The sequence below is a fragment of the Propithecus coquereli genome, unplaced genomic scaffold (genome assembly GCF_000956105.1).
Source record: "Propithecus coquereli isolate 6110/MARCELLA unplaced genomic scaffold, Pcoq_1.0 Scaffold344, whole genome shotgun sequence".
In the NCBI taxonomy this organism is placed as follows: Eukaryota; Metazoa; Chordata; class Mammalia; order Primates; family Indriidae; genus Propithecus; species Propithecus coquereli.
The window spans coordinates 1,853,226-1,997,404 of NW_012149108.1; positions in this window are offsets into that span (position 1 = coordinate 1,853,226).

Sequence of the window (144,179 nt, forward strand, 5' to 3'; positions counted from 1 at the left end):
AATGGGAATAACTGTATCATGGTTACACAGAAGAAACCAAGAACTTTAATCATCTTCTTCTGAATTCATATTAAATTATATACAGTATGCTGGAAAGTCTGCTTTAGAATCAATCACTTTAAAATTGGAATCCGGACTTCAACACATGAGTGATCAGACTTCAGGCAAGTGATTTGACCCCATCGAGCCTCAGCTGCCTCATCTAAAAATGGGATTATTGATGGTGTCAACTCAGAGGACTACAATGAGAGACTACAAAATGAGGCATGATCGGGGGGTGCATGTATAATTTACCCCTTAAACAAGAGAAGTTGAGAAGTCCTGTTAACAATTCTGCTGGACAACAGGTATAAACTGATCACTTTGAGCAAACTGGATGGTATTGTCATGCCAGGTACGATCTTTAAGACGTGTCTAGCACAGTGCCTCTCATCTAGCAAGCACCTGCAAATGCTCCTCCTTGCTGGTATTTTGAGCACAATTCCAAACTTAAGCTACTTTGTACCATTTAAAATTTTCTGAACACGTTGGACTCACAGGCAGAGATACCTCAGCCTGGGTCCTATTAGTCATCAATTGTTCATATTCTCAAGTCTGACAGAGCAGTGGACGTGTAGGGACTAATTAGAACAATATAAAAGGCTTCTCAGTGTAGTTAGGAGAAGACAACGTAAGAGGATTTGTTCAAAGGGGAAAGGATGGAAGGTATGTGCTATAATCTGCTTTAAAACAAACAGAAAGCATACAGCTTCAGATCAGAAGATGAGAGAGGGGTGTAAGGGAACAGAAAGGAACAAGTTAGAACAGTCCATTTATTAACCAGCATCTGCTAAGGAGAGAAGGTGGAAAGCCCAAAATATGCTGGCAAGATGAGGCAACTCCAGTAATCACTGGATAATACTCTGGCAGATTTAGCAGGGGATGAGGGTAGAAATCCTAGGATTTTGTTCTTCCTGACACATCGGGGATACTTCATAGATGTTAGTTTCTTTCCTTTCACTTCCTTTGTGGTAAGGATTGGTAAAATAATCTGAGACGCTGATTACAACCATAGTCTATCAGCTGCTGCATGGAGTAGAAGCTGGTGAACACTAATGCCTGCGTAATCATTGGATCTCCCTCCTCTCCTTCCTCCTTTCATCCCTCCCTCCCTTTCTCAGCTATTTATTGAACCAGGAACTGAGGCTATGGTGGTGAACAGACAGGTTTGCGATTTGTCAGAAAGACAGATGCCGAGCAGATAATGAACGACGAGCGTAGTCGATGCCCTGAGATCTGAGTCTGCACCTCCCCTCAGGCCTTCCTTTCCGATATATATTTGACATGCCCGTGTGGCTATCCGCAAAGCATCTCAAATACGACATGTCCAACACTGAGCTCATGATCTTCTCCCCACATCCAGCTTCCTGACTTACCTGTCAGAGTTGAAGGTAACACCTTTCACCTGGCCAACCCAAGCCAGAAGCAGCCTCAGGGTTATTTTTTACTCCTTCCTCTCACCTATCCCATGCATTCCATGCATTATTGAGTTCCGTAGTTCCCTGATGTCTCTTCCACCCACCCACTTCTTTCCACTTCTTTCTTTTCACTTGCCGTTGCTCAAGTTCGGGCTTTTATTATCTCTTCTCAGGACTAACAACATCGCCTCCATTCTCCATTTGTCCTCTGCAATCCTTTCTACCTAGTGACACCAGCATAAACTCAATGCTCAGTCCTGGTTGTGTCTCCAACTTGATAAAATAAAAAAGGGCCCTTTGATGACTACCCATGTCTTCCCGCTCTAAGCACCTCAGCCTTGCAGGTAAGTCCCGCCACACAAAAATTCCCAAGTGCTTTTTCAGCCTCCCTCCATACCCGTTCCTAAGCAGTTAAGTCTGAGGCCACACAGAGGCCACACCCATACATGCATGGAGCCTGGCTGGGTACCTGGTATAACCCTCCCAACAGTGCTTCCTGCACAGATGTCTCAGCTACGTGTGTACTTCATGCTCGGACACGTCAGGGATGGTAAAGTCACGATCTCATGCCATCTTTGGATTGTTCTGGGGTGGTGAGGTTGTGTTCGCTGATGTCTACTTGCTTAGGAATTGTGCCAGGCACTTAAATACATTGTCTCCAATTTTATTATTATGGAGGCATGGCTTTTTGTAAGTTCTGATCACTACTGTATCTCCAGCATCTAGAGCAATGCCTTGCACATAACAGTTGTTGAATAAATAATTGCATAAAGTCCTGTTTTACGAATATGAAAACTGAGGCTCAGAGAGTTTGATAACTTGTCCAAAGAGTAGGTAGTAGAGTGAGAATACAAACGTAGATCTGCTCGACGCCTAAATATTTGTCTTTTTACTACACCAAAGTGCACGAGCCATTAGAGCAGAGTCTTGGGGGAAAAGTGTTTTGTGTTTTCATAGAGACCTACAGAAAGCTCATGGGAGAACAAGTTTGGGGAATGTGAATTGTGACCATTAACTTTTAAGTTGTACAAGGGATGAATTTGTGTGTGTGTGTGTGTGTGCACGCACGCAAGTATGGGGGGATATGGAGGAGAAGAGGGAGGAAGGAATCTCTGATTTGAGATAGGAATCATAGCTCTGGAAAGTTCATCATCGAGGAATATAGAGCTCCCCTTCCCCTCTGTAGCCATGCCCCACCCTGTCATCATCTTCATCATCAGCAACAACAAAAGACAAAACATAGTAGGAGAGCCCACACCTATGTTCAGCCTGCTTTGTTAGAATAAGAGCGACTTATTTGCTAAATTCGTCAGTGAGAAGGAAAGAGCAGCTCTTGCAACATTTCCACCCAGACACCATCCACCCCTCATCCTGCCATATCTATCACCTATTTACCCATTTGAGTAATGGGAGGAATAAGCAGCTTCATAATCAATCTCACTTTCCCTGAGTGTTTGGAGTTAACAATCATTTGCATTTCCACAATGGTCCAGCGGTCCCTTATCCCATTCATCAATTTGAATGGTAAATTGGCTGCCCGGTTTCCATCTGATCTTTAATTGAATAACTGCATGCCATCAACACAAATTTGCAGTTTGGCCTAGAGCTTGTTTTGGAGGGGCTTTGCTTCTTTACTAACGTGTTTCCAATTTTAAATTTATATCCACATAGGGTGTGTAGATAGTGTGTATAGGGAGAGAGGTAACTGGGGGTGGGAAGAGGTAGAAATGAAGGTGGAACTACAGACACGCACACCACTAATTAAAATGGAAAAATAAAATTCTTTCAGTTGAGGCCACAGGCAATGAATGTTCCCTGGAAAAGTAAAGCGGAGCTTCTAATACTCAGAGATTTGCAACTGGATAATAACTTTACAAAATGTGACTGACAGTTACCAGATTATCTCCTTAATCACACCTTTATTTCTGTTAAGCAGGGCTTATGCTCCCAGCAGGTTTCAAACATGTGTTAATGCTGAATATCCCATGGAAGAATCAAAGGGCTGTAGTGACTGGAGCTTTGTGGAGGGACTCTACAGATAGAAACATTCTGGGAGAGGGGCGGAAAAACCAGTGTGGGGCAACAACTGCGTTAGTCTGCCCTGGCTTAAACAAGTGTCTCATTTCCTCACCCGTTCAGAATGTCAGGCGCATCACAGAAAGATGGTAGCAATATAGGGGAAGGCATAAAAATCATCAAACCTTGTGGAAATTTGTTGTTTTTTGTCTCAATGAAATCTTGGGATTCCGAAAGTCTATTGGTTTCAAAGGACTAATTCCCATAAGGACACAATTAACGTTTATTTTATTAAGTCATTTTTAGTATATCATTTTATGGTGAGTGTTCTTATCTTTTACTTCAAATGTCGGGCAACTCCAAACAGTCAACCTGCTTGTAAACCCTCTTAAAGGGGTGAAAATGATCAGAGGCTCAGTCTTTGTGGTTTAAAATCGAGCCCCCATCCAGATCCAAGGTCCCATAGGAGTTGCTGGAACCTCTTCCTAGGAGTTTGCAAAGGAAGGACGAAGGGAGATAGGCTCTAGCTGACAGTCTATACCAGGTACTGTGCTTATTAACTTGGTTGATCTGCACTCTGGGCGAGGTGTTGTTATTCCATGTTGGAGATGAGGAAACTGAATCTCACGGAGGTTCATTAACTTGCTTAAGGGACCACACTGAGGAAATCATGGAGTTGGAATCTGAACCCGGATCCTCCCTCATTAGACAGCTAAGTGAATGGAGCAAAATATTCAGGAGCTGTTGGAGATTTTCTCTTTGAATCCCATTTTAAAGAATTCCCACTTTCCCTTTCCCTCTTCTTCCTCTTCCTTTTCCTCCTCCTCTTTCTCCTTCTTCTTCTTGTTCTTACTGGAGGAAGAGTTGGGGCCAGAAGAGGCTCGGGAATGGCAGGAAGAGAGGAACACAACGTCATTTTGTGTTCCTCTGTTTAATCAATGACCTTTATCCCGTGAACTGTAATCCATCTTTTAAGTTGTATAGGCAGCCCTGCACATCCATGGGTTCCACATTCATGGATTCGACCAACTATGGATCAAAAATATTGAAAAAAAATTCAGTACAGGTTGTGTCTATACTGAATATGTACAGATTTTTTTCTTCTCATTATTCCCTAAACGATATAGTGTAACGGCTATTTACGTAGTGTTTACATTGTATTAGGTATTATAAGTAATCTAGAGAGGATTTAAAGTGTATCAGAGGATGTGCATAGGTTATATGCAAATACTACACCATTTTATGTAAAGGACTCGAACATCTGCAGATGTTGGTATCTGTGAGTGAGGCTGGTGGTGGTCCTGGAACTAATCCCCTACAGATACAGAGGGATGATTACACTTATCATTTCTTCACAATCAAAGGTAGTATCTAGAATCAGAGAGATAACTGTTTCCCTCCCCTTGACGTTGGCCAGAACATAGGAGATCTATTTCCTTTTAGAGGGGTGGACAAACTGGAGCGTGTCCAGAGAAGGACAGGTGAGAGTCTGGAAACCAAGTTCATCAGGAAGAGTTGAAAGAATAGTTTCCTCTGTAGAAAAGATGCCCCAGGGGAACTTGGCCATTTTTTCCTGCTTAGCTGGCCTTTCTTATTCCAGGGAAGAGTTCTTTATTCTTTCTTGTGGGCTCTCACTGAATTTGGGTCAGATTTCAATTGTACCATATCACTTTATGTTGTCATTATTTTCACACTTTTCCCCTTCTAGACCGCTAGCTCCTCAGGACAGTTTCAGTTACATAAGCAGTCTCATCTTTGGCATATAGTAAATTTGTTGAAGGAAGGAATGGAGATGATGCTCTTTTGGAAGTGCCATTTCGTTTCCCCGTAGTCAACTGGAGACAGTTCCTGCTTACCCGCAAAGACTTTATTTTATAAATCACCCAGAAAGGCATTTAATGTGCCTGCAGAAGAAGAAAGGGAAACCCCAGAAATGATTATACAGGTGTTGTGATATTTGGGGGATAAATTGGATTTGAAATTAAAATGTCTAAATCTCAATCCCAGCCCCACTGCTGACCAGCTGAGCTGCCTTTTTTTGGAAGTCCCTTCCTTTTTCTGAGCCTCATATCCTCAGAATGAGTGGGATGGACTAGAAGGGTAGATTCCAATTTGTATATATGGTTCTCCAACTCAGGGTGTCATTGCAAAGGGTCTGGTAATACACAGTGGCACCAAGTATTTTTGGCCACCCTAAAAATTAATATCCATGTCTTATAACTGAGCTATGTTTTCACATGTATAGAGATGTGATTATAATTGATAAAACACAAGATTCTTAAGGTGGTCTTGAATTTGTTGTATCTATTTGCTTTAATTCCTAATCAAGAAATAATAAAATTATCTGGTGTGGTGGGGTCCACAAAGCACTCTGACATTAAAAGTAGCTCTCATTCTTGGGAAAATTGAAATCGCTGAGTGTCAAGTCTCGGTTTTGATGTCCTCTGAGCAAGGACAGGGTAGGTTATCTCACCTGTAGACAGGCAGGTCTTTGCTAACCATAGTAATGAACACCTAGGTAGGAAATACCCAGCAAAAGCCAGTGAGCGTATTTTCTAGTTTTCTAATTTACTTCCTTCTCCACAGACAGTATCCATGACATAAACACAAGGTCTCATATTATGAGAGTGTGAACATATTTAAAGAGTATAGAGGCAATAATTTTTTGTAAACATTAAGAAAACATTACTTGCTCTCGCTTTTGGATAAAAGATCTTAATCTATTATCATCACTCAAAAATATTTTAGAAACTTTTTTCCTCTGATAGATGATGCATATTTGGGGGAAAATTCAAACTACTGAACAATCTTTAGGAGCTACTAAACAGATTAAAAGAAATCTGTCAATTTTGAGGGATATTTGCCAAAGCCCAATTTAAGGAACTCAGTGGCAATTGAATGGGAATTGTCAATTCTTAGAACTAATGAACTAAAGAGCAATACTTTAAAAATTTTCAGTAATATTTTTTATATTTTTCTACTTACTAAAATAATACATATCCATTATAGAATTTGGAAAATATAGAAAAGCTCAAAAGAATATATAAGCTGTTATTAATCTATATGTAGCATTTTATAATTTAGAAATTTAAAATTTTTTGTATCATTCATACTGTTTGATAACTTGCTTTGTCTTAAAATTTTTTATTATATAAAAATTTAGATACACATAAAGGATTGTAGGTAAGGCATTGTAAGTTATAAAAGATAATAATAAAATCTTACATAGTATAATCTTATAGTAGTGGTTTCTTACTGTAAGATTTTTTGTGAAATTACTTTTGTCCAATTATATAAGATTTACCTGTTATGATATATAGCTGCATTTAAAAATTTCATTGCTGTATAATATTCCATTGTGTGAATATACGGTACTTTATTCTCCTGTTAATGAACAATTGAGTTGTTTCAAGTTTTCATTTCTTTTTTACTTAAAAAATTTTGTGATGAAAATTCTAATATTTGTTTCTTGGTGCGCATGTGTAGGAATTTTCCTAGGGTACATACTAGTAGTGGACTGGGTCTTAGGGGTGTGTGCATGTGTGTGTGTATACCTAAAATATAAAATTGTTTTCTAAATTAATTGTACTCTACTATCAGTATAAATACAAGTATACAAGCAGATCTCCATTTCCTTACATCATCGGCAATATTAGATATTTCCAATTTGTATTGCTTATATAGATCTCATTATAGTTTCAATTTGCACTTTCTTAATTATTTTAAAAATGTTTATTTGACATTTGTGTTTTCTTTTCTGTGACATACCCCTTCAAGTCTTTGTCCATTAATCTGTTGTTTTGATTGACTTTCTCTTATTGGCATGTAGCTAACATTATTGATTATTAGTAAAGGGAAACTCCTTTATTGTTATAACATTTACGGCTGACATCTTAATTGACCAAACAGAGGCTATTTCTAACCATTTCCTCTGCTGCTGCCTTATATTATTGAAGTTTCGAGGCCAAATAATTATTTTGCTAGACTCCCTAGCAAGTAGGCGTGGCCACATGACACATTCCTGGGGCGTGGCGTGTAAGCATACCTCTCTGTGGATGTGTCTGAGAGAGCTTTTGCTGTCCTGATAAAATGATGCAGATGGCGCTGTCACAACCGTTTGCCATCCTTGCCTAACACTGGCTTGAAGGCAGATGCGATGCTGGGAGCTACAACACCATGACGGGCATGAGGGAAAGGCTAAGAAATTTACGAAAATTCTGACCTTGACAATTCTTATACTCATTCATCTCCAAACCTCCGGGTATGTGATTTTTAAAAATATCAGTTTGCTTAAGTATGATAAATCCAATTTGCTGTTAATCAGAGCTGAATGCAGTCCTGACTGATATGGCATCTTACCCACTAAGTCTTCAAACCAGAGTCTCGCAACCAGCAGTGTCCAAAAAGGTAGTGAAGAAAGTCCACAAGCAATGTTATTAATTCAGAATACAGAATTTGTAACATGGCAAGCAGGATCTGGCTACTCCCTTTTCTTTCATCTCCATGGCGTACCGCTTTGCCTCTTCTTCAAATGGCTTCACCCACGTGCCCCTTCATCATTTCCAAGACAGTATGAAATTCTTTCCTACTTTGTAGGCTTCAAGCATCCTGTTTCCTTTGCCTGGATTCCCTTTCCCTTAACTTTCATTTCCTTTCCAAATTAATCCTACTTGTTATTATCTATTTATGAAGCCGATCACAATTTGTTTTCTCCACTAGGTTTTGAGTTCCAGCAGAGAATACTCTATGTCAGTTTTGTTCTTAATTTTATACCCAGTACAGCCCAGCAGGCTCTCAAAACTATTTTGTTAGATGAGCAGATGAATATCCTGTGTGTCAACCAAGTGTCACACAAAGCCAACCCTTAGTTTCTCTTTAACTTCCTAAGCTCAGGTTTTTCACCTTTGGGCCAAGATAATAAGCTCTACCTCTCAGCGTGGTTTGAGGATTAAATGTGATTACTGTGTCTGTGTGCTCGGAATGTGGTTTGGGTCACTTGTCTCTGACGAGGGAAATCTTCATTCCCCGGTTGGCAAATTTTCTTCCCAAATTCTGTTCTTCAGACTTTAAAAGTAATACTCAGTATCATTATTATTAGTGATAATTATTCTTTAGTCTGACATTTCTTGTACACTTGCTTATGCACTTTATATACCAAACACTTTATATACATTACTTCATTTGTTTTTATGGAGGTAGCCTCTGGTGTTATTCCTTTTTATAGATGAGGAAACTGAGGCTTAATAAGGCCAAGAACAAGCGTCTTGGGCCACTTGGCCATTACTTGCAGGCATACACAATGAAATTGTGGTTGATCAGCAACTCTCTAACCAGAGAGTCTGCTATTTACTGGAAATGTTCTTTGCACTTTCTTCATTTTGTTCCTTTCCTGAGAATAAGGCAAAGCAAAATAAAACATGCTGATATCAGATTTTTTTTTTTTTTTGGAAAAACAACTTCCAAAGACTGCTCTGAAGTCAATACGGATTCTCATTCCAATCTTCTCTCCTCCTAGATCCACAGACTCTGAAATGAAAACTGATGCTCAAGCTGGTGACCCTCAGGCAGGATCCTGAGACAGAGAACAATGACCGAGTCCTGCAGGGGCAGCATGTGTTTGAGGTCCAGACGGTAGATCCATACACATTACAGACATTTTGCTGTAAGAGTTGAAAGCAGAGGCACTTATTTTAACCAGAGCTCCCAGCATAGAACCTTACATGTTGGAGGTTCTTAACGAATGCAGGTTGAAATGCATTCTATGATCATGATATAGTGAGATTTTATTATAATGTTCAGTGTTCAATGTAGTTTATTTTGAATGCCACTCAAAAGAGAAATTGAGACTCTTCAAAACCTACCATTCCAGTTTCTCCTCTTAACATTCTACCCTACGCATACTTCTAACCACACCAGAGTACCATTTCCTGGACACACCCTTATGTTTCTGTACCTTTGCTTGTGCTGTTTGTGCTTCCTAGAATTTCTACATATCCCCTCCTTTAAAAACAGGCCAACTCATTTTGCATTTCTTTATTAGACCGACTTTTGCATTCATCCCATCCCAACTAAGACATATCCACACCCATGAGCTTCCAAATCTTCCAGACATAATTATGGCATCATTCTCATTTTGTGGCATTCTCATTTTGTGGCTGGTGGATAAAGCATAGCCTTTAGAGCTGAAACTATCTGGGCACAAATCCCAACTCTGCCACAGAAAAGTCATGCACGCTGGTGCAATTTACCTAAATGTGAGCTTCCATATTCTTTTTTAAAAACGGGGATATCATTACTTGCCTGTCAGGGCTGTTGTGAGGAATAAGGAAGAAAACATGCAAAGTACCCAGCACAGTGTCTGGCACATGGTCAGCAGTGGCCTCCCTGTGCTCATTCAGGATCTCAAATCTGATCTCTTGAGAATGGCCCCTATTTAATATCCTACCCCCTCCTCTCCACTCCCCTCTTTAATCTCTGGACCTAGGCTGTAGTGTTCAAATTCCAACTCTACCACTTACTAGCTTGAAGTTTGGGCAAGTTACTTAACTCTCTTGCCTTACTTTCCTTATATGTAAAACTGGGCTAACAATAATAATTAACTGACAGGCATGTTTTAGAGATCATTTAAACCTTAGAACAGTGCCAGACATAGAATAACTTCTAGCTGTTGTTGTGCTGTTCACTCCTCTATTCCCGGGGTGCATTAGTGTCTGACTCAAGTAGGCACTCATTTCATATATTTTGAATGAATGAATGTGTACGCCCTGGTTCTTTTCTCCTTCCCTTCACACCTGGCTCTCATAAGTGTGGGCTTCTCTAGGGGCTGGAGAAAAGCATTATTGTCCTTATGTGCCCAGCACAGGGTCTGACACCAGGCGATGCTTAGTCAATGTTATAGAATGGAAGGGAAATTTTTCAGGAATGTGTTCCTGCTGTGCGATCCCTAGAAATGAGTTCATTAGCATCAGACGGCAGAACAGTCTGTGCTCTGCCCACCATTCAGCAACCTCTTGCCACCACTTACTCAAGTACTCTTAGCCAAGGATGACCCGGGGACAGAAAGTTACTTCCTCTCTGGCATGACAAAGTCCCAGACCATTGTCTCTCTTGACTGGGTATAAGATTTACCGTGTTCTGCTGGCAGATTCATTAGACGATGCCCTGTTTGGCTGGCAGTGAGAGGAATCTTTTCTCTTTTATGGGTCTAATCCCCTGAATCAATATTTGTTCCCACCTCCCTCTGTTTATAGACAAACTGCTAAGCTGACATGATATCTCTAGAGCAAGAAGAAAGCATGGGCTATGAGGAGGAGGCTGGGTAAAGAAAAGGAAGGTCCCATCCTGATGGCATCTCAAAAGGTCAGCAACTTTGCCTTCCAGTAAAACCAGTCATTTCTGGGGTGAATTTGTTTAACCTCTTTGCAAGCTTCCAAAAAGAGGTAGTGTGGGAGGAGTGGAGGACACAGCCAATTAAAATTCAGCCCCAACCAACAAAGAGAAGTAGGCCATGGCTGGCTAACAGAGAGGCATTGACAGAAAGAGGTCCTGGCACCCGGAGCCTACATTGCTTGAATGTTCTTTTCCTCCAAAACAAGGAAACCTCCCCAAAGCATGGAATTGCATTGTCCATGTCTGGGTTTATAAAGTGTGTGCTCCTCTCCTGTAGAGCCCACAGCACAATCCGTTTGGCTGGCCTTCCATCCTCCCCCTCTTCTCTACAGGACACAGACGATTCTTGTCCGTTCCCATCACTGAGTTTTCTTCCGATTGCCAGATGCAGTGTCTGCACGTAGCCTGCAGGCAGGTTCCGGGTCTGCTGCTAGACAGATGCCATCTCATAACACATTCACTCTTCGTGCCAACATAAGTGTCTTTGCCCCTGTGCTCTGCTGGCTGATCACTTTGTAGGTCAGATGAGAGCAGAGAGAGAGGAAGGTGGAGAGGGAGAGAGACTGAGGAAGCCAAGGGAGTATGAGGTGTGAAAATTTGAACTTTGAAGCCAAATGTCATGGGAGGCCACTCTAGAGAACGGCATACCCTACTTTACTTGTGTGTCCTTGAAAATGGGCATGAAATCTGAAGCATGAGGATGTCAATCAAAACCTTGTAGAATAAGGGCATTTTCTTAACAGCTGAAAGTCATTAAAACTCACTAATTTCTCTCTTCTTTTAAACATAACATGTGGCACATAGACCTTTCATTCTGTACATGGTCTTTAATTTGGCTCTTCCCTGGCACAAGTGAACACATAGTTGGCAAGTTTCAGTTTACAATTGGCCAACTGAGGCCAGGTTGATTTTTTGGCCAGGTTTAAAATTTGTTGTCCTTGACTCCGGGGTATTAAGGTAACAGGACCTAGTTTTACTTTCTGCAGCTGTTACACTAGGTCTCATAACTACCGTACTGTTATTCTCACTACAGACGAGGAAGGGGTCACGACCACTGTCTGGAAAGCAGCATCTCCGTGTTCACGACTTTCGTTTCATTAACGGAATGACAGCAGTGCACAAAACAGAAAAGTCCTAGTTGCCAAAAAGTTAAGATTTTTATGTAGTCAAGAGCCAGCTCTGTAGGCAAATACATGGGCTTTGTAAACAAGGGAGGATTTGAATATAATCTGATTTTGATACTCCATAATTTCTGGGGTACAAAAGAAGATGACATCTTTAAAGGTCAATGCTAAAAAATATCAACATCATAATGAGCTAAAGACTGAGAATGGGAGAAATAGGAGTCAGAACAAGTCCTATTGTTATCTGGTAGAGAAATTTACTTGCCCTGAGGGGCCTGACCAGTTTTAACATTTGGCAACTCTTTCATCATAGCTAACCCAAAGCCACCAATCTCAGCTTTCCTCCTGTTAACAGTAGGGGCAGGAGGAAAGCTTTAGAATCTAAGAGACCCTTCTTCTTCACACATTTGGGTACCTTCATCATCCTCTCTATAATTTTGCTTCACTTATAAAATGGGGATAGTGCTACTCACATAATACTAACTCACAGGATTATTGTGAAGTTGAAATGGATATACAAATTATTAGCACAATTTGACACATAATGAATACTTAGACCAGTAGTTTTCAACTGCCCCCACCCCTGCGGACATCTGTCAATATCTGAGACATTATTCCACTGTGGTGGGGGGTAGGAGTAGATGCTACTGGCATCTAATGGGTAGATGTCAGGGTGAACAACCTACAATCCACAGGTTAGCCCTCTACAATAAAGAATTTTCTGTCCCCAAATGTCGACAGTGCTAAGGCTGAGAAAACCTGGCTATATACATAGTAGCCACTATATGTAGGGCATTTTCCTGCACATGTCTGATCTCTCTCAATTCTACAGCTTCCAAAGTGTGGATGCTGAACTTTCAGGCTGACGATAATGACAACTTCTTCTCATTTACGAAAAGCATCCATATATTATCTCATTTAATTTTGAAAGCGACCTGTTTGTAAGAACTATTGATGTGATCATCATTTCACAGTCGGAAAAACAAAGGCTCAGAGTCCCTGGCTCACTCAGCTGGTAAGCAGCGTGCCCCGTCTAGGACGCCATCCTCCTGCTTTCAACGCTGGTACGCTATCCACATGCCGATAGCATGTTTAGAGAACACAGAAACTCAGCTTTGCTACTTTGGGTAACCTGTTCATCTGTGAAATGGGATAAATCATGCTGATCTAGGGAGAGCAATTATTGTGAGGATGACATGAAATGATGCAGGCTGTAGGCACTCAAAAATCAGAGCTCTATCAATATCTCTGCTTTGTCTTGATGACTGGCAGTGAACAGTCCTCAACACTCCATTTCTAAGCCAGGGGACCCCTCAAGCCCCACAAGGCCAAGCCAGGCCCACTGTGCTACTGTCAGCTCCCCCACAGGAGCCTTACCAAGCCCAGTGATCCACAGTGGCTTTGTTCACTGAATGACACCACCTGTCAGGCACCACCCTGTGCTGGTCACTGAGACTTTGCAGGAGCCATCAGTCCTGGCGCCCAGCTCCCTGGGGCTGATGCCTTGACAACTGTGTCACTGATCTCTCATTATCTATATGGAGGGTCACCTTTCTGACAGACAGCTTTGAAAATTCTTCATTAAATTTTTTTTTAGTAGAAAAGACAGATTATAGTTCTGACATGCTCTACTTATTATGACATGAAACAATGTTCTTGTTGCTTTTGCTTGGGGACTTTAACTGCTGACTTTGGCTCACATGGTATGTCACTATGATGCATTAGTTATTAGGTCAGGCCTTCCATGCCCTTTACATATTCATTGATTCATTCATTCATTTACTCACTCAACTAGACGTTTGAATGTCCACTGTGAACCTGTCACTGTTAGGCATTTAGTGGATTACAAAAAGAACTGAAAACATGTGCACTCAGTCCTTGATCTGATGACATCCCAGTCTAATAGGCAATGCAAAGGTGTAAAAAAGATAAAACTTTAAAGTGATAAATGAAATAAAAAAGGTGCATGCTGTACCTGGTAACATAAGCTTTGGCAGGAGAGAAACCAGAGTTGGTAGTGGATCTGCAGAGAGGGGTGCCTGGTTCACTCCGGATGGTGATAGGTGGGGTGGCAGCAGAGGCTGAAGACTGGGTTTTGTTGGAACACACTGTAATTTGTGTGCAGTGGGTGGAAGACGAACTGATCATACACAACTGAAATAAGCTGACGATACTCCATCTTGGAAGAAGGACTGGATGCCAATTTTTTGGCTCTCAGTTTTAATGATCCTGCTATGTATTTGATCACTAATATCTCAAAGGCAATGCTGAGCATTGGAATGTATGAGCAGAGAGCTACAGAAAAGAGCGTTGCTAACCTTGCCAGGGCAGGTGGGGAAGTGCCTCAGGAGATGTGCTATTTGTGCAGGGTACTAAGCCTCTGTAGGCATGCTCACTGTGTGGGAAGGGGAGGCTCATCGTGTGGGAAGGGGATGCATGGCATCTGAGCAGAGCCAAGGTGAAGAGGACGTGTTCTGAGAAGGACGAGGATGTGGTTAGAACACAGCATGGGGGAGGCAGGGGCAGGAGGTGAAACACAAGGGCACTTTGGGGCCATTTGAACACCAGGCTGTGGAGCTGGACCGTCTCCTGTAGGGCTTGCTGGGCCCATAGTTGGTTTATAGAGAAGAGTGGCAGGATCTTCAGTGCAGCCACATCTCTCTGGGGGCGGTATGGGTTTGCTGGAGGATGGACTGAAAGCTCAGAGACACAAGGCAAAGAAAGAAGTCATGCAGCTGCTGAGAGAGAGAGAGAGAGAGAGAGAGAGAGAGAGAGAGAGAGAGAGAGAGAAAGGGGTAGGTTTCATTCCAGCCAAAGAGCTTAGTGCTCCCTTCTGGAGGCCAGTTAAACCCATTCTTCCAGTTAAAAGACTCAGCACATATTTATGAAAGAAAGAAAGGAAGGAAGGAAGGAAGGAAGGAAGGACAGACAGACAGGGAAAAGGCAGCCAAAGATCAATGAGTTTCTTAAACAAAAATTCAAAAGGCAAAACAAGACGTGTTAAATATTTCTGCACCCAGTAGAATCTGAAGTGCACAAACTTTATGGAATAAATGCATAAGGACATCAGAAACAATGAAGCATGGAATAGGGTAAGGTTCTGGTAAAAGGAGCACTGAAAAGTTATAAACTTTCCCAGTGGAAACCACCACTGTCAGCACCTAGCCTGTGCTCATTCTCATGCATGTGAAATATGTGGGGTTAGTGGTTTGCCTCATCCTCTCCGTGAGACCCTCGGCTCCTATTTCCTGAGCACCTGCTATGCTTTGTCACGTAGGATGTGCAGGGGAACACGCATATCATTCCAGTTAATCTTCATAGCAACTGCGAAGCAGGCTTTATCAGGCCTGAGCCTCGGAGAGTTTAGGGATTGGCCCGAGGTCCCAGAGCAGTGAGCAGAATTGGGATTTGAACCCCAGTCTGTCCAGCTCTAAAGCCCTCCGCCTTAGTGCATCCCAGTAAGTACAACATTTCCATCATTGTAGGATGAGGAATGCCTGAAAGCTGTTAATATCACCTTCCTTTCTGGACTCTGATTCTGTGTCTTTAAAATACTAATGTGGACAAAAAAATCAGAAGATTTTGGGTGAGGAAGGAAAAGATGGGAAAGAGGAAAGGAGGTAAAATCTCTACCTCCAACTTTTGCTTTGGCCTTGTGTAAACTTATCTTCCTTGGATCTGAGATTTTTCTTTAGTAAAATAAAATAGATGAACTAAATAATATGCAAGGTATACTTTGACTTAACATTTCTAGGATGCTATGCTGTGAACTGAAGTTTTTATGTGGTAGAAAGCGAGGTTGTCAAATGTAATGGTTTTCAGTTTTTTAAACTAGCCTAAAGATAAAACAAGAAATCACTGTGTGTTCAGTTTTAGAGGAGAATAGAAATGTTATAAACCTTGTAGCATTTCCAGATTTGGTAAGGAAAAATACAGGGTGTTCAGTTAAATTGAAATCTCAGATAAGCAACAAATATTTCTTTAGTATGTGTATGTGCCATGCAATATTTGGTATGGTTATACTAAAAATTATTGTTTATGTGAACTTCAAACTTAACTGGGTATCCGGAATATTCTCTGACAACCCTAAAACCTTGAAAAAGTAAAAATGATAGCATTGCTCTGATAAAGGGTAGAAAACTAGAATTTATAAAGAACTCAAACAAATCATCAAGAAAAAAACAAACAACTCCATTAAAAAGTGGGCAAAAACATGAACAGAAATTTTTCAAAAGAAGATAGACCAATGACCAATAAACATATGAAAAAATGCTCAACATCTATAATCATCAGGGAAATGCAAATCAAAGCCACAATGAGATATCCAGTGCGAATGGCGTTTATCAAAAAGTCCCCAAACAATAAATGTTGCTGTAGATGCGGAGAGATAGGAACACTCATACACTGCTGGTGGGACTGCAATCTAGTCCAGCGTCTATGGGAAGTAGTATGGAGATACCTCAAAGAACTAAACGTAGAACTCCCATTTGATCCAGCATTCCCACTACTGGGTATTTACCCAAAGGAAAAAAAGACATTCTATAAAAAAGACACCTGTACCAGAATGTTTATAGCAGCACAATTCACAATTGCAAAGATGTGGAAACAACCCAAGTGCCTGTCAATGCATGAGTGGATTAATAAAATGCGGTATATGTATACCATGGAGTACTACTCAGCCATAAAAAACTGGTGACTTAATATCTCCTGTATTAACCTGGATGGAACTGGAAACCATTCTTCTAAGTGAAGTATGGCAAGAAGAGAAAAACACCACATGTACTCACCATTAAATTGGAACTCATTGATCAACATTTATGTGCACATATGGAAATTACATTCATTGGAAATCCAGCAGGTAGGAGGGGGAAGGAGGGAATGGGTAAATTCACACCTAATGAGTACAAAGCACACTATCTAACTGATGGACACACTTACAACTTTGACTCAAACAGTACTAAAGGAATTTATATAATCAAAATATTTGTACTCCCCTAATATTCTGAAATAAAAAAATATAAAAAAAGAAAAAAATAAGATACTATGATCGATATCAATAAAAACAATTTGATAATATTCAATAAATATAATTAAAATTTAGAGAAAAGAAAAAAATAATAGCAAAGCTGATTAAAGTTGGAAGAAAAGGTGAAGCAAAGTGTAGGGGAACTAGTTTTCTTATCTCACAGATTGGCAAACCAATCAATTCTATCTCAAACAAGAGTTAAAGAAATAGAGTTTTAAGTTCAGCATTTGTAGTTATAAAGTTAAACACTAGCAAAACTGAACAGGAAGAGTAACATTATACATAATACATTAATAGTAACAACAATAAAAACTCCAGAAGGGTGGGAAGACAGCTTGAAGGTAATACAAGTATCCCAAATCCCTCTTTTAAGGAAAGGAGCCCCAGATTCAGTCTGCAGTGGATGAGTCATGAAGTAAAAGCATAAAGAAATTTTTGGCATTATCATGGTAATTACCAAAGAACTAAAAACAAAACAACTAAGAATGGTTTGCTCTGGGCAGTGGGGCTTCAAAGGCAGATAAAGAGAGAGAGAGTTACTTTTTATTTTATTCTACCCTCATTAGATTTATAAATTTTACACCATGTGTAAAATTAGTCTAAAAATAAAATACTTATATTAATCGTTTTACTGCCAACCATCATTCAACAAATTGTAAGATTTTTGTTCATGTATATGCTACGTTCTCAATCTCAGGCTTATTATATTTGTGTCTATCAACTTCATTTGGGTGTAAAAATATTAATAATATTTACAAACACAAAGGATGCATGGATATTTGCTATGGCTTTGCCATGCATGGCAAAAATATTTCCATGTGTTCTGGTACAAAAAAAAAGACATAAAACCTTAAGATAAATAAACATGGTTCATTTAATTTAAAACAAATATTTGAGAGGCACTCTCCTAACATGCCTTTAATTGTGAGTTGCTATGCATTACCCTTAACGCATATTTGGCAAATGAATTACGCTTTCATAAGCAGAAATTAAAGTACTAACCAGAGCAATGTTTGGTTGATTTGCTCAGGGTTTGATTCATCCAAGTTACAAATATACAGATTTCACTCAACACTTCCATTCATTTGGAAGGGAGGCACAAGAGTTCAGAACAAGTCAAGCATTAAGAAGGCACTTGATGTTGAGGCCTGATCTTGTGAATGTGTGTGTGTGTGTTTGTGTGTGTGCGTGCATGTGTGTATGTGGGCGTGCACACAAATATGAGGTAGCTTGACAAATACACAGATGGTTTGGGCTATAAAAAAGTCGCTGATTCCAGGGTGAGGTCCCATTAGGAGAAGGCTTAAGTAGAGTAGAGACATAGAGCTGTAGCTTGTGATTAATGGTGCTTCCACCCGAAATATTACTAATGCACCCTGGATCCCACAAACCCTGTCATCTTACTTCAGACCCAACTTTATAGTCCTTGAACTCTGCTGCCATCACCAGCTCACTGTAGTTCTTTAACACAAGCTCTATAATGTGCTAAAGTGCATGATACTTATAATGGCATTAAAGGTCCTCGACAAGCTAGCTGGATCTCCCAGGGTGGAGATCAATAGCTAAGCCTCGCGCCTGGGCCACACGGCATGGAGACTTTGCAGGGACCCACAGCAACCACCCTCTGTCTAGCTCTTCTTCTCATTTCATCCTGCCATGAAATCATGATATCCTTCCTTCACAGACTGGCAAAAAGGCCACCTCTTCCAGAAGGATCTTCTGTCTCTCCCAACATCAAAGACTCAGTTCTATTCAGAGTTATACTGAGGAATAAATTAGACCATAATGGTGGCTAATGCCTGGGGTTAGGAACAAATCATTTATAACATAAAGAAGGAGAAAGCCACGGCATATCTGGTTCCAATGCAAAAGAAATAAGAATTATAAAAGTAACAGCAAAAACAGCAACATCAACTGCCACCACCATTTCCACCATTTACTGAGTACCTATTATGGGTATGTTAAGAGCTTTACAGTTATCTCATTTTATTTTCCCCACAGGTGGGGCATTATTATTCCTCATTTCAAAATAAGGAAAATAAGGAGCAGAGAGGTTAAGTAACTAGACCAGAATCACAGAGCAATGAAACTGCAGAGCCCTAATTCAAACCCAGGTCAGTTTCCACGCGAATCCTGCGCTGTAAACTAGTCCACGCAATTGCCTCTCTGGGCTTCAGTAAGAAGGCTAAAGGAGAAATAGATAAAAATAGCAGAAAAGCTTCCAAATAAGCACTGACACATTTCGTGTGTAATCCGAGTCAGCTCTTTTAAATCACATGCCTAGAATCCCTTTCTAGGAGGTCGTTCTTCCACCTAGAAGTTTTAAGGTATCCATAAACATGCACTGTATATGGCATGCGAGCTGTCCATGACAGCGTGTTGCTGGCATTGTGACAGAGCAGAGGGAAGGTTTGGCTGTCCGTGAATTGGGAGGCTGTGGGGTTACACAGCCCTGGGCAGCCATGTACCTTGCGATGCAACACAGACGGCTGCCCCAAGTGTACGGACACAAGCAGCAAGCGAAGCTGATCAGAAACACGTGGGATGTTGGCTGCTATGGGGACCCGAGGGAGGTTGTGGTCACCTGAGAGGGTGTTTTGATTGCAAAGAGGGCTTAAAAGCATGAAACAACTTCTGAAGTGCTTGGCAGGCATCATTTGTTCCATAGAGAAGCTGTCTCTTGAGGAATCAGTTCAGACGCAGGCTGACCCAGCAGTAGTAGACAGGCTGCTTCCCGGCTGGGCGAGAGGACAGCGCAGGATGAAGATTTGTCCATCGGGGCACCCCTCCTGCTTCTCTCTTGTTCAATTCTCTTTTCTTTCTGGTCCTGGTCCTTGCTGCCATGACCTTTGTTTCATTTCATCTTCTGACTCTAATTCTCTTTGTCTTACCCATACCGCCATTTTCCCCTTGTTCCCTTAGCACAAAATTTTCCGTACTGCACCAAATACTGGAAACAGAGAAGATGAAGATCGTTTCTTAAGGACCTGACGTCACCACATGGCGGGAAAAAGATGCATATAACTATTATACAAGGTAGACCATGTTAAGTATCATTCTTAAGGGGTTTATTTGTTCAGGAAATATATATATTTTTAAATCCTTCTAATTACCAAGAACCGTGATAGACACGGATAAAATTCTGTGGGAGATTAAAGAAGGGAGTGATTACTTCTGGCTAGTCATCGGCGGCCAAGAGTGCAGTATGGAGGAGGGCAAGAAGAGGTGATACTGGGGAAAACATCTATCAAACGTCAATAAATGTTAGGCTATTGTAAGAAAGCCTAACATCTGGTCCTATTTTAGCCGACATAGAAACTCTTGCTGAAACTTTGCTCTTTCAGGGAAATGCCTTCTCTTCATTCCCTTATTGGGTGCTACTCACGGGCACAGGCACCATCACATTGCACACATGTGCACACACGTGCACACACACATATGCAGGCACATCACCTCCGCCCCTCTTTTTTTCGCATCTCTTTATTTCTGCCCTTGGTTCCTCTGACTGCCTCTCTTCTTTCTCTCCTCCCTTTTCTCTTCTCTTTAGCTCAATTCTCTCTGGAAGCTTTAGTTTCTGTGAGGAGCAGTGAGAGCCTCAAGTGCCTCCACTCAAAATGCCGGCTGACCTCAAAGTGCTCCGCGGTGGTAACAGTGAGGTATCGCGAGCCAGCGAAATGTTTAATATTAGGTGTGTGGTTATGCAAGTTATTGTTCACGCATTTCACGGAGCATTGTAGAGCCTCTCTTTACTCAGGCCTTTGCTTCATTGTCACCTCGTCAGGTAGGCTTTCCCTCAAACAGCACGCTGGCCTCTCACCCTGCTCTGGTCTCCTTCACTGTCCTTACAGCTCAGAAGGTCACTTGTCACCATGCGTCTCCTGCTCTGCAGTGTAAGCTCCCAGAGGGCAGGGCTTCGTCCTCACCGCTAGACATCTGCAGGGCGTGACAAATGGCAGGTGCTCGACGAATACTTTTTTTGACTGCATGGATGATTATACGTATTATAATTGTATAAATGAATACTATTTAATAACATGGAATTTCTTTTTGTAGTCAGTGATCTAGTAGATACGAAACTGTTCTGTACTGTGATCTCAACCGCATAAAAATATATTGTCAGAGAAAAAGCATGAGAAGGAAGGATTAATGTTCACTACGCTTATCTCTGGGTGGTGGTATTTTCTATAGATTTATCTATATTGATCAGAATTTCCCCAATCTTTTACAAGGAACACATATATATTTTTTTAAACTAGACTGCTTTAAAAAAAATGGTTACATCTCCTGGCTCAGTGCAAAGATTCTGTAGCTGGGACAGCTTGAGGGGATGTGGAAGTGACAGAGAAATCAGCGCAGCGGCTGGGAAAATAACCCAGAAGGAGCTGACTCATCGCCCTGACCGACAGTTGACAATCCCTCTGATTGCCAGAGATACGTTTAAAGTGAATGTTTTGATGACATAAGTGAAAATGAAGAAGTAGAATCAATAGGTTCAAGATTGTTTTTTAGGGTGTGAGGGCTGAGACACGAAAGAAAGTGAGGGCCTGGCGAAGCCCGTGTTTTGGTAGTGCCAAGCCACAGATGATCAAAAACTGCTTCAAGATGGGGACGGGATGTCAAACAGGGGCTGCTCGCTGGCCGTGCACACAGCCTTGGCGCCGCCCAGCCCCAGGACTGGCTGAGGCAAACGCTCTCTCCTCTGGCTGAGCCGATGGATGGAAACTGTGGAGAAGGGGCTTGTCTACCCTTTTCGGCCTTTTCAGTTGCTGCCGCTGGTCATCTGTCCCACCCCCAGACTCGGCGCTCTCCTTGTCCAAGGAAATCTTCACTTGCAGAAGCATTTTCGAATTCATGATCAAGTAGGCATTTGAACAAGTCTTGCTCTCTGAACTTTCATCCATTCTTTGAATGAATGTTTAGGGAGTACCTACTATGTGCCAAGCACTGGACTGGACGCTGGGGATACAGACATAAATAACGCAGACAAAATTCCTGCCCTTCTGAAGCTTACATTGCAGTACGGGGCCTGCGGTCTAGCCTTGCGTGCCCGCCAAGCCCCAGGCTCCTCTTACTGCTTTTGGAAAACTTTCTAGATTAGTCTTACCTTTACAATTGGATGGCTGCCTCAGTTTCCCAGTTAGCAATAGTTCCTGGAAGGGGCTGGACAAGCTTGGCTATGACTCTGACTCCCTGCCTTGCTCCTGAGGGATTATCTACCGAGGAATCGGGACTTCTTGCTCCCTGAACCCCTAGAGCCACCTAGAGTTTGGCCATGAGACAAATAGTTAACCAGAACAACTACTCTGCTAGCTACTCATCCTAATAATCATAATAACTATCATTGATCGATCACCCGCTATGTGCCAGAGATATGCCAAGCTTTTTTTCTTTTGCTGTCTCATTTGCTACTCACGATATACATGGGGTTTCTGTTTTCGGCATAGCCAAGTAAACCCAGTCAGATCCCACCCGTCCACGAAAACAACTGTAAACTGTGGACTAAACATAAAAACAAAACCAAAAATAAAACAATGATCTAAAGGTACTAGAAAATGGCCAAAAAAGCAGGCAGATTCTGGAGGGAAATAAAAAGTCCAGAGGAAGGGAGTAACATGGAGTGTGTTTTTCATTTTTACAGCTTTTAACCTGAGGAGAGGCCACATTGGTATTATGCAGAGTCAGTAAACCTGTGATACAAAACCCACAGTCTTTCCAGCCTAAAGAGCCAAATAACAGAGTTCAAGCTAACCACAGCCACTGAAAAGCGATGAAGGAATCTTGGAGGAGAGAGAGAGTCAAATTCTGTTTATAAACTCTTTCCAAGTCTCTGGCTTAGCCCTGCCTGTGTGGGGCAGACTGGAAGCAGCTTGTATTTAAGGCTTAAAGAACACACACACTGCCAGTGTGGAAGGTTGCAGTGTGATGGTCAGTCGTGGCATACGGTTGTTTAATCAAACACTAATGTTGGAATTGCTGTGGTCGCATTTTGTAGACATGGTTAACATCTACAATAGGTTGACTTCAAGTAGAAGATATTACCCTTGATAATGTGGGTGGGTTTCAGGTGAAGGCCTTAAGAGCAAAAACTGAGATTTCCTGGAGAAGAAGGAAATTTGCCTCAAGAAAGCCATATCAAATCCTGAGTTTCCAGCTTCTAGCCTGCCCTTTGCCCTACATATTTCAGATTTGACAGTCCAAAAACTATGTAAGCCAATTCCTTAAAATAAATCTCTTTTATTGTAATATATATAATAATACATATATTTTAATATATATGTATATCCTATGCATGTATCTCATATATATCCTATTTGTTCTCCGGGTTCTCTAGAGCTGTGGTCCCCAACCCCCAGGCCATGGCCTGGGACCGGTCCATGGCCTGCTAGGAACTGGGCCACGCATCATTGCCTGAGCTCCACTGCCTTCCCCTTTCCCACCTCTTGGAAAAATTGTCTTCCATGAAACTGGTCCCTGGTGCCAAAAAGATTGGGACCTCTGGCTCTAGAGAACCCTGACTGATACCTTGTTAATTTCCTGCTAAAACAAAAAAATCAATATTCTTCAGGACTACAACAGGATCTAGAAGCTCCATAATATAATATTTACAATGTCCAGGATAAAACCCCAAATTACTTCATTATCAACAACCAGGAAATTGTGATGCAGTTGCAAGAGAAAAGATAATCAACAGACATTGACCCTAAGATTACCCATGTTGGATTAGCAGGCAAGGATTTTAAAGCAGTTATTTTAACCATGCTCAATGAAGTAAAGGAAAATATGCTTGTGGTGAACAAAAAGACACAAAATCTCAAGAAAGAGCCATCAAAGAGAACCAAATGGAAATTATCAAACTGGAAAGTATAATATGTGAAATAAAAATTCACTGGGTGGATTTAACAGCAGAATGGTGATGATGAAGGAAATAATCTGTAGATATTAATATTATGCAAACTGAAGAGCAAAGAGTAAAAAAAATTGAAACAAATGAAAGGAGACTCAAGAAACTATGAGATGATAACAAAAGGATATCCAGAAGGAGGCAGAAAAAACCATTTAAAGATATAATGGCTAAAATTTCTCAAACTTTGTGAAAGATGTAAATTTACAGATTTAAGAATTTGGAGAATTCCAAGCAGGATAGATACAAAGAAAATCACTTCTAGGGAAATCATACGCAAATTGCTCAAAACCAAAGATAAAGAGAAACCTTTAGAACATTCAGAGAGAAATGAGACATTACATAAAGGGCAATAAGGATTCAAAATCTTGCTGATTCCGTACAAAGTCAGAGAGTGATGCAAATATCTTTAAAGTGCTAAAAAATTACTCAGAGTAAGAATATCCAATGGTATTTTCTTTCAGGAATAAAGGTGAAATAAAGACATTTTAAGATTAAAAAAACTAAAAAAATTTATCATCAGAAGATCTGTACTACATGAAATAATAAAGGAAATGCTTCAGGCTGAAGAAAAATGATACCAGATGGAAACCTCAGTCTTTAGGAAGGAATAACAGGCACTGGAAGTTGTAAATATCAGGGTAAATAGAGTAGATTTTCTTCTTAATTTATTTAAAATAAAGCAAAAATTATAACACTGCCTTAAGGGGGCTATAATGTTACTGTTATCATAACATAGCAAGTGTAACATAAAGGAAAGTCAGGTGTGGTCAGTGGACGTATGAAACTGCAAGGTTTCTATTATATTTTATGACCAGACAGTATTACATTATTAACTCTAAATGGAGAGAAAAATGTATATTGTAATCCCTAGAGCAGTCACTAAAAAGAAAAATAAAACAATGTAAAGAGATATAACTAAAGAGATAAGAGATAAGATAACCAAGAGATAAGATAAAATTTAGTTTTAAAAGTTGTTCCCCAAATCCCAAAATAGGTAGTAAAGAAGAAAGAATCAGAAACAGAAGAGACAAACAGAAAACAAATGCAATAGTAAACTGGTAGAACTAAAACCAACCATACCAATAATTACAATAAATGTGAATGGATTAAATATTTCAACTGAAAACCAGTTATTGACAGAATGCATTTTTTTAAAAAAGCAAAATCTAAAGTAACTGTATGTGCTGTCTAAAAGAAGTAATTGATCGAAGATAAGTGGGTGGAAAAAGATAACCATGCGAATAGTACACATAAACAGCTGGAATAGCTGATTTAATATCAGACAAACTACTCCTTTTGCCAGGTGTCAATTTTATTGTTTCTCAACTCCAAATCCATCCTTCTTTGGCCAGCTCTGCGGTGCTGGAGGTGGACCCTGTAAGTATATGACCTTCACCACCGTTGTTAAGTTTTGCCAGTAGAGGGTGCTGCAGGGACACTGCTGGAGGAAAGGGCTTTTCTTTCCGGTTTAGTGTGCTTGTCCCCTTTCTTTCTCCAGTGGCGTGGGTGGCCAGCAGTGTGTGTGCAGGGCATCCAGTAGTGCTCAATCTCCACTGACTTCTAGTGGAGCCCTTTGGGCAGCTTCCTAGCTAGCGTGTACCAGCTGACAATTAATGGCTCCTGTGGGGGCCTCAGGAGGCATCTTTCTGGTGAGTTTCAGCAGCATCCAGCAGGCGGCTCCCAGAGAGTTCAGTGGGTGCCTCAGAGAGTGGCTTTCCAGGGAGTCCCAGGACATCTGAGCAGGTAGTTTCCTAATGAGTTTCACCAGTACCCCAGTGTGCTGCTTCCTGCTTGCCAGCTCCTCTTGTGGTACCCCATGAACTTCTCTGCCACCCAATGTGCCAAAGTCACATTTCCAGCAAGGTGTGAGTTTCATGCTTAGGGGCCCTCTTTAAAATATGCATCTTCCTTAGGTACTATCACTCAACCCCGGAGGCAGTGGCTGCTGTCTATATCTTCCATTCTTGTATTTTTAGAGTTCTATTGTCCCTTAGTAATTAATCCCCTGTAACTAATAAATAATTCTTTATATTAAATTTGCCCTGTTCAAATTCTGTGTGATTTCTGGACCCTGACTGATACAGACTTCAAAGCAAAGAGCTTTATGAGGATAAAGAAAGCACCTTTACAATGATAAAAGGACAGTCATCAAGAAGACATTTAGAATTGATGGAATTAAAGGAAGAGATAGATGATTCTGGTCATAGCTGGAGACTTTAACAACCTTTTCTTAGCAACGAGGAAAAAAACAAGTAAAAGAGACAAATGTTTTGAACATTATCAATAATTTTGACCTAACTGATATTTATAGAACACTTCACTCTAACTACAAAATACTATTTTTTTCAAGTGCATCTGTTCATCAGGGTAGACCATGTTTTGAGCCACAAATTTAAAAAAAATTAAATTGAAAAGGATTGAACTTGCATAGAGTTTGTTCTTTGACCTCAACGTAATTGAATTGAAGTCAATAACAATCAAATGTTATTTGATTGTTGGACTATCTCAAATACTTGATAATCAATCAAAACACTTCTATATAATACATGGATCAAAGAAGAAATCATGAGGGAATTTAGAAAATATTTTGATCTGAATTCTAATAAAAACACAACATCAAAATTTGCAGGATTGAACTAAACCAGTGTTTAGAGGAAATTATTGCTTTCAAGGCTTACATTAAGTAAGAAAATAGGTTAAAAAACTCAGGGTCCTCTGATATTTCATTAAGAAGCCACAAAAAGAACAGTAAAGTAAATGTAAAATTAGGAAAAAAAAAGGAAATAATAAAAATAAGTTTAGGAATAAAGCAAATAGAAAATTGGCAAATAATAAAGAAAATTAACAAAGCCCAAAGTTGGTTCTTTGAAAAGATTGAGAAACTCAGTAAAATTCTAGCTAGACTGATCAAGGAAAAGAGTGAGAAAACATAATTTACAAATACCAGGCAAAAAAGAGGGATTATTACTATAGATCCTATAGATTACTGAGGATATTAAAAGAATATTATGAATAACTTTATGCCACATATTCAACAACTTAAGAATTCAACAAGTTTTCTTGGAAAATGCTATTTATCAAACTGACACAAGAAAAATCAGAAAATCTGAATAGCCCTATATCTAATAAGAAATTGAATCATTTTCAAATCCTCCTATAAAGAAAACTTCAGGCCTGGAAGGTTTTTGTGGTAAATCTTATCCAATATCAAAGAAAGAAATAAAATTCTATCAGAGGTTAAAGGAAGAGATGAAATCAATCTTACATAAATTATCTCAGAAAATAGAGAAAGAAAAACTTCCCAACTTGTTTTATGAAGCCAGCATAGTCATAATACCAAAACCTCATAAAACATTTAAAAAAATTAGGCCAATATCCCTTATGAGCATATATGCAAGAAATACCTAACAAAAGACTAGCAAGTTAAATCACCAATAGAAAAATGATAATAAATCATGACTAGGTAGGTTTTATTTCTATAATACAAGATTGTTTTAACATTCAAAATCAATTAATGTTATCTGCCATATTAACATAATATAGGAGAATCATATGATCACTTCAATGGATGCAGAAAAAGAAATGTACAAAATTCAAAACCCATTCATGATAATAAAAATTCTCAGAAAACTAGGAATAGATGAGAATTTCTATAACCTAATAAAAGACTCTACCAGAAGCCATACAACAATAAATATCACACCTAATCATGTGAGATTGGAATAAAGTGAATGAAGTAAAACTGTTTCTATTAGCAAGTAGTATAATCATTTACATAGAAAATCCAAAGGAAACTATAATACATATGTTAGACCTACTACGCGCATTTAGTAAAATAGTAGGGTACAATGTTCATACATAAAAATCACTTGTAATTTTATATTCTAGCAGTAAATATGTAAATGATTGCATTTGCAATAGTGTTATAAAACATAACATACTTTGGAATAAATATAACAAAAGATGTGGAAAACCGCTACACTGAAAACTACAAAACACTATTGAGAGAAATGAAAATAGATCTAAATAAATGAGGATATACCATGTTCAATTTCTTAAGATATTAACTCATCTTAAATTCATCTATAGATTCAACACAATTCCAATCAAAATCCCAGGAGGCTTTTTGTCATTGTTGTTGTTGAAATTGATAAGCTGATTCTAAAATTTATATGGAAATACAAAGATATTCAAAGAAATCTTGAAAGAACAAAGTGGGGGGAATAATACTACCTGATTTCAAGAATGACTGCAAAGCTGTGATATTCAAGATAAGGTGATCTGGACATAAAGATCGAGAAATACATCAATGGTACAGAATAGAGAGCTGGAAAGAGAACCACACTTACACGGTCATTTTCTTTTTCAAGACAAATAATAAATTAATCCAATGGGGAGAGTAAATTTTTCCAATCTGTTATTATTGCAGTAAAATACACATACCAGAAAATTTACTGTCTTAGCCATTTTTAAATGATAATTCAATGACATTGTATATATTCATATTATTGTGCAACTATCTCCACCGTCGATCTCCTTAACTCTCCATCTTGTAAAATTAAAACTATATCCATTAATCCACATTCCTCCAGCCCCTGACAACCCCTATTCTACTTCCTGATTGCTCTAATTACCTTATATAAGTGGAATTGTACAGTATTTGTCATTTTGTGACTGACTTATTTCACTTAGCATGATATTCTCAAGGTTCATCCATGTAGCATGTATCAGACTTTCCTTCCTTTTTAAAGCCAAATAACATTCCATTGTATGTATATATCATATTTTGCTCACCCATTCATCTGTCTTTAGACACTTGTGTTATATCCACATTTTAACTACTGTGAATAGTTACGAACATGGGTGTCAAATATCCTTTGCAACCTTGCTTTCAAGCTTTTAACCAAATACTCAGAAGTGGAATTGTGAATCATATGGTAATTCTATTTTTAATTTTTTGAGGAACTTCCGTACTTTTTTCCACAGCGACAGTACCATTTTACATTTCTACCAATAGTATATAAGGATTCTAATTTTTCCACATTCTCCCCAGCATGTTATTTTTTGTGTTTTTTTGTTAGTAGCCAGAAAAGAAATTATTTTTAACAAGTATGCTAGAATAACTGAACATCTACACCAAAAACAAAAACAAAAAATTATGACAATCAATCCCTTCCTCTGACAAGGCACAAAATTAACTCAAATAAATCATTTAACTCTGAGTAGTCACATTCATCCCCACTAGGAAAGCTGAGGGTCAGAGCAATTCTGTGACCTTGCAAGACTGTATTAGTATATGGGAAAGAGAGACTTTGAATTCAGATCTGTCTTCCATACCTATGCTGTTTATTGACTTTTGAGTTCCATCTTTTAGTTCTATCTAATCATCTTTTTCATTCAATCACCAGGGCCAACAGCACCTGGTACCCAGTAGACACCCTGTAAATACTGGTTCAAGAGATGCTTGAGTGGTCTCTAGAACACGCTGTTGCCTATTTCAGTACAACGTTCTCCACAAGGTGCATCCTAAACCCGGTAATTGACAGGATTCCATGGCTTCCTTCTCTGTAAGGAGCTTGGTTTTTAAGTCTCAGGCTTGGAGATCTTAACCAAATTATGAGGGAGAGGGGAAAAAAAGATCACTAAAAGCTTGCACACCAGAACAAAAGCCATTTTTACCTAAAGAGCTAGTGACATATGAATTAAAAGTAAAATCAATTAAAAATATTATTACTCAAAATCAGCACAATTTTTCCTCTGATTTCATTTAGAGATAATCTAAAATATTCAATTTGCTGATTTTTAAAATTAAGATACAGAGAGAGGGGTCATCAAATTCTATCTAAGATGTGTCACAATTAGTGGCAAGAGAGGGCCTAGCGGAGGCGGGGCAGGACTGGAAGACAAATAGAGAAGAACACGGAAGGGGGAGAGAGAGGAAAGCAAGCGGAAGTGGCGCAGCAGTAAGGGGCATCCTCCTTGCTCCACAATGCACAGGACCCATCCCAGCTTTAAAGTACCTTGGTGGCTGGGACTCTGTCCTGGGAGTCTTGTCTTTCCCTTGGGTTGGGATCTCTGTGATCTTGATTCCCAAGAATATGATGTTCTGCTTTTAAAATCAGCCTCAGCATAGAGAAAGCCTTTGTGTAGTTGCCTAATGGAGAGCCCGACAGCTCGCAAAATAATACTGCCAGGCACTGAGGAAAACCCCACAGGAAAAGAATGAGAAAAATAGAGGTATTGGAGCCACGGTGATAGTCATAAAACACAGATTTCTGACCCTACAAGCGTTAAGCCTGAGCTTCACAGGGCTGGTGCATGACCAGGGACTGCGGCCTGGTTTCCCGCCTTCTCAGTTTAAGGCCTGACTCCTTATTGCCTCAGCACCTTACTTCTCACCACACAGGTCTGTCTGCAAGAGTCCTTGTCACCTCCCCAGCTGAGGACCTCCAAATCTCTTCTTCAGTTTCCTTGAGTAAGTTATACGCAGGTTTTTTTTCTTTCTTTCTGACATGAAGAAAATGATACTTCCGTATCCTTCAACAGCATGTGTTGATGGACATAAGGACTTTGCAGGCACTTGCTCACCTGGAAACATGCTATGACTTGGTTGGGGGCCTTATCCATTCATGGAATTTAGCAATCGAGCCAGGGCACTCCTAGAGCTAAAACAGAAGCCTGCTCATAATTATATGGGACAACAGGCACAGATAGACCACCCTGGGCTGGATGTGTGGTCACCCTAGTTGTAGACCCACAGTAAATAGACACTCTGACACTCCCACCCAAAGAGTCATATACAGCTTGAATAAAAATTATCACACAAACAGTAGCAAGTTTGTTTTCTTCTGGAGACAAAGATAAACAGCTAAACAGAGGGGGAGAGGCATATGTATATAACTACTCAGGAGAGGGAGAAGGAGAAAGAAAAAGAGAATTAGGATGAGAACAAAAGACAGGAAGACACTGCAGGTGATAGTCTCAGTAGGTACTGGAGTGAATGCTCATAGCTTAGGTCCTTTTTTGTGTTTTTACAGGAGGTACTTGTCTTTTGAAATGTTAATTGTTCTATTTCCTTAATTCTAAGAGGAACACTTTTTCACATTTTAATGATTCTGAAATCGGAATGTATATTTCAAGGATGTCAGAAAGAACACTTTGGCTCCTAGGCAGAGGACTAATTTGTGACAGAGTTGTCATTGCCTGTGCATGTATGAACTTGGCAATGTGTAGAAGGTAGATCTGTTCAGACTGACAGCTCAGATGAGATATTTGCATTGGTAGCACCATATGTGTTTGACTTTTACATTGAATCTAGATTTATAATAATTGCTCAAAATGTCCTCAGAAAGGTTGTACTATGATGTCACACCGTAGCGAATACCTGCAGAGGACGACCTGCATATTGCAAGCAGTACAATTAAACGCATTGGAAACCACCAAGTATCTTCGAGTGGTTCACAGAATTTTCAACTCTAGTAGAGGTAGATGTTGACAACCATGTTTCAAGAAGAACTGCAACTTAGGTGCCTGTGGTATCTGGCAGAGACTAAGGCTGACTTTTAACAGAAACTGGTTAACTTCTGGAGATAATTAGTTTAATTAAGAAAAAAAAAAGCTATGAGTTTAACTATATAGCTAAGGTAGATCAAACTGTGGTCCCTTCCCATTTGCTTTTAAATCACACTGTCAATTGTAAAGGTGGTAAAGACGGCCGGAGATGAAAATTAGGCTCACCCTCTGATGCAATGCATAACTGCAGATGGCCAAAAGGGATTCTGAAGAATTATAAGCATTAAGGAGGATTAGACTCAGATTTTCATAGTGACATTTAAGATAAGTGGTGTGTATATGAGTGGATAAATGAATGCTGTTGAGTAGATTTTTGAAGTTAATTTGCACTTATTTTTTACTGCTCTCCTGCCAATAACTGACCCCCCAATACTATTGTTGAATTAACAGTCCATTTCATAACTGACCTGTCTTAAAGTTAAGGAAGTATGACACTTGCCAGTCCCACAACTGTCTTAATCCTGAGCTTTGGAGGCTCCATCATCAAATAGTTAACCCAAGTTGCCACGCTGATGGGCAAAAGTAACAACTAGAACCGTGTAATTTCCAGAACTGAACTAAGAAATCGAGTTTCTGGTTCAAACTGTTTAAACTGACAAAGAACAAGGTTTAGCTCTCAGCAGAAAGATTTGTACTCCCAATATTAGTATACATTTTAAGACAGATACTAGTGGTTCAATCCCTGAATAAAGAAAAGTATAGTATATGATAGCAATACCACTGCATAATAACATATAATTATTTGACAACATTCATATCAATACAGAAATTTAAAGAATTAAACAGATGTGAATTATTAAGTGACTATTAGAATATTTAACATTAAAGGTGAATGCCACATGAGAAAAGATATATTTTTCTTTAATTCTTAATTAGTAAACTTTAGTCTTAAAGTGAAATGAAGTATTCATTGACTATGCGTCTTAGATTACTTCTTTTAGATTTTAAGTGTCTCACGTTGCCAAGTTAGAATCCACTAGACCACTCAAAAAAACTGAGGAAAAAGAAAAACATATCATCTAAAAGGAAAACCATTTGGGTATTGCTAACAGTATTATCTTTATATTGTTTTATAAAGTATTTACAGAAATGTTTTTGTTGAGATTACAGACAAATCATTCTTCACCACTTACCAAAAAAGGTAAAAATTGATTTCAAATGAGGTTAACATATTATTTCCCTGTTACATAAATAATTGTACTAAAGCATTTGATGCTCCCTTCTATATTAATGTTAGCAATGAACCAGCTTAAACAAGATGGTTAAGATGTAAATAATTTCCTACAGGTGTGCAGAGGAACACACCTAAAGTGTTCCTCACAGCTTATTTCAGGTGGCATTCTGGGATTTTAAGATGTGCACAATATGTTTTTCAAATGTGATTGAAATTCTGATTTTGTTTTTATGATGTTAAAAAATGAAAAGGTTTTGAGCATACCAATGTTTTCAACAATGTGCAGACAATCCAAAAGTGGTTATATTGTATTTGGATGGGAAAAATAGAACTGAAATTGGCTTAGAACTAAAAGTAAAAACAGTAAGTCATTTGTGATGTGTGCTGATGGGAATATGGAAAGGGATGGAGGAATATGTGAAGAGGATGGGAGAGGGCATATATCGACTTTATTTTCTGAACCAAAAATCAGAGCACAAGGCCTGTAACTCCAAATATACTAATGGGAATGACAGGATGGAAAATCATGGCTCAGAAAAAAACAAAAATTGTTGTTCTAAGAGTACATAAAGAGGTAGTGAAACAATGACAAAGGTGTTAATCTGGGGAAAAGAAAACTACAAAAAAGAAACCAATTACTGTAAAGTGAATTATAGTTTTCAAACCTGTTTCTGTTTTCCCCAAATTATTGCTAGTAGTACAGGCAAAACGTGTGGGTATGAAAAAAATGTGTTAACTGTGCCTTCTGAGTACATTTATTATTCCAAATCTGCATTTGTGCATCAAGAAATATTTTGTACAAAAACCAAGAAACAACCCAGTCTCCAGAATGAACTCTTTTCTTTACAGTAATGAAAGACAAGCTTCTTTTCTTACACCTCTAGCTACTGTGCCTCTCAATCACCAAAACTCCAAATCAACCTTCCTCTCATAAAAAACAGAACAATATCCCATTCAAAAACAACAAAACAGGCTCTGAAGAAGAAACCAGAATAGATAACATGTCTAGAAATATATTTCATTCTTGCATGAGAATGCAGCTTACGTGAAGGCCAGAAATCTTTTCAGGAAGTTTTGAAATATCTCATTTTAGTGTCGACTCTTTGATTTTTTTCAGTCTGGGATAAACTCTGTATCTTGTCACCAACATTTCAACAACATATCAAACCAAGGCAGTTACAGTAGCAAAGTTTCATTACTGAACACAGGATATACTTCCAGTATAAATAAACGATCACTTTTTGAATAAGATAAAAAAGGAGTGATTACTTTTTCAGATATATTTGTCACTTTGTAATAGGATTCCTTTGAACATAAAAATTCTGTAGGGATTTACCTTTTATATATGCTTCATGGATATTTGGTTTATACACAACTCTTTAGCAATGCAACTGTGGCCTCTAAAGGTGCACAGTATACCTGTATACCTAGAATAATAGACTAGGTACAGGTGCGGGCAGAATTCTAAAGAATTTGGGGAGAGGCTTGGGAATCATGAATACAAAATGACCCAAGAATAAAGAAAATTAATCAAGTCAAGGTCTCACCATAACTTGGCTCATAACCAAAGGTAAAAAATGGGAGGTAAAGAACCCTATAACTCACCGATACTCTCAATGTTTTTCACAAGGGACCGGTAACAAATCCAAGCTCATTCAAAGATTGATCTGTAAAGAGAAAGAGGAAAAGAGCATTATCACTTCTGGGGAAATAGAAACACAAGAAATAGTTTGACCACATTCTGGAAGAACCATTTTGCAAGCCAGGCTTGGGTATGGGGTGTGGAGGGGAAGGGAGAATGCTGCATATCACGGCCGCCTTGCTTCTGCTCCTTCGGCCACAGTGCCACACATCTAGTTTGCAGCTACCCTTTCTGGGGAGTTGAGGCCTACCCTCCTACCGAGGCCAATGCCAGCCCTCAGCAAGAGGTAACTATCAAGGTTTTGGTGAAAACCCTCTATCAGACTATTAAATGCATTTTTGTGCTGTTTTCTTCAAAAATACAGATCTCATCAAGTTACTTCTCTGCTTAAAATGGCTTCTCACTTTGAGAGTCAAGGTAAAAATTCTCAATAGGGTTTATAAGGCTCTTCAGACCTGATTCCAGTCTCCCTGCCTTCCCACCTTGCTGTCTCCTGCCCAGCCGCACTAACTCATTTGCATCTCTAGAAATCACACCATTGCCCTCACCCATAGCCCTTGAGTATGAGGATCCCTCTGCCCAGAAAAATATGTTTTCCCTGTTTGCAAAAAACCTCTTGCCAGTGTGACCCTGTTCATGCTCAGGACTCAGCCAGTTATCACCTTCTCTGGAGCCGTCCCCCGACACCCAAGGCTCATTCCGGTGCACACCCACCAGACGCCTGCTGCACCGAATTTCTAACTTTACCGTAGCATTTAGCAGCTTAGTTTGTGACAATTTACTAAATGATCTCATTTTTATTGTTTGGTATTGTTACACACCTTATTTATTATTGCATTGTCAGTATGTAGTAGAGTTCCTGGCATATAGTAAGTGCTCAATAAGTGTCTGATGAATAACTATATGGATAGAGTGAATTAGCATATGACAGAACGAGTGAGTAATTTTGTCACTATTTATCAAGCATTTTTATGCCAGGCACTGAGCTAAATTCATTAAAAATATTTGCTCTCTATTCTTTTGCCCAGATTCTGTCTTCCCATGTTACAAATGACTTGGCTTGATTCTCTGAACCCATTCTGTTCTCAAGACCATTTATCCTTCAGTTTGGGTTCCCGGTGCCTAATTAGCAAAAATTAGAGTTTGCCTGGCAAGACCTGTCTGAGTTGACTTTCTCTGAGTTGACCTGTCTGAATTTGAATCTTAACTCATGTTAAGAGTTTGCCAGAACTCTTCCTAGATAGTTTTGAGTGAGGCCTTCAGCTCTTTTTTTTTTTTTTTTACAAGGCCTTGGAACCTCTAAAAGCTCAACAGGCTATTTGGTTTGGTTAGGCCTGTTGGTTGGTTTAAAGCAGTTGGCAAGCTATAGCCCACAAGCTAAATCTGGCCCACCACCTATTTTGATAAATAAAGTTTTATTAGAACACAGCCATACCCATTTGTTTATATCTTGTCTCTGGTTGCTTTTGTACTACAACAGCGAAGATGAGTAGTTGTAACAGAGACTGCATGCCCTGCAGAGCCTAATGCATTTACTGTCTGGTCCTTTACAGAAAAAGTTTCTCAACCACTGGTCTAGATCACTTTCTCACCTAAGGATAGCACCCACTACACGATATTCCGTACAGGTGGTTATTCAGCCTTTCACTGGAGAGAAGATTCTAACTTGAAAAAACTCATTTAATTATTGGAAGCTCGAACATTAGAAAGATCTCCCTTATGTTAAAATTAAATCTAAATACAACAAAGGCACAAAGACAAGTGACAAAGAGTGTGAAATGTTAACTTTCTTTGATCACTGCTGTATTTGAATTATAGATTACCTTGATAAGATAAATGTTGTTATTGATTTGTCCTAGATCTGACTACTCACCTGAGTTCACTATGGAGGTTGCAGAACCTTTCCATGAGTTTCTCTGTCAGGGGAGAGTGTAAACTCATAACAAGCATGAGCAGAAACCACGGTGGCCCAAACAGGAATACCAGGGGAAGCAGACGGTTTCTGAGTTGTGTTGATGCTTAAGTAGATAATGAGATTAAACAGGTCATGGAGAGTTACCCTATTGAAAAAGAGTCATGTGATACAGTTTTCTTGTTGTACTTCCTGCCTTTTGTAGGCTTCTCCCAGAGTTCTTGAGATTGTGAAACTCAAGGCTGAAAGGGACTTTAAAAGTCTTTGTCCTCCTCTGTTCAGTCCTTCAGATTGTTCCACACACTCTCAGCACTGTAGATTGGCAGTGAGCATCTCTAATGACGGGGCACTTACTTTCTGCGGAGCAGCACATCTCTTATGTTGAAATAGATCTTCTGAGAGCTTCCATTCACTGGTGGTAATCCTGTCCCATGTGACCCTATGAACCAGTCTACTCCCTTTTCTTTATAGCAACTCTAGAGGAATGTAAATCCCTGAGTTTTCTCCTCTTTTAGCTGAATATCCCCAGTTCTTCCAGCTTATTATTCCTGGTTCCCTGACCATCCTTTGTGCCTTCTCTTAATAAATTCCAGTTGATTCGTGTTTTAAGTGTGGCTTGTCCCAAGGCACAGTGACACCATCATCTTCCTATTTTAGATCCTATGCTTCCATTGAAGCACACGAGTTCAATGTTGAATTAGGCTTGATTTTCACAGCCTTGCTCCCAGCTCCTCAACCTCTCCTCCTCGGTCTGACCACGTTACAGCTCTAACCTGTGATTACGTTATCTTGTTCTCTTTGCCGCACCTGCTTAAATCTTATATCTTTAAAAGCAAATATAGTGTCTGACATCAGGCCCTAGCTCTTTATCCCTCTTTCCATTTTAAACCTCTGCTGGCATTATTTGCTTATGTTTAGTTTTCAGTTAATCACAATACCAGAAATATGGACAACAGAATAAAGAACGAAAACAGGTCTCTTAGCCCTATTGCAATTTGTGTTAACATTTTGATATATTTCTTCCAGCCTTTTCATATGTTTGTGTATAGGAGTATGGCATGAACACAGTAGTATGTAAGTTCCAGGTTTTTACAAAGTTCTTAAAACCATAATTTCAGATAACTTTGCCATATTCTCTCTGGGAAAGACCATGAATTCATGTGACTATTTTTCTGAAGTTGTATATTTAGGTTGTTTCTTTAATTCTCCTATTATAAACAATGCCACAATAAGATATTTTTTTCCCCATAAGTCTTCTTCATATTCAGGACTATTTCTTAGATTTACTTCCGAGGGCAGACGGGATCTGGCGCGGTCAGGGCAGGGTGGCCGCAGACTAGATTTACTTCCTAGAAAACTATTCCTCTTAAATAAATACTTTTTGGTTGAAAAATTATGAGATAATAGAATATAAGCATCTTTTAGAGATCATTGACTCAAACCTCCCATTTTAAGTAAAGTCACTTGACTGAGATCAAATAACAACTTAACAAAAGAATGCATCTGCCTGCCCTCAAACCAAAGGATATTTCATTACGTCCCTGCTCTATCCCCTCCACAGAATTACTTGCTGCATCCATCTAAGAAGGCATATAAATCCTACCTGAGTATAGTATATACCGTGCAAATAGACAGTGATTAAAAAATAATAAAAATAAATCAAGGGCCTCTAACAAAGTAACAAAATATCCACCCAAGTATATGTATTTTGAAAATATTTCCATTTCAATAATCTAGATTGCTATAGGATATGAGAACAGTGTGATTTTGGAATATGAAGATTTTTATATCTATAATAGTCTTTATCTACAGCTCATGGAATTGTCCACCATTTCCCAGCTTGCCTATATGAGACGGACTTTTCCATTGCAAATACATATTTTTTAATATGCACAGCTTCTTGGATTATGTATAGCATTTGCTTCAATAGTCATTAAAAGACTTCTCCAAGCACTTGTGCCACTTTCAAAATCCTAGACACTACAAATGCTTCTGCAGCACTCATTTGGAGCAGAACACGCATGACATGCCAGTCTGGTGGAGAAAATCATCCAGTGCCATTCCTGCTATGTTCACCTGGGAAATACTTCTCTCTCATCTCCTTTTCTTCATTCTTATTCTTCTTTTCCTACCAGTTAGGGGGTATGATGAATAATACTTTTCCCTTGAGGTTTACGCGTCATTTAATAAGCAGCCCTCCCATTTCCATGGAGCACCAGGAACCATGTTGGACACTGAGAACACAGCTATGGACATCTGGATGTGGTCCCTGCCCTCATGGTCCTCACCCTCTGCCGAGACCCCATGGTAGTTGTTGCAAACTATCACTACGATCTTCACGTCTCTGATTCTGGCTTCATCCTTCTCATTGTCAGCAGATGTCTCAGAAAATGGATAGCTTAATAATGAGAAAGTAGAAGACATATCAGAGTCTAGCCAATTGTACAAGGACCTCTGTTAAAGCTACCCTCACACCTCCCACATCCATCTATTCCAACACTACCTTCCTGGCCATAGTATAGACCCCTGGCAGCCACTGTGAGCAAGAATACTACCTTCCTGACCACAGTTGCTTGGACCAAATGCTGCTATTATGGCCACTCAGAATTCCTTCCCCAGAAATTTGGAAGTTGGACCAAGGTAATTAGTTTTCTTAGGTGGCTGCATTGTCCTATGTACATTTGGGACCTGGAAATGATTATTTTTCCATGTGGACCAGAGACCAAAAAAAACCAGTCCTCAGAGGGAGAAGAAATAAGTGGCCATGGAGAGGGGGGCCAAGATGAGAGATGGAGGGTGGAGAGTACAGATAGCTTTCTCAGCCTCCCCTGCACCCCTGGCCTTGTTTTTCATGAGATTTTTTTTTCTCTCTTATAATAAATCTCACTTTTTTTTTTTTTTCCTGCTTAAGCTACCTCAGGATGGTTTCTGTGACTTAAAACCAAGTGGCCTAAGTAACCTAACTAATATGGTGGGGGTGGGAAGGTTGGTAAAAAGAGAACAGGTGACACCTCAAGATATCCCGGTACATGACCTCACGGGGATGGTGGCTGGGGCTCCTGTGGGAAACACCGCTAGGCAGTAGTGACAAGATGAAGGGGAGTGGGTTATATGCCCAGACTTGATGTCAGTTAAAAGGAAACATGAATACGAAAGATAATCAAAATTCAAGGCTCTCAGAATTTGAGAGTTGGTACAAAGAGCCTTCCTAATCAGAGAGAAAGAGAAAGAGCCTCAGAGATATAAATTACAGAAAAAATACAGGTGAATTTTAGGTGTATGATAGAAGATTGAACACTGATTTTGCAGTTGAGCTAATGAGACTGATTTTTTAATAGAAAGAACAAAATTTGAACATAAAAATCATTCCTGTCTCATTAAAATGTCCACCTAAAAATATGGGATTCTTACTACCACAAAGCTGCATAAGCCAATTCCAGAATGCTAGTCGTTCACATGGTGCACAGCTAAAGAGTGCATGAGACAGACTCCAGCTGTGTGACATTAGGAAAGTCAACAAATCTCCATAGGCTGTAGGTTGATTCATCTGAAAAATGGGGCAGCATGTATGCAACTTAGAAGATTGCTGTGAGAATAAACGAGATACCAAAGTAGCAGAGGGCCTGGTACACAATCTGACACAATATATATTGGGTCTCTTTGTTTTTGGCTTTTGACGACACACATGTTTTTGGTCAAGCTGAAAGGCATTTGGAAGAAAGATTAGTAAATGTGGTCAAGATGAGAAATGGTGTATAAAACAAGGTGAGATTGTCTAACAAATATCTATTTAGCATCTATTGTTTGCTGAGTCTAGTGCCAAACTATCAGGTAATAGGGCAGATTCTCAAGCATGACTCAGGTCTTGATCCTTGAGTAGGTGTCCAAGCCTCAACCTAGAAGACTCTTAGACTCTGGCCCAGGGAGGATGATAATGGTGAAGTCCTGTATGGGGATATGAACTCAAGTCTGTGGGTTACAAATTCACTCATATGAACTTCACACCTGCTACTGAGTATAAGCTTTTGTTTCTTAATCTTAATTAACACTCCCAATGAGAAAAGGACATTCAGTAGAACACAACTATTCTGCACAAACTGGGGCCAAGGAATTCTTGTTTCTATGCCACATGTCCTAAAATGACTAAACGAGTGAATAAACAAACAAGGCCTCCCCTAGCACAGTGTTGTAATTATCTAGCTACTTGTCTGAAGGCCTAGAAGGACTGACTATGAGCTTTGTCAGATAAGGGACTTCATGTCTAATCTGTTCCTGCCTGATTAAAGTCCCAATTTCATGCATAGTGCTTGATACGCTATAGGTGCTGAAGGAAAGAAGGAACAATGAAAGAAGGAGGGAATGAAGGAAGGAAAGAAGGAAGGAAGGGAGGAAAGAAGAGAAAACCTATACAATTGGAGTATGGATTGAAGAATCTTTAAGGTCTTTCTACTATGAAGACTCTAAGATTCTGTAAGTTTATTTCTAGAAGATGGTTTAGTGGCAGAGGACCTCTTATACTTCTACCCTAATGTACCTACTGAGACAATGACAGAGACAGCCAGTGCCTTTTCTAACCCATAGGCAAAACATTTTCCCCAGGGAGCTAAATTCACATAGAAGCTCTAGCTGTGAGTTGAAGTAGAAAGGACAGGAATCAACTTCAGAAGTCCAGCTCCACTGACTCCTGTGTGTAGATACAATCCCAGGGTGGGGATAAAATCATAGGAGGGAAAAACCTACGGGCAGCAAACTTGTCAGGGCAAAGGCACCATCCGTCCACCCACACATCTACCCACTTGTAGGGCTGGTCTCATTTTGTGGTGGATAGAAAAGAGAGATTAGTGATCAAGGTTCTAGGATGCAACTTTGCTACTGATTCTCTGGGAAACCTGATTCATTTATTTACATATATTCAGCTACTTATTCAACCAATGTTAACTGACTAGGAAGGCCAAGTTATATGAGAGTACACGGCAGGAGCCACCAATCTAATTTTAGAGAATTTCAGGAGGCAACATTAAACGTTAAGAGGTAACATTTAAGATGAGAGAATGGATAAGTATCAGTTGGCCATCTGAAGAGTAGGAGAAAGGAAATTAAATAGAGGGAATAACATATGCAAATATCTGGCCACTAGCAGGAACATGGTATATTTGGGGAAACCACAGGAATTCAGTATGGCTGGAGCATGGGCAAAAAAGGGAAAGAGGTAAAGCTGGTGTCTCAAAGGGGCCAGGTCTTGAAGTGCTTTGCAAACCATGCCAATCAGTGGATTCTTTTTCTGTGGAACATGGGAACCATTGAAGGAAGCTGGAAGACCAGTTAGACAGCTGTGAAAGCAGTTCCAGACAGAGATGATGGTGGGCTGATCTACTGTAATGGCCATGGGGAGCAGAGAGGAGTGGACAGATTAGGACATAATTAGGAAGCAGGAATTTTCAGTCTCTTTGTTTTACATATGCAGAACATAAAGTTCTGGTCATGTTTTCTCTGTGGTTTGGATCCCTCCTTCAGAACAGGGAGGGATCCAAACAAGAGTCAATCATTACATTGGTGCTAACATATTGTCATCACTTCTGAATGCTGGTCAGGGCCTGGTATTTAGCTATAGTGTGATATTAGCCAGATATTACAGGTAGTTTGGGGAATATTTTTTATCTTCTAGCTTGTCCTCACCCAAGGTCAGAGATTCCATCTGCTTTACTTCCATGAAGCTATAAAGCCACAGCACAGCTAATGTAACACAATAGAGCAAAGAGTGACCCCAATTTCCCCATTGGTCTGACGGCCCTGAGGTCAGCTCTTCTCAGACTGAAGCCATAACAGCATGAGGGACCTCTGCACTTTGGTGCCACCTCTGCCACGTGCATGCCATAGTTAAATGTGCAATTTTAAGAGAAACAAAATTGAGTTCAGAAAGTGATTGCTGAGGCTGCAAGTATTCGATCATGGTACTTGGGAATCTGTGGGTGGACTAAGGGATCCTGGTAGATATGTGTAGTCTTAGATTCCAGGCCAATCTGTGTAATCCTGCAGCACCAGGAATTCAGACTCCTATCCTTACCCCAGCTTCTCAAAATTTGAGTTAGTACATGAATTATTCATTTTGTTTATTGTCTCTCCCCACCCCTACTCCCAATAGAATGCAAGCTCCATGTGCAGAGGGTTTTTTTTTGTTTTTTTGTTTCTTGTCTTCTTGCTGTATCCCCAATATTTGGAACAGAGTAGGTGATTAATGTTTTTTTGAATAATCAAATTAGCTGAATGAACTTGGGGGAAATGGTTTGAGGTTAGGCTTTGTGTTTATTGATATTTCAAATGGGACTGATCATATATGTCTTATACTATATTTAGAGATTTTCTGAAGCCATAATGAAAACATGAAAAGTCCCTAGTTGGATGTTCAGCTGCCATATTTTATATTTTAGCTAGTTTACAATGTCTTTTAATGTAGTCATCTACTCATCATCTCTTCAGCTTAGCATCTGCTATGTACCTTTGTAGAGTATCTCCCACTATATCACACCAAGGATTATGCTAGACACTGTATTTACCATCTCTAATGTATACCAATATTGCAATGCGATCATCTATACCTTCTTTTATAAATGAGAAAACTGAGGCTCAGCAGGTTCACACAGATGGAAAGTGGCAAGGCCGGGATTCACAGTCCTGGTCTGTCTTTTGACTTCTGGCCCTTCCAATTCCTACTTGTAGTTTTCTCATCTGAAATGGGCCTGGCATATACGCAGTAAGCTGTGCCACGCACTTAGGTAACACCTCACCGCTGCTGTGGTCACGGGCGTTCCCACGGGGCTTCCCCGCTGAAGATCCTCATAGCAAATCACAGACAGTACCTGTTTTTGGCAACCCTCATGTCATTCACTTTTTACAGTTTTTTTTTACAGTCATTTCAGCAGGAAAACTGCAAATGACGCTGTCCGCTCCTTCAGACTGCTACCGTACCTGGCACATGGGTGCACTATCTTGAGTCTTTGCTGCTTTCCTGGCTCTGTTCAGTCTCCGGCCCTGTCTAGGGAGGCTCCAGGTGTCTCTTTGTGTCCTCTCACCAGTCCCTTCCTACTCAATTCCCTGAGAAAGCCTTCTCCTAAAGAGGCCTTTCAGTAAACAAAATAACATCTGATGGTAGCAGTAAAAGTATTTCTCTATGCATTGTTCTATACAAAGCTTAGAAAAGAATATTAGATACTAAAAAGAATACAAATATTCCATTTTCCCCTATTGACAGTGGCTTTTGGGTTAGTGTCTTAAAATGTTAGGCATCAGGGCCTTGTCTAATTATGTACAGTGGTCTTTTCATAAGAGTGGGAAGACAGGCGCAGCCCCAAATCCGGACCCCAGCTCCTCTCATTTACATTTGTTTGTTTGTCTGCTGTGTCATTATGTCTTGGCCACACAGTAATGCAACTTTCATAACTGCCTTTGTTTTTTTGCTTCTGTTTCATCATTGTAAAGAGGAGAATGATTTTGCAGCATTATAGTGGCTAGTTCCACACTCACATCTCAAAGCAGTAGAAGACTGAGAAATAAAAATCATCGTGCCTGCCTTGAGCCAGGCAATGGGTAGGTGCTGTCCTAATAATACACAACACATTGCATATTATTAATTTTTCACAACTCTCCAAGGCATATATTCCTATTTTGTAGATGTGTAATCTGAAGCTCAGAAACATATTTTTCCCAGGTCATACAGGATTTAGAATCAGAAACTGAGCCCAAGTCTCTGTGACTCCAAAGCCACTACTCTTTCAACCCCGTCCCCATACTTAGCACTGCTTGGTTTTACTTCTTCTCTGCCTTGTATTATTTGTGCTCATGGCTTCTAGCCTCTGAAAGTGGAAGTAATATCTTCTATCTTTTTTTCTAATTTTTTTATCCTGTCTTCCAGTGATTAGCACAATATAAATGTGCTTCTTTTAAAACATATGTGAACATGCTTTGTTTTAATTATTAACTATTAACTCCATGAACCAGACCTGGGAATCAGACTTATTCCTTTCTGTTGGGTTTTCTTGTAACCATCCATGCTCAGAACTGTCTTGCAGATTTTGCCCTTGAAAAATGGAACTTTTTATTCCTTTAGTTAAGAGAGTACAACAAAAATCCCCAAACTAATAATGCTTTGATTTTTTTCCTTACTTGCCTTTTTAAAAACTTCTATTATTTATATAAAAATGGCAAACTGCCTTTTTTTTATTGCTTCAAATTACTTTTGTTAAAATACTTCTGTGCTGCCCAGTTTCAACCTGAAGCCAATGTTTATATCCAAGTCACAAATAGGAATGAGAAATATGTTTGGGTCCCTTACCTCACCAGCCTTTTTAGCGCCTCAATCTAAACTTTCCTCTGTGTTAATTAAAACTATACTTCTGTTAACACCTGAAGACACTGAGATAAAAGTATTTCTTATTATTATTGCATCTGGAAGGAGTTTGACACTTCCTCTATTTGTATGAATTTCAGTGGAAGCCAAAAGGGGGAAAAAAAAATAAAGACAGGCCAGTCTGCGGTGTGCTCACATGGAACAAGAGGTCTGCACGGCACGGCAAGATCAATGACATTGGTCACGATGCCATGCTTTGGTCACTCAAAGCTCCCTTCTCAAAACAGACATAATCATCAAGAAACAGAAATAGGGATTAGAGATAAAATGGCAACCTCAAGGAGAAGATCAAGATATCACATTTATGGGTGGAATTTTTTGACAGCCAAAACAAAAAAAATCTTATCTCGCCATGGTTCCTTGTTTTTATTCTATGCTGGGAAGGAGTATGTATAGGGAGTACCAATTTCTTGGAGGGTGCTACCTCTTCCAACTTTGGAAAGCAGTGGAGGAACCATAGTGCAGCTCAAAGAAGGAAAATGGGTAATTTAGTCCTGTCTCTACTTAAGGTTCTATGTTGAAGAGGTACAAGAGATCTTACCTAGATTGCCAAGAGGGTACGTGAGGAAGGGTCTGAAACTGAACCCTTTTTTGGGAGTGGAGGATGGTCTTTAGACATATACAGGAACCAAGCATGACGGCAGAAAGTGGCTGGAAAGGGATGTACCTTAAGTATTCCTTTTTTGGAGACTACAACTAACAACTCAATTTCTTTGGCTCTTGATTTCTTCATTATAACAAAGTCATAGGTATTTCTATTTTATGATAAATTAATTAGAACAGATGATGGATGAGAGTGCTTTGAAAAGGCTGTGCTGCTCTGGAGTGAGATTGCTGGAATTTAAATCCCAGCTCCACCATTTACAACCTGTGTGGCCTTGGGCAAGTTACTTAACCTCTCTGTGCCCTGGTATCCTCACCTACCAAATGGTTATAGAGTTGTGGGAATTAAATGAGTTAATAAAAATAAAGCACTTAGAAGTCTGTTCGGTGTACAGTAAACATGAAGTAATGCTAGCTTTATTACTGTTTAAGTCAAGACTAGTTAAATAGCATATCCTAATCAGTAGTGCCAGTGACTTAGGGATATTTAAGACTCATGTAGGGTAACGGAACAATTCCTATATTTATTGGAAACATGAGTCTTGGATTCAATTTGTTCTTTCAGCAAACATTTTTATGAGCATCAGATATGCCAGGCACTGAGTTAGATATTGATGAGACACAGCCATCTCGGACACAGCCTCCATCTTCAAAGGATTCTGAAGGTAGGGGGAGAGACAGACAGACAAACAGGAATTAGGTTGGAGTGGGTATTCCCGGCTGGCTATCAGACACAGTAGAGAAAGCATCTAATGCTGTCTGTTCAGGGTCTCGAAAGGCCTCAGAGAAGGCATGATGGCTGCGCAGCGGATGGAAGGAGTTCCTGGGGAAACCGTGTTCCAGGCAAGGGGGCTGGTAGGTGCAAAGGTTGGGAGGTGAGAAAAAGCATGGTGTGTGGGGGTGAGTTGGGGGAGAGAGAGAGAAAGGAGGAAGAGAAGGAGGAGGATCAGGAGAAGAAAGAGGAGGGGAGGAGGGAAGGGGAAGGGGAAGAGATTCCTTATGGTCACCCCAGCTACCAAACCTGTGGTCCTTGGTCTCTGACTCCATCCCCAGACAGTTCTGGTCTTTTGAGGATCCCAGAAAATGAGGTGTGGTCATGGGAAAGTGGGGTGGGACAAGGGAAATGGAGGTGATCCTTCCTTATTCTGCTTCTCCTGCCTTCCCTAAGACAGTCCTCTGTATCCTCATTTTTCATCTCTTCCCTTCCCACTCTACATCATCCACCCTGAGCTTCATGCAGTCTCTGGAGCACTCACTGAAATTCCCGCCCAGGGTCTTCCTTTGTGGACATGCTACACTCTATGCTTGCGGCGCTCTCCCTGTGCCCTCTCTTTGCAACTGGTTCGTTTCCACCCACCCTTCAGGTTTCTCTTAGATGTCGCTTCCTCTACACTTCCATGGCCCTTCCCCTGCCCTATCCTAGCATTTGTCTTTGTGCTTTCCTGCTCTGTCCTCAGCCCCCAGCGTGGGGCCTGGCACTTAGTAGGTGCTTAGTGAATGCTTGTTGAATAGGTACATTGAAGGCACAAGGGATTATCCTTACATATGTCCTTGACTAGTGTCCCTTCCTTACCGGCCAAATGCACCACGCTCTATCCTCCTGGAATAGAGCCTCTGCACTTGCCCTCTCTTGTCTGGATGAAGGCCAGAACCTCCTCATGTTTTCAAAGGCATTCCTGCTATTGGATCCTCTTTTCCCCACTTAAAATCATGCTGTGACTCCCTATTGCCCTAATTAACACCCAGAGTCCTTGGTGAGCAGTCAAGGCTCTTCCCACTGCACTAAATAGGCCTCCATATCTGTCCTCATCCAAGGTCCCCGAGGGCTTGTCCTGGATCTCTCGATGTCTAATGTCCAGCAAAGCATTTGGAACACAGTTTGAGTAATGAACACTTCAGGATCACATGAATCTAGTACAGAAAAATATACTACATGTGTATTTAAAAAAATATGGACCAAAAAGCTGTTTAGAAGGGCACTTAGTTTTAAGGGAAATTATCCAACACAAAAACAGAGTTAAATTCAGCAAAGCTGACTGCTTACTAATGCCAGTCAAGGATATAAATGGCGTTAACGTCTCTTGTCACATTTACCAGCTGGGCTGATGAGCAGATGCTCAGGGAGCCTGTCTCTTAGGGAGGTAGAGGATGCTTCCACAGTGGTCCTGGAAACCACCCGGAGATAAGCCCAGGTGCACCAAACTGCTACAGTTTATTCCTTGCTGACCAGATGGCATTTTGTGACTTTTTCTTTGGGAGCATAACTTTTCTGTTTTATTTTTTTTCTTCTGCACTTATAGCCTACCCTTGAATTCTTTTATAGAAGACCATGATCATGGTAAGGGACTTAAATTTTCTGAAAATCAGTTTCTTCCTTTGAAAATCAGCACCTTCCTCAGACTCTTCTTGTGAAGCACAATAGTGCTATTGTTATTATTATTAGTAGTAAAGATAAGATGAACAGTTGACGTTTAGCCATTGTATATTATATGCTGGGCCCTGGACTGAGTATTTTTACATAAATTATTTCACTTAAAGGGATAACTTCTGTCCCTTAATTCTTAGCATGGTGCCTAGCATAGGAGAAATTCTCAATAAATGTCATTATTCTAATTTTCTCACTTAATCCTAACCACCATTTTCTGAGGTTAATATTACTATAATTTTTCTGTGTGTGTGTTTTAAGAGATGAGGAGTCTGAGGCTTTCCGAGTGTAATGATATTTAAGAGTGGAGCGGGGATCGAGACCTTAGCTGTCTCTGGATCAAGGTTGTGCAATGTAATAGATACAAAAGCACTTTGTGAGACACAGGGCTCTACTCATGTGTTAGTTGTTATTCCTACACATAGGAAGTGAAGTAAACAAGAGGTCAGTGCCTATAAAGAGGTAGGTGAAGCACTTAAATAAAATCGAGACAAAATTATTACCAAGTGAGAAATGTCTTGGTCAGAAGGGTGTGTGTGTGTGTGTATGTGTGTGTGTGTGTCTAGAAGCAATTTTTGGGGAAAGATTTTCTTAAGGACCTAAAAAGCTGAGTTTTCAGGCTTTCCTTTGAGTTCATGGCGTTTACTCCAGAGAAAGGGCATAAGAGGAGACCTCCAATCCTCGCAGTGCCCAAGGGCACATACAGCAGGGGTTCTCTGCAGTTCACACATGCACAAAATGACAAGCAAGAGATCTGCCTGCTGCCTTCCTATTTACTACTTTAGTGTTTGTGGCCAAAAGTTTCCCGACTTCAAGTACCACAGTCTTTCTTGTGTAAAGCACCTAAAAATTCTAACTCTCAAAACCAAAGGTGAAATGAATTGCATCAAGCCCCTCCCACAATATTTCCTTGGGACACAGGTGGGCTTAACAGGTACACAGGAAGTCCAGGTCTCAGTGTCGTCTCTGCCTTTGCCTTCCCCATGACCTTAGCCGAGCCCCTCTCTGGTTCTTAGTTTCCTCATCTGGAGAATGCATAGTTTGAGCACAGTGACTGATTTCCAGCTCGAAAAGAACAGGATTCTACTGAGTTCAAAACATGCTCTAGACACACGCTGTTACACACCAATGCTCATATTTTAACTTACCAAGAATAAAGTTCAAACGGATTTATTTCTGGGCAGCATTGCTGCTCATCTCTCTCTCCTCATTGTCCTCCTCCTTAGTTTTAAATGGGCCACGTTCCCTTATAGTCATCTCTGCCCAAAAGGCGCTAAGGCCCATTAGGCAGTGTGACTTTGGAGTGCTCCTCAGGGCTCCCCGCCTGGTTAGCCTCTGGCCTCCTTAATAACCAGCAGGTCCTAGGTCCTTGCTCTGCCCGGAGCTGCACGTGACTGCGCCGTGGGTGCGGCAGGCTGGCAGGGGTGCGCGGAGGGCAGTGGCCCTGCCCAGGCCCGGGTAAGGGAAGAGCACTCAGCACGCTCGGGGACCATGTGTCCTACTCCGCTGGCTTATCGGAGTGCTCGACGTCATAGTCACTCCTTTAGAGCCCGGCGCGTGCTTTCCCCACCAAACTGAAAAGATATGAAAGAGCTTGGGCTGCGGTCCAAAGCAGCGTTTGTCACGTGCTAGATCACTCCTAGTGGAATCCCCTTGCCCCCTGCAAAGACAGACTGTTTCCACACACGGGAGCTTCCTCTAGCTCAGGGTGCACATTTTGTGGAGCTGTTTCTATGCATGGATGAAAACAGACACTTGGAACCCTCTATCTATGTTCATCTAAGCCTTCCTGGAGAAGGGGCAAAATGTGTCCTGAAGCTGGGCCAATTTTAGGTCTCCTGGCTGTTTCTATGAATCAAGGAGTTTGACACCAGCCTGGGCAACATAGCGAGACCTCGTCCCTAAAAAGAAAATTTAAAAACTTAGCCAGGGCTGATGGCGCACACCTGTACTTGGAAGGCAGAGGCAGGAGGATCGCTTGAGCCCAGGAGTTCAAGGTTACAGTGAGCTGTGATTGTGCCACTGCGCTCCAGCCTGTGCAACAGAATGAAACCCCATTTCTTAAAGAAAAGAAAAATAGTAATTTTAAAAAGAATTAGATAAAAGGAGCAGAGAGAAGTTAGAAGTTCCCATATTTTTCTTTTGGCATTGCGAACTATCAGATCATTCTGTTTTGGAGACCTCTGACCTAGATCACCTTGACTGCCTTTTAAGTCCAACCGAACCTCTCTCTTCTTTACTCTTCTTATAACCTCAGTCCAATCATTATCATTTTTCATATATAACAACCTTCTAGTTGATTCTCCTGGCTCCAGTCTTTCTACCCTTAAGCCTAATCTTCACTTGAAAGCAAGAGAGAGATCTCTGTGACCACACCCTGCCTTGAGCCTTCTCTGCTTAGAGCCCTTTGACGTCAGCCTGGCAGGGTGAGAGGGCTTTCCCAGCAAAGTGTCTAGCAAAACACCATTCTGGGAGAAGTGAAAAGATGTGTAGTGAATGACGTTTTACTCACTCAGGTAAGTTGGGGAAACACCAAGTTACATGGATTTAATTTTTTATCTTTTATTTTTAATTGTAGGACTCCTGGAAGCCTTGAATGTGCTCTATGAATTGTGAATCTTAAGAGGGGACCCAGTGTACACCATTTTCCAAACTTTTTGGTCACAAATCATCTTTTCCAGCACCTTACTACAAATATCATTCAGAACAATGTTTCATTAAACACAGGTTTGGGAAACACTGGCCTTCAGGATCAAGTCTAAATACCTCAGAGGGGCCAACAATGCCCTTCATCATCTGCCAGTCCAGGCTCATTTCTTTGCTGTTTTCTCTTTTTATGGATCCCTTATTCCTACCCTTGTTTTAGCCTAGTGGTTCTCAAAGTGTGGTCCAGGGATCCCTGTAGGTTGCCAAGATTTTTTCAAGAGGTCCACCAAGCCAAACATATTATTTTCTTAATAATAGTAGGATTTTACTTGCCTTCTTACTCTCATGGTCTCATGGCTATACAGAGGAGCTTTCCAGAGTCTACTTGGGGTGTACTTTTTGCAACAGACTCAGTGTAATAGCAGATATGATAATCCAGCTGTCTTTTATTAAACCACATTAAAGAGACTTGAAAAAATGTAAAACAACTCACATTTGTTTTGGAAAATATAGCTTCTTTCCATGAAATATGTCATTTACGTGAACAAGTAATGGGCTTATTGTTATTTTAAATGTTTCCCAGTTTTAATTTCTTATATGGTAAATATTGCCAGATATAACCCATACAAACAATTCATATTAATTTTTAAGAGTGCAAAGGGTCTTGAGATAAAAATTTGAGGACCACTGTTCCAGTCATATGTAACTATTGACAGCTGGGAGTCAATGCAAACCAGACATTCTTCCTTTCCTGCCAGGTCCTCACACACACTGCTCTCTTTGCCTAAAATTTTTTCTCTGTTAATTGAATAAAATATATCGGGCACTTCTCATGTGCTTGGCATGTGCTAGGTGCAGTAAAAATAATCTTGGGACATTAATATTATCTCATTTTCTGAGAGGAAACCCAAACTCAGAAAAGTAAGGTATCTTGACATAGCATTTAGGCTTAGCTCTGACCCAAGTTCAGTGCTGTGCTTTCTGCAACTGACTTTCTTCTGACTCCGGTCTCCCTGTGTAATCTTTGATGCTGTCAATATCATGAAAGTCCATTCTTTTTGCTCATAAATTCTGGGATATTCACTAAAAAATTTGTAAAAAAAAAAAAAAAAAGTTGCATCAGAGTTGCCTTGCTATTCCTCTGGTGGTGAAGCCCTGTTCTTCAGGCTCCCTCGGGCTTTGCTCCTTCCATTCTAGTTCAAAGGAGAATAAGTCTTCGTTCTTTCTTCCTGCAGGAACACCAGCACAGAAGCTGGCATGCGGCATGCATGTGTGTAGTTAACAGATGGGTGCAGAGTCTGGACTGCTGCGTCCTTATGCCTACTGCTTTTTTCCTGGTCCATTTCTGCGTTGCCTCAAGTGCTATCAACACTTAAGTCCAGGCTCGTTGCCTGGCTTCTGAATCAGTGGATCAGTGCTCTCACCATTCACCTCTTTGTCAGGCTTATTCCCGTGTCTGCTCCCTCACACCTTTTCCAGGTTACTTCTCTGAAGTGGAGGGATGGCTGCCACATTTGCTGATCAGCGTTTCCCTTCCTCTGCCGACGAGTCTCCGATCCTCCGATGGGAACTTTCCCAGTGTAGGTCCAAATGCCCAGTTGTCTCCTGGACAGAGTGTGCACAAAATGGCTTTCTGCCAATCAGATACTCTTTCCTGAGAATTTTAATTTGATCAGAGTGAGTCAAAGACTGAAAAACACTTGGTGTTCAATCAACTCAGCTGTGGCATCCTGGAGAGACCATCCATTACTTCCTGACATTTAGTTCTCTGGAGTACTTCAAGTTCCTGTACTTTCTGAGACCTACTTACTTAAAGTATAAACCACCACTTTCCTTCTCCATGCCTAACCCTCCTGAAGTTATCCAAACATATATACTGTTAGATGAAAGAATCTTTCCTGCGTCTGCTAATATGCATCTTTGTGCACACCCCCTGCTGCTCTCAAGTCTTCATTTGTTCACCATTGCCCAGACAATCAAGTCCAAAACCTTGCTTGGCTTCATGGTCCTGAGTTTCTATTAGGCAATCTCTCCAGCCCACCGCTTTATTTCTCACCTCACAGATCTCCTCAAACAGATTTGTCTCCCTTGTTTTAGAAGCCTTGGAGATTTAGAAGCTCTGGATTTGGAAGCAGGAGAACCTGATTTTAAGACCCAGCCCTGGCATTTTCTAGCTGTGTCATTTTGATAACGATGATGTTGATGATAACTGCTTTCTTTTCTTAAGCACTTACTATGTGCAAGGAATTTTATACACATTATTTGTAATACTTAGAATAATATGGTGACTTTCAACAGGGGGTGGGGGGAAATTTTTTAACCCAGGGGACTTTTGGCAACATTTGGGGACATTTTTGATTGTTATAACTTGGGAGGGGGGTGTGCTACTGGCATCTAGTGTGTAGAGGCCAGCGATGCTGCTAAACATCTTATAATGCATAGGACAGCCTCCCATAACAAAGAATTATCTGGCCCCAAAGGTCTATCATGCCAATGTTGAAAGATTCTGAAATAATTCTGTGAGATAGGTGTTACATTCACTTTACAGTATAGAACCTTAAGGCTCAAAGAAGTTTAGTGACCTGTCCCAGGTACACAGCTAGTAAGTAGTGAGCCAAGATCCAAATATAGGTAGTCTTAGCTCCAAAGCCTGTATCTTCAAATATCTGAATTTCTTTTCTAGATACGCAAAACCCAAGCTGGGATCCTGAGAGTCAGAGCTCAGGGCAGGAGTGCGCTAGAAGCCCTTACAGGTCAGGAAGACAGTCTAAGCAAAGGATCAAATCAGGCCAAATAGCTATACTAAAGGATCAATCCAGGTAGGAAGTCACTGAGCACAAACTTAAGTCTCCAGAATAGAATACAAGAGTTTCAAGTGGAGCAGAGGAGACTGCACAGAGAGAATGGGTGTGGCCCTAGCAGTACAGCCACAGGGATCTCTGATAGTGTTTGTGAGACCCTGCCACCAAGGGGAAGGGCTTGTGTACAGGAGTACAAGACAGATGAGACATAGAGCAAGTTACTTACCATCTCTAAAATTCAGTCTTCCTTGCTGTGCAACTAGGAAAACTTCCTTACTCAACTTGTAAGGCTCCAGAGAGGGAATAGATGTGAAAGAGATGTGTAAATCTGCTGTCATTTAGATCATGTGCATTCTAATTGTGATATTCAAAGTCTCTTTGTCTCCTCCTCCCAAATGATCCCACATTCTTGGCTCTCTCCCGTTAAGTTGGTGCTAGCTCTGTGTGCATGTAATGAAACACCTTGAACCTGTTCCTGCTGTCCCAATACACTGTCCCCAGTGGTCTGCAGTTTGGTTATTACCCCTTGTCACCATACTTGTTTCAGATTATCTTGGTGGTGTTAACATTATTTGTCAATAAATCATTGCCTTTTTCTGTGTTTGAATGCCCAGGGGCCATTGTATTTGGGCTCATCTTGAAAATCCAAATAGTGTAAGTAGAAAGCATAAATAATAGATAACCTTCTTATTCCCTGAGGCTTCCAGCAGGCCTATTCACAAATGTAGTTTCTCTTCGACTCTGTCCAGCCTAATTTTAAGGTTTATGGAAACAGTGTTTAGAGCTGAATAAGCAAACATTAATGGGCAAATTTTTTTCCTGTCAATGTTCTTCTTAAATGTCATGTGTCAAGAAGGGTACATGTGGGGATACATGTGATCACAAATGGACAGAATTTAGCAGATACTGATCAGAATTCTGGCTCTTTTTCCCTTTAGTTTTCAGGAGAGGAAGAGCTGACAATCCTTGTAAAATTATCATTTATACTTCAAAATAATAACAAAATTCTCCATTAAAAAAAGAATAATTATCCTGCTGTGAATTTAACAAATCTTAGCCTCCAGACTATTTCTATTAATTAGCTTTCATTTATTTTTTTCCCTCTCATAGTCTTTCATGCAAAAGCAAGGCAATCAATGAAGGCATTTAACACAAGTCTTTCCTCCCCACTGTAAGTGAAAGCTAACACATTTGAGTTCTTATTCCCTGAACTTCTAGCATTTGAGTATATCACTCAGCTTTTCAGGATGATCTAATGACTGTTCACATGTTCAATTTTATTTCTCTATCAGTTATCCAACAAATAATTACTTAGACTCTATCATACAGAACTACTCTCCCATTCTAACTGTCTCCCCCATGATTACTAGGTTAATTTCTTAAAATGCATATCTTATACTCCCCAGCTGAAAAGACTTCAACAGCTCTTCATTGCCTGCCTTAAAAGATAAAGTGTAAATGACTTATCTAGCATTCAAGACTATCAACTGCAAAACTATGGATTCTAGCCAAAGTGGAGTTACTGGGACCAGATATACCCTCTTGCCTAAAATAACTTAAAAAACTGAACAAGGTACATAAAACAACAGTTTTTAGGCATTGGACATCAGGCAGTACAAAACAGGGATTCCTGGTAGAAAGGAAACAAATGAAGTGAGCTGTACAAGTGTCCCAGCTTACTGTCTAGAGGGAGTTTCCAGCCATAGCACAGGGAGGGGCCTAAAGCAGAGCACTGAGGATACCCTGAGTTGATAAGATAGAGATTTCACAGGGCAGAATATCAGAAAAAAAAAAAAAAAAAAGAGAGTTGCTTAGTGAGAGAGCTCCAAAGATTTAGAGAGTCCTCCAGTCTTTGAGTACTGATCAGACATGCGTGTGAGCAGACCATCCCAGGACAGGGAGGCACTACCTAAGAGAAGTATAGAAAACAATCACCCGAGTTCACACAGGACCAGAAATAGTTCTTGTTTCCAACAGCTAGATTAAAAATTTCTCATAATAGGTAGAATATTTGAAAAAAATGTTGTCTTAGCAGAAAGTTAAAATTAGCAGTAAACTAAAGGCTCATAGTGTCTTGCCCTAATAAATCTTGAAAGCAAATTTAGAAAGTGTTAAATTGTTTCTAAGTAACTTAACTACACCCCACAATAAAGTTAAGAATATATATAAGAATACAAAACATACAGCCCTCAACCAAATAAAATTCACAATAACTAGTAACATCCAATAAAAAATTATCAAGCATGTAAAGAAGCAGGAAAATAGGAATGAAAATGAGAGAACAATTGACAAATTGAAACCAACCCAGAAATAACACACATGATAGAATTAGTAGATAGGGCATTAAAAGTAGTTATTGTAGCTATATTCTGTATGTTAGAGAAGGTAGAAGACAGCATGAAAATGTCAAGGAGCAATTGAAGATATAAAAAACTCAAACTATTAGAGATGAATGGAACAGTGTCTGAGATTTAAAAACACAAACACACACAGGATGGGAATAGCAGGAAAATAGGCAGTACAGAAAAAAAGTTAGTAAACTTGAAACAGAAAGAAAAACTGAAAATGACATGAACCAAGCATCAGAGAGCTGTGGAGCAATTTTGAGCGGCTGAATATATGTGTAACTGGAGTTCTTGAAAGGGAGCGCAGCAGAAAAAGTATGTGAAGAAATAGCAGCCAAATATTTTCCAAATTTTATGAAAACTATAGACTATAGACCCAAGAAGCTCAGTGACCCTCAAACCAATTAGCCTGAAGAAAGTTAAACTAGGCATACCATAATCAATTTGCTGAAAACCAGAGATAAAGAGATCATCTTAAAAGGAGTGGAGGACATTACATACAGATGAACATGGCCATAAATGATCTCAGATAAGAGTAGAACATCTTTAAAGTATTGAGAGAAAAAAAAAACAACCAGTCTATCTGGAATTCTGTATCAGATGAAAATATCTTTCCAAAATGAAGGGTAAATAAATATTGATTTTCAGCATAAGAAAGGCGAAAAAATTTGTTACCAACAGACCTGCATTGCAAGCCATGTTAAAGGAAGTGTTACAGACCAAAGGAAAACCATACCAGAAGGAAATCTGCATCTATACAAAGCAATGAGGAACACTGGAAAAGGAGCTCTGCTCTTTTTTCCTTTTTCTTAATTTTAAAATCCTCTAAAGAACTTAAAGAATATAAAATAAATAAATAAAAATAAATGAATAGATTAAAAAAACATATATTATATGAGGTGAAATAGTATGACACTTGAAGAAAGATTATGATAACTTAAAAGAGTATGCTATGAGCTCCAAAGCAATCACTAAAATAGCAACAACAAAAGAGAATTATAGCTGTCAATAAAAGAAATAAAAGGAAATCACAAAACATTAAATTAATCTAAAAGAAGGAAGAAAAAGAATAAAAAGGGATTAAGAACATGTTAGACAGACAGAAACAAAGGACAAGTTAGTGGATTTAAACCTAACCATATCAATAATCCTATTACATGATTAAATGCCAATTAAGTGGTAGAGATTACTAAACTGGATAAGAGAGATCTAACTATATGCTGCCTACAAGAAACTCACTTTAAATTTAAAAACACAAACATGTTATAAGTTAAAGGATAGAAAAATTGCCATGCTAATAATACCAAAAGAAAGATGTAGTGAAGATGCAGTATATATTAATACCAGAAAAAGAAGATTTCTTTTTTTTAACATTTTAACGTAGAATTTTATTTTAGACTAAACCATAAAGGTGATAAGATCTTTATTTTTCCTTCTTTTTTTTCTTATGATTTTCTTTTTTAACAAATTTTATTTTTTTATTGTTTTTATTTTTGTTTATTTCAGCATATTATGGGGTAAAAATGTTTAGGTTACGTATATTGCCCTTGCCTCACCCGAGTCAGAGCTTCAAGCATGTCCATCCCCCAGTCGGTGCACACCACACCCATTAGGTGTGTATATACCCATCCTCTCCTTCCCTGTCCCATCTGCCTGACACCCGATGAATGTTATTACTATATGTACACTTAAGTGTTGATGGAAAAAGCAGATTTCTGAGAAAAGAATATTACCAGGGATAAAGAGAAAATATTTTTAATGATAAATAGGTCATTTTCAGCAAAAGGACATAAGAATAATTCCGAATATTTACATACTTAACAAATAGAGCTTCAAAATATATGAAGGAAAAACTGATAGGACTACAAGGAGAAATAAAAAAATCTACAATTATAGGCATCTATTTTAACATTTCTCTCTCCATAATTGACAGAACAAGTAGAAAAGAAATCATCAAGGATGTAAAAGACTAACCAACTATCAACCAATATGACCTAATTAACATTTATAGACACACTACCTAACAATAGAAAATATATTTTTTCAAATGGAACATTTTATGACATAAACATATTACAAATCTCAATGAGTTTAATAGGCTTCAAGTTATATCACACATATTCTCTGACCTAAAATGGAATTATAGTATAAGTCAATAACACATATTTATGGAAAATCCCCAAATATTTGGAAACTAAATATTTCATATCTAAATATCCCATAAGTCAAAGAGTAAGTCAAAGGGACATTAAAAAGAGAATTGAGTGAAAATGAACACAACATAAAAAATTTATAATATGCTAGTTCATTATTGTGTATAGAAATGCCAATGATTTTTGTACATTAATTTTATATCCTGCAACTTTACTGAACTTGTTTGTCAGTGCTAAGAGATTTTGGGTGAAGTTTTTAGGTTTTCCTAAATCTATCCAAAGATGGACAATTGTTTCTTCTTTTCCAATTTGGACTTATAAAATTTCTTTCTCTTGCCTGATTGCTCTAGCTAGGATTTTTAGTACTAGTTAAAAAAGAAATCAAAAGTCCCATTAACAATAGCTACAATACAATACAATACAATATCTAGGAATAAATTTAACCTCTACAAGGAAAACTATGAAATATCAATGAAAGAAATTAAAGAGAATGCAAACAAATGGAAGGAAACTTTGTGTTCATGGATTGGAAGAATTAATATTGTTAAAATGACTATCCTGCACAAAGCAATATATAGATTCAATGCAATCCCTATCAAAATACAAATGGCATTTTTCACAGAAATAGAAAAAATCCTAAAATTTATATGGAACCAAAGAAGAGCCCAAATAGCCAAGGCAATTCTGAGAAAAAAGAACAAAGCTGGAGGCATCACGCTACCTGACTTCAAAATATATTACAAGGCTATCATTACCAAAACAGCAAGGTATTGGTATAACAATAAACACATAGACCCAGGAAGCAGAATAGAGAACTCAGAAATAAACTCACAAGTTGGCTATATAAATATATAGCCAACTAATTTTTGACAAAGGTGCCAAGAACATACATTGGGTAAAAAGTGCCCTCTTCAATAAGTGGTTCTGGGAAAACTGAATATCCATATGCAGAAGAGTGAAACTGGACTCCTGTCTCTCACCATATACAAGCATCAAATCAAAATGAATTACATACTTAAACGTAAGAACCAAAACTATAAAACTGCTAGAAGAAAACATATGGAAACACTGAAGGACATTTGTCTAGGTAAAAATTTTATGGCTAACACCTCAAAAGCACAGACAACAAAAACAGACAAATGGGACTTTATTAAACTAAAAACTTCTGCACAGCAAAGGAAACAATCAAAAGAATGAAAAGGCAACCTGTTGAATGAGAGAAAATATCTGCAAACTATTCATCTGACAGGGGACTAATATTCGGAATATACAAGTAACTCAAAAAACTCAACAGCAAAAAAACAAATAATCCCATTAAAAAGTGGGTAAAGGACCTGAATAGATATTTCTCAAAAGAAGACATACAAAAGGCCAACAGATGTATGAAAAAATGCTTAACATCACTAAACATCAGGGAAATGCAAATCAAAACCACAATGAAGTATATTTTATGCCAGTTTGAATTACGATTATCAAAAAGACAAAATATAACAGATGCTGGCGAGGATGCAGAGAAAAGGAAACTCTTATATACTGTTGGTGGGAATGTAAATTAGGACATATGTAGATAAGAATATGGAAGTTTCTCAGAAAACTAAAATAGAACAACTATACAACCAGCAATCCCACCACTGGGTATGTGTCCAAAGGAAAGGAAATTAGTACACCAAAGCAATACATGCACCTCTATGTTTATTGCAGCACTATTCCAACAGCAAAGATAGAGAATTAACTTACATTGTTTCATCAGTGGATGAATGGATAAAGAAAATGTGATATATTTACACAACAGAGTACTATTTGGTCATAAAAAAGAGTGAAATCATGTCATTTGCTGCAACATGGATGGAGCTGGAGGTCATTATGTTAAGTGAACAAGCCCGATGCAGAAAGACGAATATTACATGCACTCACTCATATTTGGAAGCTAAAATATGTTGATCTCATGGAGGTAGAGGATAGAATGATTGTTACCAGAGGCTGGGAAGAACACAGATGTGGAAAAACGGGATAAAGATAAATTGGTCTTAATGGGTACAAACATACAATTAGATAGAAGGAATAAGTTCTAATGTTTAGTTGTAGAGTAGAGCAAGTAGAGTTAACAGCAATGTATTACATATTTCAAAGTAGCTAGAAGTGAGGGACTTGGAATATTCTCAATGCACTAGATTGACAAATGCTCAAGGTGATGAATGTCCTAAATACCCTGACCTGACCATCACACATCCTATGTATACATGTAACAAAATATTACATGTACCCCATAAATATGTAAGAATATTATGTATTAATAAAAATTGTGGGATGTAGCTAAAACAGTACTTATGGGGAAATTTATAACAGTAAATTCTGTTATTAGAAAAGGTCTCAAGCTAATGAATTTAGCTTCCACCATGGCATACAAAACCATTCATAATCTGAATCTGAATGGTTTCATAGTGACATCTCTCTCTACCTATTACCGACCAACACCAGTGGTAGTTGTAACAGCAATGGTAGTAATAGCTGCTGCTAATTTATTGAACATTTATATGCCAGATATTTTTCTACACATTGCCTCATTTAATCTTCTGGTGAGTAATTAAATACATGTATGGTATCATTTATTCCTTACCACAATTCTATGGGGCATTATGATTATTATCTCCTTTTTAATAAAGAAGATGCTACGTTTTAGAGAGGTTAAGGAACTGTCTAAGGTCACATAATTACCCTACCACTCAAAAAATTATTGAAAACTTACCATGTGCAAGACTCTGTTCCAAGTACACAGCTAGTGAGTAGAAAATTCATGACTTGACCTCCATGGTTTCAAAGCCTATTCTTTTAGCCATCCTGCTTTCTTGTCATTTATATATTCCATAATTCTCTATGAACATTCCCTTCCAACTCCAGGGACTCAGTACAATGTTTGGAACATAGTTGGGATACAGGAATTGAGAAAAGAATATTCATAATTCATTGAATTATTGGACTGTATCAGATTTTGTGATTGTTTTTTACATATACTATCGCCTTTATTCTTCCTCAGGACTATGCTAGCTTAGTATTATTGTCTGCATTTTTTTTAAGAGATGGTGGTCTTGATATGTTGCCCAGGTTGGACTTGAACTCCTCCTGTCTCAGCCTCCCAAGTAGCTGGGAGTACAGGTGCACGGCACTGCCCCGGCTCTATTATCTGTGCTCTATCTTCCAAATATATTTTTGTCTTTCCACTTCTCTACATCGTCTCTACTAGTACTGTGGCCTAGGACACCATCATTTCTTGTCTAGACTACTGCCTTAGTTTCTTTATTGGTTTCCCAACTTCCATTTTTGTCTCCTCACAAATTGTTTTCCACCGAGCAGTAATAATAATCATTTGAATAGTATTTTTAAAAATATACATTAGACTGTATCTCCTGTGTTTAAAAATCATCAAGTGCACTTAGATGAAAAGAAAACAAACTCCTTAATGTAATCTGCAAGGATCAGCATGATCTGTTCCCTGTTCATTTCATAAACCTCTCCTCTTTCCACTTTGCTCCTGTTTTTCACAACCTGGCCATACTGGGCTTTTAGTTCTTAGAATATACCAATCTCTTTCCCACCTATAGTTTTAACACAAGCCATTCCTTCTCCCTGGAATGCATTCTTTTACCCTCACATGGATAATGTTATTCATGCTTCATATCTCACCTTGTATGTAACATTCTCTTAGAGATCTTTTCTATTAATAACTCCCTTCCAATATCAATTTGCCTTATTAATCCCACTCATAGCTTTTTATTCTTTTGCTTTGGCATTTATGGCACTGAGATTCAGCAGAGCTCTAGATCTTATACCAGTTATTAATAATAGTTAATGCTCTATATTTATATTACTCTATTTTGCAGTAGCATTTTACAGTCATGGTTACCTGTTTTCCCATTTTTGAAACAATTTCTTCTGTTGCCTTCCATGACATCATACTCTTCTGTTTTTCTTCCTACCTCACGGACTATTGTTTCTTATTTTCCTTTGCTAGAAGCTTCTTCTCTTCCAGAATTCTAAATGTTAGCAGGCCTTGGACTCAGTCCTACAGGTATTCTTTTCTCTATCTTACCTTTCTTTCAGACCTCATATTTACACATGGTTTTAAATCCCAATAATACACTGACCACCACCTGCTTACTGAATATCTCTACTTGGATGTCAGACAGACATCTCGGATAACATAATTGCAGCAGATTCTTCATGTCCCCAAAACACATACAACAGATCTCCAACCTTGCCAATTTGAGTAAATTGTTCCACTATCCATTCAGTTGCTCAGATAAAAATATTTATTACTCATCCCTGATTTCTCTTTTGTCCTGAGACCTAACTATTAGCCATTGATAAATTCCATTGGCTCCAATTCCAAAAAATATCTGAAATGTGATCTTTTCTGGCCATCTCCACTGCTACAATCCTAGTCTAAGAGCTGCCACCATGCCTCAAATAGCCTCTGGCATCAGCCTGCTAACTGGTTTCTTTACCCATGTTCTTGCAGCCCCGCCCATCACCTATCCTCCATAACAACATTTAGAGGGAGGGACATTATAAAGCAGATCACACCACTTTTGTAAAATTCTGTAATATTACCCCACTGCAACTAGAATGAGATCCTACCTCCTTACTGTGGTGGTCTACGTAGCCCTATGTGGCTGGACCTGCCGTCATCTCCAGTCTCGTCATCACTCACTTTTCCCCTTGTTCACTATGTTCCCGCCACAGTGGTTTTTCTGCTCTAAGAAGTATGCCAACTTCATTCCTATATCTGGGCTTTTGATCTTTTATCTTCCACTTGGAGCACTTTCCTCCAAGATGTTTGTATAGCTGACTCCTCACTGTAAAGGTCTCAAATGTCATCTTCTCAGAAAAGTGTTTTCTCCCTTCCTCTAGCTAAACACCTCCTCCACCACCATCCTCCAATGTTGTTTCCATCATAGTACTTCTAAGAATCTGAGATTATAGCATTTTTTATTTATCTATATTCTTATTATTATTCTTTCCAAAATGGAAGTTTCTTGAAGGTGTGGAATGCTTCTGTTGCTTTGTTGCCTTAGAACTTAGAAAAGTACCTGGTTCATAGGAGTCAAATATTTGTTGACTGACTACCTTGATTCTCTTTGCTGAAATTGTTTGTCTGAGCAGACTTCAATGACTTCTAATCGGATACCAAAGATTTGAAAATATTTTTCCATGCCAATGTACATGCTTTTTCAAAGCTGACATGAGCAACTGAATCCTAGTTAAAGCAAACAGTCTTGCTAGAGGCAAGAAATGTAAAGATTCCTCCAAAACATAGATTTATCTTTTCCCAAGGTAGAAGGCCCCTTTGAAATCTCAAAGGTCTCCCAGTGAAACTGAAGCATCATCTACAGAAGAGAAATGTGTGAGGCCAAATTTTGGATAAGAAACGAGACCAGCTTAGGTTGTCATTGACTCATTTTACTAAATCCTCATTTCCTTCAGAAACTGAAGCATGCTAGCAACATCTTTGTGATAAAGTTGAGGTTCTAGAAAATTATGCTGAAATGTAACCAACAGTGTGCTTAGTATACAGGGACTTATTATGTGCCAGATCCTCCCATGCAAGGCTCTGGGAATACAGAGCAAGAAAGACAGGGATGAATATTTACAATCCATCAATTCCAGCACTGCACAACAAGCACTGTAGCAGAGGGGTGTACAGGCAGCTGTGGGAGTTGAGAAGAGCAAGTGCCTCACTGCTGAGGAGTCAGGAAGGATCTATGGAGGAAGTGATATTGAAATGTGAAGCATCGTGTTCACCAAGCACACCAGATGGGAAGAGCATTCCATGCAAGACCCATGACAAGACAGAGCATAGCTGGTTGAGGAAGCAATAAGCATTTTGGGGGTGCTAGATGGTTGCATACCTGGGGGAGAGTGATGGAAGATGAGGCAGGCTAGGCCAACTTATAGGAGGCTTTGAATAGGCTAAGGGGTGGCAGTTTGATCCTGAAAATAATAAGCTGAGTCAGGTTGGTTTTGAAGATAGGACAGAGGGAAGGCAATGAGCTGCAGAGTTTCAAAGTTGGGCTCCCTAAACTTAGAGATAGGGTGATGGCTCCTTTATTCTTTTTATTTCTAACCCTAAAAATGTTTGGGTAGAGATAATAAAGTAATGCTCCGGGCCATCCTTGAGGTAGGATTGGGGGAATTAAGAAGTAGAAGAGGCTGGTACCTGTGCTACGTATGGAGTGTTAGAAGGAGAAGGATTCTATGAGTAAGTACTCTGTATGTGTATACACACACGCATGCATGCACACATACATGGTCATTTTCTTTCTACATGAATGTTCAAGGGAACATTATTTGAAATAATCTAAAAGTAGAAATAATTTAAATGTCCATCAACACATGAATGGACCAACAAGCTCTGGCACAAATCCATACGATGGAATACCACTCGCCAACCAAAAGGAATGAATGGCTGATACACATAAGAACAAGAATATATATCAAAACAACTAGACGGAGAGAAAGAAGACAGACCAAAAAATACTATTTCATTTGTGTAAAATTAAAAAAATGCAAACTATTCTATGGTGAAGCATAGCTATAGTTCTCTGGGGTGCTGTCCTATTTTTAACCTTATAAGAACTGCAAAGGAGAGGGCCTATTATTATATACATTTTTCAGGCAAAGAGATGTGGTTTGCTATGGTTCACTGATACCTGAGTCTTTTTCTGATATTAGACTTTAATGTTGTTTTTAACCTTAATGTGATATTGCTATTTTAAAGAATTATTAAAATTTTAACTGTCAACTAAGCTATAATAGCAAGATTTCTGTTGATTTTCTATTGTGTATGCCTGTAATACTCCTATCTGATAGCACATAAAAGTGACCTATCAAATTTACAAAAATAGAGTTTCCTATTTCTTGTCCTACACAAGGAGTTCTTAAATGTTAGAGTATATTAGAATCATCTGGGAAACTTGGTAAACATACAGAAGTGGTGATTTGGGGTCTCTTTATTTTTTTATTAACACTCCAGGTGATTCAGATAAACACTGAACTTTGAGAATCACTGTCCAAATAAATTAGAATCTCCTGGGCTGAGGACTGATATTTATATTTTTAAAAGGCCTATCAGATGATTTTGCAACCAATCTATGGAAGAAATATTAGCTAGAGGTTAAAATCTGAATTCTTCATCTTGTATAGAATCCTTCCAAACTCTGGACCCAAATTCCCTTTCCGGTCTCATCTGTCACTCTCTTCCAGATGGCATCCATTCCTGCCACCCTGAACTCACAGGTCCTCATGTTATTATCCGATGGAATATCCATGGTGCACTATGTACTGTCATCCCATGATGCCAGTCCTTTGCATACCCTTTCTCAAAATGCTCATTGCTTTCCTTTTTCTAGAGCCTCGTATTTATCAGGTAGAATTCTGCACACACACCTTCTCCTCATCTTCCTCTGACATCCTGGGACCTTTCCTCTATGTTCCTTTGGCATTTTAGGATCATCACTTATTGCTTGAAATTGTACTTTTTCTGTTTACATGTCTCTCTCACACTTCACTGCCCACGTCTTAAGGCAAGAAATACAATGCAAATAGCACAGGCATTTGAGTAAGATGGATCTGGGTAGGTTCCAAGGTTTGACACTCAGTAGCTACATGAGCTTGGTCAAGACATTTAAGTTCTGTGAACCTCAGCTTCTTTATTTGCGAAATTCAGGTAATAATTAGATCTCTTTCACAGAGTTCTTGTGAGGATTGAAGATAGCAAATGTGATAGCAAACGGAATGCATCTTCTATAGTTACTGGTATATAGTAAGCACTCCATGTGGGGTAGCCATTATTGACGTTAGAGTGTAGATATTGGATAATGTCTTGGTCTTATTCACCTCATGTTTCCAGCACACGGGAGGCACCAACAGGTCTGCTGGAAGGAATCACCTTCTGTATATCTTATCACAGAGCTTTCCCGTCAAGGGAAGACCATCGGAGACAAAGTTTGCTAAACTACACACCCTGTTCCTGACAAAAGAAAGGTCCTGGTGATGCACGCGGCATCTGCATCATTCATGCCAAATACACAAACATGAGGCCTTGTTCTAGGCTGGCCACACACACAAAATTAGAATGCTTTGTGCTTACAAAGCTTACAGCTCAAGCATGGCTTGCACACCCCATGTAGACCATGACCTTCTCCAGAGATGTCCTGGAACAAGCCATTCTTGGCTTTGGAAGTTTGTGGCCATGGAAACAACCCTCACACTCCCACGCTCCCTTCCAGGGAAACAGGGCAGTAAGGACTTCCGTGAACACACACACATGCAGAAGTTGAAGGAAACAGTGGTGGGAGGTGTTAATGATGAAGCCAAGGCTAGTGAGCAGGAATCTCCAGCAGTCTGAATGGTGAAAAGAGCAAGCATGTTAGGTGAGGGAGAGGAGGAAGTGGGCAGGGTGCTACTTATCAGGATTCTAATTTATCTTTGGGGCCTGCCAAAGTAGCAGTGAGCAAAAAAAAAAAAAAAAAAAAATGCAACAATTATCTCTCCAGGCATCCTGATTTATTTTGGAGTTTTATTGCCAAATGGCTGACAATCTGAATTTATGCACAAATGACTCAGATACATGAAGGATTAGGACCCAAAGGAGGTAAAGTAATGCGGTCCTAACTAAGGTTCCCTGGTGATCAGTTTTCCCCCTGCTTCAGTTCATCCTATACAAAGTCACTGGCAAAGTATTTCTGAAACTCTAATTAGATAAGTTCGCTCTTGACCAAAGACCTTCAATAGCAACCCACTGCTTACAAGATAAAATCCAAATTCCCTAACAGAGACTAGGAGTCCCTTCATGTCTGGCCCCATGAGCTCTGTTGCCTGATGTTATCCTACATTTTAGTCTTATGAAATTATTTGCTCTTCCCAGAATGAAGAATCTTGTTTCTTGCAACACCATGCCTTTGCAAATGTTCTTTTTTTTTAAGGATTGCCCCTCCTCAGTTGATCTTCTTAGCCAACTCCTAAGTTTTTAAGCCAAATCCAGAGTTTTTAAAAACTCTGTGTCATGCTTTCTTTGATCATCCCTCGCTCTACATGAGTTGACATTCCTCCATGAGTTGACGACGTCTGTTTTTATGCCACTATCCCCAACACATATCTTCATCCAAACACTATGATGCAATTAGCTATTGACGTCTTGTCTCCCTTCCTGGGCTGGGACCTCCTTGGGGCAGGACCTGGTGTTGGAAGGAGTACTCTGACAATTCTGCCCACTTCCACCTCCACAGGCCACTGTCACCCTAGAGTAGCACTGTGCTTCCTTGTCATGTTTGTGTGCTAACAGGGAAAGAGGGAAGGCCACTAACACTTTGAATTGGAAATATTACAGAAAGTACTATTTCCAGTGTGCCAGACAGTGTGGTGGGAATATAAAGCTAAATTAAACAGTCCTTCCTCTTGAATTTTTACTTCTTAAAGAACATCTATAATATTTAATGAATTGTGAGGCCTTCTTTAGTATGTTATTTCAGTTAATTAAACAACCTTGGAATATAGGTCCAATTGTTATCCAATTTTAGAAATGAGAATAAGAGAGCCAAATGGTTTTTCTAAGATTTCATTTCTCTTGTGAGAGATCTAGGATTGGAACTGAGTTACAAGGTGAACAATCTTTAAATAATTTAATCTACTATTTATTAAGCATCTGCTATTTTCCAGGAATTGTGCTAAGTTCTATATGTATATTATCACAAATTTGTAATAAGCCATCATGATAAATTGGGATTGCCTCCACTTTATAGGTAAAAAATCTGTGGCTCAGAGAGACAAAGTAATTTTTCTAAGAATACACAGCAAACAGGCACAGAATCAGGAGTTAAATCTGGATCCAATGACACTCAAATACGAATGTTTCCATCATCCATGGTCGTTGAAGCTTTTTATTTCATAGGCACACAGTTCTCTGGTGATAGGCAAGAGCTCATAGAAACCCACACAGAAAGCCTCCCTAGAAGAACAGCTATTTAAGCAGTCTGTGCAAGATCATGAGGTGGAGCCCCATTGAAGAGGGAGTGTTGGAAATCTCGGTGCATGAAGAGAGAGGATCTGTTACTGAAGGATATTTTAGGAAGTGAGGATGAAAGGATCTGCTCCTTGCCTTTCCTGATTGCTGGTTCTTGCACATCCATCAAAGAATCCATCCAGTGAGCCCTTTGACAAAAGCTGGGGTAACGCAGAAAATCTGGACACCCTCAGCATAGTGAGTGAACAATACGGTGAAAACTGAAAGCTACAGTCATGGAGGGAAATTTAAAAGAGCATGAAAGTTTTGGGCAGGAGAATGAATGATTCATATAAGAGAAGTCTCTTCAAGTATTTGGAGGGTTTTCATACGGAAAGAGAAAAACCAGAACAAAAACCCCAAGGAAGATTATATTTCTTCCTGGGGTCCATGTGTAGAAATAGTTAAGAGACAAGTTTCTTTTGAACTACATGAAGAACTTCCTAAATTAGCTGGGGAGAAGACGGTGAGCTGCCCATCATGGAAGATACTCCAATAAAGGTGGTGTGGCCACTTGGTGGGGATGTTGTAGAGAAAATTCAAGAATTGTGAAGGCCTTTAAATCCCCTGCCACCTCAGGCTCCTCTGATTCTGAGAGCTGCATTGAATCCAAATGAATAATACTAAAACCATATTCGCCACAGTCATTATCATGTCTCTAGACAGCTGAGGAGATGGATGTTGTCTTTGCTGTTTAGATGGGAACATCTAGTCAGCAACAGAATCCAATCATGCTAGGTACCAAATGGACTAGCCACTGGGGTATAGCAAATCAGAGTCCCTTAGGGGCGAAGATGAGTCACAGATTACAATCATCACTGGTGTTGTTAGAGTCTCCCTGTGCTACACAGCACTGAAATAGTCTCAAAATGTTCTCTCCTTGGGGTGATAAAGTATTCCTTGGTAAGCATACAGACTCATTTTCCTCAAGCAAATAAATCACTCGTGCTTTTCTTCTCTCATATTTATCATCAACAGGGTAAGAACTCTGCCTGTCAAAAATCTGTCCAAAAAATAAGTGTATATTTCAAGAGGGACCATACAAAGAGTAAACACATGGCAGGTCCCAGACCAGAGGTCAGACCAGGTTCAAAATATTTGCATATTTCCATGGGAGCTGTAGAATCAGGCCTGCCAAAATGTATACTTTGTGTGTAGAGCCTGAGGGTCTAAATTCCCAGCAACTTCTGATTTTTGCTGAAGTCGTTCAGTCAAGAACACAAATGGCTTTAGGTATTGAAGGGAAGACTGTTGTCCAAAGTATAAATTCCATCTAATAACTCAGACTTCTATTGTTTCCCTCTTGGGTTTTAGTATGCCCATACTGAGATTTGAATGCTAAATCTAGGTCAAACAGATTGGCTCAAAGAATTCCCAGTCCTGGGGACTGGGAGGTTGCTGTGAAAACACTTGCACTGAAAGTATTTTGCAGATGTGACATGCACTAAAATATATGCTCTGAAAATTTATTTTTTGAGTGCTTTCTCTGTGTCAGGTATCCTGGGTGGAGGGATGGGAAGTGTGAATAACGTATGGGTCTTTCCCTCAACGAGCTCGTAATTTAATGGTGGGGAGGCGGACTTACAAGTATCTAATGCAGTCTTTTAAGTGCTATAAGAGACTATTGCTATAAAGAACAATAGGTAAAGGGAGGAATAAGGGACTGTTCATCCTGTGGGAGGGGAGGGAAGGTTTGTAGGAAAATGTTTCTCAAAAGAATTAATATGTAACCTGTGAGCTGGATGTTGAAGTTGATTCTTTCTTATATAGGTAAAAGATGGAAGGGCATTCCAGGGAGATGGAGGGGAATATGCAAAGGTGCCAAGCTGTGGAAAAGTGTAGTATATTTAGAAAAAAATTGAATATGGCCAGTCCATAGGGTATAGTTGGAGTTGTACAAGAGATGGGGCTGGGAGGGAGCAGAGGATAGAGGAAGCGTTAGTCTGTGCAAACACAACTCTTTGGCTGTGGGGAAGCAAAAAAAAAAAAAAAAAAAAGGTTTATTTTTTAAAGAGGAAAGTGACCCAATAAGATTTTGTGATTTATAGATGTATATGTTCATAATGTGAATTTAGATTGTAAGAGAAAGAGTGAAATCTTGAAGCACAATTAAGAGTGGATTACAGGCCGGGCGCGGTGGCTCACGCCTGTAATCCTAGCACTCTGGGAGGCCGAGGCGGGCGGATTGTTTGAGCTCAGGAGTTCGAGACCAGCCTGAGCAAGAGCGAGACCCCGTCTCTACTAAAATAGAAAGAAATTAATCAGACAACTAAAAATATATAGAAAAAATGAGCCGGGCATGGTGGCGCATGCCCGTAGTCCCAGCTACTTGGGAGGCTGAGGCAGGAGGATCGCTTGAGCCTAGGAGTGTGAGGTTGCTGTGAGCTAGGCTGACACCACGGCACTCACTCTAGCCCGGGCAACAGAGTGAGACTCTGTCTCAAAAAAATAAAAAAAAAAAAGAGTGGATTACAAAATCAATTAAATAATGTAATCTAGTGGTGGTAAGCCTACGGGGAGGGAGACAGACATTCTTACCTATTGTTGGTAGAAGTGTAAATTGGTACAATTTTTTGGAAGACAATTGAGTAATATGTAGCAGTCTAACTTTTAGAATTTATCTCATACATAAAGTCACACACATGAACAATGTTTGCTATAAACAAATGTGAACACCTTAAACGTCCATCAGTAGGAAACTGGCTAAGTAAAGCTGCATGCATTTATATAATGCCATAGGCTGAAATCATAAAAAAAGAATAAGATTGATATACACATATTAATATGGAAAAATGGTCAAGGTGTATTGTTAATGAAAAAAGTGAGGTTCAGTGCAGGTGATATGTAGACAGACAGTAGGTATAGTAATTGGTAAGAATAACTAGAAAAGCTGAACCACAACAAACAATATAGCTTGAAGGAAGTGAAGCTTCCAAGTCATTGAAAAATTAAAGGTCTAAGATTCGGGTAAATAAGGAAATCTGGAGAAATAAGCCTGCTATTTGGGGTAGTTTTTTCACGACACATGTCTGTAGGTTATATGGAACTGTGATCTAAGACGCCGAGAAATTGTAAATAGAGCTTTCCACAGATGCATAGAGCTAGTAGGTCCCAAAAAATGGAGTTCCGGCTCCTCAAGCTAGGTGGTGACATTGTGATAAACCCCTTTAGTTCCAGCTGATATGTTAAAAGTCTATACACTGGGCATAAAGGTGAATCAGAAACACATTTGCCCTCCAGGAGAATGAAGTCTAGCTTTAAGACATCTTAATCTCAAATTGGATTGATCTAGGATAGCTGCTGACAGTAATAAATCTGCCAGAAGCCAATGTATGTATTTTCTGAAGAAAAATACATTACCCTAGGTTTAAATTAAATGGAGTTTTTTTAATATATGATGACCAGCATTTGGGAAAAAAAGTAATTTGGCATAAAAAGAGATGAGACAGGACTGAAAACCAGTAGAAACAATACATAGAAGAAACAGGCCTATGGGGGTTTCAGATAAAGGAACTGTGACATAGTAACTTTTAAGACAGTTATGCTCAATACAGTCAGGAAAATAAAAGCTAATGCTAATAATTTCAGCAGAAAATTGAAAGCTCTAAAAAATAAACCAAATGGAAATTCCAGAACTTTAAAATGCAGAAAAGAAAGAAAAACATGTATGTATTTAATAGCAGATTAGAACTGAAGAGAATTAGTGAACTGGAAGACTAGATAGAAAAAATATATATACAAAATGAAATGAAGACAGATGAAAAATACAGAAAAGAGTGAAAGGGACCTTAAAGATCATATAGACGACACTCACTGTGGTAGAGATTGGCCAGATGTTTATTAAACTCTTTCAATTTTCTCCTGGTCACCAAGAGCTAGACTAAATTTCCCAGGCTTCCTTGCAGTTGAGTGTGGCCTTGTGATTGAGTCCTGGCCCATAGACTACAGGAGGATGTGACTTACATTGCTTCCAGGCTTGGCCTGTGAAAACGTCTTATGTCGCCCTTCTTTCTTGCTGGGATGATGAGGCCCAGGTGACCTTGGAAGTCACAGGACGGTTAAGTCTCCCTCACCCTAGGTTCCTAAATGACTGCAAGTGGCAAAGCGTCTCAGCCCCTGCCTCTGAAGGGATTTCATGAATGAGAAATAAATTGCTATTGTGGTAGGATACTGAGATTTCGTAGTTTCCATGTCACAGTGTCTAGTACCATCTTCGCTAATATTCTCAGCCATTCTAGGAGTCTTCTTTGCAATAACCTCTGCTAAGTCTACCGTCAGACTGAGTAGCTGCAGTGAAGAGGAATGCCCAACTTTTCAAGACAACTAATTGCTTTTTTTGAAAGACCTAACACTTAAAAAAAATTCTTCCTGATTTTATCTGTTTATGAACCTACTCACTGGGTTTATTCATTTATCTGGGATACCTTTCAGAGATAGTCCTATAGATACTGAAACTAGCCCTCATAAAGAATTTTTATTTTGGAATGTGTTTTTGAAAGAAGGAATGGAAAATTCTCTGACATTGTCTAGCTGAATGACCTTGATTGTGTCTCTTTTTGCCAATGCGGCTTCAACCTGCAAAAGGATTGCATTAGATTAAATGGATCTCTACTGTCCTTTTTGGTTCAGAGAAAGTGGGATTTGATTTTCACCAATTAGCTCAAAAAAAATATAAAACAGAATATGAATATTATATAATGTACATTTATTTCTGCACCTACATCTAGTTGAAATGAGATTGAAGATTAGATTTATAACTATGATAAAAAGAGACGATATGTTATTCACTTACACTCACAAAATTCCAAGTTCTCTTTAAGGGGTCATTTCATCTAGTTCTTCCCCTACTCCTCACCCCCTTCCAGCCTCTGAGACTTAAATTTCTTCTACTACAGCTCCACCAAGTGGACATTAAGATGCTGCTTGAATTCCTCTAGTGACAGGGAAGTCATTACGTCCTAGTTAAGCAACACAGTTTATCTCTGAGCAGCAGAGTTCTGACACAGAAATATTAAGGATTGGATTTAATAGTGCCAGAGAATAATTTGACTATAGGGTTTCATGTTCTTATGCACACACACACACACATATATATTAGCACAGTGGACCCGATAGATACGTGAAGAGATACGTAAACATATACGGTGTATATTCACATGTAGTATAAAACAGTGCACACAAAAATGTTCATAGACTTGTTGATATATTTACACATATTACATAACATCACTTGCTAATCATTTTGGCTGTGTCAGGATATGAAAATGTTTTGCTCACTCTTTCCAATGAGGATAAGGCTATTTTCTTTGCCCTTAGGGGATGTAGAATAAGTCTTTATCAAATGGGTCTTGCAAGAAAGAGATAAAGATAGTTTTTCATGGCACCTCTGCTTATAGTGTTGGCTGGTTCCCCCATTCTTAGAGCACAAGATTTCCCCCGGGATAGGCCACAGGAAGACATCTGGTTTCAGGAGGGAGTTCAGGTAGAATTTGGCATCTTGGAATAACCTGCTTTTTCTCCCACTGTGCAATGAATGAGTTAAATCCATTCTCATGTCTGTTTCTAGTACACACCATCATTTCCTGTCTGCATCACTGGGAATGTTTGGGGGTCAAGGGTTGTACTCTTACTACCTGAAGTGGCTGAATAATAAAATATTTACAGATCACTCTGGAGCTGATAAAGTGCCTTATGATGCACTGGTTATTTAATCTTCACAACCACTCTTGAGTTAGGTAGGGCAATGATCCTTATCTCACATTATAGTTAGGAAAACGGAGGGTCAGTGGAGTTCCTAACATGCCCAAGATCATACAGCTTTTGGGGGTGAAGCTGAACAGTTTTGAGATCCCTGGAGAATTGTCTCCTTAATATCCATTCACCCTTTTCACTTACTAAGCAGCCCACTGTCTGTTTAGGATGGCAGTGTGTTTAGTCTAAAGCATATGATCTCCTGTACTATTTTTCAGGTAGGGATGGACATGTGGCTCAGTTCTGGCTAAAGATATGCAACCTGAGGTCCCTGGTGATTGCATTCATTTTCTGAGTAAAAAGACTAAGTTTGGCAATGAAACAACTCTCCCCCCTTTTTTTCTGTCTGGCAAGCAGAAAATTGTACTGAAACTATCTTGTCATAGCAGAAACCATAACTGTAACAATAAGAGGGTTGACATAAATTAGCCCTTATTTTTAAGCTGTATATTTCTAAGTACTTTCTATAGATAAACTCATTTATATCTCATATCAATTATTATTTAAAGATAAGAAAACTGAGGCACAGAAAGGTGAAGTAATGTGTCCAAGATTCCATAGTTATCGAGTAACAAAGGCAGGATTTGAATCCAGGTAGTTGGGTTCCAAGGACCATGCTGAGTTTGGTAGATTAGAAATTGAGGAGAACCTGAGTCCCTAATGGCATTACTAATCATATACACTAGCCCCAGACACCCACCCTTGATCTGATTACATTAAAAAACTGACTCTCTTCCTTGTTGAAGTCATTGTGGCTGGAGTTTTCTGGCAGCTGACTGCTGTCCTGGCTTCCATGTGTGACACACAGGAGAGAGCCCTGGGCTCTGTGCTGGGTGAGTTTGGTTCAAATTCAAGCTCTGCCAGGTGATCAGCTGTGTAACACCGACAAGGTCACTTCAGTTCCCTGGGCTAAGTTTCCTCATCTTTGAAAAGAGAGAACTAAATGAGATTCCTTTCTAGGCCTGTTAAAGTGGGCTCTTCTGAGATTCTTTGTTTTTCTCGGGCTGCCATTTCGTATTCTCTGTGTGTTAACTGCTGCATGAAAGAATAGACAGGAAGCAGCACTTGCTGTGTGCAGATCTCTGTGCTGAGACAGCCAATGGCAGAGGTGACTCTGAAACTGGCCAACCCTGCCCTTGCCTCCCATAACCTTTCTGGTTATCGGTTTGTTAAAGTCACCTGAGCAAACAACACATATTGAACTTAATATCATTAGAGACCAGCTTACCTTATTTTCTTAATCTCTCACAATTTTATGCTAAAACTATCCACCAGACACATGCATGTCTATTTAATTTTGTTAAAAAGTCCTGTTATCAGCAATAGCAGGAGTTACCAAGAGGAGTTTAGCTAAGACAAGACAATTTTCTCAGGCCAATAACACACAGTAACTTAATTTTGCTCTCCTTTGGTCATTCCTCAGAGATGTTAGAATCACTATAAATCACCATGTTAATTTGGGTCTGAAATTGTGTGCATTAGCAAAATGTCAACAAACCAAAACAACAAAAAATTCCAAACACATACACAAAGCTCTGGTGGAGATAACGTAACAGAAGGCATAAATATGGGATAAGTACTAAAGAGCTCTTATTTATGAGTTCTCAGGTCTTCTATTGCTGCAGATCATTAAGAGCGAACTACACGAATGCAGTGTTCAGATCGGCTTTAAGGATGTGTAGGATCAGAGGCTAAGTGAGTATGTTGAGCCGGACTGAAGCTTAGAGATCATTTAGTCCAGACGTTCTCAATTTTTGTCATACGTCAGAATCACCCAGGGGGCTTTTACAAATCCCCACGTCCAGGCTCTATCCAAGACACTTAAACCAGACTGTCTGTGGGTGGCATGGAGGCTTTGGTATATTTTAAAGCTCCCAGGTGATTCTATGTCCAGCTAAGGTTTAGAACCACTAGTCTCAGTCAGATTCCCTCCTTTCATTCAGATGTGAGGCTGAGACTCCATGAGGGACAGTGACTTGCCTAAGGTGTCATGATCATTCCCCAGCTCAGGTCTGCTGATTCCTGCAGTCTTTGCTTTCTTTTATGTCATAGCCACCTCATGCCCTGGGAATTCTAGTCCTGGGGGACGAACAGTTATAGAGAGGGAGAAAAAGGTAGTAAACTGCATTTTCTGAGAGCCTGCGTCACTATGTGGGGCCAAGTGCTAAACACTTTAATAGATGAGTTAATTCAATCCTCAAACCCAGGCTATTTAGCTGGTATGCACAGGATAGCAATATTGATTATTAAACTATTAAAACAATTCTTCAGATACTGGTAAATAACTGTTGTCCCAAGACACTTGATGGCCCCTTTCCCTATGGTCCCTGTTCACCCTGCTTCTTTTTCAGGACTCCCTGGACCTCTCTTGGTTCAGCACCCAAGGGGTTGACACGCAGTACAGTGGAGGCATTTGGGCCCAGCTCTAGCGCTAAGGCCCCAATCCTTTCTGATGAGTCACTGCCCATGACTCACAAGTTTTAAACCTTTTGAGGAGCACCTCTGCTCACACCACCTCAGCAAGACAGATGCAGCATCTATAATTTTACAGAGGAAAAAGCAGATGCTCAGAGAGGGCGCAAGGCTTGTTTAAGGTCACACAGTGAGTAAATGGCAGTCACCACAGCCACTCCCTGCACTTGAGTCTTCAGACAGTGGCTGTGTTTGAAGAGCGATGCCCGTAGCTGCTCTGGAGTCAGCTGTGCATTTCAAGTCTTCATCTCCTTCTCTTTAAAGCCTTAGTACAAAAGGAAGGGAACTACAGTGGTCGTGCTTTCTCTCTCTCACACACAAAATGAACGAGGATGTCTGCAGTGAAGATACCAACACTGTGGTGTGTGTGTGTGTATGTATGTATGTATGTATTTATAACAAAAATTGATTTGACAGGAGAAGAATGATCCTTTTAGGCCTAGTCTGGGAGCTTATCTCAAGGCCTGAGTCTCGAGTAAATCATGGAACCACATTGCCTATATCCACTAACCACCCTTCTCTTCCCCTTCCTCATTCTGGAGTCCCCACCCCGAGATGGCAACATGATTCCTGCCGGGCCTGTGCGGGCATTACTCTGTATGTGTGAGAAGCACTGAAACAGGAAGAGTGCTAAGTAAGTAACATTTACTGCCCCTTTACCACGGCTTTCCCACAGCACAGTAAATCTGGAGATAATCTTTTAATATTGGAGAGCTGGGCTATTTATTCTGCATTGAACTTCACTTTCCTATCCTCCTCAGACTTATAAAGAATGTTAATATATTCTATAAATTTTAGAGTTGCATCACAAGAGAGAGAGAAAATGATGAAGTGTTCCTTCTCGTTATCCATGTAAACACTTTGGTACAAGACCATTGTGTCCAGGGCTCACCCCACGTCGGGCAAAGTGCTTGGCGCAGAGAAGGTGCTCAGTAAAAGCTGTTAAGTTCACTGTTGAACAAAAGAATTATGTTTTACCAAAGAGGAGGATGGGGGAGCCGGGACTGAATAGCTAATTTGCAGGCATAGATACACTGGCAATTTCAGCCTGCATTAAGTCATATTTTTGAAGTAAGCTCTTCATATTCTAGGAGATTCACTCTTCTTTGTTATTTTAAAACAAATTAACTTTAAAGTAGACTATGATAAGGTAATACCTAGTATTTATGGAAGAAAAATCTAATTTTTTTAATTCATAGAATATTACTGCTAACCCTCAATGATTTACTGGTACAAAATAACCCTTTTGTAAAGGAAGATGACAGTTTCACAAAGAAGCTCTAAGTAGTGATGCAGAAAGAGATTGTAGCCACGTGTTTCCAGGCAAACAGAGTGAGATTCCAGTCCCCGCCTGGCCACTTACTAGGCATATGACCTTGGACAGATCTCTTAACTTTCAGAAGCATCAGTTATCTTCATCTTTCATGGGGATTGTAACTCTCCCCAGCTTCCCTCCCTGGGCTGCTCTGAGGACTACTGGAGATGACATGGGTGGCATTTGCGGACAGGGACCCAGGACTCACCAGGTTTTAGGGAAACACTGGTCTTCTTTCCCCCCCTGCTTCAAGGTCTTGGGATACCCCCAAGAAATGATAACAAAAAAAACTTATGATTTTGTAATTTGTGTGTGTTATGCCACAAAAAGTCTTTGAAATTTGTGAAATAAGCTTCCCCATAAGGAAAGTAAAGCACCTACAACTAAATTGAAGTATTAATGACTATTAATTCCTTTTATAACTACGATGATAAAATCATCCATAGTTATACTTCTACTGGAATACTGGGGTTTAATTATACTTTTCCTTTTCCCAAAAGTATACAACTTTAGGAAAAAAAACCAAATTAAATATAAGCTAAAAATGATTGATAAAAAAAGTGAATATAATAGTGAAGGAGAAGAAGAATGCTATTAATCCCATTAATTCACTATGAGGTCAGAATTATGATTTTTGCTTCACAGATAAGAAAGCTGAGGCTCCTCATCTAACACCACACAGTCATAGCTGAAGAGTGGGTTATGACCAGAGATAATGAGACCAGAGCTGGACACCTATACCCAGATTCTCTCTTTTAGGAATTTGGAAGGTGTTGGGCACTGAAACAGACTGGAGTAGAAAGGACCCAGCTTGGGATCCATCAGCCCAGAGGCTCATAAAGACTGATATTCTAGGGATGGGGGTGGTGGTGGTGGGAGGGGGTCTTATTTAGGGGAAGAAAGAGTGAAGGAGAGGAGAGGAGCGATTCCTATACTTGGGTTCCATGCAATTCCTGTCTAGCCATTAAAAACAAATAAAGGACTTTTTAAAAAAGAAATGAACATATTTCTGTTCTTTACAACCAGCGTTCTCTAGAGGAATATTTACAACAGAAAAAATATTGTATTGAGATTGAATTAAGAAAATAGTATGTACATATTTTTCCCAGTTCAAAGGACGAAGAAAAATAATCTCTCCCTCTCACATACACACCCCACGTAGATAGATAGATATTAATAGAAAGAGATATTGAGACACAGATAATCTACTTTCGTGATGTATTATAAGGAAACAGGAAAGCCTGGGTGGCAGTGGGGACTGAGCAGAGAGCCTGACTCTCTGCGCTCCAGCACAGCACTCACGCTATGAGAAACAGTGTGAGCCAGAACTATGTTAGTGCAACTGATGAAGGCTCTGTATGCTAAGTGAAAACTTGAGCAATTGAAAATAGAAAGAGAATTAGCTATAACTGGTGTCAAACCTTAATGCCAGAATGTCACCAGTCCACAGAGGAAGGAAGACATTCATAGACAGAGACTAGAAAAGAGGATCAACACATAATAAAGGAACAGGAAATGCTAATGAAAGACTAAGGAAAAAGAGAAAAGAAAGGTCAGAGCAGAAATGAAATAGAAAACAAAAAATATAATACAAAGGATCAATGAAACAAAAAGTTGGTTCTTTGAAAAGATAAACAAAATTGGCAGATCTCTGGCTAGATTACCAAGGAATAGAAGAGAAAAGACCCAAATAAGCTCAATCAGAAAAAAAATGGAGACATTACAATGATACCACAGAAATACAAAACATCATTTGTGAATACTACAAAAATCTTACAGCAACAACAAAAATAAATAAATGAGATTTGATTAAACTAAAAAGATTTTGCACAGCTAAGGAAATAATCAACAGAGCAAACAGACAACCTACAGAATGGGAGAAAACATTCACAAACTATACATCCAATAAAGGGCTAATGTCCAGAATCTACAAAGAACTTAAGCAAATCAGCAAGAAAAAAAAAAAAAACCATTATAAAACCATCCTCATATAGGCATCTAATCTTTGACAAAGTAGACAAAAACATACACCGGTGAAAAGAATCCTTATTCAATAAATGGTGCTGGGAAAACTGGATAGCCACATGTAGAAGACTGAATCAGGATACACCTTTCACCTTTCACAAAAATCAACTCATGCTGGGTAACAGATTTAAACCTAAGGAGTGAAACTATTAGAATTCTGGAGGAAAATGTTGGAAATACTCTTCTAGACATTGGCCTAGGCAAAGAATTTATGAAGAAGACCCCAAAGGCAATCACAGCAACAACCAAAATAAATAAATGGGAAATTTTTGCATGCTACAAATCCGATAAAGGGCCGATAACCAGAATCTACTTACAACTCAGGAAAATCAACAAGAAAAAATCAAACAGCCCTATCAAAAAGTGGGCAAAGGATATGAGCAGAAACTTTTCAAAAGAGGACAGAATAATGGCTAAAAACCATATGAAAAAATGCTCAACATCTCTAATCATCAGGGAAATGCAAATCAAAACCACAATGAGATATCACTTATCAAAAAGTCCCAAAACAACAAATGTTGGTGTGGATGCGGAGAGATAGGAGCACTCATACATTGCTGGTGGGACTGCAAACTAGTGCAACCTCTGTGGAAAGCAATTTGGAGATACCTTAAAGAGATACAAGTAGAATTATTTGATCCAGCAATCCCATTACTGGGCATCTACCCAAAAGAACAAATGACACGCTATAAAAAAGACACCTGCACCCGAATGTTTATAACAGCACAATTCACAATTGCAAAGAAGTGGAAACAACCATCAATACATGAGTGGATTAATAAAATGTGGTATATGTAAACCATGGAGTACTATTCAGCTTTAAGAAACAATGGTGATATAGCACCTCTTGTATTCTCCTGGATAGAGCTGGAAAGCATTCTACTAAGTGAAGTATCCCAAGAATGGAAAAACAAGCATCACATGTACTCATCATCAAATTGGTATTAACTGATCAACACATAAGTGCACATATAAGAATAACATCTATTGGATGTCGGGCAGGGGAGAACGGGGAGGGGGAGGAGGGGATGGGTATATGCATACACAAAGAGTGCGATGTGCACCATCAGGGCATGGACGCACTTGAAACTCGGACTTGTGGGGGGAGGGGGGCAAGGGCAACATACATAATCTAAACATCTGTACCCCCATAATATCCTGAAATAAAAAAAAAACAAAAAAAACCCAACCCCATTAAAAAGTGGGCAAAGGACATGAACAGAAGCTTTTCAAAAGAAGATAGACAAATGGCCAATAAACATATGAAAAAAATGCTCAATGTCACTAATCATCAGGGAAATGCAAATTAAAACCACAATGAGATGTCACCTTGCCTGATTTAGAAAGGCTTTTATTAAGACGTCCAGAAAAAAAAAAAAGATACTGGCATAGATGCAGAGAGAAAGGAATGCTTCTATACTGTTGGTGGTACTGCAAATTAGTATAGCCTCTATGGAAATCGGTATGAAGATTTCTAAGAACTAAAAGTAGACCTACCATTTGATCAAGCAATCCCACTACTGGGTATCTACCCAAAGGAAAAGAAGTTTTTTTATTAAAAAGACACCTGCACTCAAATGTTTATTGCAGCACAATTCACAATTGCAAAGATGTGGAAACAACCCAAGTGCCCATCAATTCATGAGTGGATTAACAAAATGTGGTATATGTATACCATGGAGTACTACTCAGCCATAAAAAGGATGAAGTAATGCCTTTTGTGACAATTTGGATGGAACTGGAGACCATTATCCTAAGTGAAGCATCTAAAGAATGGAAAAACAAACATCACATGTACTCATTATTAAATTGAAACTCACTGATGAGCACACATGTGTTTGCAAAGAGGGAAGTAAAACTCAGTGGAAATCAAGCAGGTGGGGGTGGAGGAGCAGGGCAAAAACCTACCTAACAGGTACAATGAACAATATTTGGATGATGGGCACACTTATAACCTTGACTCAAGCATTGCAAAAGCAATCCATGTAACCAAAAACATTTGTACCCCCTTAATATTTTGAAATAAAAAAAAAAGAGAGAAAAGAGACTAATGCTTTGATATTCTTGGGCAAGGATTTTTCTAGGTCCTTTTTGAGAAGGAGTTGAAGTAATGCCAAAGCCATATTATATATTATTTTTGCCTTGTTGTATATGCTATGGTTTAAGCAGCTTTTAAATAAACTGTATGTCATTCATTCAAGTATGATGGTAGCAATAATATTAATAACTATTATTTACTGGCCTCTTGCTATATAATTGACATTCTGCTAGGCATTATATATATCCACATTTTTCTGCTCACATGACCCCAGCCCTGCACAGACTTCTTCCCCCTAGCCATCCTTCCAAGAGTGGAAGGTGTACACATGCTGGTGTATGCTCTCTAGGGCTCCAGGAGTGGCCACAATGTCTCTACTTGTGGAGGTGTGCATGGAGCTTGGACATGTGGGTGGAGGTGTCCATATGCATATGAATTGAGGCCTCCTTCAGCATAGGTAGGAGTGGACAGAGAGTGGGCTGGGAGCTAGTTGTCCTATACTGCCATGTTCCAGGCATGGGATTTGAAGAGTCCAAGAATTCTAAAATAGAACCAGAACACCTGGGTTTTAATGAAATTATATTTGTCAAGGGGAAAGGATAGAACATATTTTATTTAACAGCATGATTTTTTATAATTTTGAAGTATATAGCTGTAGGTCACATGGTGCTCCATTGGCACTCTCTCCCTGGGCCTGCCAATTCAGAGGTAGGCTTGATGCCTAGTACAGTGTCTGATACATAATAGGCACTCAGTAACCATATTTCAGATCATTGGTGACTATTTTTGAGGCTTATTCCTGCTTACAAGTGCTTTAAGTTATATACAACACAGTGATTTAAAGTGTGTTAGATGGGGTTTTGAAATATTCAACAATTAGATTCTAGAATTAATCATCCCAAGAGAACAGATCTGAATCTTTGAACAAGGAGGGCCTGAAATAATTACAGCTGGATGGAGCCTGTTGAAAGGGGACAAGGTCTACAGTATTCATAGTCACTCCACTAGTTCGTAGCAATTAGCTGAGGAAAGGGGGAGAGGGTAGCACTGAGAGAGGAACAGCTGTTTTTGCAGCTGTTGACAAGAACACTGAGGCTGAATGTGAATTAAAGTTCATTTTCATGTGCTACATTGTTTCAGCAGGAGAGGGGGTCAACGACTTGGAAATTCCATGGAAAAGACGATCAGCTAGACATGCCCCTGACTACTGAGCCCCTATTACAAATCCTACTCCCACAACTTTGTTGCTCGAAGAGCTTTGTCTCTGCAATAATGGAGAACTGGAATTCACCTTGGGCAAGAAAGGACAGAGAGGTGTGGTGGAGAGTGCTAGGCTAGGAACGAAAAGACATAACCCCCAATTGACTGGTTGTCTACAGGTAAGTCACTTCTCTCAGCCTCATTATCCCATTAAAAACACTCAAGCACTTAGCACCATAGTCAATCTACAACCACAGGTGACTATTCAATTAATGTCAGCAGCTGCTACTACTACTCTTATTAATTATTTCTCTGCAGTGTAAGTGGAAATGACAATATCTTTCCCGCCTACTTCTGGGATAGTTGTAAGGACATATGAATTGAGATGTGAAAGTGGTTTGAAAGCTTCAGATGCTGGCCAAATGTGAGTGGTTGTTCATATTACTATTCCAAAGGTAGAATGATTTAAATGGCCCCCAAAGGCACACCTGACCCCTAATATCTGGTGTATAGAATTCCTTATATCAACTTATTTCTTTGGTGTCTGCCATACTCACATTAGTGCTGTTCCAAGGAACTTTCTGCAATGATGAAAATGTTCTATCTCTGTACTGTCTGCACTATCTAATACACATGCTAGCAGCTACTGTATTGAATACCACAGGTGTATGTCAACTTATTCTTATAGAAGAAATATACATTTTAAACACGTTTCATTTACCATTGCTTGCTATTAGAAGGGTAATTTTGAACAATGTTCAAACAATGTCACATCAATGTCAAGTTTAAACAATGTCAAGAATTATCGTGATAGTCATACAAACACCTTCATAATCATACTACACAAATGTAGCAGCTGACAACATGGAGAGCATGTTCTCCACCCTCTGAGCTAGATGTTGTTGTTCCATTTTGTGAAAGAGGCATTGGAATGCAGAAAGATTAAGATTAAGCTCAAGAGATGATATAGCAATGTAAAGAACAACAATGACAAGTTTTATTGAATACTTACTGTGCAGGCCACGAATTATCTAGTTCTTTTATGATCATTATCTTATTGAATTCTTACAGTAAACCTGAGTACTATTAACTTTTCCATTTTAAGGAACCTGAGTTTAAGTAGCTTGCCTCACACAGCTCGGAAGTGGCAGATTTGGGATTTTTACCTGGGATGTCCAATTGCTAGTAGAAACCGCGTAACCTGAGTAGGCATCCCCTCCCCGTTACTCTCAACCACTGCTCCCTGTTAGTTTCCTTCATTGATTTTTACCATAATTTAAAATTATGAATTTATTTTTTATTGCCTTTCACTCCTCTTATAAACATCACCAGGGCATATACCATATTTGTTTTATCCACCAATATTTTTCAACCTCATAGTAGGTGCTCCATAAAATCTGTTGTTGAATGAATGTGTCCAGCGTATTTTGGCTAACATCATAATCATTACTATTGTGCTCATCATTGCTTGTTTTTGCACCTTCTAGAACATGTTGTAATTCATTGGTTTTTATCTTTTTCTTCTCTCCTAGACTATAATTATCTTTTTCTCCTCTCCTAGACTATGAAGTCTTTGACGACAGCAACTCTGTCGTTTTGATCTTAGTATAACTAACCCGGCGCTCAGTGGGCCTTTGCAAACATCAGCTGCTTGAGTGGAATGCAGTTATCTCTCTCGGAGCAGAAATAGGAGTGTGAGGACTGAGACATGGAGCCGGTGGGTCCCCAGGGAGGAAAAGGCATAAAGGAAATGGATAAAAGCTGCTGTAGGGAACGTAAGGATGGGCTGGGGTGAGGTCCTGAGAAGCCCAGAGGCAGGGGAGCAGGACAGCAGGCTCCTTCCGTACAGCCATGGGGGCGCCAGGTGTTGGGGGCAGGTGGCCCAGGCAAGCGCCCCAGGGGTGGGGGGCAGTTGGATGAGGCAAATCCTACTCTAAAGTTCCCCTCTGGGATATTGCAGGAAGGTTAAAAGAACTGTCGTTTGGCCCTTTTCTGGGTGGGAAAATTTGAAGTAAAATGAAAATGAACGTTCTTCTCAGTACCTTCTCTTAAGTGCCTCCAGAACACAGCTTTTCCTTTCCCAACTGTAATAATCCCTGTCATTAGTTTAATGTCATTTCCTGACAGAAGCTTCCTGACACCTTCTCTTGCCAGATTAGTATACTTGGTCTGTGTTCTCAAAATACTGTGATTCCTCTTTGTAGTATCGGCATTGTCATAATTTTAATGAATTAATGGTACAACTATTGATTCGTGTCCGTCTTCCCAATGGATTATTAGTTCCATGGTTATCTATTCACTGTCTTATCCCCAGCACTGAGCATGGTGCCTGTGAGTTATTATTTAATTTTATTTATTAATTATTAGTCATTAATTAATGAATTAAACATGATCATAGAGGAAGTGCTGTGATTAAGTGTGTGGTTTTTAATCTCGAGGGAAGCCTATCACCAAACCATCACTGGGCCTCTACATGTCTGGCACTGTCTTGGTCACATGGAGGAAGGTCTAACAGTGAAAACACAGGTATGTCACCCAGTGCAGTCCCTAACATATTGTGGGCATCATATGCCTGTTAGTGACTTTGTCTCCCCAACTCTATTTCTCTTAACCCTTTTATGCAAGTTGTCAAGTATAAATTATAATGAATCATCATAAAACAAGACAAAATACAAAAAATCAATCATAGATATGTATATCTACATGTGCCAGACATGTTAGAAAAATTCTTGGCCCTGCGTCCAAGAAGCTGGTGCTCTGGGCCACAGTTCTCAGTAAGAATCACCTGGGGAATTCAAGCATGGAAATTCTGAGCCGTTCTTGTAGAAATTCTGATTCTAGGTACCCTTGATGCATTCAGAATGCTGCTCATCCAAACTGTATGCAGCTCAGAATATTTCCCTCCTGTAATATTTCCAAAAAGGAAACATAACGCAGGAGTCACTGGCAGAAGCAGCAGCAAGCTCGTAGACACTCCTAGATGTGAGGAAGCAAGCTTGGGTTTTCCCCTAGGGCGGGGATTGCAAACCTGGCTGATTGGTTGCATCCCCTGAGAGGACCATTTTGAAGACTAAGACTCCTGGTCCCCACACCAGGAACAGAGTTATGAGGATTCTGATCAATTAGATCTGAGAACTGCTAAAATGACTAGCTAATTACTCAGCTAAGTGTGATGACCAGCCTTTGTCCTCAGATCCTCCCTATGTGTCCCTATCCTGACACACCTACAAACAAGCTCAGCCTTGAACAGTTCATGCGCAGGAACCTCTGCCCCATCAGATAATGAGCTTGAATAAAATTTAGACTTTGGGTATGACTGAGCCCAGAGTGGCTCAGGTGGCATGAGACTTTTCCTCTCCTCCCTAGGACTTCCTGTTCTTCCTAGAAGTGCCCTTACTCTTTGACCCAACTCATTTTTACAGGGCCTTTGCAGCTGCCATTCTGATGGATGGAAATTGCTCGATTGTTTAGTGGTTAGAAACAGGGATCTTATGAACATCTGGATATTTACTTAGTATCTGCTGCTATCCACCTGGCCTCAATTACCATTTATGCGCTCTCTGGACTGCTGCTTAATCTATGGCTTCCCCCTTCTATTTCCACCTCTGTCTCTCTCTTCCGATTAATCCTTGTATATAGACAATTCCTCAATCACATCCTTCAGTGGGTGCTGAGCATTCATCTTCTCAGCTATCTCTGCGAGGCCAGGTTCTGTGCTCACCCAGCCTTACACAATTCCCAACAATCATTCTACACATTTTGCTACACATAACAGTATTCATTCCATGCTCATATAAATCATTTTGCTTTTCAGAGAAATTATTTTGTTTTGTTGTGTGTGTGTGTGTGTGTGTGTGTGTGTGTATGTGTATGTGTGTGTGTTTGGCAGGGAGGGGTCAAATTAATTATGAATCTTTCATACCAAAATTATTCATAAAGCTGGCATCATTTGCATCTTAAATAGTCTCCAGGAATTCAAAGAAAGAGTATACCATAGTCACAATGATAAACTCAATAATAATTAGAATTATTCCCAGGCTGTTCAGTAATGCAGACGTATTAAAACATTTTCAATTGAGCTTATTATGTTCTAATAAAATGAAAGCATAGCTAAAGGGCAATATTGGGTAGCAGCTGGTCCATTACCAATTCTACATTCTCTTGAGCTATTTAGGTACTGCCTAGGTGTTTACATAGGCTCAAAAAATGATTAAAAAATTACCACCACCACTTCAAACCTATGGACTCCAAAAACAAAAACAGAACAGAACAAACAAAAGAAAAACAAAACCTTTTTTAATATAGTTGATTTTTCAATTAGAATTTTTTACCACGCCTGATCTGATAAATAATCCACTTAAAAGAGTTTTGTAGAGATTTTAATGCAACCTTTCTGTTTCAATAGCAATATGCTCTACTCTACAGATGTTTGTCAGCCCTGAGTTTTATTCTGTTCCATTCTACCCTCCCCTACCGTACTTGTTCCTGTTCTATTTTTCCTCCACTATCCTATCCTAGCCTGGCTTATTTGATTCTGTGCAGTATAATACAGTAACTACTGATTGGTCACCTGTTCTGTGTCAGAAACTTCAGGTGATGGAGAGATGAACAGGTTGGAGACTTTGCTCTCAAACTTTAGGCTTCAGGGGAGGGTGAGACTAGAAGCATGTAGAGGTTACTACACAATAGGACAGACCTGTGATGTGAGGGGACCAGGGTATCACAGACAACACAAAGGAGGCAACAGGAAGAGACTGGTGCAGGGAGCAAGGGGTGGGAAATACCCTTAAGCCCCTTAAGCGTGTCCCTAGACTGCCCTGACATCCCCAAGACCTATCACAACTTTCCAGGAAGGGCCACTGCTGGGAAGATCACCAGCTGTTAAAGGGATACAAGATCAGTGACAAAAACTGCAAACTGAAGCCACAGGTCTATTTGTTCTGTGAATGTTAGGCAAACAGTAAACATTTCCCTCAATTAGAAAACAGACACAACAAAACAAAGGCTTGTAGCACATCAGATCAAGAGCCTCACTGTCTTTATGTCCTGGGCCTGCAGCTGCTTTCCTGTCCCCTCAATTTCCCTGCTTCTCCACCAAATTTCCCCCCTTCATATTATTGCTCATCTGGCTGAGCAATTCCCTTCCTTTAATATCTCTCATCCGTTCTTAGGATGAATCATCACGAAACCTACCAAACACATGGGACCTGTGCACTTGCCTTTGGTAACAGAAAAAAATAATAGTGATGACACCAATAATAGCTACCATTCTGGGAGCACCTTCCATGTGCCAGTCATTTTTTTAGCCTTTCCCATACATTATTTCTAGTTCTTACAATCACAAGATGAGATTGGGACTATCATTCCTGGACGAAAATGAAGAGAGACCAAATGACAGGCACAAAGTACGACTGCATAAATAGTTGTTAAATGAATGAATGTATGACCAAACCAATGGATGAATGGAGGGGTGGTCCAAGGTCACTCTGAAGTAACTGGAGCACCATCTTGAACCGTGGAACATCGAAGCCCTTTCTCTTAACCATGGCATTATTGAGATTGGGCTTTAGGGGAGGGAGGGGAAAGGAGACAGCTGTGGAAGGGGTGCAATCCCTGAATATCTGTTGCAAACAAGGACAGGGAGGCTGGAGCGCTGGCTGGGACTTGGGAGAGGTCCCAGGAGCTGCCAGATAGAAAGGCTGGGGGTCTTTGCTAAAATATTCCTTCAGTGAAGCTATGTTAGCCTAAAGTGATCTTTTTAATTTTTTTCATTTCTACATTATACCCCCAGTTTCTTCCTGCCACCTATCTGCCTCCCTAGCATGGTTGACTGTTCCCTCTCTATCTTCATCACCTGTCCTTGGTGGCTGGCCATTTTTTTTTTTTTTTAAGACAGAGTCTCACTCTGTCTCCCCAGGCTAGAGTGCAGTGACAATCATCATAGCTCATTGCAACCTCAAACTCCTGGGCTCAAGCGATCCTCCTGAGTACCTGGGACTACAGGCATGCACCACCACACCTGGCTAATTTTTCTATTTTTTGCAGAGAGGAGGTCTCATTCTTGCTCAAGCTGATCTCGAACTCCTGTCCTCAAGAGATCCTCCCACCTCGGCTTCCCAGCATGCTAGGATTACAGAGGTGAGCCCATCCATTCTTTTAAGTTCCTCTAAAAATGCATATATGTTGTGATTCCAATTGCCTGTTGATACTTCTTAGCCAGAGAACTTTGAGGAAAAACTTTGAAGAATTTTAATTTTTTATTATTTTTAACTTTAACAAAGAAAAAAATCTATAAGGCTACTTCAGGATATTATACGAATTGGCAAAAATTAAACTCTGTACTCACACTAGGTTAAAGATTACTGGGAAGGAAGCTGTCCACCCTGTGAAAAATACAAAGGCTTGCTCTGGCCAGAGAACTATAGGCAGGGAAAAAGGAAGACCCCACGTGCAGTTAGGGGCTGCCATCAAAGAAATCCCAGAGTCCTTTTAAGTAGAAAAATTGATAACAGAGTCTGAATTTTTATTCACCCCTGACATCAAGCAGAAACTTTTGTATATCACTTTATTCACCACTATAGTTTCCAGAGCACCTTGCACCATATATATATATTTTTTTCTTCCATCACAAACTCATTTGCATGTGTCAGCACTAATTTCCAAATGTGCCTTGAAGCAGTGAAAAATGAAACTTCAGATTGGTAGCAGCTTTCAAATAGCGTTCACCCACAGCTGGTTCTCAACTTTTACTTGTTATTAAAAAGGAGGGAAAAGCGAAATTGGTATTTTTTTATTGCTCTAATTAAGTCTTTAAAGCTGCAACCACACAGAAAAGAGAGAGGGAGGACAACGGGAAAACAACAACAAAACAAGGCTCTTGCTTTAGAAATAAAAGTGCCAACTTAATAAAATTCACAATGACAAACTCCGCTAAAATTACTGTCTTCTCAAATCTGTGGTCCCTCGTCTGTACTCCTCAAAGAGGTAGGCGTGACTGCGGAAGGGAACTGTTTATATTTTGGAGGAAAATAGGACCCTGAGCTGGAGATTAGTGTAGACTAGGAGAAAGGAAAGAAACATGCTTTGCAGAGAGCCAGCCCCATTACAAAACTGTCCCAGGAGTTTTGTCTACACTGCCTCATTTAATCCTCACTCCTTCTTCCTGGAGCCCATTTGGGGTGAACAACAAAGGACTAAACATAATAACAACTAAAGTAAGTTGTGTTCTGTCCATGTAGCAGCCCATCTTTTAAGGGCTTTATGTGACAAATCTCATTTAATTCTCGTGATCTTCTGAGTTATGTTATACACTATTTTTATCCTTTTTAAATAAGCAGTGTTAGTGATACATGAAAGGGTCTACAAAGGGTCAGCATCACATGGCTTGGTGGTGCAAAATTTTGGGCCCAGGCAATTGGCTCCTGGCCCTATAGCCCCAGCTACTGTACTAACTTGCTGGTGGGATCAGTCTCCTGCTGGGGGAAGTACACGCTCTTAGAGGCAGAGAGTACTGGTAAATGTACTAGCTCTCCACTGAGGCTGAAACCAAACTGGGAACATCTTAAGAACTACAGTGAGGATTCTAGGCTTTATTCTAAGGTGAAGCCATTGAAAGAGTTTTAAGCAGGAGAGTGACCAGTTTTATTTTCTGTAAGATCATTGACCATGGGGGATGGCAGATTAGAGTGAGATGGGCAAAAGGGAAGGATATCAGTCAAGAGCCTCCTGCATAATCCAGGTGGTAGTTGATGGCTGCTTGAATAAGTGGTGTGGCAGAAGAATAGGGGGAAGCAGATAAAGTAAAATACGAGGACCTGGTGGCAATTAACTTGGTATGCACATCTGTAAGGGGGTGGGGCTAGTGCGGAACAGGCAGAGGGAGATGGGGAGGATGCGACCAGAATTTGAGGAGGGAACAAAGAGCTAAAAGTTTAAACTTCTTTGGAAGTGGGATTTTGCAGGCTCATTGTTGGGAACTATGACTCTAGGGTATAGTTTCAGCATTCTTCTCCCTCTCACTTATTTTTCTTAGAAAGATGGATCCACAACACATTTACTCACATTCCATACAATATTCTGTGTACTTTAAGAATTTGGTGCCTTAAAAGAAAGAGTTGCAGTTGGAATTACTAAGAGAATGGTAAAGTGAAACAGAACAGAGCTATGGAATCAGGGAACTTCGTCAAACTGATAAAGGACATCTGGTAAGAGGTTGGGTGTTGGGGGAGTTGGGCTGTAGTGGTGCCCCTGGCATGTGTGAGCCCTGTTGGACCCCCAGGACAGGGGAAACTAGAGGTGGGTGGCCCTTCCTCCTCCTGAGTCACATCTGTGTGTGTGGGGTCCGGGTAGGGGAGTCAGAATCAGACCTCAGGACAGGGGTGGAAAAGGGTGGGATGTTCAGAGTTAGAATTCTGAAAAGAAAAAGAATGGGGAACTGTAGCACACCACACCTTCATTTGGCCTCCCAAAGGAACCCATGTTTTCATTGATTCTTCACATATTGGCACACTCAGCATACATTTGTTGAGTACCTATTAATTTCTAGGCACTGTGATATTAGTGCTAGTTGCGTAGCAATGATCTTCTTTCTCCTCTGGTCCTCCAACTGCCTAGGAGCTCTTGGTCAGCAGAGACTATCTTTCTTATCTTTGTATACCCAGTAGGGAACAAAATGCCTGACATGTATAGGTGAATGGAGAGTGACTTGGATTTAAAATCCCGGACTTGTCGCTTAATAGCTGTGAAGTCTTGGTAAAGTACTTAACTTCTCTGAGTCATAGTTACCCTGACCACGAAATAAAAAATTTCCATTTTGTAAGTATGTAAAGACCAAGAGAAATAATGCTTATAAAAGCACTTTATAAAATGCAAAGTGCCCCATCGATGTCACTCCTTGCTCTCCAGTTTCCTTTCCTGCTCCCTCCCAGTTCTAACCTATCCTCTTCGTATTCTTCATTGGTTTAAACACCCCCATTTCTGCCACTCAGCTAAGCAGCATTTGCTTTAAATCGTTCCCTTCTGAAGAAGCAGACCAGAAGCAAAACATGAGGAGATAAACATACATTTCAAGGACAAAATTTACTTTGAAAGCACAAGCCTGTGGATCCTTCCTCATAATTTTTTCATTGCTATCTCACCATCCCACTGTTTCTCTGCGAGAGGGCTGGGGAATAGTCTGTCCTTTGTGACTGTGCTCTGAGGACCAGGTTAAAACAATGTGGCAGATTCTGAAGGCTTCATCTACAGAAGCTCTCAGAGCTCCTCCACTGCCCACTCTGCACCGTCCTTCAGAGGCCAGTCGATCCTAGGGCTGGGGCACAAACAGGCAGGGTGCATTGTCCCTCGAGGGCCACACAAGGCTCTTCTCCCCTGCTCACGCAGAGAGCCTCAAGAAAGCCTTGTGATCTCACTGTCTCTAAGGAAGATGACCTTGCAGAGCTATAAATGAGGAACTGAGCTCTCTGAATTTGGCCATCTGGTGCAATATCCATTTTAAAACTCAAGGGCATCTGTACACCAGCCCCAGAACCAGGACTGAGGTGGGAGGGGGCTGCCTACTTAAAGATAACTTCAGTCTGAGAGAAAAACACAAGCACCTGCCTCCACTGTTTGTGAAAGTCATCTTTGTGTTTCTTCTAAAAACATATACCCGCGTGATTTCTCTAAACTTTCTGTTAAGTTATGTATTTTCAACAGTGTTCTAGTGCCTTTGGGCTCCAATCCCCAACAAATCCTTTGTGATCTAGAGCCTGTTCTAGCTTCAGTCGCCTTGTGTCCTTTGCCAGAAATTCTCCATTTTTCCTTTCATTCTTCTGTGCCTACCATGTGCCATCTGCCAGGTATCTGCCCCTTGGATAATTCCAACAGACCCTTCAAGTTCCTACTCAAACATAAAAGTTACACTGGCCCATCTCAGAAGAATGCCTTGTTGAATGTTGGCACAACACTTTATTGGTGTCTTTGTTTTAAGACTCTTGTGGACCTCTTCCCCATGAGGTTGACCTTGTTGCAGGCAGAGAACCTCATTCCTCTTTGTTCTCCAGTGTTTGATGAGTAAGAAATGCTGGGCTCTGGGGCACACATTAAAGCTTATCTGGTCTCTCTCGCACTACTTTCTTTACCCCTAAGGAGGGAGACTCTTCAAGTAGGTTTTCCAAATTCACTGGCACCCAGAACATTGGAATTGGTCATAGTTCTCGTAGGCAGATCTTTCTAAGAGGTCATGGTTGCGGCACAACTGGGGACTGTGCTACTTTCTCCCAATCTTTTTTTCCTCTGTCCTAGTCCCATCCAGGTATATGGCTAAGGCTGAGTCTATGTTATGACTGGAGTCATAGGAGGACCCCAGGACTGTGTCAAGCATCTCTCATTCTTCTTTGCTTGTTTCTTTTTCTTGAACACTGATAGATGTTGCCTTTTGGTCTATCACTCTGGTTAGCACAGATAATGTGGTCTGCATGTTGCATGAAGATGGACAGGCTTAGGGCTTTCTTAGTTTCAAGCCTATTTAACCTTAACTAGTAGTGCAGGAACATGAGCCCCCTGTGTGGTCTGGCCTGGCTTATGAAGCTCTGCCAGATAGAATTCGAGGCCATGGCTCCTGATGACATTGAAGAGTTTCTTTGTTCTACTTTGCTTCTTCATGTATCTATTTATTCCAGGAATCTCAGGATAGTGAAGGATGGTTGGGCCAAGGCAGGATTTAGGTTTCCTGGCCAAAGCACAATCTTGCCATCATACAAAGGCTATCCCTGAAAAGCATCCCAAACATACTGCCCCAGGAGAGAAGGAAATGAGCAATCAGATTACTCCATCTTCTGGGCTCAAAAGCCCTGATGTTATCTTCAACTCATGTCTTTCGTTTGTCATATTTCTAGTCAGCCCCTTAAGTCCTGTCAATTCTATCTTTTAATTCCTTTCATACCCTCACCCTCTCTCATCCCCATCTCAGATGTCACGGGAATGCTTTGGATGCTTGTCATCCTGAACTTGGATTACTGAAATGATCACCTAATTGGACAATCTCAGTCTATTCTTGCTTTAGAATAGGTTTCCTAAGCATAGTTCGAATCTTCTTTTTCCCCCTACATGAATAATGTAGGTGCCCTTCACTATTCATATCAGAATCCTTAGGCTTGTGACCAATAGACCAAATCCATCCTATAGAATGTATTTTTTTCTTTTTGGTTTAACAATTAAACCAATAAACCTGAAGTAAATATTCAAATATTGGGAGATTGCTTGCAAAGATCCACATTTCCAGATTTATTTGAAAAATTAGAAGATTTGATCATATTGGATCAGAATTTCTAAATGGCAGTCATCATTTAGAGGTGAGTTTGGGCTTTCTGAGTGATCTCTGTGCTCTTGAAGTGGTAGCAGAGCCCTCGTCACACAATGGATGCACATGCACACTCACTGACTGACTTGTCACCCACATGGCTGATTCCCGTCAGGGAGATTGAAACTCTCTCTCAAGAATGGAATCCAGATGACGTCTTAATCTAGTGTTTGAGGACTTGACAACTGTGTTAGGCTGAATAATGGCCCCAAATACAGCCATGTCCCTATCCCTAGAACCAGTGACTGTGCTCCCTTACACACTAAAAGGGACTTTTTAGGTGTGACTAAGTTAGGGAGATTATCCTGGATGCCAGGTGAGCCACCCACTGTAATTACAAGGATTCTTAGAAGAGGGAGGCAGGAAGGACAGACATCAGAGAGGAGAAGTGACAATGGAAGCAGCCACTGGACTCATGGGACCGCAACCTCAGAAATGCCAACAGCCTCCAGAAGCTGAACGAGGCAAGGAACAAATTCTCCCCTGGAGCCTCCAGAAGGAACCAGCTCTGACTGCACTTTTATCTTAGCCCTGTTAGGCTCATTTCATACTTCTGACCTCCAGAACTACAGGAGAATGAACACGTGTGTATTAAATCACCAAGTTTGTGGTAATTTGTTACAGTAGCAACAGAAAACTAAGACAACAATTTCACCTGGACTTGCTTTTACAAATTAACCTTCCAGGGTATCGCTCCACACATTTGAGGTGTCACATAGAATAGATTACTCACCATTCTTCCAATGCCATATATTTCCTGATTTATGATTTCACCTGAACATCTGCTTGGATCACCCATTTCCCTGTCTTCCCCAGTCCAAATTCTTCACATCTCTCAAATGCCTTGCTGAGCCTGCTAGGGTTTGGCATGTGTGTTGAGTTGGTTCAGACTGAACCACAGGTGTGGGTAGAAGGGAGCCTGAATTTACTGCCTGCCTATTGTATGCTAGTCACTAAGCTAAGTGTCTTTCACATATTCTCTTATTTGATCCTCAAGAATCTTTGGAAAGGTTTTGAACTCAGATGCAAAAAACACATTCCAGGTAGAATAAGTAATTTGGTCAAGGTCACATGACCAGTAAGTGGTGGAGTTGGGATTAAACTCACATCTGTCCACCTGGTTTTTTCATTCCTTTTCATGAACACAATAATTCATTTAGCAGTGTTTTATCGAGGACTTAAAATGTGACAGGTATTTCACTGATTGCTGGTGATATGACAGTGAGTAAATCAGATACTGTCCATGACCCTATGGGGCTTACATTCCACCAAGACAGTCATGGAAACAAGTAATCACATTTCTGTGTTATGGTTGCTAATGGAGTAAGTAGATGGTATACTTTCATGATACAGTCTCAAATTGCTAAAAGTAGATCTTCAGATAATGTGACATGCTGTGGGAAAGAGAGTGCTCTCAATTGTGGGCAGGTCCCAGAACCTCCTAAACCATGCTACAGTGGCCCATTGAGTCCCATTTAGAGGGCTTCCCAAGTTAAAGAAATATACAATTAGCACACTTTCCCAAATAACCATAATCCTGCATCAGAGAGAGTTTACTTATATTTCTCAGAGTAGAATGGTTCCTGTTAGGAAACTTGCAAGCATTTGGTAATGTGATAAAATTAAATTTACTAACTTACCATGGCATTTAATTTGCTCTATTATTAGTACAAATATGAAAATTGCATTCAGCATGATTTATTTTAGAAGTGTTCAGAGATAGTGTTAACTACACTAAACCCAATCTCAGTCAGGCAGGTTGACACCAACTTTTGCACTTTTTAAAAAATTACATACAGAAGTGCAGAAATACCAAGTAAGTTGTGCACGCTCACGGAGCAAATCAGAGGCCAAGGTGGATGGGGAGGTGGAAATGAGAGGTTTTAAACTCCCAGCTACTGAACGTGTGGTGTGTCTGTGTGTTTCACACATACTTCTTTACAAATAACAAAAGACTTTCAGGACCTGCATATGAGACGAGGAGTGAGTTCAGTGCTGCTTTTAATTGAAAGCTCTGAGGACAAAGCTCACGGAGCAGAGTAACAGCTGTAGTGCATGCAACTGCCCCGTCACGCTTGTGTCACCGTAATAGGCAGGCTTATTATTTTTTAATTAGGAGCTTCAGTGTTTTGTTAAACTGTAAATGTGTCAGGACCTGGAGATTTTGTTATATACTAAACTGTCTTGCATTTAATCTTTATGGAGGCATTTGGGAGATACAGGGTCAGTTTGCAAAAGGCATTTTGTTATTGTAGAATACAATAGTTAACACTTTTACTAAGCATTTACCATTTTCTAGGCATTGGCCTGAACACTATTTGGAGTCATTCATTAAGCCAACCAACCAAATGATACATATCCCTTGAACTCCTACTATGGTCCAAGGACTGTGTTAGAGGCATTTTGGTGGATAGATAAGTGATGACTAAAACCCATCTAGACTCAGTTCTCTAGGGCCTTATAAAAACATGTAATAAATGCTTCTGAAGCTGAAATGGAAAATATGCTCTGATCAGCACTGTAATGGAGCAATAGTTAAGGGTCTTCCTCCCTGCCTGGCCTCATTCTTCCCCAGGTTTCCCCCATCCGGGTGCAAGACACTCTTATCCATCCACCTGCTAGTTCAAGGCCCAAGTGATATGGTAATTCGCGATTCCTTCCTCTCCTCTTTCCATGTATTAAGTCCATAGTAGGTAGGTAGGTGGGGAACTGAGGAGAAAGTGGGATTTTTTTCTGTTCTGTAATTATAACTATAATTACAATGAGAAAATAGAATTTTAAGTTTGATCCTCAAAGATCTGGTCAGACTAAAAATGGAGTGGACAAGGCACTAACTGGGCCAGGTATTCCAATGGAAGAAATAGAGGCATCTGAGTTTGAGTCCAGGTCCTATCATCAGCTATATGGTCCTGGTTGAACTATGTAATCTTACTCTGCTTTCTTTTCCATAAAAAATTAATATAGAATGTTTTTCCTTCTCTGGGCCCTTGTGAGAGTCCAGTGAGATGCAGACTATGAAAATCTTTGGAAGATCATCAAGCCATAAAAAGATTTGAGAAGTGTTTTTAATATTTAGATTTTAATATTCAGTTGTGCACGTTTTATTGGAAAATTGGTCAAAACTTATGATCCTTCTCATCTGGGTGCCCTTCACATTCAATGGGTTCATTTGTTTCACTGCTTTTCCTGCCCTTCCCTGGGAAAATGTTTATTCATGGTGAATGCCCTGAAATATTTGGCCTGCTTCGGATGACTTCTATATTTTCTTCTCTGATTTAGTGCTGCTGGCCAGGCTCTTTGCACCTAGTTTCAGCTATATTTTTCTTGTTTAATGATTGTGTTTTGGAAAACCAATATAAGCAGGCACACTAACAGCTGGTAGTCTTGTAGGGCTGAGGAACAAGGGAGAAAAGGACCCAGGGAAGAAACTCTAGCTTTCCATTGGTCTCTGGATGACTGTGTTGGGACAGCAGAGGTATAAAGTGGGTTTGAGGGCTTGGGGATGTGAACTAATATTTACTTACATGCATGATGTGACAGCAGTTCCAAAAGCTCTATGGGTTATGCATTTTATGTCTCCATTCGTTGCTGATCTATTCCAACCACTACTAAAAACTACCACATTTTTAGCACCTCTTATAGGCTAGGCACTTTGCTGTATGCTTCACTTGCATTATCTTACTTAATCCTCATAGAAAGTCTTTGAAGCAAGTATTATTGCACACATTTGATGGATAAGGAGTCTTTTAGGGTGGTGGTTCTCATACTTTAGTGTTTATCAGAAACACCTAGAGAGCTTGTTAAACTACAGATTACTGGGCTTTACTTCCAGAAGATTATCATTCAAGATGTTTGAGGAGGGGGCCCATGTATTTGCATTTCTAACAAGATCCCAGGTGATGCTGATGCTGCTGAGGCAGGGACCACACTTTGAGAACACCTGTGTTAGAGAATCAGGGGCCAGTATCCACAGGCAGCCCTCAGCAGAACTGGGACTCAAACCTGGATCTGCTGTAATTGAAACTCATGCTATTTCCTATAATATTGCACTTGTTCATTTCAGTGAAGGCTGGAATGTAAATTCCATCAGAGGAAGGAAGGAAGGGAGGGAGAGAGGAGAGAGGAGGAAGGAAAGAAAGAAGAAGAAACAGAATAGGGCATGAGGCCAGCAGGCAGGTGAGGTGCCCCAGCACGTTTAGTCATGAGAGTTTGGAAATTACCTTGATGAACTGATTTGCCCCACCTTGAGACCAGAAGTAACTGAGCCCATGATCGAAAGGTCTTTATACTTTTGGAATAATACATCATCAAAATGATTAATGAGTAGAAGGTGACAAGAAACCCTTTTTTGTGAAGATAGATTCTGAATGAGACTCAATATTTTTCTTTGAAACTATGTATAGGTGGCTTCCCCAAGGGTCATAGTCTTGTAAAGCACTTCACTTCTCTGTCAAATCTTTTCCCATAAAATACTGATACTAATAATGGCCACAGAATGAAGAGGTGGCAAGGATCACAAATGTAAGCTATAGCGAATTGGGAAGTGTTGGCTGATGTGAATATGTTCGTCTGTTAAATTCCAATGGGTTGATAATGACATTTTCAGCAGCATTTATGACTTGGATTCAGGTGAAGCTTTCAATGTCCTCAGAGTGGAATAAAGAGGCAAGTATTAGGAAGAAAAGAGACTGGGAAAAAAAGGTGAATAGAAACCTGGAGGGGAATATTTCAGGTCTCCTGAGAGAAGGGGAGAGGTGAGAAATTCTCACACTGTTGGTACCTTCATCATAGCACCCACCACCATGGATCAGTGACCTTTATCTTATATAAATGCCTCAGGGCATAAATGGAAGGTGGATAGTAGAGTGGGTAAGATGGGGGTTTCTATGTCAGCCTGCAAGCGTTCAAATTCCTTTCTTAGCATTTGATAGCTGTGTGACTTTGGGCAGGTCACTAACTTCTCTAAATCTTAATTTCCTCTTTGTCCAATTAGAATAGTAAGACTAGATACAACCTAAGAGTTCTGTTAAAACTAAACATGTTAATGCACACAAAAGACTTGGCACAATACCAGAACTACCTTGTCTTCACATGTTTAATAAAAATATTGAGGAATAAATGAAGTACACACACATACAGGCACGCACACACACACCTGCTTCATCAGATTCAGTTTTGCTGGGAGATAACTCTGCCCAATAGCTCCCTGAAATATGTCCCCCTCTTTCATATGACTTAAAAGTAGAGTGTTCCTTGTCTTTTTCTTCTGCATCAAGCTCCTGTCCTATTCCAGTGGTACAGGTCACCTGAGAACATGGGTGAATCACCCCAAGGGTGTCTGTCCCCTCATGGTCACAGATAAAAAATGGATGGAAACGGCAGGCAAAGGTGACGTTAAAATATGGATGGAAAAAGAACTTGTGTTCACATTTTGAGGAAGTCAAACTGTACAAGAAGGCATGGTGACCTCTGCTGTACATTGGGGAAGGAAAAAAATAAGCAATTTACTTGCACACGGTTCATGAAAAAATAGCCTTGGGGAGGGAAATTACTTATGTAGTGAATCTATGTCAGCTTGTAAGACAGATTATACTATCAGCAAATGAGATCAAAGGAGCAGGAAGGCGGATGGTAGGAGTGGCTGGCATGGTAGAGGTTGCCTTAACTATACGTGAACCTTAAAATAGCTGGTGACATTTTTTAAAGTATTGAGTTAAAAATGTATCACTTTTTTTTAAAAACCCCAAAGCTAAACCTGACATTTTATTTTGCATGCATTTTATATTCATATATAGCAATATTTGAAGTATAACAATAAAAATAGCATAAGTAGAAATCTTATCAAGAAGTAGGAACACCGGGAGACATTTTGCTATTGCTATGTTATTACTGGTCTGTTCTGTGAATCTCAAATTCAAATGCCTAAGAGGGCCCAGCAGGGAGTGCTAGTGACTCCAAAAGAACTAAGTCAGTGAGACAAGAGGGAATGGTGGGGACTGTAGTGACATGGAACAAACATACCCTTTTAGAAGTGGGCAGTTGCTTCTCAGCTCCAACCAATGGAGGGCTTAGTGTTGCCAGATCTTACGGCTTTTTCAAAAGACAGAAGAAATCTAAAATCTTGTGTGATACACCTGATTGTTTAATATTGACTGAGTAAATTTTTAGAACTCTCTGAGTCAAACAAAATTTATCTTCGAGTCAGATTTGGCTATCAGAAAGTGACCTCTGGTTTATGCAGACCTAAGTGTGTACCAGCTATGGAAAGGATTCCCAAACCTGTAGGTTTTGCCCACAACTCTGTACATTTAAGCCCTATTGGTCTTTCTACTCACTGGATAGCCATACTTTCTCCATTAGAGGGAGTGAAGGTCACCTTAGCTCTGTTTAGGAGAAGCCTGTGTGCACTGGCTTTGAAGACAGACAGATCTGGAGCTGAGGCTCTATCACTTACCAGAGCTGTATGGGATTGGACAGCCTCCAGACCCCTCGTCGGGACCAAGGTGATAATAATAGTAACTAGCTCATAAGGTTATTGCAAGGATTAGATGAAATTATGTATGTAATATTTTCAACAAAATTCTAGACACATAGTAAGTACTCAATAAATATTATTTCTACTGAAAAAAAAAAAAATCCTAGCCCCTCTAACTGTATTCCTTCATTAGACCCTTATCTTCTTCTCCATGTCTGCATTTGTCCAACTCTTAGTCACTCAAATTTGCCCCAGTGTATCCTTGCCATGCACATGTCCTTTGCCTCCAAGCCACTTTGGCTTCTCAGGGTCCTACCTTCAGTACTCTGATAGGTAGAAATTGCACCCTCCTTTCTGATTATTCTTAACAAATGATTCTGAGAACTGATTACATGTAAAATGATATAATTTTCCATTTGTGGTGCTGGTAGGAGACTTAATATAAACTTCTTGTCTAGAATTCATTTCTCTAAGGTTTCTTACAGAGTCATTCTTGCCTTGTTTGAGCCCTTCCAGAGATGGGCCACTCACTACCTGGCAAAGAACGTGTTTATTGGTTGGACAGCTTTGATTATTACAACATTCTTTGTGATGCTCAACTAAACTTGTCGTTCCTATAGATTGTAACCATTGGCCCTAATTTTTCCTCTCCCTAGAAGTAAAATAGAACATGGATAAAAGACAGAGTATAGTAGGCTGTAGGCTTAGGTGTATGAAGTTTACCCTTTGAAATAGGCCATAATGAAAATCAACATAGACTTATGTCTGAGTTACTGAGGTGTCCTATTCTTAACTATGCAGGGTAACACAAATTATATGTATATAAGAAATGTATATATGAATTGGAAATTATGTATGAGAAAATTCTACTTTGTACAACATATAGAATGATATCTACCAAGAGTTTTCTAACCAAAATCCATCATTGGTTATGTCTTTATGCAGAGAAATATAAATTGTTGCTATAAGGTGGTTTGTTGTTTAATGAAAGTATGAAGTATGAATCACATGTCTATATATATCTCCGACTGTTTGCCATCAAGTATAATGTATAGTTGATTTCCCTTTCCAATAATAGAGAAGCCAATGCTTACTGTGTCTGTGGAGGATCATTTGGTTGGTGCTTCTATTAAGCTCATATTAAGCACCAACCAAGTGATCCCATGCTAAGCTTGGGGGCCACTTATAAATAGAAAGTTTTGAATATCTCATTATAGATTTACATGTATTGCCATAAATTTGGAAAATAGCACTTAAGCTTATAAAGTAAGCTTAATCGATATTTATTGAGTACTTCTATATACCAAGTACAGTTTTAATCTCTGGAAATAAAGTGTAAATAAAATATAGTCCCTTTTCTACAGGGTTCATGGTATAGAGATACCCAGACTGATAATTTCAAGATAATATGGGAAGTGCTATGACTCAGAGGCATGCACCAAGCTCAGGAGAGCAGAGAGATGAAAGGTGAGTGAAAACTGGATACGATGATGTCTTGTATGAATGTTGCAGGTTGAGCAGGAGTTCATAATGACAGCCAAGGTTGATGGAGCACCAACTGTGTGTCAAGCAGTAATCTAGGTGTATTTATATGTCTTGGCTCATGAAATCTTCATGTAAACATTATGAAGTGGGTCTTATTATCTCTTCATTTTTATGGCTGACTAAACTGCAACACAGAAAGATTAAATGGCTTAGCCAGGGTCAAATGACTATAAGTGGTAGAACTAGAGTCTGAACTCTGGAAATCTGACACTGGAACTGATAGTGACCATGGTACCTTGCCTTTATTTTAGTCAAGTGAAGACATGTGAAGGTCATACGTAGCAGAAGAGGCAGCATGGGAAAGGCATGACAAGTGGGAGGTACACACAGGTATTATCAGAATATAGCACGAAGCGGCAGAGGCAGGAGATAAGCTGGGGAGGGAATGAGTGCAGAAGTTTTGAGAAAGGGATCTTTGGCTACAGTTTAGGAGATGAAACTAAGTATGGCAAGACTCCAGCAAAGAGCCTATTAGGAGGCATCTTAAGTGATCCAGAAAAGGGATGGTGGAGAGAAGGTGAGAGGAGAGAAGGTGAGAGGAGAGGAGGCTCTCAAAGCGACTGGGTTGACTTTCCTGGCAGTTTGGTGGGACGACATCAAAGTCACATTTAAACTGATGGTAGAAAAATAATGTGATATTTCCATCAAATGGGAATTTGTGGAATAAATATACCTGTTGCACTTTTTGCTGTTTTATATTAGTAAAAATAAAAAGTATTCATATAAACTTTTATAAATTCTTTTTTCTTCTCATAAACTCTCTCACAATGAATTTTCTGAATGGAGGTTTCAGGAACCTAATCTCATGTATTAGGGAGAGAACATTGTGGTGATGGGTTTAGGCACCTGCAGAAAGGAAAGTGAGGCATTAGAATATGCCAGAAGAATTGGGCATATTCTTAAGGAAATATGATTGAACCTGGAGAAAGGAAATCTTAACAGATTCCTTTAAGTCCAACGTGCCTGTGGTGGGTCATGGTCAGTCATCTTCCTAAGCACATAGCAGGACTACATCTCCCAGAGCCCCTTGCAGTTAGGTGTGGTCATGTGACTGAGTTCCAGCGAAGGGAAAGATGTTTGCCATGTCTGGGCTTAGACCATAAAAATTCTCTCATTCATGTTCTTTCTTCCTCTTCTGGCTTCAGGCAGATGAGCATGGTGATCTTGGAAGCCACATGTTGAACATGGGAGAGCCACAAAATGAAAGAATCCTGAGTTCCTGAATAACTACTTAGAGAGTTGCTTACCAGTTAAGTATAGCCTTTGTACTTTACCTGAGTGAGAAATAAACTATTATGCTAAGTTCCTATGATTTGGAGGTTTTTGTTAACACTTAACTAATATAGTTATCGATATACATATTTTTTAAGTGTGAAGTGGTATTGAAAAGTCAGAAGTCCATCAAGATAAATTACACCCTGAGCTAGGAAGAGAATCAAGTGTCCTGAACTCAGAGAGAGTCGATATTAAGAGCAACTAGGAATATTCTATTGCCTTTTAAGCTTGAGTAAAACATTCTTGAATGACACTGAAATCCCTTACATGTCCTTCTGAAAATCATTGGCTTTCACAGTGTAGTAGAAAGACTATGGGCTTTGGGGTATTAACTCCCAACTTTGCTGCTCATCTGCTGAGGGCTTCTAATTCAGTTACTTTACCTTTTGGAACCTCAGTTCCCTCTTGTACAAAATGGGAATAATAAAAAATACTAACCTCAAAGACAGGAGAAGTAGGAGGAGAGAAAGGATATAAAGACCACTTTAAAAGGAAACCCCAATGGGCCCTTGGGTGTGCCCAACTCCAGAGTTCTGGGTGTTTGCTGTAGTAGCACAGGAACAGCCAGCAGTGGTGCACTCTGATGGGGGTGGGGGAAGCCAAGTGCTGGAGGCAGCAGGGCACAGTGGCTATGAGTCCAGGCTCTGGAGCCTGTCTGTCTCCTACTAGCCAGGTAACCGGGTTAGTTCTCTGACCCTTAGTTTCTTCATCTGTAAAACAGGGACAATAATAGGGTTGAGATAATTTAGTGAGATACTCTGTGGAATATGGGGCAGCCAAGTTTTTGGCAGAAGGGGGATGCTTAATGGAAATGCTAATTTTCCCTTCCCTTTCCTTCACACCAGGACATACTCCTGGTAGCAGGAACGAATGAACATGGCTATGGGTGCAGAGGCTCATGAGTTCATCCTAGGCAACAGTTTAAATCCTTTAACTTCTGGTTCTCTTTTATGGAATGGGGAAAGTCCTGCCCTGCCTTCTTCCCAGTTTCTGTGAGGATGAAGTGGGACTCTAATTTGAATAGTCCTTAAGAGTCTGTAAAGTTAAAAGTTAATTATTAGCATTCTTAATTACCAGAGACGTATGTGTGACTTGTGGATCTTTTTTTCATATTTTTTTTCTTCCCTTTCCCAATCTCCTTCAAATGTTTCCCTTCAAATCTCCCCAAGTGCCTAATAATACCTTTGCTAGAAACTTGGTTGGTGCTCCCTGTGTGGAAAGGAAGAGGCTGGGATGACTCAGGAAGGCATTTTCAGCCCATGGAAGAGGCTATCAGATTGGGTTTCTGGCAGGCAGGAATGGTGAGATTAGTCATCACCATCATTAGAGTGGTTTACAGTATAGGTTTGCAATCAGAGATATTTAGGAATAAACATCCTAGTGTCCTTCATTTTCCAACTACGTGACCAAGGATAACGTGGGCCTTAGTTTCCTTATGTGTAAAATAGGGATAATAATATTATTTCATGGGGGTCATTGTAAGATTGAATTAGATACTGATGATGCCTGGCATGTACTGATCATTCAATGCATGGGGGCTATTACTGATAGTTATTCTGACTCTGGGTGCTCTACCTCTCAATAGCCTCTAGGAAGAGCCAGGAAAACCACCCTATGATTGCTGCTGGCATTGCTTATACTTGTAATATTTAATCACTGCTCCTAATGCTGTGTTGAAATGTAAACACTGAAAGTTGTTTGGGTTTTGTTGTTGTTGCCTTGCTAATAGTGTATGCATCTTTGAGAAGCTTTTAAACCCTCAAGCATTTCTTTCAGCCAGAGGCTGCCTCAAGTTGAAATGATGAATTCTTTTATTCACTCGCTTTGGCTTAATTGACAATAATGGCCACACTTTATTTTATATTTGCCTTTTTCCTCCTTTTCTGTATGCCCTGCTAGGTACTGCAGAATTAGAATATGTTTAATATGCACTTTTTCCCTCCCAGTTTCCTATGCCTTGGTTGATTCTCTGCATACTATAGGAGCAAGGGTCTTGGAGTCACTAACTGGACCTGTGAGACCTTTCGACATTATCTTCTCTTCTTTAGGCCTTATTTCTCTCATCTGCAAATAAAGAGAAGGAACTGAATATTTTCTAAGGTCCCACTCTGGCATTTTAGGACTAAATTTATCTTGCATTTGTTCATTCATTTATTCAGTGAATAAGTATTGATTTCATTCCATACATAGGTCTCCACTGCAGTAACTAACTTGCTGCAGTGTAATTATTTGTTTGTATCTTGGCACTGGGGACATAGATATAAAATGCCATGATCTGTCTCGAGGAGCTCACTGTATTTTATGGAAGGTGCAAACAGACCACTACACTCTAGTAATCCAATCACTGCAATGGAGGCTTATATAACTTTCAGAAGAGAATATCAAAGTGGCCCTGGCCAGTTATGGGCCAGGGAGGGATATAGCCATTGATAATCATTTAACTAAGCAAATGGGAGGTTTATTTAATTATGAATTCGTGGTGTCCCTTCCCTCTAGGAGCTCACAGTCTAATGCAGAAAACAGTATGAGGATAATTCATATGACAAGTTCCATAATATTAATAGAAGAATGAACAATGTCATCTATGCTCAGAGGAAGAATTAAGTAGTTGGCTCAGATACTATCCCTTTGACCTGTAAAACTGTTTAATTCAAGATAAACCTGGGAGAAATTATCTATAGGAATATAACTTAAAAGTGATAAGGAATATATTAATTTATAACATCGTTACTTATTGTTTGCTATGTGCTAGACAGTGTGCCAGGCATAACACAGTGGTATTAATACATAAGATACTTCTTCCAACACATGGTATTGGGGGGAAATCAAAAAGAAATGAAACCTAGACTTGTTAAAAATTTAAAGCCAGAGGACTAGCCTTGTTGCCCTAGCCTCTCCGTTTATTAACTGTGTGGCCTGGAGAAAATCCCTTGATCTGTCTACTCATTCCCTGGTATGTATCCTCAGCTTCAAGGCCATGTCTATGCCGATAAATCCCTGATCTCTATTTCCCGATGAGTCTTCCTTTTCAGATGCTGATCAGTAACAACTGCCTACTGGACTTCTACACTTGGCCTTTCCCCTAGCACCTCATACTTGGCATGTGAAGAATTACATTAAACTTCTTCCTCCTCCTCCCTTCACTTCAGACTTTCTCTGGCTCCCATGTGTCCCATGACAGTAAACCAGAACCTTCTCCTTTCTCAGCCCTACATTCCATGGGTCGTCATGTCTTGGACAGTTCTCAAGTTATTCCCATGATCACCTCCACTGCTTCACTCAGCTGTCATCTCTCCTCTGGGTTATTGCAACAGCCCCTTCAGCAGTGTCCCTGCCTTGAGACTCTCCAGTCCATCCACCCTACTGCTATCAGAGTGTTCTTTTTACAATGAGAACTAGAACATATCAGTCTTATTTTAAAAGGCTTCGGAGACTCCTTGTGGCCTACTGGATAATTTAAGCTATAAAGTAGAAACACAAGGTTCTTTATGAACTGGACCCTGTCTCCTTTTCCAGCCTCAGTTTATTAATTCCCTGTTTACCAAACTGCTTATTTCTCTTCTTGGTACCTTTATTCATGATCTGCCACTAGCCTAGGACTCTCTTTCCTTTCTTTTTGTTTACCGACCAGTATTATTTAAATTGAGGTTCACCGCAAGTATCACTTCCAGGAAAGGATTCTTAGAGCCCTTCCCTAGTGTCCTTCCTCTGCACATGTAATATACATGCGTATGCCTCTATCTTCTGGGAGGTCCTAACAGAGCCTCCCTGTGTCCACAATCGGATGCAGACGCAGCACTGGGCCCTCCCCATCCATCTTCCACCTCTGGATCCCACTCACCTGTGCACATGGCCTGTGGCTAGCATTGAGCTAAAGGAGTAAACGTCCACAGAAATAGACTCTAACCTCTACAGTGAGAATAGGAACCCAATTAACCACTGTGATCCTGCTTTCATGTTTATTGAAGAAGATCATCTTTTGTTAGCTTTTCTTTTGGCCGTTGGTGTCGATGCAGGAACATGGCTGATGTTATAAAAACCAAGCCTACTTATGAGACTTCAGGCACCTTATCAGCTACTGATGGCACTGGTGACTTCAAAGAAAACAAAGCATTTGTGGAAACAAAAGATGATTGGCCCTGTCAATGGAAATATAAAAGTAATGCAGATTACTCACTCTAAGCTAATTGTCCAGCTACGGTACATACATTAGTTTTAATTCTGTGACTTGTGTAGACAGATACAATTATGCTGGTCAGCTATTTACTTGTATTTCAAGGATAATGGATCTATTTCTTGCTTTAGAAGGAGTGCAATAAGTTGTTGCCTGAAAATTGCTGGCATTATTCTTAATTTGAGTTTTAGGCTTAACAACGGCATTAAGGGGATTGAGGTTAGACATTAAGAAATGTACTCACTGGCAGTACTGGAGAAATCTCTTTCTCTGCCAACGTTAAAATGGTTCAGAAATTCTCACCTCTCTGAGATAGATCAGAGACTTTCCTGCTAAAGGCAACTATGCTACTTCTGAACATTTTCTCTGACATTGGGATTTCATGATATTCTTGGGGGTATATTTTTATCCATCCATCCATCCGTTCACCATTTATTGAACTTTCACCAAGTTTAAGGACTTATGCTTTTCAATACGACATTAATAGATGGAAAACCCTTGTCCTTGAGGAACTCATAGTCCAGTGGTAGGAAACAAACATATAAATAGAATTAGACATATAAGAGAAACAGTCAGCCAGGTAATTATGTGGGTGGAGGGAAGGGATGGTATTCCAGGCAGAGGGTAGTAGTATTAATATATGCACAGAAATATCCAAGCTAGAGAATATAACACATCCCAGCTGGTGCATAGCTAGACCCAGGGTCTATATTATGGATAGTAAGAGGTGAGTTAGGGGACATTAGCAAGGACCAGAGGATGGAGACCCTTCTTTGGCTTTGAGACAGTCCTATGAGTCTACCACAGTTCTCCCTCCAAGAGTGAACCTGCTGTAAGGAGTATTAGCTCGTCGACAGCGTCTGGCTGCCACACTTTTGAGTTTACCCTAAGGCCACTGTCTCAGGAATGCTCCCAGCCAATGTGTGAGCATGGTGAGGGGACCAGCGCTGGGTCATTCCTATTCAACAAAGGACTCCTTTAAAGGTCAGTCTTTATACTGAGTGTGCACAGTTGGCCTGGCCACGACTTTGCTGCAGTCTCTGGCACTTCCCACTCAATACTCTTTCTTTCCGTTTTCCCCTCCATGGTGTCAGGCCTGCACCATGGCCTGATGCTCTTCCCACCCATGCCTGCTTTCTCTTCCCCTATCCCTCCTAGGCATTTCCCTCCACAAATTTTCTCTCCTTCTAATTCTGTCTTGATGTCTGCTTCCTGGAGTTGCACTGGCACAGACTCGGTAATATGACTGGATTTTGAACTCAAGCAATGAGAAGCCACTGATGGGTCTTGCACAGGGACATTGAATGATGAAATCTTTGTTATAGAAAGAGTATTGTGGCTGTATTTGGAGGAATGATTTAGGGAGATTGAGACTTCAGACAGCGAGATCGTTTAGGAGTGTAGAAAAATGAAGATTTGAAATGGGGCAGTAGCAGAGGGCAGAGTGGGAAAGGGGTTAGAAGAGAGAAATAAAGAGTTGAGAACAACAGGGCTTACGATCCTGCAATAGAGAAGGAGAGTAAAAAATGATGATGGGCCATCCCAAGTACTAGCAATGCCACATTCCCAGACTTGAGGAATTTGAGGGAGTGGTTTGCTACTGGATAATCCTCACATGGATATAGAAAGGTAAGTTGGCAGTTGCCTGTGCTCCTTACTCTATACTTCTGCTCCACCAGGATGGATACCGCAGCAAGAAGAACGCTGGTGAGGCGCCCCTGGGGGATTGGGTAGAAAGTTTGGGGACACTGAGCCCTCAGTGGGTGAGCAGCATCGGGTGTTGGCAGAAGAGATGTGCCTGAGGCAGTGGCAGTGGTGCCAGCCTAACACAAGGTACTATAAGGTTGTAGGAAGCTGCATCATTTTGCTAGGCCTGCCACAATGAGGAACCTCTAATTCAGGTACAGTGTACACTATTTTGGTGATGGGTACATGTCTTCAGCATGATACAATTCATTCACATAACCCCAAACACTTGTACTCCCTAAATTTTTTGAAATAAAAACAGATTTTTTAAAAAAAAAAAAAACAATAAACAAACCAACCAACCAAACCCAGAAATGTATCGTCTCAAGAGTTTCGCAGGTTACAAGTCTGAAATCAAAGCGTTGGCACGGCCACATTCCTGTCACTGTTCCTTGCCTCTTCCTAGCCTTTGGTGGCTGCCAGCAATCCTCAGCATTCCTTGCCTTGCATCACCACAATCTCTGCTTCTGTCACATGTGGAGTTCTCCCTGTGTGTCTGTCTCTGTGTCTCTTTTCTTCTTATTATTATGACACCAGTCATAGTCTCCAAGGTTTCCAACACCTTGCTTCCCCTAACCTGGGCCAAGGTCTAGGACCTTGGGGAATGTTAGATTAATTTTCTAATCTCTTTAGTGGTCTCTGAATATTTATTTCCTTTCCTAGTTGTAACAAAGCTTGCTTCCTCACTTTATCAAGCTTTCGTATTGCTATGCAAAGGAGAACTTTGATAATTTAGAGAATATCTAATTTTCTTTTCTCCCAACGAACTTGAATGTCAAGATTATTATCTCATTTTGGACTTAAACAATCCAAAACCAAAACTCAGAGTTGAGCTGTGATCCCTTTGTCCTTGGCATTATCAGTCCTTGAGGAAAATACTGGTACAGCTGTGTTAGCATCCAGTCCTCACCACCTTCTCTGCTACCTCGCTTTTAGGAACCAAATGAGCTAAATGTTTCATTTCCCTGTCTTTCAGCCATAGGTAGCCAAGCGATTCTGTTGCAGTTACAAGCACGTAGATGGAAGTTTCCTGGGGCATTTTAGAAAATCTTTTGCTTTCCTTAATAAAAAACAGATAGATATGGCTGGGACCGCCTCCCCCTTTCTATCCTCGCTTCCCGGATTAAATGGGATTTAATTAGATGGGATGTTGAATGCTGGAGCAGCTGTCTTGGAACACCGAAGGGCAGGCTAAGGCTGACATTGTTGAACCAACGAACCTAGGTCAGGAGCATCCACCTCCAACTTCTAAAGGTAATAAAATCAACCTCTAAGCCATAAGTCACAGAAAATTAGGTGTGGCAAATTAATACCTAACAGTTCTCTTGTTGAAGCAATAATAAAACTGATTCAATGAGTAGCGACTTCCAAGCAAAATGATATCATGAAATCTACCTTGGCATTGCACCTCCAAAACAGGATTCGCATTCTTATCACTCGTAAGTAGGTATCTTAGCCAAGGCTATTCTCTAAGGTTTTTGAAAATTTTTTATGACTGTAATTGGGGTACCGAAAGATATACATAGAAGAGAAAATAGTTAAGTAAAATTTGAAGTTCTGAGTCTACACAAGTAGAGAATCGCATTTACTTCTAGGACAAAAACTTTTGTTTTTACTTTTATTTTTTTGCCTCAGAGTAAATTATCAGAATGGACCAGGCTTAACACTGGGATTCCTCAAGGTAGGTATTCCATAAAAACATGAGTTTCATAAAAAATAGGCCCTTTACCAATGCAAATGTGAAGTAGATGCCCACCCTTTGCCTTGGGATAGCACGAACCTACCATTAACCCAAGGCTGTTACAGTCAGGATCATAAATTGTTTCCTTAAGCTGTAGCTGTGTTTAGAAGCTGCTTAATTACTTTTTGTCCTTTCTCTTGTGGAATTTTTGCAGGAGATGAGGAGTAGAGAGAAGAGGTACAAGACCGGGGCAGACTCAGAGAGACTTTGTCTTGATATCGAAGTGTAGAACAGAGCTGGAGAGGGAGCCTTCACATCACCTCCAGGCAGACTCTGGCACCTACCTATCTGACATAATGGGGGGTGGCATTTTTAGAAGCAAAAGGAGAGAGTGCTCTTGGCAAAGACTGACGTGATGTGATAGGGAGCACCCTTGAGAGTAGTAATAGAGAGGGCAGGAAGAACATGATGGGTGCCACCGGTCTCACTATGGCACAAAGACTGGTTTGTGAGCACAAACCCATGTGAGGCTCAGGAGCTCCCCAAAACAAAGCAGGGTAGATTGAGGTTTGGCAGTCATATTGCTAGAGTCTTTATAATTTGGAGTATTGCTATAGAGGTGACTTTGCTTTTGGTTTCAGGGGTATAACTTAAAAAACAATTAGAAAACATAAACGATATCTGAAGAATCTCTAGCAGTGGATTACAATGATGGTCCTGATCTTTTACACCTCCTTATAAGCACTCCTTTGCCCATTTAACAACTCTGCATGGCTCTCCCTCTAGATCAGCTACTGCCAGCCAACACTCAGGCAGCAGAGCCATCTACTCAATCCCGTGTGACCCTGACATGTGACAGACAAACGTCTACTGTTGCATGCCACTGGGATTTAGAGGTTGGTTATTATGCAGCACTGTAGAGCAACTGATAACTAGTACATTCTGTAAAATGAGTGACATTAGGAATATCACATGATCTCTCTGAGCCTCTGGTTTTTATTTTTAAATCTATAAAATATTTATAACAAGATCTACTACACCAGCATATTTTGAGCATTAAATAAGATGACTCAGCATGTAAGATATTATGTCTTAGAAACACTAAAGACTGAATGTATAATTTTAAAGATATCATTATAGTACAGTCATCTATGTTTCTGCCCCGAATCATGTTCCAAGGAATATTTCTGCCTCCCAAACCCTGTGGACGTGGCTGCACATGGGGTCCTTACAGTGCATTTTAAGCTTCAGAGGGGGACACTATCAGAGATTCTTTCAAACAAAATTCCAGAGCAAACCAACTACTTGTAGAATTGGCCTCAAAGATGGGTAAGCCAAAGAAACCAGGAGGTAAAACATCACCTTTATAATGTTCAACTGGAAAAGACTTTATGGAAAAGATGGCAAAGTAGAGGAGAGTAGAAATGGTGTAAGCTTCAGAGCCGGCATTTGTTGAGTCAAAATCTGGGCTCCCTCACTTGCTGGCGACAGAACTTTAACAGGCTATGTAATCTCAGTGAGCCTTGGTTTCTCTACCTTATAAATGGGAATAGATACAAGCATCTCATAAAACTGTTAAGGCCATTAAAGGAAGTGTATGAATTTAAGGCATCTGAGACAAAGTAGGTACTCTTACATCTGGATGTCAGAAACCTTGTCCTTTTCATCTGGACTTGGAGCATAAGGATTTGGGGACCAGACAGCCCGCTGACGTCATTAGCAACTTTGGTGCTGAGTTGTGAGGGAGAATTAGGATAAAGAAAGGAACAAATAAGTTATGTTTGTGTGTGTGTCAGTTTTAATGCATAGATTTTTTTTCTTTTGTGTTGCCTTGCACTATATTTAGGTACAAAGTGGCCCAGAACAAAAGCTGGAATTTATTTTTAAATATGCAGAACAATGAGACGACTGGCATTCTATAATATATGTCAGCATCATGTTGCCAAACACACAAAAATCTTAGTATCAATTATCTGCTTTTCACATATGTCTACTGTATTGTTTCAGTCTGACCCTGCTTTATGTGTCTTGGCAGCTTTGACTTGAAATGTTAACTATGATACTTCACATTTGCATATCACTCAATAACTTAACTAAACTCTTTCCCAGATATTATTTCAGTTTTGACCTTCTCAACAACCCTGTGGAGTAACAAGTCTTATCTTCAATTTAAAGATGAGGAAACAGCCTTTGAGTAGTTAAATGTCGTGTCACAAAATTAGTGGATCCTGGTCTAAATTGCAAAGTGATAACGGTGCTAGACATTCCCCAGAGCTTTGACAGGCCACTTGCTGCTCTAGGCTCTCTACCTTCTTTCATCATCACTAAACACACAACCTTCTGTGGCAGACAAATTGGCTGCCTCCTGATTTGTCACTGTTCAATCCTTATTTCTAGCTTATGAAATCCATGCTTTTTTTTTTCATATAACTTGGGATGTACTTAAGAAAGGAGGGCTCCAAGACTAGCTTAGATGATAATTTATGGGGAAACTGATCAGGATGACCCCATTCTCCTTTGCCAGTGACTGTGATCCCATTGGCTAAGGAATTGAAAGAGAAGTTTGCTGGAGGCTTTTGGAAAAGAACCTCCCCTCCCCCCCAACACGCCTCCTCACCTTCCACACAGCCTAATGAGAAGAGAGCGAAAGAGGCACATGGAGAGCACCCAGCTCTGTCTGTCCTGCTTCAGGTGTTGCCATGCAAGGGTCCAACGTTGGGAGCCACGGTAGCCATTTTAATCATAAAGAGAAATCAGAGAAAGCAAAATGAAACAGAGACACCTGCCCAGAGCCCTGGGAGCTTTGAGCTACGATAATTAATCAACCTGGAAAAGCCTACTTTTGGATTTCTTGTTAAGTGAGATAATTAAAAGCTTTCACTGCTGGAGCCACTCTTAATCACATATTCTATTACTTGATCTCAAAATCCTCCTAGATGACGCATCCTCACAAATAGGTATTGTGATCATTGTTCCACAGTTGACAAAACTGAGGAACGAAGTAGTCCAAGATTACAGATGCAGAAAGCTGTAGACTTGGGATTTGAATTTTTCTGTGTCTGACTTGGGCCACAGAATAAAACTGCCTAATTCACACTCTGATTTAACAGCAGCCCTCTCTTTATTCTGTGCATGTCCACGCTGGGAGAGCACTGCAGAGAGGTAGAAAGGGCAGAGGACTGGGAGGTAAAACTTCCGATTTCAAGTTCTGGTTTTGCCACTTTCTAAGGATGTTACTTTGGGCAAGTTTCTTGATCTCTCTGAGACTCAGTTTTTTTCATCCATCAAGTGAGAATAATAACCTCTGGCCTATTTCCTTCCAGGGTTATGGTGAAGACAACAAGAGAAAAGGCATGTGGAACTCTCTCTCCACTGCTGAGGATCAAAGATTCTTATCATTAGAGAAGATGTCCTCAGAGCAGACATGGTCTCCTCATGATGTACAGTAGAAGCTAAGGATACTAACCGTCCTTAACATGAGCGTTACAATAATGCTATTGCTTTTGATAAATTTACCATTTGTAGGTTGTAAATTCAAACATTCTCCCCTATGAATGCCATTCTGAAGGTTAATGAATGAAATACATGATTTTCAAATCCCCACAGTTGGTGTTAATTGGAAGAAAACACACACCTTCAGGTTTGATCTCTCATAACAAGACAGTCAGATAACTTAACCTCAAAGCGATTCATTACTGCACCACTCAGAGCTCTCAGAAGACGGTAGACGTTTCAAAGGCCTGGATGTGTGTATATGCTTCCCTGCTCCCACTTCTGTGCAAAAATAGTACACTAGAAGGAAAAAAGGAACCAAGGGAAATTTAGGGGCACAAGATGGAGGATTTTTAAATACCCTGAAAATTTTAAATCCATAGGATTTAATTAGAAACCACTGTAGAGGTTGCTGGCCCTTGCTACTTATACGTGGTAGAATATTTTGCAACCTTTAGAAAGCATTACCTGGAAGACAAAGGTACAGGACCCCACACTCAGGCTCATGGGAAGAGATAATGGTACAACAGAATGCAGAAGCCATAGGATCTCAAAGGAATAAAATGTGTCTCTGTCACACAGACACACAGAGCAGGAAGGACCTATGTGATGTGGCTTCCTGACACAGAGAGGACTTCAAATCTAAAGTCTCATGCAGTTTTTTTAAACTGAAACTTTGGATTTATATCCCTTTCCTTCAAAGTTATAGGATAAAGACAGTTTTCAAAATGTCTTTTTATAGTGGTCTCCGTGTGTTCCATGCTCACTATACGCAGGGAGTGTGCTAAGCGTTTGACAGGTGTTCACCAACACACCCACTTAGTTCTTACACTAATCCTGTATGGTAACACTACCATCACACTCAAGTTACAGACGGGGAGACCAGGGGTCACAAAGAGCCAGGGCGTTGTTTCAGATAGCCCAGCGAAGTGGAGGAGCCGGGGTGGAAACTTGGCTGACTCTGGAACAAGTTCCCCAACCCACTAAAGTCACATCCTCTATGCTAAATTGCCAATTTATAAATATTTTTACAAAATTAACTAAACTGCATGGGTGAGTAGGGAAAACAATAGGCTTTTATGTTTTTTGTTTATTTTCTTATACTTGAAATAAAACTGAAACAAAAGGCATTGTGTCAAGACCACATAATCACCTGAATATTCTGTATCTCTTGCCTCTTCCTCACCCTGCCACCTCCTTAGTTTGAAACTCTCTGTCTCTGGTCAAATGATTCCAGCAGTGACTTTACTCTTGGGCTCTGTGCATCCAGCCTGGTCCTCTTTCCATCTGTCCTTCAGAGAGAGCTTTCAGATAGGAAAATCCGACCCCTTCATGCCTCTGGTGAAATGCTGCCATCGCTGTCCCCAACATCCTTCAGGAACGTGTCCACAGACCTGGCACGCCATGCAGGGGCCTCCCTGACCCTTCTGGGCTGCTTCTCCACCCCATCTCCTATTTCTTTTCCCTGACACTGGGGTTTTCTGACGGCAAGTGACAATTCTATTATAAAATAATAAATTGGGTGGTCACAGCTAGTGTAAACACACACACACACCACCCCCCACCCAGACTGCATCACAGGGAAAAGATGTAACTATATTTTCATTACAAATTTGTTCTGATTTTATATATTTTTACATAGAAAAACTGAATTATGCTGCAAAATGTATTTCTTACATAGATTGTTTTCAAAAAGCTATCATCACATCACACTTCCTGTAAATTCTCCAAACATTCTGAGCCATTAAGTTGGTATTGTGTCTAGGGCTTGTAATACTTTAGAGGATAACAAAAGTGCTTTAATTAGAAGCAAAACTTCTAAAATTAGAAGAAAAAAAATCAATATAATCCAGCTTGGATTATATTTACTTTCATGCAAATGAAGCCATAAAATATAATGCTATATACTTTTTTTTTTTTTTTTTTTTTGCAGAGAACAGGATCCATGAAGGCAAAATGCCCAAGAACCATGAAAGTTCTAAAGCCACCTTGACTGTCCCTTCTTCCCCAAAGGCCCACGGCCCACATGGAATAGCGCTGCTTGTTCTTAAAAGCTTAGCCAGACGTCATCTTCCATGAAGCCTTTCCTGACAGCCCTTCTCAATCATTTTAATTAATGCATGTATTTATTCATTTATGTATCTACTTATCTCTTTCAATGGCTCTTCCTCCTAGAAGGCAATTTCAAACAGAGAGTGAAATAATCCTAGCCAAGAAATCAGAACATTGATTATGTGCCAAATCTAGTAATAAGTGCTTTACCCATGTTTGTTCATTTTAGCCTCACACTGTGGGGTTGACACATTATTATCTTCCTCATCTTAAATTTGAGAATATGGAGGCCAAGAGAGACTGAGTGTTACTGTTTGTAAGTGGCAGAGTGAGGGCCCAGCCCAGGCTTGCTGGCTCTGGACGCTGGAGCTGGTTCTGTTAGCAGTTAGCAGTGGGGTAGTGGGGAGGTGCTCCCTTCACTGGCTTCATGATTCCAGGTTGAGGGATATCTATTAGTATAACAACTTTTTTTTTTTTCATCTTTCACTCCTAACCCTGGATAGAGGAATGACCATGTGGTGTCCAGCTCAGCCATTCTCCTCCTCCTTTTCTCTGCTTGGAATTTACCTGTCTGCAGAGATCACGTTCTTAGGTCTGCTCCCTACCTTTAGAGAAGTGTGCAATGGCCTGTAGCTCTCCAGCTCCTTTTTGAAAGCCCATTCTGATATTTGTGAGGTTGACACACTAAACCATGACTTTGACTTCTCACTCTGTTGTAAAGCTATTAATAATACTTCAGTTGACCTCTGCCTTTGGTTCTACATTTGGGCACAGAAGAGCTATGATAGTTCTTTGGGCCCATTAAAACACCAACATGCTCCCAGTCATAAGGCACAAAGGTAACTCAGAGGAGGGTGGGATGAACTGTCTTGAAATGATTCGAGAAGGCCATTTAGAGAGGAGGGAATCTGACATGAAATTTTTTATTTTTTATTTTTTATTGATACCAATCTCTATGGAGCAAAAGAAGAGCATTGGTTTGAGAGTAAAGACTTAAATTCAACAGCATATAGGGGCGCACTGAGCTCTGGGATTAAATAGGCATTGCTCTTAATGGTGGTAGTGGTGGTGGTGGGAAATCTATTATTTAAAATGGTTACTTACTATTTTTCAGCAGGCTAACATTGTACTTGGTGTATGTAATTTAATCCTCACAGTATCTCTTTGAGTAAGTACATATCTTTAATTCCTTTTTATAGATGAATAAACTATGATTCAGAGATATTACTTGCCCAAACCATGATAATGGTAAAAAAATTTTGGTGATTATTGAGGCTTCAACCCAAGTTTATCCAGTGCCCATATTGTTACATTATTCACACAGTTCTTTTTCGCCACCACTTGCCTTGTATTTAGCTCCTGTAAAACGCTTATCTCTAGATATTGTGATTATCTGTTTCCCTGTCTGTCTCCCCCAGTAGAATGCGAGCTCCACGAGGGCAGGAACAGTGTCATACTCTTTGTATCTTCTTAGCAGATTTAATTTCTTCAATCATATTTTTATTGAGTTCTGCTATTTGCTAGTCACAAAACGCAGTGTGGGACGTGTGCTGGTGAGCAAGAACGACATCATGTCATCCCTATCCTGTGTTGCTGATAGTTTAACAGGGTAAACAGAAAATATAAAAATTAAAAAACTAAGTATTTTAAAACTAATATGAGTGCTATGAGATAAAGGAATAAGCAAAGAGCACAGGCAAGGAAGACCTCACTGTGAATTCTGAGCTAAGACTTGAAGGACAGGGAAGAATCAAGTTCAGAGGACAAACATTTCAAGAGCAAGAAAAAGTGAGTGAAGGATCTGACATGGGAGAGATCTTGACATGCTCAGAGTTAGCAGATGAGCAGAGTGGCAGGTGAGATCTATACAGAGCTTTGGGAGAACTTTGGATTTTAGTTCAAGTGCAATAGGCAGGCACTAAAAAATGATAGAGTAACGATCATGTGTCCGAAGACAAGAGGATGGTGTGAAAATTCTTTTGAAGGTAAGACTGACAGAGATTGCTGAAGCTTGGCCGGAGGGTGAGAGAGGAGGCAAGGCTGACCTGAGGGAAGGTTCTAGCCTGAGCAGCTAGGTGGCTGGTGGTCCATTTACCAGGGTGCGGGGAGCAGCAGAGGCCTGGGTTGGAGGAGGTATTGGCGAAGGTAGTAAGAATGAACTTATGTGTGAGAGGACTGCTAGATAATCAAGTGGAGGTGCAAAAAACTGACAGATGACTTGGATGCAGAATGGAACAAGTGGCAATTCAAAGTAACAAACATACACACCTTGAATGGTATTAAAAGACAGGCAAATACCCAGAGCAAAAATATTTTACTGTGGGTTCAATATCTTTTTGTACAACACTGCTCCAGGCTTTTATCACAAGTATAAAAAATTGATTTATACAAATTCCAAAATTCATATTATGTGCAGTGGTAATAAGCAAGTAAACAGCTGAAGAAAATATTTCCACCTTCTGATATACATACACGTATGCTTTTGTCACCTGAGTGAAGAATGGAATAGCTCTGCCTTCCAAAGCTAACAGCTTCGCCATACCTGTCTGTCACTGTCACATCTGAAGATGTGAAGATGGAGAAAGAAATTTCCTGGTTTGCTTTTTTAAAAAGATTTAGTGAAGCAGATTTTCAGAAGCAATTAGGGAGATGTTACTTCCCTATTCTCCCGAGAGCCGGGATACACCCCTATCAAAAGTTGGCTTAAGGCCATTTTTAGGAATATTTTCTTATATCGAAAAAATGCACGCATGACTTAAAACAAGAGTAAATGTCCCACCCCCCACCCCTGCTCTACATTCAATTCAATCATAATTCTAGACATTTGGCTTGGAATGGAGGTGAGAGTGAAAGATTGAGATGTGAGGTTTGTATCTTAAGGACACTGCCCTTTACTTTCTAACACATACTCGTTTGGACAACAGTAACCAAGCAGTTTGCAAAAGGGCAAGGCCACCTTCTGGCTTCTAGCAGGGAACAAGACATATGCAAATGAACATTTACTCTCTTGCTAAGCAAACATGGCCTGTTATTACAATAGGCCAATGAGGGAAAAGTAAAAAAATCACAATATGGAAAATAAACAGAATTTAAATGAGAAAAATATTAATCATAGGGCTAAATCCTTGCGTGTGGGAATATCATTTGAGAACATTGAGGGGACAAATGTCATGATACATTTCCAAATAAATTATGATAGTTTTCATTAGATATCTGTGAAGGGCATTAAAGATGCTCTGTTGAGAAAACTTTGTAAGGAAAACCCCTTGCAATTGCTACTAGTATGGCATCGGTGTGTTTGGCTCAATACGTAGAACTGTAAGATATATAGCATAACTCAGAGCAAAACACACATCTTTAGACCTGAATCTTTTTCCAAAATACCTCTATATTACTCTGATAAAATATTGATAGGGATGAGATTACAATTATTATGAGAAACAGGATAAAAATGCTCTAAAGAAAAGACTTTTAGAGACTTGCAGTCCCTTTCCCTGCTCTTCTTTGCGTCTCTACTGCAATCTTATAGATAAGGCCCCCGTGCTTCCCCAGCTCTCTGATGAGGACTGCGCATGAACCTCCTGCTTCCCAAAGTGCTGATCCTTGAGAGACCTCAGGCCCCCTTGCAGCCTTGTGTGAGGGCCATCGCTGGTAACTGAATGATTGTAAACACGATACTCTAACCCTGGCACTCCCCTACTTGGCTTTTATTAACAGCTCCCCAATTCCCCCAGAACGGTTTCAGGCTCCCAAGCAGAGATTACAGAGCCCTCCCTCCATTACTAGCCCCCACACACAGCCTCATCTTCCACCCCACACTCTCCTGTCCATCCAGCTAGTGCCATTCCCCATGTATGTTCTGCTGCCTGTTCATCTAGCTCCTTCTTTGGCCTGTGACCTGATTTGCCCCTCGGAGCTCACATTTGGAAAGGTGTTTGCATGGTTAACTCCTGCGTATTGCAGGCATCCTCTCTTCCAGAGAGCTCGCACCGCACCGCTCCCACAGCTCCGGCACACTCCCAGAGAACCCTGCCCTCAGCCCCATTTTTACATATCCATCGTGTGAATAAAATGATTTGTTTCCATGCCTGCCTTTGTTACTAGACCAAGAGCTCCTCGAATAAAGGAGCTGCATCTTTTTCCTTCTCTTGCCATCACCTTGCATACTACCGGTGTGTGTTCAATGTGTGTTTTTGTTTTTTGATTGCACACAAATAATTCCATACTCATTTCACTCTACTTTGTCTCAAATCTTCTTGTTCATCACTTGCAGAGATATTCCAAAGTCATGAAAAATAAGACTGTGTTATTTCAGGGGCAAAATCAATAGGCTCTCTTAAGTAATGGGCAGTTGAGAATAAGAAAGGAGGATTTTCTTTGATTAAGTAGAGGGAACCCTGGGGAGTCAAGAATGCCAGGAAAGGTCAACCACAATGTGACAAAAGATGTTAATTTCATAAAAGGGGCCTCCCAGAGTTTCTGCAGAGGGAGTGGACACGGTCAGCTGGGAAAATACAAATATCCTGTAATCCTCCTAAAGTTTCTGTTTCGATTTTGGCAGAATTGCAATTGACCACCCACGCAGGCAAGAAAATGTAAAATCTTTTGAGTGGAAATTCCTGGAAAGCCTAACTCAAATGTAGTGAGTATGCAAGGGACAGGCTTTGTGTGTGTATACAGACATGTGTGCATGCATTCTATGTCTTAAAAATAGCATGCTAAAATCTAGCTGATAATGAAAATAATAAGCAATGCTAGTTTACAGTAAACTCGTTAAAGACTTCTGGAGGCAAATTCACCAAAAATGCACAGGCCTTGCTTATAGAGTAAACACATTCCTGGAGACAACATCTTTAATGCTGACCTGGGAAAGTTATTCTTCCTGAATATGAGCCATTGCCTTTGTCTTATTTGTTAAAGGAGGGTGGGAAATGAAATTACCTGATAAAGACAAACAGAGAGACGTTTAAACACCATGAAGCAGCGTCCTTGTTTGCAGTGCCTTTCATTTCAATTGGCTTCATGAAACATTTATTGTGCACCTACCATATGCTAAGGCAAGGTCCTAGAGTTACAAAGGTGAGCATGCCATTGCCTCAAAGACATTTACCATTCAGCAAGGGTCTGTGTTCTGTGTAAATTCCTACTATACTAAAAATCATCCTTTAAATGCCATTTTATCAGCAAAGGCTTACAAGTCTCTGTTCTGGATCCCTCGGCACCCTGTTCTTCCCTGTACATCTACCTACTAATGTCAGTGATTGTTATGACACCCTTTCTCACACTACTCTGATATTGTTGGCTTTGGGGTATTCCTCTAGACTAGACTAGGAGATTCTTAGAAAAAATGAGCTGTGGTGAAGTGAGTGGGACATGGACTCTGCATCATGACATGAAGGTTCAAATTCAAAGTCTGAATTTGTCAGCTGAGTGGTTTTAGGCAAGGCACTTAAAATCTCTGTGCCTCAGTTTCCCTACCTGTAAAATGGGGATAATGATATTACCTGCCTCAAATGGTTGCAATCAGGATAAATGAGTTGATATTGATATGTGCTTAGAGCAGTACTTCGCAGGGAATCAACACCCAATAATATTAGCTATTTGAAATTTTTATGCATAAATTGCTTGCTTTTAGCTTAAGGTCTGACCTATAGTAGATGCTTGTACCTGTCATTAGATAGTGTTCCTATTCGCCCAATTGTCTAAGAGAGAAATCTGAAATCCATCCCTAAAAACATCCTGCTCCTTACCCTCACATCCCATCCCGCATCCATCTGCTCTGCTCTGACTCTGTGATAGATCTGTAGTCACCCCCGTCCTCCCTATCACCTCTGGCCTATTGAAGCCCTCACCATTACAAGCCTGGACACTGCAGTCATCTTCTAATTGTTCTCCGTCCTATTTTGATACTGTCTAGTCTATTTTCAAAGTAATAGTCTGAGAGGTTTTTAAAAACATAAAGCAGGTCAAATCACGCTCCAGCGTAAAAAGTTTTTAGTAGGTTCTTCTTAGAATAAAAACCAAAATTCTTAATGTAGTTAAAGAACCACAGTGTGATCTTACCCCTCACCAGCCACTCAGCCTCGTCCTGAGTTGTCCCTGAATCTGTTCCCAGTTCCTTGAAAGTGGCAATCTCTCTCTCCTCTCAGGACCCTCCATTTGCCGTACGTTTGCCTGGAACACTGTTCCTCCCACTGATTACATTGTCCAGGGTTTAGCCTAAAAGTCGCTTGTGAAGAGAAGCCTTCCCTGGCCCCGAACCCCATTCTAAATGTTACACCCTGTAAGTGCCTAATCCTTCCCTTCATGTCAGCTGGCACGATTTGTACATCTGTGTGTATTTGAGTGATTTTTCACTGTTCGTCTTTCCACCAGTTTGCAAGTTTCACGAGGACAGGTGCTGTGTCTGCTATATCCACTTTATCCTGAATGCTTAGCAAAATTCCTGGTGCTCAATAAATAATTAACAGATGAATGCTCAATAACCTTTTATTTAATAAATATATGGACTGTAGCAATGAATGAACTAAAAAGAAATCTGCTCTGTAATGAACACTAGGGCTCTGATATGTTTTACTTATTTTCTTTTTTCTGCCCAACACAATTTTACTGCTGAGGGAGCTATATTAAAAACCATCTAAATACAGAGGAAAGGCTATTTTCATTCAAAGGAAATTAAATGTATCTTTGTTCTTAGTCACTGGAACTTCCTATGAGAAAAATCACCCCCAAATCATTTCTTGTAAAGGAGCTGTCAGCAGTGAGCAGTGTACATCATGTCTGGTCTTGTTGTGATGAGTATGTATGAATATATACAGAATCATTTCCAGTCTTCCAGAAACTGTATTTTAAGAAACTGTATTAAAACACTCATACAACATTAATTCAGCCAATAATTATACATGGCAGTGACCTGGGGTGAGAAGGACAAGAAATGAATTCGATTTGTAGAGATGATAACATTGAGACTCTGAACAAGACTGGGTGAAAAATGAAAATTATACATATATATGGAATTGAAGACTGATTAGAGACTCAGAGAAGGTTGGAGATGACAGGAATTTTCATGATTATCTGATAGAAAATAAGAGGAGACAGTAACATAGGATTTCAGAGACAGGCTTTAGAACGAGACAGATCTGTGTTCAAATCACAGTTTTGCCACTTACAGCTTTGAGGTCTTGGACAAATTATTTAACCTTTCATACTTGCAATCTAACATCTAAAAGACCGAGACAATAATACCTTTCTTAAATGATTTTTGAATTATGTTGCATAATGTACATAACATAACGTGTGTAGCACAGAGCTAGACATACTCTGAGTCCTCAATAAGGGTGGTTGTTATTATCTATTATTATCTAAATCTGTTATTTTATGGAGGAAAACATAATACTCAAAGAGAAAACACAATTTGCAAAAGTCCACGTGGCAAAGTAGAGATCAGACTGGAACTGTCACATGTGACCATCAATTCCTAGGCGTGTATTCCTCTCTGCTCCCACTTCGCTCCTCCCTTCCTGTCCTTCGTCACGCACACACCAGTGAAGATACAGCGACAGGTGAAAGACAACAGAAAAGTCACTCAAAGGATTTTCTGGTTCTGGCAATGTGTACATCAAAGTACATAATTTGGGGAATTACCTATCATTACCACTCTCTATTACGGCACCTATACAACTTGAATAAATAGAAGAAAAAAAATTTTAATGCGTGAGTTTGAAATATAAAAAAATATAATTCGTCAGTTTCAAGAAATGACGTGAGAACTGAACACAATCTGAGAGCTGATAATGCAGCTGCCTGGAGCCAGGACAGGGAAGGGAATAGAGTCAGTTTCTGTAAAATGTTATTACAACACGGAGACATGAGATCGTATCTTAGTTCTGCATGAGACAGGCAGTTTTGACTAAGACTTTTGTATAGACCCAGGATTATAAAGGAAGAAATAGAAAAAGTACAATCTTCTCTCTGACAGAGGGAGATGGCAGAGAGATTGTTTGCAAGTTCATGTTGTAGCTTGTGGCTAAGCTTTATTTGAGAAAAAAAGTGACAAATATTTTAATCTTGGATCTGTGCTTCATGTAGATTTGAGGTTCAAATTTCGGTAGGGGGTCAACTTTATATCAGGAGACTCCAAGCTGGAAAATTTTTTTAAAACTTAATCCCCAGTGTGACAGCACAAACTGGGAAATTAATATAAGATTGTTCTAGTTTAGGGATATTCCTTAAATGTCTGGTAGAAAGAAATGCAAAAGCACTTCTGGAGGGAGAATCTCTCAGTGACAATGATTAGCATGTTGAGAACTTTGATAATAGAAGAATCTGGTAAGAATGGTAAGTTTTTAAAAATAATTACAAATAGAAAAGAAATTGAAACTATAAGTCAATAATAAAAGAGACAAGTTTAATACAGAACTAAGTAAATATAAAAATAATTTGAAATGAGAGACTGCTAAAAAATGGATTAAACAAAAGATTAGAGATAAAGAGAGAGTAAACTGAACTATATCTAAGGAAAACTATCCAGAACATAGCACAGAGAAATGATAAAAAGCACAAAAGAGGTTAAAGAAAAGTGAAAATAGAGTTTAAAAAATCCAAAACATATCTAATAGCAGCATGGAAAGAGAAAATAGAAGGAATGTGAAAATGTGGATGATGCAATATTTAAAGAAATCATTACCAAAAACTTCTTAGAATGGACAAAAACCATGGTCCCTCAAATTTAAAATCCAATGAATTCCATGCAGAGTCGATAAAGTAAACCTAGACCTAGAGCTATTGTAGTAAAGTTATAAAATATCAAAACAGAGAGAAGATCATTAAAATAGCATGAAAAAAAGACAGATTACTTAGAAAGGAATTACCAATAATCTGACATCAGACTTCTCATTAGCAGGAAAGAGGCCAGGGAACAAAAGGCATACTATTTTCAAAGGCTTGAGAAAGAAAATTATTATGCCAGAATTCTATACTCAGCTAAAGTATCATTCTAGAGTAAAGACAAAAAAAGATTTTTAAATATATAAACTGAAGCAATTTACCACTTATAAGCTGTAACTAAAAATATAATAGCATATATTTCAAGAAGAGAAAAATTAAACTCAGAATGTAGGCATGGGAACAATGAAGATATAGCGAGTAAAAAAATACGGTTAACACATGCATAAATTTAAAGCGAACAGATTATATGAATGAGAATAATAATATTTAATTTAGGGAGAGTAAAAACAAGATAAAACTAGAACACTAGAGAATAATAGGTGATACAGAAAGAGGTGACATGGGTTAAAGTGTTCTAAGGTCCTTGTGTTGCTAGAAAGATGGGTGAAGGCAACAATTAACTTTAAAAATGTAAAGGGAGCCAACTAAATAGTAGAGAAAGAAGCATGAATAAATTCTTAGAACATTGAAGAATAAGAAAGGGTGGAATAAAGGAAACCTGATCAATTTAACAGAAGATAAACAAAGAGGGGAAAAATAGAGAAAGCATGTTGATATAAAGCAATAATAATATGATAGAAATAAATCCAAATAGATTATCCTATTATTATTAATAATCATAATAAATGTAAATACTCTAAACTTTCCTTTTAATAAGAGATGTAACTAAAACACAAGGACATAAAAAGGCTGAAGATAAAAGCATGGAGAAAAAATACACATTAGGAAAAATATAAGCTAACCTAATAAAGTTGGTATAGATATAACATCGGATAAAGCAGAATTTAGGGGAAAAGAGAGATGATTTCCAAAGGAGCTGTATTAATTTTTAATTTGTGTGATAAACTAGGCTTAAAATATGTAAACAAAAATTGAGAGAACTGCAAAAAGAAATTGGTAAGTCCATGGTCATAGCTTGAGAGATTTTAATGCAATTATCTTGGTAATTAATAGATAAAAGAGATAAGAAAAAATCAACACTGTAGTAGTGATGAACATTAACAAGCATGATCTAATGATCATACTAGAGAACATATATTCTTTTTGAGCACACATGTAATATTTCAAAATCTGATCATGTACTAGGAGATAAAGCAAATCTCAATACACACCCATGAATCAGTATCATTAAATATAATCTTTTACCACAGTACAATAAAAGGTAGGGGATTAATAGCAAAGGATAATTAGAAATTCACTCTCAGGCTCACAATTAAAAAAATCCTATAATCAACTCATGAGTAAAAGAAAAAATAGAATTGAAATTAGAATATACAAACAAATGAATAATAATGAAAATAATACATTTTAAAACTTATGGTGTATAGATAATGGAGTTTTCAGAGAGAATTTATGATGTTTGCATGCTTATATCAGAAAAGAAGGCTGAAAATTAGCTAAGCATTCAACCTCAGCAGTGAGGAGAACACAAAATAAAAAAATAAACACAACAGAAAGAAAGAAATAACATATTAACAAAAATGTATGAAATAAGCAATAAAAATTAAGTAGAGAGGATTAAGATGCTCCAAGTTTGCTATTTGGAAAGACCAACAAAGTACAGAAAGTTTTTGATAGATTGACCTAGAAAACAAGAGAAGACACAAAGAAATAATAGATTAGGAATAAATGGGTGATAAAACTGTGGATATATCAGAAAGTTTAAATTATAAAAGAATACTATTGTAAAATATATTATGGTGATACATTTGAAAAATTAGACAAAACAATTCCCTAGAAAATTATAACTTACTAAAAATGACTTAAGAAGAAATTTTCTACTTGCATAGATTATTAATCATTAAATAAATTAAATAAGTAGCTTAAAATATGCACATTTCCTTCTTTAGCCTGAATAGTCCTAGTTGGGTCACATGTTCTTCATATGCAGAATTTCAGGAATGCCACCATTCTGATTGTTTTGCCTTGGCACACTGCCTATGTCTCCCCCACCCCCACCCCCCTGCACCCACTTATATAAACAGCACTTGTTCTATGTCACACTGTTCTAGATACTTGTGATAAAAATAAGTTAGATGTGGTTCTTGCTCCAGAGGGACTCACAGTCTAGTAGAAGGTCAGATAATTCACCAGTAAATACAAAAGTTAAAGACATTGTGGCATGGGGCATTCTAGGCACCGGGGGAGAATGGGCATAATAACCGTTCTTGATCTTCCAAAATGCAACATAGTGTTAGAAGTGAAGGGGTCCCACTTTATTTATTTCTTATTTATTTACTTGTTTAAAATTTTAAACTTATTTGCAAATAATTTTAAACTTACAGAACAGGTGTGAAAACAGTACCAAAAACTCCTGAAAGGATGACATTAAATGGTAACCTATCTACATGGTATGGGGAGGGAGACGGATCAAAGGGAGGAACATCCATTGGAGTTCAACCCTCTGAAAAGCGTCCCCAGATGTTTTTTCACCAGGGCGGGGGAGGGCAGTCAATTATTCTGTGAGATCAGAGAGCAGCACTTTACTACCCCACGTTATCTCCTGAATGTATACATCTCTGTCCAGCTTCTCCTGATTTCAAAACTTGCTCACCCTGAGATGTCTGGGAGTTTCTAGAAAGGGTCCCTTTGAGTGTAAAGGATCCTTAAATTTATGAAGGACACTTAAATTTAGTGCCACACACAAATGAATAGGAAATAGCATTTCTCTCGTATTGTACTGGGTTTTAAACATCTTTCCCAACAGGTCAATTCTGGAATGAGTTTAATATCCAAATACTACTCTAGGAAAAATTTATTCAAAGAAAATATTTGTTAAAGAAGCTATACCATCCAGCCAGCTTTGGTCCGGGAGAAATGAATCAGTCACAGAAGCACTATCCTTCTTTGATCTTCTAATTATAGGATTGCTTTGGGCCCCCAAATTAGGCGGGTCATTTCTTTTCCTTTTCACTCTCAGTTGCTTAGTGAATCCATTTTGGCTGTTATTCACCATAAACTTTGAGCTAAACTAGAGAAAAATTATACTTTTCACCTCCTTTTCTTTTTGCACACAATTCTGGCCCCATTATTCGAAAAGAAAATAAATGTTGTTCTAACAATTGTTGATGGTAGAGGTTTCTCTGTGAGGAATATTTTATGATCCAGAGTAGAGAATTTTATATAATGTCAGCATAGAGAAAATATGTGAATTAAGGGAACATCTGGCTGATGGTTGGTCACAGGAACTAGGTAAGATTGAATGGAAGCTCATTAGTAGGTTTCAACTCTCAAGTTTTCTTATTTCTCAATTTCCAAGTTACATTATTCTTGATTTTCTTTGGTTGGAGATGTTGGACCATCAGTGTCCTATTGTAAGACCAATCTTCCTAAGAGATATTGAGTCTGTCTTCTTTGAAATTTCATGTGTGTCGTGAGCCCAATGGAAGGGGCTAGGCACAAAGTCAGCCCCAGATCTTAGCTCACAACTTCCCTCATCAACTTCTCTACAAATCACCTCATTCTTTCTTCTGAAACTATCAGTATCAATGCTTGGACTTTTCAGGAATTTGAAGTGGTTTTCAACTATGGCTACACATTAGGATCATCCAGAGAATATTTAAAAAGCCCAATGTCCAGGCTATACCCTAGGACAATTATATCAGAATTTCTGGGGTGGAAACAGGGTATCAGTAATTGTTAAAACTTCCAGGTAATACCAACATGTGACCAGAATTGACAAACACTGCTTAGTGCAGTGCTTCTCACACTTGAGTGTGCGTCTTGTTGAAATGTACATTCTAATCCAGTTCATCCAAGGTGGGGCCTGAGAGTCTGCATTTCTATGGTGCTCAAAGGTGAGGTTGACGCTACTAGTCCACAGATATACTTTAAATAGTAAAGTACTCGTAGAGGCTGTCAGCCCTTGCCTGACCTGAAGACTAGACCTGTTTGGTAGTGGATGCTGGTGTAAGCAGGTGTATAGCAGAGACTTAGCTCAAGCATCCTGCAGTTTTATGTGACCCCAGGGCCCCAGTAGGTCCCCATAAACTTCTAGGGTGTAGCTGATGGGGAAAGTGATTTTCTTGACCCCTCATAGGCAGGAGAGGAGATTGTTCCACCCTTCCTTATAATTCCCCCAAGAGGTAGGATCAGGTACCTGCAGGGGAGAAGTTTAGGAGAAAGAACTTTAGACATTTTAAGCTAAGAAGATTTGCATTCAATGTGTTTACTGAAAAACAAGCCCTGTTGACATGGGCCAGGCTCAAGGGCTTGATGGCTTCTTTAAAATTGATGTTTCATAGAAGTAGGAATAGCTTTTTTCCTGGGGCAGAAACCAGAAAGACTGTGGGGTAGGTCATATTTGAACAGAATGAGAAAAGTCTGGCTGAACAGCAAGCAGTGCCTCCGGTGAACTGTATCAGCCATCTCTGTGGAGAGTTGAGCATTCCAGCCTCCTTTTTGGTGAACATTTTAAGGAATAATAATAAACATAAAATATTTCTTTATGCTATTTGCAGAAATAAGCCAGTTCCTTACTTAAAAAGATGCATAACAATGCATAAGAGACAGTTTTTATTATATACTCTCGCTTAACCTGTTGCCTGCAGTGGACCTCTGAAGCAACAAATGAAGTTCATTTTTCACGGATTTCAAAAGTGCTTCCTGAAGTAGTTAATCAGGTAAGACAGCCATATAGCTCACTAAGATATACAAGAATGAGCCCAGATTTTGAAGCCAAATGGTAAACTAAGGATCTGATCCTTATTCCTTGTGGGACCTTGGGCAAGTTCCTTAACCTCTCAAAATCTCTGATTTTTCATCTGTGAAATGGGTTCTTTTGAGGATTAAAGATGACCTGTTCAAAGTTCCAGGTTCATTTCAAGGGTTTAATCAGTCATAGCTATTATAGTTTTAAAATTTGCGTTGCTTCTTGATACATTTTTTTCCAGTTGTTTTTAAATTAATCCTAGACATAAAAGGTTGTTACAGATCATCTAGTAGATGGGAGATGTTGGAAAGGTTCTTGGGCTCTCTAAGACTCAGATTTTGGGACATGGAAGTCCATGTTGTAAACATGTTGAGCATTTAACACTCAGAGAAGGAAAGGCACATGGACATTCTTTAGTATGATTGTTCCTTCCCATTTCATTTTCTTTCCTTCCTGGGTGGGTTTGGGATAAGGGTCTCAGGCCTAGGAGAGTGTGCAAGCAGTTTGACCTGGGTCTGAGGCCATTTTGTAGGCTTTGGTTGTGGGTAGCAAAGAAGAGATCTGTCTCAGGAAGAGTAAAGAGTGAGGTCTCCAAGGAAACCAGAGCATGTCAATCTTTCCTCTGCATTTCCCCAGAGCAGGCAGAACCCAGCTCCCTCTATTCTGCTGGCCCCACTAGTGTGGGCTGTCTTTCAAGGTACTCTGGGTTTTCTATAATGGCTTCTCAACAGATGACTTGTACAATATAATTATGTACATGAATTCACCATTTTCTATTCCCAGGTTAAGTGTTTCATACTTGAGAAAACACATAAAATTCAGTGGCCTTGGGTTTATCCTTCTTTCAAGGGAGGTTACTGCTTCAGCCTAAAAAGCTCACAATTAAGTTGATGAGGGTTTTGATCATTCAATTTAAACTTTGAACTGTGGCTTATTTCAAACTTGCTGTATCATTAATTCTCAAATTGAATCTAGTATTTTGTATGTTTAAAAACATTACTCTCTGAAAAGAAATTAAAAATATTCTCTTTCATTAAAGTTTAGCTTCAGAACAAATGTCTATTTTTATAGGACTTGAATTTAGGCTTAGTTCATCCCTAACAAAAGTTATGTTTGACTCAAAGAAATAAAGACTCAGAGAAGGAGGAGGAGAAAGAGAAATTTAAAACTGAGTTCTTTGTCTTCTCTGATGGTTAACCAAACACTGGATAGCTGGAATTTTCCAGACAGAAAGATAGCAGTTTTGATGGGATGCCCACTATGTGCCAGACATGGTTAATGAGAACAAGTAATTTTTATTTATTATGTGCCAGGAATTATTCCAGGCCATTTTCATAACTTTTTCATTTACTTTTCACAATAATTCAGTGGAGGAGGTGTCAGTTACTCACCTATAGAAATAGATGGAGGAATTGACTGCTATGGAGTTTCAGTATATGCCTCAAGAACAGCTAATAAGCAAGTGATTGAGAGAGAATCAAAGCCAGATGCGTCAGTCTCTTTACATTAAATAATCCTGCAGTAAAATATGACACCCAAATGTTAGCAGCCTATGCACAACAAAGGCTTTTCTCACTCACTCTAATGCCGACCGCCGGCTGGCTGTGGCTGGGCTGCACATCTGCGTCGTTCTATGCCTCGTGTTCAGGGGCAGCCCTTTAACCTCTTGGCCACTTGTCTCCTAGCGGAGAGGGAAGTCAGAGAATGGAGCCACGCGGTGCTCTACTTCCACATGCAGTTCCTCGGCCAGCGCAAATCCCACAGCTGGGTCTGCATCACTGTCATGTGGGGAGAACACGGGGGAGTATAATCCGCTCACGGTCAGTGGACATGGGGACAAGGATACAATCTGCTACACCAAGTATAATGCTAAGTGTCGTGTTCTTCCCATTCGCCATATTGTGTAGATGTTTTGCAAACTGTAGAGTGTTATACAAAATGGATTATTCATATCATTGCTTACACATTTATGAAATCATATGTTTCAAATTTTGGTTTTGGCTTCGAATACTGTTTATGCCAAAATTTCTATTAAAATAAAGTTTCATTATAGAGATGAATAAGTCTCAGGGACTATCTGGACCCTAATTTCAGAAAGCTTATTTTTTATTCCAAGTTATCAAAATATGCTCAAAGATATTTTGTGACTTTGTATTTATTATGATAATTGTGATCAATCATAACTACATAAGTCATTTGGGCCAAAGAAACCCATGAAGCCTGGCCATATTTACACAGCGATTCCAGTGAAAGCAGACAAATGCACTCCAGCCCCCTCACTTGCCCCTCCCACCCCTCCGACCCAAGCTCAACACAGCCCTTAAGATGGTATTGTCCTGCTGCCCTCTGACATGTGTTCCAAGGACTCACAAAAACGTGCATAAAATACATTAGAATTTCCAATTCTACACTTGGTATTCCAACTATCCTAACTTATGCATATGGAGAATGACTTGCTACTGGGAGAAAAGGAACCACTAAAGAATTTCCTCTCATCACAAAAATAAATTCAGTAAATACAGTAACATATTGTACTAATCCAAGAAGCTCGAAGCACTTCCAAAGACAGGAACAGCATCCCAGTTAGGGCAAGAATATGGCCTTTTATTCTGGCTATGACACCACGACAGTGCCACCCTACAAGGCACCCTCTTCCACCACGCACGCGCGCGCGCGCACACACACACACACACACACACACACACACACTCTCACGTACAAGCACACCCTAAGCAAGCGTGTTGAGCATTGTTTCACCCCACAGTGGTAGGCACAACTACTAGCAGTTGTCTTAAAACGAAAATGGACACGAGGACAATTTGGTAAGGGTACTAATATTTACTGAGCTTTACAATGTAATGGGTACTTTTTTAGGAGCATTGCATGTGTACTGAAGACAGGCTATTTTACCTTTGCATGTCTCAGTTTCCCCATCGTGTTATTAATAAAAACAACAATAATAAATTGATTATCTTCTCTGAGTTGTAATTTTCTCACCTTTAAAATAGGAATAATGATATTTAATTCAAGGGCTATTAAAAAGCACAAAGATAAAAGATATAAAATCCCTAACATAGCTGCTAATACAGAGAAGGCACCTGTGATGGCCAAGTTCATGTGTCAACTAGACTAGGCCTTAGTCCCCAGTTATTCAATCAAACACTAATCTAGGCGTTTCTGTGAAGGCATTTTGTATCTGGTGGGCTTGATTTAATCAGGTGGAAAGCCTCAAGAGCAGAGCTGAAGATGCCCTCAAGAAGAAATTCCAGTTGTGGACAGTAGCTTCAGCCTGTGCTTGAGTGTTCCAGCCTGCCCTTCCTGATAACCTGCCCTCTGGGTTTTGGACTTGCCTAGCCAGTCCTCAAAACTACACAAGCCAATTCCCTGCAATCCATCTTTCAATAGACAGACAGAGTGGTAGGAGGAAATCTAAACAAAGTGGTGTCCTAGAAAGCAAATGATGAAAGCATTTCTAGGAAGATGGAGTCATCAATGGAATCAATGCTGCTAACACGTTAAGTAAAATTAGGGCTGAGAATTGATGATTATATTTAATAATAGGGGGTCACTGATGATCTTCACAAAAGCAGTTTCTGCAGCATATTTGAATGTGAAGGCCTAAATGGACGAGGTTCAGGAGACAATGGACAGAGGAAGAAGTTTGACCACACCACAAGGAAGCAGCGAGCCAAATCCAGGAGGCGGGACATTGTCGGGGCAACTGGCCCAGTTTCTTCGAACAAGTGAATGACATGGAAAAAGGAGCAGGGGTACATGTTAGATTAAAGGGAATTAAGAGACACAGCAACCAAATAAAAACTATGGCCTTTATTTAGATTCTGTTTAAAACAAACTGGAAAATTGGATAAAGTTAAATATTGGACTGATTATTAGATCGCATTAAATCCCTGTGGCATGCAAGAAAATATCTTTATTATTCTGATGCATTTTGAAGTATTTGGGGGATGAAATGGCAAGCCATTTAGGAATTGCTTTGCACTCCAGGGACAAAAGAAGGAGCATAGGGACTTGCACTGTCTACTTTTATGGGTGTTTGGAAATTAGCATAATAAAATGTTAAAAAGAGAGAAAAAAATACAAGGTGCTATAATTTCATCTCCACAAATACTGTTTAGGACCAGAGATAGGTAGGATAACTTCCAAGGACTTTGAAGGTAGGTCAGAGTAGTTCAAAACAGAAGTGCAAATCCTCGCTGGAAGAAAGGATCCCAGTAAAGGCCTCCAGGATTTTCTCAACTTAAAAACAATCAAATGTGGAATCTCAATCTAACATTACTAGATACCTAGAAAAATAATCCATTGACAGTTCGTTCTCTGCTGCAGAAGTTACTCAGAAGGCAGCAGAGAGATACAGGGAGAAAACAGGAAGATAGGTAAAGAGATATGGAGGACATATGAGTATCTAACACACACAACTCAAGTCCCAGAAGGAAAGAGAGAATGGAGAAGAAACATTTGAAGAGAAAATGACTGTGAATTTTCCAGAACTAATGAAAGACATGAATTCACTGATATATGAAGCATAAAATATATTAAGCAGGATAAATAAAAATAGAAAACTTCTAAACTCATGGGGCAAGAAGAGAGCATAAAAATTAAATATATATATGTTTATTTAATAATTAAAATCCTAGATACAATATTTTATAGGTTGCAGCTAAAGTGGTACCACAGGGAAAGTTCTGGCTTTCAATGTTTACGTTATAAAAGAAGGCTTAAAATTAACAAGCTAAGCATCTAAATTAGAAGTTAGAAAAAATATAATTGAATCAATCAGAAAGTACAATGATGGAGATAAGAACAATAAGACATATTATAGAAAGAGAATGCAAAGACACACTAGGAAAAATAAGAAAGACAAAGCTAACTCTTGAAAAGACCAATAAAATACTTACGACTGTCAGATTTGATAGAGAAAATTACATAGTAAGCACCACTGAAAACACTACGAATGAAAACCAAGACATAATTATAGATAAAGTAACGTGCCAAATATGAACAACTTCATGTAATATCTACACTAACCTCAGAGAGTAGACCTGGTTACTGTTCTTACTTTGCAGATAGGAAAGCTAACACTAATCACACACCATTCCCCTTATGGATTTTGTGACTTTCTCCAGGACAAGTAAAGAATAAGCTGAAGAGCCAAGTTCCAAATCCAGTTTTAGATTCCCAATCTTTTGCCTGTAAATGACAACCAACCTTTCTCCCAAACTATCCAGCCAAAACATATGATGTAATTAAAAGAAGTTGTAAAGAGGATCATAAAATTACTGTTGGAAATATTTGCATTAACTTGGAACAGAGAAAGGGTGAAAAGATTGGAGAAACACACCAGGAGATCCTCCTAAGTTCATCTCCTTTCAAACTCTCTGAATTTTGTTGTCAAAAGCCCTTTGCAGTTGTTCATTGTCAAGTGCTCAGACACAGTCACCTACAAAACCACATTCCTAACACCTTTCTTTCAAGTTTCTTCGCAGCCTTCTTGGCTTATGTTTGGTGTATGAAATTCTGCAGCTTATCAGCTATGTAAATAAGGCTTCCTTTGGATGTGTCAAAAGTCATATTTGACATAGCAAGTAACTTAACGGAATGCTCCATAAAAAACTCAGATACATTCTTAGTGGCCAGAGCTGTAGAAGATCCATTTGTCTTCAGCAGGTATGTAAATACACTGAAAGGAATGACAGAAATGACTTTGGTCATATTTAATAACCTAGACCTTGCTGGACAATAGGTCCCAGGTGATTCCTGTAAGAGAAGCTGGACAGAGACTGTAGAGATAGGTGTGAACAATACTATGGTCTTTTCTGGAGGTCTAGTTGGGAATTGCCAGGAGTTCAAGAGGTGCTGGTGTAGTACACCCCCACACATCTTGGCTACATCTCCAAGCCCGCTTACAACGGGAGGAAAGAAATAGTCACTGAGCTCCTAGGTGAAGGTGTGTCACACACTTGTGTATAGTAACCCTACAGCAACCTTGTGGGGCAAACTTTGCTGGCCCATTGTACGGGTGAGGAAATGGTATCCTAGAGGTAGAACACCTTGTTCACGAACTCTCAGATGGTACAGTCAGAAACATGACTTGATTCTGGCTTGAGAGGCCATGCTCAGAAAACTACATTTCCTTTATATCACAGAACTCATCTAAAAGTTCATACATCATCTCCTCTTCCTCCCCTCTCTCATCAATTTCTTCTCCTAAATTCCTAATCCTGACCCTGATCAAGGAAACTCCCAATCCTAATCAAACTTGCAGTCATCAAGACTTTAAACCTCCCCCTTTTCTCCTCCATATGCACGTCCCAAATTCTTTCTGTCCCATCACAGAAATTTTTTTTCATATCTGTCCTCATTTCATTCCCACTTTTGTAATCCAGAGGCATATAACCTTGCTTCTTGATTATATTGATCCTGTCCTTTTAGTCTTCCCTTCAGGTTCAAATATCCCTTGTCTGGAAATGTCCTCCCATATCCGTCTTTCCCACTGGACCAGTGATTCTCTGCTGTTTCTAGGGCATATCAGAGTCACCTCAGGTGTGCTGTGGGGGTGTAGGTGGGGGAAGGGGTGCTCCCACAAATCGACTGAGATTCCCTGATGGGGGCCTTTCACGCCATCCACTCCCACGGCCAGAACTGCTGTCAGAAGCCTGTGCTGCTGCTAGAGTTCTTCATGTTCTTTGGGTGTGCCAGTGTAAATGGGGTTTGGCACCAGTGCCCTAAACTGTGAACTTCTTGAAGGAATATCTTCTATCTCTGATCTGTAGGGCTTAGTACAGCACCTGAAACACGGTAGGTGTACAGTAAATATTTAATAAATGAGCAAACCATTAACTCTTTCAAGGCAAGGGGCCATGTCTTTTATCATGTGTACCTATCCCACAGCTGGTGCTCAATACATGCTAATTGAAACAATAAATGAGTCAGCAGTATAATTTTTACTAACATATTCAGCTATGTTTGACAATGCTAGGTTGGTTACTTCTTTTTCTTTTATTGTTTATAAGTAGAATGACTGAGCTCTTCACCTATGGCATTCAAGCTAGAATTTCCAGATACATAAGGACTTTTAAAATTAGTAATGGGAACAGAAAGTTATTTTTTACATTTCAAAAAGGCTAACAAATAATGCACTTACTCATATGAAGGTTAATTAAAATGACAAATTGCTTTGCGTTTGGCTGGAATATATCAAATTAGTGTGTGGTAACTTATTGCTTGCATATCATAAACTCTGGCTGATATATTTCATTAACAAAAATGATGAGACAAATTAGTTATTGCTAAATAAATACAGGTTATTTCATACATAAAATATCTTTCAAAGCATGGTTTCTGTGGAAAGAAACACATTAAAAGGGCATCTTTTTTTTCCCTCTCTTAGTAAAGGAAGAGGCATGAAAAAACAGGTGAGAAACACCAGCCATTTACTCATATGAAGTAACCCAGACTGATATATATATATAATTGACCTTGGATTCTGAGAGCTGGCTTTTAGTGTTTTCCCTTAGATTTCACAAATGGAATTTTAATTAGTTTCCTTGTTCTAAAACTCTGAGAGGCAAGTTGTCTTTATTTCATCCACTTTTGAGAGCTAATGAGGCCCAGGGAGGTTAGGTAACCTTCCAGCAGCCATAGGCCACAAAGCCATAACTGGAACTCTCCTCTCTCAGTCCCAGGCCAACCATTTCATTCACATGGGTAGTCTTTCTTCCTGATGTAATGAGGAGGAAAAAGTTAATGATGATTATTTAACTATTTATTCAACAAATATTTACTGTGCACATCTTGCGTGCCATGTGGGCTAGGAGGTTTCCAGCTGGGAGAATGGCAGATTATCAGAGGAGACCTGAAGGGGGAGGCTTGAAGATGACACCAAAGACTCTCAAAGGGAGATTTGTCCCCAGACTCCTCTCCCTAGATCACACACTTACCCTCCCTCCCAGACACTCAATGGCTCTCTGCTGCATGGAAGAGTTCAAATACTTTTATCTGGCGTTTTAGGCATTCTGTAATGGGCCTGCCAACCCTTCCTTCACCATTACTTTATGCTCCTTCATGCTCCAGCCATAAAGGGCCTGTGACCTTTTTAGAACAACCCACACACATGAACATCACTGTCCCTGCTCATGCTGTTCTCTCAAATTAAAAAGACTTGACATTCAATCTCCACCTATTGAAACTTGCCCATCTTCCAGTGAAATGCGTTCCCCTGCTTCTCTGTCAGTAAATCTGCTCATTCCAGGCCTCCCTGTACTTTAGTCACTTACAAGCTTGTCTCTCCACTAGGCTAAGTCCCCTGAAGCAGGGCCAACCGTCACTCATCTGTCTACCACTGCAAAGTTCAATCTTTAATCTTGACAACCTCCATAAATGCCATGTGTTGACCCTGACTCTGTGCCAAGCATTCTCACCAAACACAGTATATAGTTTATATCATTTAATCCTTAGAGCAACCCATGGAGAAGGTGCTATAGCTATTCTGGCTTCACATACAAGAGCAGAAGCCCAGAGCAGTTCTGTCTTAGAATCCTCCTTCTAGAACTCCAGACTTCAATACACATTCTCTTCAATGAAGGAAAATGAAGAGCAAAGCCCCAGAGAGGGGACTCTCCTATTTTATCTAATTTTCTTGAAATATTACCTACGAGATTGTAGGAAAGGTCTAGGAAGGTCTTTGAGTACTTTCAGGAGACAGAGAGAACATGGGCTCAAAAAGGATAGAACTTGGGAGCTTCAAAGCATGACAGTGAATTAAAAGAATGATATATGAGTTTGCCCAAACTCCCCAAAGGGACCTTGGGGGCCCTCGCAGAGGAATAAAAGGAAAACACTAATGTTTTCTCTGAGCCATTGTCTATCTGTAATTATAATGGGCTCTGAATATATCTTTGATTGTGATGACACTCTGACAGTATCTGTGATTGTCAGATTGCTAAGTGGATTTAGGATTTTTGATAGACTTACGAATGTATATGCTTTATCAGGTAGTTCTATTCCCTATCCCAGTAACCTAAGCATCACAGGAAACCAGACCAGCACCACTGCAGAGCACTCACGGTAGCGAACAGGTTGGTGTAATCCCACCCCTGGCTTTATGCAAGGCTGCTGTGTGTCTGGTGTGATAATAACAGATGGCTGTCTTTTAGATGTGAAAATTATATTCCTAACAGGACAAGAATTACTCGTGCTCAATGTCAGATTTGGAAATGGAGGCACGGATTAGTTGAGTGACTTGCCCCTGGTCCCACAACTCATCCCAGGGGACGGGGATGCTGTACACTGGATCCCTAGTCCCATGTCAGTGTCTTCCTGCAGCATCGTGCTTGTCGAATGCCTGTGGGTTTGGGAGTACATTTCCTTTCCAAACTATAATCATAACAGAGGAAATATGTTCCATTTTCACTGCATAGTCCAAGTTTATAGCTAATGAACAAGCATTGTTATTTTTCCTCCACTGTGTTTCATTCTGGAGATATCACGCTACCAACATCTACTTTATTGGTTTAGAGTAAATTATTCAGCTCTTAATTACCATATTATGAATGTTTAATTTTTGCCCTGATATTCTCAGAGAGCAAACGTGCCCTTGCATCTGTGGGCTCTAGTCCTGAAATGTGGTTCCACATTCACTTTCCCAGCAAGAGCAATCACTTGCTCAGTGGCCCTGAGATTCTGCACAGTCTGCCTAAGGATTCCCCAAAGCTGCACACTTTCCTCCTTACCTAAGAGTCAGTGATTAAAGCAGCAAATTGCTAACTTCTGGCATACCTAGAGATGCAAAATCCTTAAGATAATTTCCAGGGAACCAAGAAGTCATCTCAAGAAATAGGAACTTTGGTTTTTAATATATTTGTAATATATATAAAACAGCTAGGTTTCCTTTTAATTAAGGTGGAAGAAGGGCCGCTAAGAAGTTTTACTGCAAAGTAAATAGTTTTCTACTAGACATTAGCAATGATCCTGGATATCTCTATCATTTTTGCAAACCCACAGTCTCTGCAGGCTCTTAGGATTCCCCTTACCCAACTCTTTCTCCACATTTGACCAATGTTAAGCTCCTCCTCATCGTGTCTTCTAAATTTTCCAAATCTGTCTCCTTCGCATCATTCCCACTGCCATTTTCTAGTTTTTGCTCTCATTCCTTACTACCCTGATACGGTGCTATCTTCCCAGTAGGTTTTGCCTTGGTGGTTATCCTCCCACCCACCCTCCGCATGACCACCAGAGTGATCTAACATCTGCATCTGACCATATTAGTTCTCTGCTGAAAACCTTTGTGCAACTCTGAATCCTTTAGCAGTACCTCTCAAACTTTCCCATAGAAGGGTCCATAATGACTAAGGGGAGGAAAGCATACCCCCGGGATTGGGGGCTTACTCTGAGCTGGCCCGCCACAAGCACCAATGCTTCTTTGTGGTCTCTTATTTTATCTTAAAAATTGTCAAGTGTTTTTCACTCCAACAATTACAGGGCTTTTAGTATAAAAATTCTACCTTTCACCACCACCCACTAAAATCTGTTAGTAAACTGGCACTCTAGAAAGGTGGTCCAAATCTATTCCTGGGCTTTGAAAGACCACCTCGTATTCTTGGGTGAATATTCATTTTAAAAGCTCTACGCAATCATTCCTATGTGATAGGATCTGAAGGGAACAACGGTTTCTTGAAACTAAATGCCAGGCACTGTTAGATCCTTTCCTTAAAGGATCTCATTTGTTGTCTAATCACCCCTGGATGATAGGGGTGTTATTCTTATTTTGCAGATAAGGGAACTGAAGCTTAAATATATCATGCACTTTGCACAGAAACAGGACAAGAGCAGTGGTTATGGGTGATTTTAATTTTTGTTTTTTATGCATATATTTTTTCTCTTTCCAACCCTTCCACAGTGACCATAAATTGTTCTTCCTAGCAGAACATAAGCTGTATGAAAAGATTAAATGAGATAATCCATCTGAGAGTCCTTAGCACAGTGCTTGGTAAGTCAATTTTATTCTCTTCTCTTATTCATCTTTGCGTCCATCGCAGCATGCAGTACCCGCACTCCGAATAAAGAGCCAGCAAAGCCATGTTCCACGCAATTGGGTTAACAATTCAACTAAAGACGATTTTAATGTTATTTTTCCCCAATAATAAACAGGCAACTATAAATCACACACAAGCGGGATAGCCTGGTGAAAATACATCTCATTAAACTGAGTTTAAAACTTTGGTTAGCCAGTCAAGGTATAATATCTTGCATTTATTAAGGTTTTACTGTGCAAACAATACCATGCTTTGTGCTTTAAGGGCGTCACGTTTTTAGTCATATCAACAATTTTATGAGATGGACATTATGATTATTGTCAGTCATAGAAAAGTAAATAACATGCCCACGGTAAGCAGAAGAACCAGGACTCGCCAAGCGAAGTGTGATTCCAAGTTCCTCCTCAAAACCCCACGTTAAGTGGGAGCTTGAGCCCTGTTGCCACTTCCACCTAAGTATTTCTAATTATAAACACCCTCCAAATCACTGAGTGCCTCCTGTGTATCAGACGCTTTGATTTGTCTTGTTTTATGCTAACTGGGTCTTTTTTTATTTTTAATTTATAAGAAAACAGAAGGTTAAACAGTTTGCCCAAAGTCCCACATTAAGAGGCAGAGCCGGGATTTAAAACCAGTTCTGGCCCTAGAGCCTTCTGATTTTTGCTGCTGCATGCTGCCTCTGTGTTTGTGCAGGGCCATAAAGCCCCAGAATGCTCAACACATACACCAGATCCTTAAACACACTTGTAATAGAATGCCAAGCCAAGTGTAAGCACTAGATTTGCCTTTAGCGAAATACAGCTTTGACTCTGCACAGAAAGCCTCTCCGAGCCGGTAAAGGAAGTACACGGCCCGCTCAGAGGCAGTTCATCTGTCTGCAGTCCCTGTGGTTCCTGTCCACTGCAGAGGCTTTCAGCCACCGAGCCCCATGCGCCCGCTGGGCGTGCCTGTTTCACTACAGTAGGCAAATGGACTGTGCAGAAGGGAATGCACTGATGCTCGGCTCCACGATTGATATGCAACACGCCCCTGACCTAGAAAATAGACCTGAATTCCAACTACAATTTATAGACCCTGGTCCTGCCGGGCTGAAGCAGAAGATAAATAGACACTCAGGAAGTTATTTGTTAGGGACTCGACGGCTGGATGCGGATGCTCATGGCCCTTTCCAAGCTCATGAGCCCATGCCGGGGCTATTATGCCTCCAAGGAAACCGATGAGGCTGTGTCAGGGAGAAAGCTGGCAGAGAGGGTGGGCCAGCAGCTGGAGGGGAGAGAAGGAGGACAAAGAGTGACAGGCTTCTAGGTGGGTGCATGGTGCTTGTACTCTGCCAGTCCAGTGCCTTTTCTGTTGGATCCTCCTGAGAAAAGTAATGTAGGCTCTGGCCCACCTAGTCAGTTCCTGAGGTCATCTGGACCAGGGCCAGGTTCTTGGGAGGTGGAGGGGGGCCAGGAAGGGGGTGATCAGGGGTGTCCTAGAACCGCTCGAGGGAAACCCTGAGCTCACAGAGTTGCCACCTACCCTCAGTGCTATGCCTGACTTGTCTTGGTTCCTGTCACCTCAGCTTCCTTGCTGGGAATTGGGCCCCACTCTGGGTGCGGGCGTGCCCTGCCTGAGTCAGTAGCATCCTCCCTTGGGACCATCCCCAGGAAAACATTCTGCTCCAAGCCAGACTGCCTACTTAGCCAGGAGAGTGTTGTGCTCTCACCTGCCTACAGGTGCCACCACTTGCTCACAAGCTTCCCACTGCCAACTTCTACCCCAAATAGTTAATCCTACCCCAGACCTGGATGTTCTTAATCATGTCCTGATATGCTACATCCCTTTGGGCACTCTTTTATATTGCTAGTTGCCTGTCTGTTTAATCTTTTTGTATTTATCCTTTTCTTATCCTGTCTTCTTTCATTTCCTGCCATACATCTTCATTGAGGACTAAGTCTGCCTCAATATTCAGCTCATGAAAATTTCCTAGGTAGAGTCATCGAGACTTGCTGGCAACAACGCACTTCTGTGACCTCTGAGTGTGGGTGATTGTTCATGGGGTGTGAAAGACAGAGGTGAAACAGGTATGGACCCTGTGATTTTGGCCTGAGACACCGAGAAGGGAGGAAACTGGGAGCAGAGCAGATTTCGTGGTCTTTAATGTGAGCGGACTTTAAGAGCGCAATTTGGGATATGTTGCATCAGAGATGATTTTGTGACTTCCAAGGGGGAATGTTGCATGAGTATTTGGATTTACGAGCCTAGAGTTCAGGGATGAGGTGCAGGCTGGAGATTTTAATTTGGGAGTCATCAGGTGTAGATGGCATTTAAAACCATGAGATTTGCTGAGCCCATCTAAGGAGGGAATACAGAGAAAGAAGAGGTTCTGGGCTGGAGCACTGCAAGTTAAAAAGGTTTCCAAAGGTAAGGAGGATGAGCAAAGGAGAAGGATTATAAAAGGCATGTGGAAGTAGTCAGGCCTGAGCTCCACTTGCTTGGATGGTAAGAGCTACCTGCGCCTGAATGAACGCCTCTGCGGTGCTTCCCACGCGCCAGTGCTTGCATCTCCTTAATCCTCGCAAAGAACTGGTGGGGAGGGTATTGCTGCTCTCATTTTCCAGCGAGCGAACCAAATTAAGTTACATGACTTGACCAAGGTTTCACAATGAGAAATGGAAGAAACAGGATTTAAAGGCAAGTCTGTCTGGCTGAGTAGAATTTGTGCAGTGAGAAGAGGTGCAAACAGTGACTGCGTCCCCAGTGCCTGGCGTTATTGCATTAATAGTGCCGGCGTCATGCTAAGCATGTTTACATACTCTGTCTCACTTAATCCTCACAACGTTCCCGTGAAGTCAGGATGCTTGGCTCTGTTATTCTAGCTGAGGAAATGGAGATGCAGAGAGCTTTAGTAACCTGCCTAAGGTCTCGCAGTTAGTGAAGCCAGGATGGAACTCAGGCGTTTGTGGCTACCAAGTGACTCTCTCTTCATTACTCCTCCTCATGCTGAGGGCAGCAGAGAAACAGGCATGGATGTGCGCTTCCCTCTGGGTCCTGAGGCACGTAAGAACTGCAAGATGTACCAGCCAAAGCATCCGAGCACTGCGTACTCCAGCGGCTCTTCCTGCTCTATCCTCTGCTTATCCAAGGCTCTGACTCCTCCAGAAACTTCTCTGCACTCAGCTGGCGCCCTGGACACAGGAAGGCAAGGCGCAATGCCTCATCTGCCAGGACCTTTGGATAGCTGATTTGTTGATGGGGATAAGCACTCACAAAAGACTATCGTTTGATGCCATCTAAATTATCAGGTGCTCATAACC